The 121,896-nt window shown below is 34.7% G+C and overlaps 5 protein-coding genes across 7 annotated transcripts; 2 read left to right on the top strand and 3 right to left on the bottom strand.

Annotated features, from left to right (window-relative positions):
- Nucleotides 1–12,678: 12,678 nt before the first annotated feature.
- LOC128990073 (facilitated trehalose transporter Tret1-like) lies at nt 12,679–38,492 on the top strand. The gene is made up of 10 exons (XM_054412302.1): nt 12,679–12,813; nt 24,759–24,942; nt 25,533–25,668; nt 25,829–25,998; nt 27,004–27,118; nt 29,696–29,872; nt 33,103–33,314; nt 34,805–34,931; nt 36,410–36,600; nt 37,165–38,492. The coding sequence occupies exons 1-10, from the start codon at nt 12,809–12,811 to the stop codon at nt 37,462–37,464; spliced, it is 1,617 nt and encodes a 538-aa protein (XP_054268277.1). The 5' UTR covers nt 12,679–12,808; the 3' UTR covers nt 37,465–38,492.
- Nucleotides 38,487–44,713, bottom strand: LOC128990074 (uncharacterized). Its single transcript, XM_054412304.1, has 2 exons — nt 44,531–44,713; nt 38,487–39,238 (listed from the first exon to the last, which is right to left on the bottom strand). The coding sequence occupies exons 1-2, from the start codon at nt 44,574–44,576 to the stop codon at nt 38,556–38,558; spliced, it is 729 nt and encodes a 242-aa protein (XP_054268279.1). The 5' UTR covers nt 44,577–44,713; the 3' UTR covers nt 38,487–38,555.
- A 4,601-nt stretch (nt 44,714–49,314) lies between these two features.
- Nucleotides 49,315–85,328, top strand: LOC128991020 (uncharacterized). Of its 3 annotated transcripts, none has more exons than XM_054413728.1 (11): nt 49,315–49,424; nt 54,699–54,900; nt 70,255–70,370; nt 72,190–72,349; nt 74,664–74,812; nt 75,996–76,056; nt 78,010–78,084; nt 78,852–78,953; nt 79,914–79,955; nt 81,629–81,923; nt 84,180–85,328. In XM_054413728.1, the coding sequence occupies exons 1-11, from the start codon at nt 49,321–49,323 to the stop codon at nt 84,884–84,886; spliced, it is 2,013 nt and encodes a 670-aa protein (XP_054269703.1). In that variant the 5' UTR covers nt 49,315–49,320; the 3' UTR covers nt 84,887–85,328. The 3 variants fall into 3 exon arrangements, with proteins under 3 accessions (XP_054269703.1, XP_054269704.1, XP_054269702.1); XM_054413729.1 differs by lacking the exons at nt 49,315–49,424; nt 54,699–54,900 and adding exons at nt 56,688–56,837; nt 61,243–61,456 and having other exon boundaries at nt 84,180–85,327; XM_054413727.1 differs by lacking the exons at nt 49,315–49,424; nt 54,699–54,900 and adding an exon at nt 67,457–68,312 and having other exon boundaries at nt 84,180–85,327.
- An 11,487-nt stretch (nt 85,329–96,815) lies between these two features.
- Nucleotides 96,816–98,975, bottom strand: LOC128988469 (protein charybde-like). Its single transcript, XM_054409776.1, has 3 exons — nt 98,753–98,975; nt 97,614–97,791; nt 96,816–97,155 (listed from the first exon to the last, which is right to left on the bottom strand). The coding sequence occupies exons 1-3, from the start codon at nt 98,973–98,975 to the stop codon at nt 96,891–96,893; spliced, it is 666 nt and encodes a 221-aa protein (XP_054265751.1). The 3' UTR covers nt 96,816–96,890.
- Nucleotides 98,976–111,969: 12,994 nt separating this feature from the next.
- On the bottom strand, nt 111,970–116,143 carry LOC128990173 (protein scylla-like). The gene is made up of 3 exons (XM_054412455.1): nt 115,914–116,143; nt 114,135–114,312; nt 111,970–112,641 (listed from the first exon to the last, which is right to left on the bottom strand). The coding sequence occupies exons 1-3, from the start codon at nt 115,975–115,977 to the stop codon at nt 112,395–112,397; spliced, it is 489 nt and encodes a 162-aa protein (XP_054268430.1). The 5' UTR covers nt 115,978–116,143; the 3' UTR covers nt 111,970–112,394.
- Between the last annotated feature and the right edge of the window lie 5,753 nt (nt 116,144–121,896).

Raw genomic sequence — 121,896 nt, 5'->3', positions numbered from 1 at the left:
GCTGTGAAAGACACAGGAATCAAGCATATTTGTTGTGAAATGCGTATTTGATTTTTTTATTGGACACCTCCTTTATTATTACTGTATTACCATTGACTATATAGACAGAATTGTAAGATTCGCTTAGTCTGCAGGTTTGCTGCGGCGGGGGTATTTTAGCATGTATCACCTAAGTTGTAAGTAGCATTGGTTACTCCTTATTCATAAAATAGCGTACTATTATTCTATCACCCAATTAAATTTACAACTACAGCCAAGAAAACGTGTAAAGAGTCTCATCACTGCGCAGATTGATACATTTAAATGTAACCTTGACCCTCACAGTTCACTAATGCAATGTAATATACCAGTGCAGTGATGACGTCAAATCTACTATTGCGAATGTGACACCATCACACCATCATAGCTGTACAGAGTTGCTTACATGAGGATGAGATCACTGGCGAGACAATCAAGATGGAGTTTGTGATATTCACAACTACAGTTAGGTGAATCTGAGTGAATATTATTTTGAATTGTGATTTGGAATAATAATTTAATTGTATAACAGACTACTTAAAAACGGCATGTGATGTTTGATTTCTTTTAAAATGTAATTAATGAAAATTCAGCAGAGACATACATGGTGCATACGTATTTGTTAGTTTAGTAAACACAAAAATTACCAATATTTCACTGTTATTTGCACATATGACGTAATATTTGTGTGTCATCTTTATTACGAGCCAATCTGTCTTGTAGCTGGATATAAAAAATACCTCAGTAAGAAAATTACATCAAAATGCCTGAATATTTACATCCCAGCATTTTTCAAATTTCCACGAAAGACACCTTTCGTTGTGTATTTAAATGTGTTTCGTTATGCTGATATTAATATAAGTCCTTTACCTTCCCTACCTACGACCGTTTTTTAAAGTAGCCATTTCAGTTCAGTTCTTAGAATTGAAAAGTTTCACTTAACAGCTGTTTACTTTCTTATCAGCATAGTTTCATTTCATATCAGCATAGTTTTTCTCATAACAACACGGGTAACGGACCAATGAGATTCAAGGATTGAGAGAAAAGAAGTACAATTGTAATGCTTCGAACGTCAACTAATAAGCGGATCAGCTGATCAGTTGACAATTTTAATTGTTGATCCGGCTTGTTCCTGTTGATACTCGCGTAATTTTAACCTAAGTTGGTGGTTAAAGGAAGGTAGATTAAACTGATTTAAAAATTTCAGTTTTAGTGAAAGTGAAGTTGACGAGATGGAAATGAGAGCACAAACTGTTTGTGCTAATCTTTTGTCACCAAAACCAAAATAAATGTATGAAATTACTTACCAGCAATTCATTGAATGGACGAAACAAAATAAGGTTAGATTGTTAAATATGAGCTTCTGGTTTACTTTGAAAACCTCTTAACCGTTGTTTCACCCAACTCGTTGTGGACGACATATTCGATGCTGAGATCCAACTGTAAATTAACTGTTTCACCATATTGTTCAGTTGTCCAAATAAATAAAAATAGTAACGTATTATTTAACGAAATTTTACAAACACGTAATTACATGAAATCAGCTGATTATACAATAAGTCGTTGCATCACTTTCAGTGGCAATGACAATCAACGAAAACATAACCTCGCTAAGAAGTTATGAGTAATGATTGTTAGTAATTAAAAACCAGATTGTTAGTACTTAAAAAATGTCGTAGGTAAAGTAGTGTACGCAACTCGCGTTAATAGTCTTTACGAGACTCGTAGAAGTTTTTAAGGTTTTCTACTCGTGTCGTAAAGACGATCTTAACGCAATCGTTGCGTAAACTACTATTACCTTTCAGTTATTAGCCTGCATTTTTAACATCGTTACAATTTTCGTGTACATAGCATCGCAAAACCTCGTGTATTAAGCAACTTCGTTTAATTCATTTTTATTTACGGGTTTTAAATAGGGTTAGTTTAGGCGATTTGATAACATACAAATCTACGTTATTTGTTTGAAAAGTTATCTTGTTTACGATATTTACCTGACTGATGAAATTAATTTACAGTAACTATCTATAGTCGAAATTAATTTGTCACTCTTGAATAATAATTTCAAACTTTTCCTCAAAACACTTTTGTTTGCGTTTTTTAATCTTGTTTAACAAATCAAAGTCAAGTGTTGCACTTAAGTGACATTTTAAAGTTACGACCGCGTGATAATAGTAACGTTTTCTGTAAAATTGAAAACAGCCTTTCATCAATTTGTTTACTTATTATTTATTAGTTATTTGTTTAATTTGTTTACACAAAGTAGTTGCTGTGCTTGAAATTTGCAAGGAGGAAAGGACTCCGAAGGGAATAACATGGTTTATAAATTTACCCTACACACCCAAAATTGAATATAGAAATAAAAGTCAGCTGATCAACTTATTTTTATTAAATTTATTGTCTTTGGTTTATTTCAATTACCTGTGCGGCTAAACTGATAACTTTACCACAAGAAAAGAAACAAATGTGTAAAATGTTTTTGTTAAAAAAGGTTTTTTATTCATAAATTATTTGCTACTTTTAGCGAATTTCCCATATAGGGAATAAGCTATTGCCGTAGTACTCATGGTAAGACCTGGACCCGGTACCGATTTACTTTTTCGTTTTGAGGTCCCTAGAGGCCAAAAACACAATCCGTTCAAATTCATATATATATATGTCCGTTAGCACGATAACTCGAGCAAAAATGATCCGATTTTGATGAAATTTGGTACAAACGAGTAAACCTAAATTTATTCGAACGAGTTCGCGAACCAGCATAACAAGGGACAAGGGAATAAATGTGATAATTTTAAGGAGACATTTGAGTGTAAATCCAATAAGGAAAATGGAAATTCGCTAAATCTGCAGGTTTGCTGCGGTGGGGGTATTTAGTCTTTATTGTGTAAATATGTTAAATATATTTTATATAGCCTGTTATACACGACCAATACCTTTTTCCTCCGTGTACGCTTGGAAATAGGTTGGCAACACTTAACTAAAATATGAACTTTTGATGAATTTGTTTTTTAGATAATACCCGGGTGTCCATAAAGTCCTGACAACATTTTTGTTGTGTAATAAAATGAAAACCGTTAGACATACAAAAGTCAGATTTTATTTTTTTGAAAGAGCATGAAAAAAGTTTTATATACAATTCATATAACATTAGTACACTTCCACATGTGACCCATTTGTGTCCCGTAGAATTCCCAGTCCAAATCTCCTCCCAAGTACTTGCCAACATCTCTCCAGTTGTTAAAATTGCTTCTCTGATCCTTGTCTTCAACACGCCCACTTCTGAGACAGGTGTACCATAAACCTTGTCTTTCACAAAGCCCCAAAAGAAGAAGTCTAAAGGTGTGATGTCTAAGATAGTTGTTATCTACATGAATGAGATGTAAAATTTCATTAGCAAAAGAAGCTCGGTAAGGGTTTCAAAAATTGCACTAGTTGAATCTTGTATGCGCTTAGTTTGAGTTTTATACGCAAAATCATATGGTACGTGGTAAACCAAGTTCCCTGGAAGCTTTGCGAACTAATGTACGTGGACTGCGGGTGAAGCATTGTCTAACGACATCAACGGTTTCTTTTAAATGTTAGGCCTACCCTTTAGTGCCCTTTAGTAGCTTGCCTCCCATAGTGCAATCTGATCTGTCTTTGAAAGTAAAAAGGCGAATTAGACTCGTGAAGTTACAAAAGACATTGAGCTTTTTCTTCCTTAGTAGCCATTTTTACGACAGACACAAGAATTGTAACTTTAGTTTGTTATCACACTCAACAATGAAATTATGGGTTCCCAACATATACAAACAAAACTTGATGAAATCAGCTGTTAAACAACATATATAAAACATATATAATCCCATCAACAACTATTTCAAATGTTGTCAAGACTTTATGGACACCCTATAAATCGCAGAATGACAATGGAGTGAGACTAAAACATCAATACTGTACTTTTTATTTATTAGTTTTATTACTCTTTGTTATGTGGTTTAATACAGACTTGCACTAATCCTTACACGAAGATTCTGTTTTAAAATAAGCCTTACGTAAGTTTCAACAAAATATGGGGGACAACAAAATAAAAGCTATTGCCCCTGCCACTCAATACCCACAGGTTAACCTAAATTCATCAGCCTAAAAAGAACATCAATTCTTCCAATGAAAACTGTAATCTTTGGGCTGTTTTTCACTTCAGACTCAGACTACATTTGGCTGTGTTTTCACAAAATTTATCTCCCATTTCTTTCCTTGACATGTATTCCTTATTTTGATAACTTGTATAAATATTGAACGTCTAATATTAGCGCCACAATGCCAGTGTTTGTTTGAGTTTTTGCCAGTTTTACTTTACTGAGATATCGTTTTGTTTTCGTCTTAAAATTATTTGTGACTTTAATTTTGAGTTGTATGACCACAGAATAAAAACAAATCAAATATATTTAATGAATGAAACATTACATGGACCATGGATTGATTGCATGCAACAAGACACTGAAATAAAAGGTTTAGTCTTTCCGATCTCAACAATCAAACTGTCGTTGAATCTAGGTTTAAAAGCACTTTACATTTTATCCCTTATGTAATTTTGTTTCAATGTTTTTTAATGTTGGACTTGGAAGTTGGAAAAATAGCCGTCTTTTGGAAATTAAGACTATTAAAAAAGGTCAAAACATGTTTATTTATAAACTTATTTTTACAAAGTGCCATTGGATCTAGAATAAAATGTGCTTTAAACTTGATGACGTATGTAATTTTTTTTAATCAAATTTCGTTTTCATGAAATATGACTTTCAATGTTTCAAAAGCCGCAAAATCTATATATATATATATATATATATATATATATATATAAAGTTTGATAAACAATTTTGGAAAATTTTAACAATGAAAGCTTAACGTTTCATAAAAATATCACCAAACGGCTTGAAGTTTTTTGCATTCACTGATTTTGTGTAGTTTTGATTTTTATTATTACAAAAAGGATAACAAGCTAAGCAGAAATTTACAACAAATACCGGACATTTCGTTATATCTTGGTACGTGGGATTTGGTTCTTATCACGGTACACATTTTTGTGACACCTTGTGTGTATAGCATTTGCTTCAGTTATTTTTATCAGAACATAAACATATTCAAAATCGTTAGAAAGTGTCCATGTGTTCGTAAAATTACAACTGTCAAATCAACCCGATTTTATTTGCTGTGTATATTTTAAAATTTAATTGCGACTGGCTAAAGTAAAACGACTTGGACAACAAATATGCTACGAAACCAATTTAATTAATATTTCACAAGTAGAAAAGATTACTGCACACATTCTTTTAGGTCTCAAATATGAGCCAATATGTCAAAATGTTTATTCCTTGCACTATATATTTAGAATGAAACCAGAAATTTCCACAGGGCAGCATCGTAGGTCAACACAAGGGAGGACAAAAAATCTACGTCATAGGTTGGAGCCTAAACACCTTTAGGACAAAGGGATCTTTCCATCCCATAGGCTTTGACCCAGAGCAGCTATAGAACACAGTAGTCGGCAGGAGATCGACTCGCCTGTTACTTATATTTTTTGCTCCTTGTTTATGTTCTTTTTTGACTATAGAGCTTTGACCCTCCGCCTGGAGCTGGTGATCTTCCACTGCGCATCTCGTACAGTCTCTCAAGGTGTTGGTGTTGAATCCCCTCATGCTACTGTGTCCTAATGTTCCAGGGCCAGTCAACGAATTATATACTTCCTTTGAGATACTTGATACTTATTCATATTGTGCATATGGTATCAGAATTGACTTTTGGATATAGGGTGTACGTACCGTCTTATTTGTACAATGTAAAGACAATTTTTCATTCAAATAGAGCACTTTTAATTGTAGGGTACTTTGGAGACAAAAATTGGACGATTGTAAAATAAGGTATGGTTACAGACTTTTTGTTGAGGTTAAACCTGTAGACCTTATTTAATTAATAAAATTTGACTTAACAAACAAACAATACTTAATTTTTATAACTTTAAAATATAACACATAATCAAACTTTATAGCTAAGCACATTTGTTTTGACTCCAACTAGGAAGTTGCTATGCCAACATAACAATAATTAAATTATAAACATGAAACAGTCTTAAGTTAAACGTAGAGTATAAATAATTAAGTTAGGGTCTATTTGGAGACATGATAAACATTATATTTGTATATTGATTGAACACTTTTAATTGGTTTTTGTTGTTTTTCATTACGTGTAACGTGTGACATATATTAATCCGACGTTGTTAAAATATTGTCAATCTCGCGCAGTACATTAAGATTGCAAACGTTGATACTGTAACTCCTAATAACGATGGAAAAGTATTTCAAATGTTCACAAATTAAAGATACGTGATTTGTTTAACAAGGTTTATGTGTACAGAGGAATACTAGTTCATTTACAAATTCTATTTTATGTAAATAAAAAATATTGACATGAACACATTAAACTCAATGTGGGGAATGTTATGGGATGATGGAATAAAGTGAAATAATAAGGAAATTAATGGAAATAAAAGGAATTACTGTACTTCAAGTTTGGTAATAATTACTCAAAAAACATTTATTGGCTGGTTGCCGATAGTGATCCAACATAATTTTTTTCTGAATTTGTCATAAATGTTTCACCAAGATATGTTATCCACGTTTCAATCTATATGTAGTTCACGCTTACCACAGCGGGTGACAAAGAAGTGATGGGAAGTGCGGGAGACGTGGACGGCCCTTATCACTTATCACTACTGAGGGTAGCGTCAAGGTCACTAGCGGGACGTGCAACGCCTCTCTCGTTATTAACTTCATCTTTATGGTGCAATAGTATAATGTAGAATAGGATTTAATTTCCCCGCGGAGCTGTGGGAATAAAATTCTGTAGGCCTACTACTAGAGACTTTGGTAGTTTATTCGGTGTTGTGGAATTTAAAACATGACTCGAGGCTATGGCACTATTTTATTTTGGATCTATAGGATTTTTAAGTCCAACACAGAAAAGTCATTTGGCACTATGGCATTGAAATGTGATACCATGAATGAGAATGATATGTACATTTATATATACAAATTTATTACAAAATAACATGCATGTTGATCAAAATTTTAAATAGAAAATAGCTTCTAGAATCAGTTAGACATTAGAAACATCAATTATATCAAACACGTTATTAATTTCCGTGTGTAAATTGAATAAGTGCGGTTTTGTGACCCACTATATGTGCGGACAAGAAACACTTGAACCGTCACTGTCCCCAGATGCTAACAAACTGAACACATATGCGCATTGTTTGAGTTGTTACTTCACAACAAACAACTGTAACTTAACACCTTCCAATACTCACCTTTGCTGAGAGTGTTATTTGGGAGCTTATTGTTGACAGCACAGTAGATGATACTCGCGTGATTTCAAACTACTGTAGATGAAATAACATATTTGTGTATGATTTACAAAAATTAAGTTAAGTATAATAGAAAGTACAGTTTAAAAAAAAACTTTCTAAAACCTGTTAGTATTTAGGTGCTTTACACATTTTGCGTACGGAGTGGTTAAGAATTAAATAATATTTTTACATAATCCTTGTTCCTTAAAAAAGATTAAATGGCCATCAGAATAATTGATTATATTACTCTCAATAAATACGTAAGTGCGTTTCTAAAACAAATCGTCACTAATTATTTAGATTAATAAAGAATAATACGTAAATAAGCGATTTTAGATAAGTACTTTTATTTTCAGAAGATTAACGTAGGGAACAAAATATTACTATTAGAATTTTAAATATTTAGTTAACCGATGCTTGAGCTGGTTAATAATAATAGTTAAGACTAATAGTAACAATCTTAAATTCTATAAATTGTTTGTCTAAAACTTGATCGAATATTGAAAAACCCCCTTCAATCCGTATATTTGACATGATATGGATTTGTGTTATCATAAAATTCGATCATAAGTAATTAATCAAATAAATGAGGTCGATATAATAAAGAATTGCTACATTAAAAAACCCACAAACAGGTCGGCTCATTTTAATTTACATTTTTGCATTATTCAATGCACAATATTCGTAATTATTTGGAAGTTTTTTATTTTTCGAAAAATCAAAACACACTTTTAGTCTTACACAGATGAAAAACATAAAGAACCATTACTTAACTTCAATCTCCAAATATGTTATATAGACTTGTTCACGATCACCAGGGATATTACCCATCTGACCCTAAATTTGTGTACGCCATTATATCTCTCATTGGCGTTAATTGTACTCGCATTACCATACTTTACCGACACAAAGAAGTTACAGTTGGTACATTCTTTCTTAAATCATCCATTAGTATTAGTAGATAAGAGATAAGGTGTTTCGTGATAAACAGGTTATTTCCGGTTATCTTCGGTGGAGGTAACTTACTGTTTGTTTTGTTTACTATTATAACAGACTCGTCCATAACCAACCATTAGGAGATAAAGAACAAACTGATTCAATATGTATTGACTCATATATGTTCAGCATTATTGTGTACTTATATTGTAAGGGAACAGAAGAACTAAAACTATTCACAAACCTCTAACACGACAAAAATTTAAATTTTACTTTTATCAATCTGTACCAATTTTGAGATTCATATTCCTCATCTTTATAGTCTAATCTTTTAAGACTGTTTTGACTTAGTTAAACACATCAGGAAATGCGTGAAAACTGCAGTTTCTTTTTTAGAGGTAAAGTGTTTTTTTTACATTTTTTTTAGTTGACTATCGACATAAAAAAAATTTTCGCTGTAAACACTGCGTAAGCAAATGTTGTTTAGGCTGTAAAATCAAAATAATCTTGATACGTTAACTTCTGATACGTTGTTAAAATAGTTAAATATTTAAATTCAATTGCTCTGATGAAAATAAATTAAAGCACCGTCATTGTTTCTATAAATAAAAAGTAAAGGGCAACTAAAGGGGAAGAAGTAAGTCTAAATCCGTACTTTGATAAAAGAGCCTATGTAAGTTCGTAAAATGCGGAAAAAATGTTACAAAAAACTATTTCTACATAAAATATGCTCTAAAAGTATTACCATAATACGAATCAGGTTTCGTAAGCCAGATGCTGTCAAATATTGTAATAGAAGTGTTATTGTAATAACTCTCATTATGATTTTTTTCTCATTTGCATGATGAAAGTTCACGAAGGGTTTGCTGGAAATATGATAACGTCCGAGAGATAGCATGCATCATATGATTTATTGACTTAAATAACCTATCTTAAAACTGAAAGCTTAATCGCTACACGGTGTGGCCTACTTAAGTGAACATTCGATTTACATTTGACAATAATTGGTTACAATTTGCAGGTGTCATCAATTCGTGTTAAGTCCAAGTTTGCTCTTGCATGTCTACTCATGTTGGAGCAATTAATGAAGCAGGTCAGTATTTTGAAACTCTCTTCTGCTGTTATTTGATAATTTATACAAATCATTTTCAGTTAAACAGTACTTTTTGTTGTTACCACTCCACATAAGTTTTAATTAAAAGAGTAAAATGTCAGTAGACGCTTATGTATTTTAACGTATTGTATTAATTATTCAGTAACGGCTCTTTCGAATTACCAGACAAATGTAGTCATTAACCTAATGAATTAACTATTGTAGGGATAATCGTGGAAAGAGCTCATACTTACCGAGGCAGTTCCCCTCACCTAAGAAACGTTTTTTAATCGTATAGTAGTTTTATTTGATTGATAAAATACTTACGGCTTGGGCTTGGTTACGGCAATATCACACAGAAAAAGCATACCAGTCAAAAGTCGACCTGCGCTCTAACAACTAAGAGACATCCGCGTCCCATTTTCATAACTTTGAATCTAAATATGTATTGTACATTATGTATAATTGTGGTGTGAGTAGCCTCCGGATTGCCTATAATAACTAATGCAGTGATTTAAATACCTTATTCTGGCAATCCGATTGTTGTATTCCACAACCAGTTTAAACCTGATGATGATGAATCCTACAGGTTGAAACTAGTTGTGGAATACGATTTCCAGAATAAGGTATTTAAATTACTAAATGTATTATTTTATATTTATTTTTTACGCTATTTTTTTTATTTTGCCACTGTCATAATCGATTTCGATGTATTTATTTGTTCAATTCTGCTTACAGTCGTAACCCCAATAAAATAACAATTTTAAACAGTTAAATTTCAACAAGACCATGCACAATCTCTACAAACTGAAACAAACTGAAATGACTCTGAAACAAACTCTACAATGATTGTGTAAGCAGTGACTTAAAATCAATATTGCGTACCAGATTACATCACATAAAAAAACACCAAGCGCTAACATTCATAAATGTAACAATTATTTTACAACTATTAAAAATATAGACAATACAATATTCAAAAATACCCCCGCCACAGCAAACCTGCAGACTAAGCGAATTTCCATTAACCTGATTGGATTTACACTAAAATGCCTCCATAAAAATATCACATTTATTTCCTATTTTAATAGAATTAGTTTAACGAGTACTTAGGTTTGCTGCAACAGGGAGGGTAAAAGTGTTTTTTTATGTTAATAGTTTAGTAAGAAATGAAAGTATTTTCCAAATTCGATCAAAATATGTTCATAAACAAGCAAACTACAACAGTCGACTTATTCTCCATAAAAATAACATGGAATTTTAAATTTACAATATTTTGGAATTTTCTCAGTAACCATTAGGTGCACAACATGTCGCTTCAATATACTAAATGATTTGCTTTTTTAAGCTCTACAAAATGTTCTGTAAAATTTTGGGTTTTTAGGCTCAAAAATGGGAAAAACCTATTTTAACCCCATAAAACCCCATATAAAACCCCGTTCCCATAATCCGATCATGCTGGTTCACGAACTCGTTCGAATAAATTTAGGTTTAAACGTTTATACCAAATTTCATCAAAATCGGATCATTTTTGCTCGAGTTATCGCGCTAACGGCCATTCACACACACACATATAATATGAATTTGAACGGATGGTGTTTTTGGCCTCTAGGGACCTCAAAACGAAAAAGTAAATCGGTCCTTGGTCCAAGTCTTATTATGAGTACTACGGTAATAGCTTATTCCCTATATGGGAAATTCGCTAATACAAAACTTTCAATATTCCCTGTCTTGTGAATTTATTCAATTACAATTTATCTCCCCCGATAAATCTAACAAATATAATTAATTCAGCCTCTGTGTGAATTTACTCGCTAACTGATGTAAAAGTTGAATACAAATAACGATCACTAGATCTATATTGTGCTGAAATGTCGACTGATTATTCATACAGAGGTTATCTTTAAGACTATAGATGAGTCAAAAGATAAAATGAGAAATCTGTGTTTTTTATTCTCAGAGTTATGTTAAGATAACATGTTGTCACTTAAACGAGTCAACTATGATGACTCATTTCACCAATATACCCAGTGCATAACCGATTTCAACATTATGCGGACGCGTACCATTTCATGAGTCTAAATCAAATTTTAGAAATGATATGAAAATAAATCAAAGAGTGAAGAGAATCATTGGTTTTGTTAACTATTGCCTTACTGTTTAAGAACAGTTGAATTGAAGGCTGGTCTCGTGGTTGGGGCGTAGAACTTCTAGCCTGGAGGCCCATGGTTCAAATCTTGCAAATCGCCAATAGCATTTAACCACGTAATAGTGACATACTGGTAGTTCAGGGCATTTAGTTATAGACCCAACTATCTATACAAAATAACAGGTCTCTCAGACAAACCTGTAGCCATGGAAACCTTTGTATTTGGGAAGAGGAGGGTGGAGGTCAAACCAGGGCCCCAAAATGTCACATCGAACATCATATTGTTTTAAATCGCAAAGAAACTCATGATTCATGGGTATTTTACGAATATAATAAAATACATTTTAATTTTTGTTACAAAAGTTTAAAGTGTTAATTTGTTTTTCTTTTATGACCATATTAAAAAAAAAAAACTTGTATAAACAAGTACAGTAAAAAAATCTTTTAAATCTTTTAAAAGTGTAGGGTAAAAACCCTCTGGTAAAACACGTTAAAAATTCTTTTTTTTTAACAATTAATATAATTTTGTTTACTTAATCATATTACCATACTTAAAATGGGGACGTGAATGAGTATTTTATCCCAAATATGAGTGAAGAATGGAGTGTGATGACTGTGCAGCGTTATCACCGACTGAAACCAACTGTTTCATCTTTAGCAAGGACTGTTGATCAAAATCGTAAATATTAAGCTGGGTCCAGTTTCGAACCATCAAAACCACTGTCTTTTTTAGAATCGAACTGGCGACCCTCTAAATCAGACTATCAGTTGAAGTAATATTTTACCCATTTAAAATTTAAGTCAGGAGCCGCTTTTCTCTTTCAACAATGGCGTACGGTGAGATTCTAGACACTTGTTTCAACCCCTCCATCCTTTATGTATAACCTCTACGTAACAACAGCCAAATAAACAAAATCATACTGTCAGAAATCCATTGTATTTCACCCTGCCTAAGATTGTTTTGAAACCAAAAAGTAGTAATTTACCAGAATGCCGGTACAAAGCGGCAGATAGTAAACACAACATTATAGATCGCGCGCTGGGCGCATGCGCGTACCCGCCATATATAACCGAGCCCAGCTGATCGGAGCCAGTTGCGCGCGAACATGCATGTAGTGTGGGGTAGATGTTTCTGGAGGACTTTCTAAGTGCCAGTGTGTCTTTTAATTAATATTTTAACGATTAACAATTTCTTTTTAACTTCCTTACTTCTAGATCTACTTACTTTTACACCATGAGGTGAGTTGTATTGATTTTTCTGACTGTTCCCTTTGTTCTTTGTTTACATTCTTGACCTGACATTTACCGGAATAATCTTGAAAATTTTAGATTTTGTTTGAGTTTGTCAGCACGTTTATTCTCAGGTTTGTTGCTGTGAGTATACAATGGTGTAGAGTAGATATATGTTAAAAATAAAGTGTTTATTTCAGCCTCCTAAGCAATTATTGACTACGATTGTAGCAAAGAACGTTCTAACAAGTAGAAGCAGTGTTCTAGTTCAGTCTTAACTTGTATCATTAATGATAAATATTTTGTGGTTTCTACGATTACCAAGCAAAATTAATTAAAATTGCGTAGCAATTAAATTATTTCAATAAAATAATTAAATGCTATAATTTGCTAAGTAGGCTACCTACATGAAAAAATGTACTGTATTAACTATAAAATAAAGTTTACAAAAATACATTCAATCACACGAAGCCCTTTAGAATAGGGACGATAGTTAATATTAGGTTACATCAAGCCTGAAATAGTAATTGTAAATAGACTTCACTAAACGTATCTACAGTATCATCGAAACTGTCGTGGATACCTGAAAAACACATAAAATAGTGAAATAAGTTAAAAAACTTAATTTACATTAAATTGTTGTGATAGTTTATCAATCCCTGGCTTACGTTTGCGTATGATTTGTCATTACATATTGTTAAATTAAATTATTATAGTTTTTCCCCATAATCACTATAGGAAGTCTTCGGTAGCTTAACACGTGCATTCCAAAGGGGTTAGAGCTCATCAGAAGAGATTATTGCGAAAAATACAGCCGTTGTATCAAAAACATTCACACCACCACATTATTATTTATAAATAATCAACCAAGATAGAAAGATTAAATTTATAAATTGTATAATGGATATACGGTAAATAAATATGCGTATTAAGTAAAATACATACAATAGATAGCGTCTTTAGTCACTTATTAACTCGTGTGTAATAAAATGAATAGAGCACTAAATAATTAATTAATTAATAATGAAACACAATATCTTCTAGAATACTAATTCAACATCTATTTGGCTGTACACCTGGGTAACTTAAACTAAAAATAGTACATTGCAACCATTACTATAAATTACCTATTATAAATAATGCATGTAATCAATGTTAGGCAAAAAACTTATAAACACATTGGTCTATATCGGGATGAAAAATGTCATAACAATTGTGCTGCGAATGTGTTCAAGTTTATGATTACCTTTGCACTGCTTGGCACTGTAATGCGCGGGTTTACTTTGGCACGGTATTTGTCCTTTTGGCATCAAACGTGATCAAACGTTACGATCGTTTTGTTTATAAACCTTAGGCAACCAAAAGTTGGTTTGAATATTTACTTAAACATCTGTCTCACAAAACTGTTTTCCCGAGATGGACAGCTGCTGAAGACTGTAATTTTCAACATTGAACGTATGTCAATTCATGTTTTTTGAACAGAACTTGTTAGTGTAACCATTGACTTGAGTTAGTGCAAGTAGATTTCTCAAATGTTGTAAAATCAGACATGTGTTTTCTGATCAATCAGTGTTATCAGAAGCCTTGATTGAGATTAGATGTTTCTCTTTTGAAAGTAAAATGGTTGCATTGTATAAGAAAATACTATTTTAGAATGAATAGTTTTATTCGGTTAAAATATTTTGTATGTTAATGCAATAAGAAGACATATTTAACATCATGAAACGTTCTCTTCACGTACCAGATCAAGGAAAATCTTAAAATATCCTTCATCCAATCGACGTAGATGACAAAAAGAGATTATACTTGAAATCAATGGTACTGTATGACTCAAGCCATTTAACTGTTGGGCTGACTTTATATCGACTTTTTGTATTACTACATCGCATTGCCAGATTTATTTTGTTACGTTAAATTCTGGTACGGTGTTAAAATTAAATAGGCTATGCCAAATTCCAATAACATTTTTGCTTGTTGAATATTAATATTAGGCATAATACCATAGACTATCACTTGTTTATCTGTCTGACTTGTCTATTTTTTTTATCTATTTATGTTGCCATTTCTCTGTGTGCAAGGAAATCTGGTCCTAATATTTTAAGCTTATAAGGGGCAAAAATGTATCTTCCTAAGGAAATTAGTGACAGGGGCTACTGCATTTATGTATCTGGTTAACTCAAAGTTTTTATATCGGGGTGTGTACCTTATTTAATTAATAGCCACAGTATTTTTACCGTTGGCACTTTAAGACATTAATTTAGCAATTACAGAATTTGTATTGTTCAAACACGAAATGTATTGGAAATCTTTAAACAGTTAGATAATCCAATAAACTGCATAAACAATAGTTAACAAAGAGAGGTGCAGCTAGCAACAATGGACACGTTCGAATCATGCAGCGACTCCGTGTTATACACCTGTTGATAGTGTTATCAGTTGTATCAGCTGACTACATAACCTATCAAAGAACAGCTGGTACAAAGGCGGAACACTTTATTCTGGTTTATAACCTTAAAATACCCTCGCCGCAGCAAATCTGCAGACTAAGCGAATTTCCATTCAATCGGCTAGATTTATACTACAATATTCCCTTAAAATTGTCCGATGTATTTCCCATTTGAAAACATTAATTTTAATGAATACTTAGGTTTTCTGCAACAGAAAAAGTAATGAGGTGTGATTTTTATTGAAACGTTGATAGCTTAGTTGGAAATAAACAAATTTACCGAATTTGATTAAAATATATCCATAAACAACATAACTACAACAGTTGATTTATTCTCCACAAGAATAACATGACAATTCTAAATTTACCCATTTTGGGAGTTATCTCCATAACTGTTAGGCATACAAAAACGCGTCAATATACCTACTAGAATAATTTCAAGGCCTACTAAATAATTTCTTTTTAAGCTCTTCAAAAGAGTTTATAAAGAAATTGCAAAATTCTATGTTTTCAAGATCAAAATAGTAAAATCCGATTATTACCCCATAAAGCCCCCCATAAAGCCCCGATTCCATTGTCCAATCAAGCTGGTTCGCGAACTAGATCGAACAAACATAAGTTTGCACGTTTGTACCAAATTTCATCAAAATCGGATAATATTTGCTCAAGTTATCTTGCTAACACACACAAACACATACATGAATTTGAACGGATGGTGTTTGTGGCCTCTGGGGACCACAAAAACAAAAAATAAATTGGTCCCGGGTCCAGTCTTACCATGAGACCTGTAATAGCTTATTCCCAACAACGCCTACAAAACCTTTGGCGTAAGGGAAATTCGTAAAAACACAAAATGTCACAAATATATTGCCTAGTCGTATAGAAATGGAGGAGTTTCATGTAGGATGGTGGTTAATTTTAAATCAAATCGAAAGTACGATAGGCCTACTGTATACGAATTTGTTAAACATGCTCTCTTACAGAATTGTTTTCCGTAGGGTCAGAGGTTTAGAAATTATATCATAATTAGGTTACGAATTGAATACAGTAACAAATATTAATCACTTATTTTTTTCGATGACGTAGTTTTCAAAACGTATTTTTGAGTCGATATCCCAATACCACTGTCATCCCAAACCTGTGTGTCGGCAATGTAGCGGCTCAGACCAACCTTCATCGAATGCTAATTCAAAGTTCGTCGTATAATTTTATCACGTGAAAACCACGTGGTCCCCATTCTTTCAAATGTCAACATTTTAAAATACAGTTTCACTTCACATATGTGATTTTTTTGTATTTAAATATTTATTTTGTATATAAATAACTCAAGTGTGTTAAATGTTCTTAGTTTTACAGTGACTTAATTTACAACCAGTTTCAGTTATTGTTTCCATCCAAGTTAGACCCATATAAAATCATAAATTAACCACAATTAGAAACTGATGGTTTCTGGATCGATCGTTCTTGGATCGAACTAGCATCCTCCTTTTGAGGTTGAGGTCTTTGGAGAGTAAAAATGCTACTTTAGACTCGCAACGCATGCATTAAAAACGGCCGTGTTTGCTGCAGTACCTATGTCGAAAAAATATTATCAATGACAAGTAATACTGATCACAAAGAAACGATCATAGAACTGTTAATTTATTAACATTTTGTGTGACAAAAGTATTCGATTTCCGAGGCTGTTTATAATTGATTTAGATGCGAACGCTATGCGATTACAGCAGTGCAACTGTCCCCACACTAGACGGGAATAGCAAAGGCCAAGGATTCATCTAGGACAAGGACAGCTGGCAAATTTATTTGAATTCGCGCCAAAAATAAAACTACTAATTTCCGTGTGTCTTCTACCACTTGTATTTGACCTTCAATGGAATGGACGAGGCTGGACTCATATTTTTACTCATACAATTTACGAAGCTAGACTTTTTTGTATTTAGTCTGTCTCACTCTGTCCACGCGGTCCGGAATCAATCTGATCATCGTGGTATGTAATCAGAATCTAGCATTGGTAGGTGTCAAAGGAGCAGGAATGTTTTAAAACCTTCGAATGTTAAGGGGTTTTAAATCTAAAATCCAGAAGTCGAAATCAAGTTGTTCTCTGGAATGATTTGATGACTAGTCAATGGTTTCAGCTTGTTTAGTTGCTTGTTTTTTTGACGATGTTAGGTTTTCAACTGAGAAAAATGTCGCATCAACTATCACTGTCAAAAATGACAAAAATGGAGGCAGTAATATTTTTTTACTCTAGTGAATTATGTGAATGGTTCATTTAATGTTCTTTTTTCATAGACAAATGCCTATTGTTCGTCCATATTGATGGGATGTATACTTCAGTATCCAAAATCCCAATAATTATACTACACAGTAGAAACTATTGTTTTTTTAATTATTTGTTTTGGTATTTGTATAATGGGAGCCTGTTGTAAATAAATAAATCTAGAGTGTTTGTATTTATAATAAAAAAGATCGAAAAAAATAGTTATATTTTTTGTAAACACTATTAAGTGATTGGCAGCATATCCCTATAATTTATTGTAGAACCACGTTTTCAAACAATCAGAAATATCATATCTTGCAACAATTAATAAGTCATCATTTACTCCATTACATAATATATCCTATTACCGAATCATGGTTCATGGATCCTGAATTTGTCATCAAAAGTTGTTACTTGTTAAGCTACAACTTCCAAATACTAAACACAATCTCAATTATTGTTAATAGCAACATCAATTTGCAAATTATACTGCAGGTTCTTAAGTTAGATGTTACTAGTTTGACATTAGTTGCATCATCCTTATCGATTGCTCGTTCAACCAAAACCAACCCTCACTAGGCCACTGCTTATACCCACTATTCAATTAATTTATTCACGCTAATTTCCAGATCGCCAATTTCAATTTTTCGATCTTACTTCATAATTTAAAAAAAATATCCCATGAGTTTTAACTGATAGTGGAATCCTGTTTGTGTATATTTTAATTACAAAAGCAAATTTAATGATTTATCCTATTAAAAGTAGGATTTCAATATAGGCAAATATAAATCAATACATTCTTAGACAAAATGCTTAGTTTGTTAGTTTAAGATGTTTTGTTTATTGATTTTTAATTTATTTCTAGCCCCATAGTGGATTGACTCTGTTGAACGGTTTATGAATGCCAATGAAAAATCAGGGTGTTGTATAGTTAATGTACATCTATAATGATAAAATTGTATGTGTAACATATTTTATTTCATTAAAATAGTTATTACCATATCTTTAATGCTTTATACTTATGAGTCATAGTTGTACATTTTGCTAACTTGTGTGGCATCTTCAGAGGATCTTCCTTAAATAATCACACTAAAAGCAGAATCACTTAAAGCAGAAGAAGAACTTGCGCAGAACCCTGAGGATGCCACACTAGCTGGTAAAATGTACAGTACGTAGGGTAATACAACTATGAGTCTAGAACAGAGGCAACAAGAAATAAGGCAATACAACTTCAATATAATTAACTTCTTGAATTTTGGATGGCTGAAATACCCCTGCCGCAGCAAACCTGCAGACTAAGCGAATTTCAATTTGTCTCATTACAGTTTTACTCAAATATTTCCATAAATAAAGATATTTATTCCCAATTTAAATAACGTTAGAATTAACGAGTGCTTAGGTTTGCTGCTGCGGGGAAGGTAAAAAGTGTTTTTTGACCATACGTCAATACTATAGGATGAAATAGGCCTAAATAAATTTGCCAAATTTTATCAATATATATATATCCATAAACAAGTACCTACAACCTACAACCTACAAGTAACCTACAACAGTTTTAATTTTCTCCATAAGAATAACATGGGAATTTTAAATTACGCTATTTTTGAATTTTCTCCGTGACCGTTATAGGCATACAACAGCGCTTCAATATACTAAATTATTTCTTTTTTAAGCTCTACAAAACGGTTTAAAAATATATTCATATATTTTTTTTGTTTTTAGGGTCAAAAATGGGAAAACCCCACTTTTACCCCATAAAAACTCCCATAAACCCCCGTTCACATGGTCCGATTATGCTGGTTCGCGAACTCGTTCGAATAAACGTAGGTTTACACGTTTGTACCAAATTTCATCAAAATCGGATCATTTATGCTCGAGTTATCGCGCTAACGGATACACATTAATTTGAACGGATGGTGTTTTTGGCCTCTAGGGACCTCAAAACGAAAAATTAAATCGGTCCCAGGTCCAGGTCTTACCATGAGTGCTACGGTAATAGCTTATTCCCTATATGGTAAATTTGCTAAAAAAGTTTAAATCTTGTTAATTTATCCTTGGTGTTTGCGTTGAGTTAATACGCATGACTATTTCCTCATTGGACTCATACTTCTCTGAAAGATCTTTCATTGATATTTTCATTAACTCTAAGCAAAATAAATATAGAACTACAGTATAACTGAATGGCGTACTTGCCATGTTCTCAAGACGCTTGGAAATCTGTTGCCAAGAAGCTATCGACGTAATAGCTAAGCCAAGAATCAAGCGAAGGATTGTTTTGTAAAGCCAGCTCTTGGGTGTTAATTACAATTTGCATCATTCAAACAACAAAACTTTCTAAACGAATGAAAAGACCGCTTATGTTTCTAATGTCAAAGAATAACGCGTCATTGTTGTCGACAGTGTTGCCAGTTTTACGTGATAACAAGTCGGCAACAGTGGTCATGGAAGCGTTTAATGGTTTATATAAAATATACATCCTCTTTACTTTATACTTTTCATTGAAATATATCAATGATCGGTATTATTGGAAATTAGCAATCATGGTATTGTTTTTTTTTAATAACTATCATAAACGAATACTTGAGATGAAACTGCTTTTGCAACACGGGGTTTAGGACAAGTTTGGTTTGGAGGGGGATTCTCAATTTTTATCTTTTAACGAACTTTATCAAAAATACCGTAACCTAGTCAATATTTGACAAACAAGGTTTCAAGTACTGCAGATTGAACATTATTGGTGGTGTAATCGGTAATGTTAAAGCTTAATTAGACAATAGGGCGCCGCTATTCTAGTGTTCAAGAGCAAGGACTTCTGTCCTAAACCTTAGGTCTAGGTCCAAGTCCCTCCAATCACCAATAGATTTTAAGGTTTGTGATAAACAAAGAGTACATGTTTGGAGATTTTAAAATTGTGAATAGACGAAATCATTTCGTTGATGTATTAATAAACAGTTCATTGTTAGTTACTTAATAATCCCATTGGAAACCAGTTGGTTTTGTCCAGTAATAGTTAATAGTTAATGTAATTACACTGTGTAACAGTGACGTAGCCAGGGGGGGGGGTCCTGGGGGTCCGGACCCCCCCCTTCCGGTCTTAAATATAATATTTTTCTGTTAAATTAAATGTAAAACTATACAATCATACTGTATTGACGTTGGGGTTGATTATTTTCAATGCCAAGAGAGCTAAAAAAGGCCGTTTTAGGGCCTATATTTGTCAAATTTTTCCGGGACCCCCATTTTATCCCCGGACCCCCCCCCCCCGGTCGGTCGACCCCCCCTATTTTTAAATCCTGGCTACGTTACTGTGTGTAATACCGTAACAAATTTAAATTTTCATGGCTTTGAAAAGTCTACTCATTGCACCCAAAACTCTGCTATTTTTAGAAATGGCAAGAATTTCCCCAAAGTTATAATTAAAGAGCTTTCTTCTATCTTATCATGTGGCAATTAATACACTCTCACATCTCTTAGATAAGGTCGTGGTTATTGTCTTACTGATTCTAGAACTTCCATGTATGGTACGGTAATGAAGTTCAAATGAAAATAAAACACTCAATTTCCATTGGTTTAACTTTTTAAATTGCACCATCTTATCAACCACTCTATCACGAATGTAATCAAAATATTATAATCATGTTATTGGTTTGATACTGGATGGGAATTGCCCTTGGTTGAGTTACTATTGGTCAGCCGATTTACAAAGTTTTGCCATAACTGTGCAGTTAGATAGTATCAGTATTTGTCTGTTATGTTACGTAACTGTGGGTGTGCTTATATTAGTCGCCAATTAAGTTAATCAGATCAAGAGTAGTAATATTCAAGTTATGATGTCTTATGAACCTCTTTCATTAGTCGATAGTTTGAATCTTTGAAACTTCAATTTTTTAATTACAAAATGTATAAAAGAGAATTTTCATACAAATTAACATGATTCATTTTTTTGGATATTATACTTGATTTGTACCGGCCGCAGCAGTAGGTGGCATGTAGCTCCCCAATTAGAAGCAGGCTTTATTTAACCATTGTCATATACTGATGTGTAATAGGGTACCTATAGGTGAAATTCCCAGGTCTTGAGACTGGAGTGGGTCATGAAGTGAACATAATTGTCCTCTACATACATTACCAGGTGTAGTAGCTTTTGTAGCTTGATTCCACAACTCAGATGAAGCTGTGTTAACTTAGATATCGAGATTTTGTTACAATAAGACCAATGTTTCTGCACATATTTGTTATTTCTTGCATTTTTCCCCTATAGATTTAAAAGAAACTTTGATACACACATGGGCGTCCATCTAGCTACATTCCATCCCCATATTAAAGTTGTAGCAAGGTTTTTAATAAAATTTGTCTTAGTTGATGTCAGCTACCTACAGATTGCGCTGATCTAAATTACTGATTTCTGCCGATTACATGATTGTTTTTACCAAGTCAAACTGATGGAATGACTTATTATGAGCTATAGCAACTGTTGTGACCCAGCAACTATGTCAATAACGAAAAATAAGGTACAAAATAGAGTTTTAGACACTAGCGCAATCTGTGACTGGCTCACACAACTACATTCTTTTTTTAGTAAAAAATTGGCGACAGTTGAGTCTTCTTCTGTATCCAATAGTCAATACTAATACATAAGGTGGGCTGTGGCTGGGGGTATGTACGGAATGACCCCCCCCCCAGACAATTTTTAAAATTTTGGTACAAAATAGTTTAATTTACACATTTTTTTGTACCAATATTTGCTTTGTCAATTTGATGTTTTACTGCAAAATCAAAAAATGTGGTAAATTTAATTCTCATAGGGGGCTTGTGCCCCTAGCCCATTTGGAGAGACGCCCATGATGCACGGGCTGTCTAATAATCCGTTCATTAGAACAAGAAGAATAACCGTTCTTCTACCAGAGCACCTTAAGAGAGAACAACCCAGTCTGTTCAAGAAGCACCAGACAACATGGCTTATGGATCGGCTGTTCTACTCGGAGGATAAATTCCTAAACAATAAGCTACTAAAAAAAAAATGCTGATTGTAATTGCAAATAATAATTATTTGTACCTGACATATGAATGTTCTCTAGGAATATTTCAATAAAAAATGTGTCTAAATTATCTATTTTCTATTGGGTCCCTTTGTCTTTATAAAAAAACATGAAAGTTCTTGAAAAACCTGTACGGAACAGCTTGAGCACTTGACAAAGCAGTAGGCTTACAATGGAAAGTTGGGACCATTTCACCAATCAGCTGCTACCAATCAGACACTGCATTTGTAGTCAACATCAATAGATTATCCATCAATCAAACTCATCTACGCCTTTCAAGTCAATTGGATTGCTTTTGTAGCACAATTAAGTTTCAGCGCTGGTGATTATTTGGAATATTATTTCTTGAATCAAAGATTTATTTGACCTTGTTATGTACAATAACACATACTTGAATATTTTGCACCTTTTTCCCATCAGTTTGGATAGCTCCGTACTGTTTATACTATAAATGTATAAGTTTATTGTAAATTACTGAGGAGTTTCATGAAATGGAAAAGGTCAAAACCATTTTTGATTGGGCTTTAATGAGTTTGTTAATTTAATGGGGAACAACATAATATAACCGTTGTTGCGTACAAATCTGTTAATTAGTATTGAACAAATCTGACTTGTGTTCTTAATTTTTTTTATGTTTGCAAGTAGCCCAGATTCTAGAGAAAAACAACATTTTGTGAGTTTAAATTTTTTTTATTCAGAAAGCTATATTAAGCATAGCAAGAATACTGTAACAATCATTGGAAGAGGTAATTATTGGCAATCACCAAAGGTAAGGGCAACTAAATGACCACAACAGTGGTTAGAAACACACATGTAGCATAGCACTGTTGGCAAGTGTGTGGCCTGTTAAAATGGGAAGTTCAAAAATAACTATCAGCTGGAGTGGTAAGATTCCAGAAGGAGACATATAAATAGGACTAACAAAACTAACTAGATACGGTAATATAAACAAATATAAAATGTTGTCTAAAAAATAAAATAAAATACTCTCATAAAACTTTGATCAAAACCTAAACTTTTTAGGGATGAATTTAAAAAGTATAAGTAATGATACATTTTAAAGCCACTTAGTAAATTCTATCCACACATATAGTCGAATACTGTCAATATTATATATATATATCAGTTAATCGTGTGAAACTAGAAATTCCAAAAACAGTGTGAAACATTATGAAATAAACAGTCGGGCTAACTTCAAAATAAGAAAAATTAGGTAGTTTCAACAGTAGTAAGGAATGAGTTTTATTACCAAACAAAGCAAGCACAAGCTAAATCAAGTGTGCAAGTGTGTTTTTACATAATTTTATCTGGTTGTACTTGAGTGTGTTTACTATTTAGCTAGTAGAAGGACAGCAGCTGCTAGTGATAATACACTCACAGGCTTATCTTGTGTTCCTTTATCTATGCATGGAGGGATACTGATATAACATTGAAAATTGAATTGAAAATGTTCAATGTATTTTTCAGAATATAAAAAGGAAAATAAATAATACTCCCTCTGGTAGCTTTCTCAATATTTTTTATGTTGGGTCTGGTACTTAGTAAACTGGCTGGTTAAATGAGTGGTTTAAGTGCTCGCCTAGCAATCAAAAGGTTTCGGATTGATCCTAAGAAAAGTTAGTAGCTTTTGATGGTTCAAAACTGGATCAAGCTGTCCCTGATCATTGGGCTTAAAATAAATTTAAAATCCTAGCTAAAGGAACAGCTAATCTCAGCCAGTAACGAAGCTACAAAGATCATGTCACTCTATATTTGACACTCATCCTTCACTCATATTTGGGTTAAAATACTCACATAGCTGTGTGTTTATTAATTAATTGATAAAAATAATTTAAAAAAATGTATACGTGTGTCAGCTTACTCCAATGTCTTTTGATTTTGACTCTCTCTTAATAATTTAGAATACAATTTAACCTTATGTATTTTTTGAATAACCATCTCACTTAGTTTTAGTTCCCATGACTCTATTTCATGTAACTATGTTTGCATATTATGAAATAAAGATATTTTGATTGATTGATTGATTGATTGAATGTAAAGAAAAGCCAGACAGAAGACTTTTTGTCTTCAATTACTTCTGTTAGAATTGATGATGGCAAGAGCATATTACATTTTAAAATGGTAGTTTACCTTAAGTTGTTGTTTGTTTTAATCGATGCATCTAAATCAACAACACCCAAAAACTAATGATGAACTCTGTATGTTGCAGTTTGAACAAGGAAACAACAGTAGACATGGATGTGTTGAAGGCGCTGGTAGATGACTCGCCTAACTTGGCTACAGCTGTTGGGGCGACGGTGGAGGAGAGAGTGGGTGGTGAGGCGTGGTATGGCTCCATGGCTGTCATGGCATCGCCAACCACCAAGAAGCGGCGAGGCAGCTCATTGAAACAGGTATAATGTCAAATTTATAAATTTCACCCTGTCTATGTTATGTAGACTCCATAGATAAGTACCGTAAGGCACAGAGAAAACTTGCTTGCAGGACAAACGTGCACTTTCAGCTCTAGTATGATGTGCTGGAGATATTTTGCCATAGACACCAGCAACTAGTGGTAGACACCACTTTAGTGTAACATTGAATGTTTCTATGTTTCGTCTGTACCTTACTTCTCTATGGTAAATAAATAAATTCCCTTTATTTAGCAAGCGTTCCTCTGTACATACTGCTTTACAGGATAACTCTTGTCAATTTACTAATCTATATAAAATCCAATGTATGTTTGCTTGTTTGTCTTTTATGGACTATGAAACCGCTCGACAGATTGTAATGAAACATTCAGGCATTATTAAGCATTATTCAAGGATGGGTTGTGTGAAGTTTGGTGTAGATTCGACAAAAGGGCTAATCAATTGATTGCAAAATTTGAACCGGACAAGAAAGCGAGCTAATAAAAACGTTTTAAAAAGGATCCTTCTGACAAAAAAGTGTTTAAAACCACTGTAAAAACCCCTCCAACTTCTTTAAAAAAGTTTTTTTGCAGGTATTGGCGGCCCTATCTGGAAATCTTGGGACCATTAACACAGGAATGATGTTTGGCTTCTCAGCTGTTACGATTCCTCAGTTGCGTTTACCTGAGAGTTTCATTCAAATCACACAGGAGGAAGCATCTTGGATCGGTAAGTCTTCTCCAAATCACAAATCAGAAGACTTATTTGGATACCATAATTAAAATATTTTTAACAAATGCTATTACAGTTTTGATTATGTGATGGTTTATCCTCTTTGAAATCACCGGTACCTCAAATTTGTGATTAAAGTTGTGTTTATGTTTTGCAGCTAGTTTATCATCAGTATCTACACCTTTTGGCTGCATCTTGAGTGGCTACTTGTTGGATGCTATTGGTCGCAAGCGAACTATCATCCTGACATTGATGCCCATGATAATCGGGTGGTTCCTCATCTACGCAGCTTCTAGTATCTACATGATCTATGTCGGCAGGCTGCTGGTAACAACTGCATTTTCCAATTCGTTTTTAATTCTAACTTAAAAAATATTTGGAACTAAGACCTTAGGGGTTGGTTTTTACAGAGGAGAGTGATTTGGTAGTGGTACCTTGAGAATGATGCAGGTCTTGAGAGGTGATAAGGTCCAATAATTTTGTTCTTTATGGACCTTTATTTGACATCCTTAATCCTAAATATATTTTCAATTCAAAAAACCTTTAAAGCTTAAATTGCTCAATTCTGCCAAATATTTGAACTGTTGATGGCACTTTTTCATGTAAGTATATTGGCATACATCTTTAAAAATTCATATTTTAAAGAAAATCCACTTTATTTTACGGACAATTTGCAGAGTTTAGCTAGTTTACCAGAGACAATACGAGTAGGGGAACTGATTGATTCACAATAAGTCCTGTATTTAAATATGAGTGTTATGTTCTGTTACCTTTTATTGGGTATCTTTTAGCCCCTCCCTGGACTCTAATTTTCCCAGGAAAGCTTGCCAAACTCTATTCCTTTCCAAAAAAGTCCTAAAACACATTGCAGAGGTCTATGTGATTGTCGTTTTAAATGTCTTGTACTAAGTAGCAATATGTTCAATATGTTTACCATGTAAATTTTTGTTCAATCATTCAAGTAATTAATACCCCAAAGTTGTTTCATCAGAGTCATATTGCAAGTAACTCTAGAAATGTCACTACACTCCTGACTGCCTCACAGCACAGAAAACATATTACTATAACCCAGAATGCCAACCGCATGGTAAAAAGCATTAAGAGTTTTGAGAGAGCTTTGCCTGTCAATCGTAGGCAGCGCCACCAGCGTTGCTATGCTGAGTGCATGGCAACGCTGGTGGCGCTGCCTACGATTGACAGGCAAAGCTCTCTCAAAACACTTAATGCTTTTTACCATGCGGTTGGCATTCTGGGTTATAGTAATATGTTTTCTGTGCTCACAGTTCTGTAATATTGAAAATATTCATTTAGTATTTGTTATTTGATTTGTAGGTTGGTCTGGGGGCTGGCATGATGGGGTCTCCAGCCAGGGTCTACACGGGGGAGGTCACTCAGCCCCACCTCAGAGGCATGTTGGCTGCAGTTGCATCTGTCGGAGTATCTTTAGGTAACATTTACTTCCATCATGGTTAATAATCATAGTTACTGTACATTTATTAAGGTTACCCTTGGATGAGATAAGAAAATACATCACCGATTCAACCAATGAATTCTGGATGCTGATGTAGACATCACATTTACATGAACCAGCTGTAGCGAACATGAATAAGCCACTCATCATGAATATCTGCAGGAATTGTTTTCACAGGCTACAATAAAGTATCTTGTTTCTGGGGTTAAAGAATGTGCTCCATCAAAATTGTAAATATAAAACACTTTATAACATTATTTTTTTATGTCTAAAAGCCGGAATCATCTTTAAAAACCTTTCAGTTTTCTGTTCTTCAAAAGGGTAAGAAGTCTTCTCGTACTATTCAAAATCAATTATAATAGACATGCTCTCATAATATTTGTGTCTGAATCAGTACCTAGTAAATTATTATCAAGCACAGCCTGTAAATTTATGGCTAAAACTATAATAATAATTATAAATTATTATTAATAATTATTTTTTAGTTATTAAATTTTATTTTTAAATATTTGTTTGTATTGTTAACCTGTTCATTTCAATACTTTCACCTTTATACATCATGAGCAAATAATGATAAGAGTGAAATCATATATGAGACACATGACTCATTGAGTGGAAATTTATCAAGGCCTAGAAGATAAGATTGCAAAAGATGAACATTTCCTAAAATAAAAGTTTGCAAGTTTAATGTGGTGATATAAAAAGTTTAAAGCCTGTTTCTTAAATCATGTGTTTAGTTTTGTTTGTTAACGTTTTTAAGTGTTTGTAAACAACAACAGTATGGCTGATCTTTATAATGAACTAGCAGAGCTATAATGAACAAGCTTTGCGTTTGCAATGGGGGAGGACATAGTTTGATAAAATCTGTTTCTTTAAATTTACTGTATACTATAATATTACACATCTACCATAGCCATAATGTTCTACCACTTCACCTAAACAATAGAGAAAAATGAATTATTAAAAATTCACAAAATATCACAAATTATTCATGAAATTAAAAACATTAACATAACTACACACAACACAAACACATACATAATCCTACTGTGACAGTTATCATTGCGTATCACAGTTTTTGGTTGTTAGTTCAAATTACCTGTTTTCATAAATGCAAAAAAAATAATAGTGCTGCACCCTGTTGGTAAATCTTCAGTGGCGTCATTTCACCAAATCCTTGGGGGGGGGGGGGGCAAACACCGGGGATCCAGAAAATGGGGCGGGGGGTCCGGGCAGTTGTTAAACAAAAAAAAGAAGGGTCTAAGCTTATTTTAATTGTCAAAAGACTCCATAAAACACAAGAGGAAATTCCCAGATTGAAAGATTTAAAGGAACTATATGGAGAACCATTCTCCTTGCACTGAAAACGCATAACCTGCCAGTTACCTCATGGGAAGATGTGCTGCGCGAGGCATTTAACTCTGTCAGTTTGCTATTGTGTACTGCGACTAATTGTACACCTAATATTATAAATATCATAAATATGAATCAGGGCTAATTTACCGAATAGGCATGGTGGGCACGTGCCTAGGATGCGACACAATTTGTATTTTGGGGGGTGCCAAAAAATTGGAAAAAAAAAAAAATTGTGGTTGTATTTGCATGTAATCATGGTAAACAATTATGATAATCCCTCGCTGTGTAAACATCGCAATCGTCTCCCGTGATCGCGGGAAAATTCTGACTATTTATTTATGTCGTGTAGACATAATAATCGTCATCCATGATCGCAGCAATATATGAACATATTTCCCATGGTAGTGAGGAGATTATCATTGTCTACTGTGAATGAGGCAAAATTCTGATTTTTCCCACGGTCGTGTGGACATTATCGTCTTGCGCGTAGTAAAATTCTGATCATCCCCCGCAGCCGTCAAGAAATCATTATATCATCTCCTGCGGTCGTGTGGATACTGGACATAGTAATCGTCCCCCGCGATTGTGGCAAATTGCCAATCATTTCCCGTACTCGTGTGGAGATCATCATCATCATCCGCGATCGGGGCAAAATTCTGACTGTTTCCCGTGGTCGTGTGGACATTATCATTGTCTTCTGTGATCACGGCAATATTCTGTTCATCTCTCGCGGCTCTGTAGATATCATCATTGTCTTGTGCGATCGCGGCAAAATCATGATCAAATCTTGTGGTTTTGTAGACATTATAATCATCTTATGCAATCGCGGCAAAATCATGATCAAATCCCGTGGTTGTGTAGACATTATAATCGTCTTGGCAAAATTCTGATCATCCCTCGCGGTATTGTGTAGACAATAGACATATTATCGTCTTCGGCGGTCATGCAAACTTCACTGTTGTCATGCGCGATCGTGGTAAATTGAAAATTCCATGTAGAAATACAAAATTCACACGTATTTCCCGGTTCAAAAAAACTCAAACATAATTCCCGGTTTTCTCAGTCGGTGGACACCCTGTTAAATATATTGCAATGAGGTGCTACTATTAGTTGTCCCTAGGGTGCTGACAGGGTCAAGAAAGGACCTGATATGAATATTCAAATTCTGAACTGATTTTAAAGCTGTTGCTTTTGCAGGAGTCACAATTCAGTACATTGTGGGTGCCTTTGTGTCATGGAACAGCCTCGCTCTCTTCAACGGAATCGTTCCTTCGATCGGTCTTATGACGGCGTTCTTTTTGCCAGAGTCACCATCATGGCTCCTCAACCAAGGCAAGACAGAAGCTGCTCGGAATGCCCTTACCAGGCTTAGAGGTTGGTACTGCCAAGTGTTTATTAAAATAAAATATGAGAAAAGTAACGTTAAATATTTTTTCCTTTGTAAAAAGGTCATATATAAAATTTGAATAATATGTGTAATTTATAGCACTTTTCACATTTGCGTATTGGAATCATATTCAACATTTTTGGCACTCTAAACAAATATTTAATCAAATGCAATTTTGAAGAAAATATTTTGAATGCTATTTTTTGTTGTGGTGAAAATAGTGTTTCTAACAACTGTCGGATGGATTATTTTTTTAATGCCAGTGCATTTTGCCACAGTTTACAGTTAATTCAAAAAATGAAATATTATTGATAAGTAACTTTACTATGTTGTATTATCATTTTTTTCTGAAAGAAACAGAATATTTTAATATTATTTGTAAGGCAATAAAACTTTATCACAATTTATGACCTCTTTAATTAAGGTTATACAAAAAAATGTCAAGCTATACAGGGTGATCAACTCAAGGAGGCCACCATTGGCATATCGGAAACGGTAAGAATTAGAGAAAACTTTAAAAGGGGAACATTCCTTTATTTTTTGTGGCATTTAAAAATATGATTTTATTTTTTTGAAATTCAGCCGCCATTTTCCCCCCATTTAAAGTTTTCTCTAATTCTTACCGTTTCCGATATCCCAATGGTGGCCTCCTTGAGCTGGTCACCCTGTATATATTTTTATGGGTCATATAAAAAACACATAAAAAATTATGTTTCTTTATATTGACTATATTTTGTAGGAAATCTAATCTGCTTTTTGGATATCAAACAAGGGTACTTTGGAAATATACGGAGGCTACTTATTTTACAGCCCACTGCAGCGGTTATGTTAGGTTGGATTATCATAAATATGTTTGTAGGACTTTCCTCATTTCGTTAAAAATCAAAAGATACCAGATGAGTCATACTTTCTATTATTGATAAAAAAACGTAACCCAACCGTATAACACCAAAGTACCCAAAAGTACTGTTTGTTACAAACCAAAAATATTAAGGGGTTGTTAGCACAATAGCCAACATCCAGGGGTGCCCAGAGGGGGGGGGGGTACTGTGGCGCGTTTGCGCCACAGGAATTTTTGGGGGGGACTTTTTTGAGGGGATTTTGGGGGGGATGTTTTTTGCTAGCTGTCATAATGAATGAAAAATTTTGTATAAGCAGCCCGAAAAAGTGTTTCTAAGTAGCTCACTATCAACACCAACAACATTTTGCCATTCGTAATTAAGATTTGCTTCTAAGAATGGTAAAAACGCACCTTGTCAGACAATCCTTCATATACCAGTGTCAGTGTCGAATTTTATTTGCTACATATGTTTTGGTGGTTCTTTACCTCCACCACACAAAACACGAATCGATTACAGATAGGCCTATCAATTCACGCGTATATATTGCCGTCGTCAGCACTGGAAGTAAACTGAATCAGGTTCAGGTTATGACGGACAGACGTGGTCTCTGGATTGTCGTCTGCATTGTCACCAGCTGATATAGGACTATTGTAGTGACTGAGAAGAGTGTTAAAAGTATAATGGGATTCATAATTAATTGAGTGTTTTCACTCAAAAATTTTGCGCTGTCCCTAGTTTTATGTATTTATATATTTCAAACTCCTCAAAGTATTTAATAAATTTCCTTTCGTGCAGTACTGTAGAATTTCGAGACCATAATTTATATCCAGCAGATAAATTGGTTATTATTGTCAATAATTTTAAATGGAAAACTCAATTATGAATCCCATTATATTTTCAACACTCTCCTCCGTCACTACAATTAGTCCAATATCAACTTTTGATAACACAGACGACAATACAGAGACCACGTCTTTCCGTCATAACCTGATTCAGTTTACTTCCAGTCCTGCCCGCGGCAATATACTCACGTGAATTGATAGGCCTATCTGTTATCGTTTCGTGTATAAACAGATTGTCTGACAAGATGCGTTTCTACCATTATTAGTCATAAAAGGCAATCCTGGGGCTATCAAAATTAATTATAAGATTACTTCGTCACAAAAACCTTTTGTGGGTATTTTGCCTGGCGATTTTTGTAGAGTAAAATCGAGTTTTTGGAGTGTGTTGTTTGGAGTGGCGGTGTTTGTAGAGCCAGGGAGTGGCGAGCAACAAGTCTGTCTTATTTCGTGACTGCCTATAATTTTGAAAAAAAAAAACTTTTTGCCAAAGTATTATTAATGCATTTTTAAAGCGGTTTGATTTCTTAAAATTCTTCTCTGAGATTCTTTCTCTGTAAAATTTAACGCCACCTAATAATATATTGTACAGTTACAATACTGTGTTGGAGTAGAGTAATTCACCTAGTATATTGTTGTACGTTTTGAAGACGTTGTCTATTGCAATACTGAGCACATGTTAGCTGACAATAGAGATTCTGAAATGTAAATTGAAACACTTCTAATTCGTCCATTAGTTAGATATACCTAATGAAGTATTGTTAAATGTTGTTCGTTTCCTATTAAACATTTAATTTTTTATTATCAGCAAGTTTGTTTTTCTTTACCTCAAGTTTACTAAATACTAAATTGGAATGCTCGTTTTATGAGGTAAAGGGAAAATTGTCAGATAAATTGGTGGGGGGAGGGTAGGTTTAAATAGACGGCAGCATAAATTGGGGGGGGGGAGAACTACTCCTTTGGCTTGGGGGGGGGGGGGGTTGCGCCTCTGGGTTTGGGGGGGATGGGCACCTCTGCCAACATCTTTATCTTTACATCCATGATCATTTAAATTAATCAGTTGATTATATAAGCCTTAATGTAAATTCTGGATCTGATAGCAGTACATCAGAAAAGGACCCGATTGGCCATAAAATGACCGATCAGCTGTTCTAGGGTTGAAGTTGAAAGTGAACAAATTAACTTTATCTCAGCAGTCCTTGTGTCAAACCTGACATAAACTCCCACTGCAGGACGACTAGGCTTAATGTACTTTCCAGTTAAAAACCTACATTGATGCTTTGCAATTCTAACAACAGAGGACAATTAACAGGGTGAATTCCAAACAGTTGACTTCCTTCTGCAGTTTTCTACGTATCCAATGTCCCTAATGTATTAATGTTGTGCGTGTGTTGTGTGTCTAAATGTGTGTGTGTGTTCTATGTATGTTTCAATGTCAATTAAAAACAGAACTTGAGATGGTCTAACACAGTTCATTGTTCTTTTTCAGTTCTAAATATATTTTATACTATTCCTCAAATCAATATGTCTCGACAGGCGACACCTGTGACATTGAAGGGGAACTTCAGGACCTGATTAACTTTGCTAACAAGACCAACTCCAACAAGAAGAGTTCAATGAAAGACACCCTTAGAGCCATTCTTCACCCCTCGGCACTCAAGCCTTTCCTCATCCTCGCCTCGTACTTCCTCATCTACCAGTTCTCCGGAGTGAATCCTGTCACGTTCTATGCCGTTGAAATCATCCAGGTAAGTCAATAGAGATTATTATGTCTAGTTAAAGTGTATTAAGTGTTAGTTGTTTGTAGGACAAAAAAATAGTAAACAAAGTACTCTTAATTATCGGTGACACCCACAGAGCATAGAATAAATATAGAGGCAGCACTTGCCGTCTGGAATGAAGCAGGCTTCTCGTACCAAGATGGCAGCCGGCCCGGTCTGCATTTACATTTAAACCATTATATTGTTACCATGGAAACCACCAATCAATATTTACTTTTAAGACTCTCACCTCAGAACATTGAAAGCCCGCGGGCAGAGTCCTAGGTCAATATCGAAGGGGGGAAGTTCTCTATGTATCCTCGGAGCGGTAGCTTCATCTAATTCATAAAGTAGCATAGAATAACACAGTGGTAATGACGCTGTGTTTTCAAAGTTCCGAGCCCGACTCTCTTACCAAGATGGGGGAAATCGGCTTTACTGCTGGTATAGCTGAGTGGCGACTCTATATTTATTCTATGCTCCGTGGTGACACCTTAAAATGGTCTTCAGCTGATGGTAGGCAAACATATTATCTACTAGCAGAGTACCCGTCCTTCGTACGGGGTTGGAATATAAGTATAAAATGCTTATTGCAGTTGTTATACTCAAGCTTTGCGTTTGCAATAAGGGAGGACACAGTTTGATAAAATTTGCTTTTTTAAATTTACAGTATTCCATAGTATTACACATCTACCATAGCCATTATGTTCTACCACTTCACCTAAACAATAGAGAAAAATAAATGATCAACAATTCGCAAAATATCACAAATTATTCATGAAATGAAAAACATAAACATAACTGTAAACAATCCTACTTTGACAATTTGTCATTGCGAATCACAGTTTTTTTTTCTGCTTAGTTCAAATGAGCTGTTTTCATAAATGCAAAAAAAATATAGTGCTGCACCCTGTTGGTAAATCTTATAACTTTTTAATGCTTTTCCATATCATAGAAACCTTTTTTTTAGAAATGCTTTTTTAGTTGAAACAGCTGACTAAATTCTTTAATTCCCTTTAAATATGAATACTAAGGTTAACATGGGGAATTACAGAGCCACTGGGGCGGAGCCCAAAAGGATTTTTGAGATAAGAATATGCCTATATGTTAATCGGGAATGTAAGCTATCATCATGCCAAATTTCAGCCCAATCCGTCCAGTGGTTTATGCGTGATTGAACTTCAAACACACAAACAAACAAACAAACAAACACACAAACTTTCACATTTATAATATTAGTAAGATCTTTGAATTTGAACGGATGGTGTTTTTGTCCTCTGGGGACCTTAAAACAAAAAAGTAAATCAGTCCCGGGTCCAGGTCTTACCATGAGACCTACGGTAATAGCTTATTCCCTATATGGGAAATTCGCTAAAACAAAATAGTTTTTCAAAAATAATTTCTCTTATTGGTACTAAAACTTTAATTCTGTCATTTATCTCTTTATTTTTTACTATTTCAAATGGGTTGTTTTCTAGGACTCTGGAGCAGATATGAACAAATACATGGCCACCATAGTGTTAGGTCTGGTCAGATTGGGTTTCACTGTCGTCTCTTGCATCATGATGCGACGATGTGGTCGACGGCCGCTCACATTCATCTCTAGTAAGTCTATGTGATATCTTATATGGGTTCTTACTTCATATGCATTTTCCAAAAGTTACATCCATGTGTGATAAAGCATAAGCAATAAATGTAAAATGATTATCCCCATTATTGACTACAGAAAAATCCTTGGTTCTACAGCAATCAACTTAATATTTGACGTTAGGGACCCAGCAAAACATTGAACAAGATTAGGATTCTATTATTTTCCCAAATACATCTAATATATTGATAACTAGCAGAGTAACGTCCATCGTACAGGGTTGGTGTTAAGTATAAAATGCTTATTGAAGATATACTCGTGCTTTGCGTTTACAATGGAAGAGGACACAGTTTAATAAAATTTACGGTATGCTATAGTATAGCACATCTACCATAGTCATAATGTTCTACCACTGCCCCTAAACAATAAAAAAGTGAAATTCTCATTTTTTACAGATTTTTTTGCTAGTTGGTTCAAATTAGTGTTTGTCATAAGTGCAAAAAAATTAATAGTGCTGCACCCTGTTGTTAAACCTTATAACTTGTTTAAATACTATTTAAAATCATAGAACTAACTTGTGTAATTGAAACAGCTTTTATTCCTTTTAAATATGAATACTCATAAGGTTGCGAATCCTTCAATGAAAGTTTTATTAAAGTTTCTTGGATGTAGTCATATTCTTTTAAAATCACTTATCTTTTATGAAGACATATTTTTAATGTCCTTGCCAGTTGCCACACCAGTTCAATTCAGCCTTAGAGGGTTTTCCTTTGCCAATCATCATAAAGTTAAGTCCATGTTTCCTACACAATAGTAGCACTTCAGCTAACATCCTTGTTCATTGTTTGTGGGGATCATCATATTTCAGGTGTTCTTCATTATATAGGTTGATGACGATAGTAAATTTTTTTAAAATTTATTTCTTCTACTTGGTTGCGTTCTATTAGTTTCATATGTTTCCACGGTTAACACCATGGAACATCATTTCTTTCAATGATTGCTCAAGAAATACAGTACTATATCAATTCATTTTTCTTATTTGGTAAAACATCAAATTGTCCAGGCGTTCTCGATTTTTTACATTGTAATATGTACAAACGTAAATTAAAATAGTAAATATTTAATTTCAACAAAATCAGTAAATATATGCAATGTGTTTCATTGAATTGAAAAATAAATAACAGCAATTAAATTAAACGGCTTATCAAAATGTAAACAATTATGTTCTTCATAAGGATAACATGGCAACTTTTAAAGCCAATGGGGCAGAGCCCAAGGGACTTTTTCAAAAATGTAAGGTCACTGGTCAGTTTGCAAATCTATGCAACACGTTCTTTCCAATGTGACGTCAATGGATAAAATTGGTTAAGAAATGGCGGAAGAGTTCAACCGACAAATTTCGTTTTGGCGTATTAATTATATAGATACTGTAAAACTAGGGATAGTGGTCTTACTTACTTGATTGATAAAATCTAATCTATTTATTCCTTGCCAGGTGTGTTCTGTGGCTTGTCAATGTTTGGCCTGGGCTACTACATGTTCCTTGCAGAAGGCTGGAAGGAAGAAGGCGCCACAGCCATCGCCGCATGGTTCCCACTTCTCAACCTGTTCATCTTCATGGCAGCATCAACCATTGGCTACCTGGTAGTTCCGTGGGTTATGATTGGAGAACTCTACCCTTCTAAGGTAACACATGATTATATGACATATACTATTAGTATTAGAATTTTCATTGTTTGTAAGAAATTGTCCTATTAAGCTATTAACTGTATACATGCTCTGCTCCTGGGTGAGGCCGAGAGAATAGTTAAGAGGTTTTACTGTAGAAAACAGTTACACAGCCTCTATTAGATACAGAACTGTAGATTTTGTAACATTATTAAAAACTAAGGATATATCATAGACAAAAATAATTAAATATAGACAGTCAGCTGTGCTGCGGTTGCCATAGGTTCTGGCCCACACCACTGGGAGTGCTATGTAGCTACGGCCCACGCGCTTCGTAACTACACACACGGCGTTCCCAGCGGTGTGCGCCAGAACCTATGGTAACCACTGCATGGCTGACAGTCTATATTTAATTCTTTTTGTCTATGGTTTTAACTTAAACTTATTGTGCCAATCCGCCTTACGACGTAACTACATGGCACTCTTAGCGATGGGTGCCGGAAGCTTCCTTTGACAGTCTATATTTATTCTATTTGTCTATGGTTTTATGTACAGAATATAAGACTTCTCTTTGTGTTGCAGGTACGTGGTATTATGGGAGGCATGACTACATTCGTGGGCCACTTCTGCGTGTTTGTGGTGGTCAAAACTTTCCCGTTCTTCCAGTCGCTGAGCAAGTACGGGACTTTCATGATGTACGGCACAGTTTCTCTCCTCGGCACAATCTACTTCTACCTCTACCTACCAGAAACCAAGGGACGTACGCTGCAAGAGATTGAGGAATACTTCTGTAGCAAGGACAAAGGAATGACTACCAATCCAACTAATAACAACAACAAACCTACGATTGTCAAACCAAAAAAAGACGGATCATTGCCTTAAGTGCAACACATTGTGATATTTTGTATAGTTCTCTGCTTTGCGTCACATTTATGTGAATGGTTTTTAGAGGTTATATCTACCTTAATTGTGAAACATTGTTATCGATGACAGTATCGTAGACTGATGTTTGTTGTTGAGTTTTTACTGGTACGTAAAATATTGTGGCTCGTGGATTCTACTACAATGTAATAAACTGAATGAAATGTAAACATTTTTGTAATATAACTGAATATAAGTTTTTACACAAAAACTAATGTTTTGACAAGATTCAAGTTTTTAAGGTCAAAGTTAAGTGTGGATATTGTTATAGAGATATGCAGTTAAATTGAAAACACTTTGTGAACAATGAACCTCCTCATCTGGTGGCCTCTTCATATAAAATGCTTATTGCCTGTGACATTAATTTTCCAAGTTTTTAACTTTCCAATTTTTTGTCTTATTTTTCATCATCTAAGTACTAACTTAATACACATTTTAACAAATAATAATAAAAAAGAGGTTGTGATTTTAAAATGAAAGCAATATGAAAATGGCATGGATAATAAATTCAAATCACAAATCACCATGTTAAAGTATACATACATACCGATTTTGATTTAAAAAAGCCATTTTATGTTTTGCCTAAGTTAACTACCATGTCAAAGTTAAATTTGGCTAAACAGTATTATGAGTCAATAAGTTAGTTTCATATCTGTAAATATTCTGCTTATATAGTATTAACAAGACTGATGACATATTACGTAGGATAATGAATTGTAAATATATTTATGTGTGATAATAGATAATGTTAGAACATATAATATTTTGTCTTGTAAGCTATTTTTATACTCATTAATGCATGTTTACCAACTTCTTGGATGTTAAATCTATTCGGGCTTTAATATTGTTTTGTAATATCTCGAGAAACATGATGCATACAAATGAAGATTAAAAAAATAACCAAAGCAAGTGACAACCTACTTATACTATCAGTAGGCTTGAGATAGGATGATTATCAATCAAATAAATAAGTTTACACAAGGCAACAACTGTTATACTTTATTTGCAACCCTAGTAAATTCTGACCACACTATAGTTTACACTGTAAAGTATTATGACTTTGGTAAGTTTTTCAAATAATCTTTAACATAAGGACTCATACTTGCTCTTCTTTTCTCGTCTGCCTTGGCTTCTTTTTCCTTTGCTTCTTTCTCTTCAATCAGCTGTTTAATGATGAACTCTGGGTAACGTACTCCATGCCAGTGTTTAGGTAGATCGACTACCTTTGACTTGGCAATTTTGTCAGCTGTATACTTGACTGGATCAAAGGCTTCAGCCAACTTGATTTTTTCGATTAGGCCAGCTTGAAAGAGCTTCTCCTTTCGCATTTCCCTCCTTTGTCTTACTTTAGCCCACTCAAATTTCATCTTTTTTCGAAGCTTTTTCAACTTATGTTTCCTCATTTTTCTCCGTCTTATAACAATTAATCTCGCAGCTTGTTTTTCAAGTACTCCCGGTCTACTAGGATCTTCTACAGTTTTGTTGGGTGTTTGTTCTTCGTAACTTATCCTGTTCTGTATTTGTGGAAGTTGGATGTTCCATGGTACAGACGGTGGTGGGGGAGGTATTCTACTCTTGGCAGGGTCTCCTAGAGGAGGGGTTCTTATAGTGTTGATGTTCAAAGCTGCCAATGAAAGCTCAAGGTCTGATGCCAAAACTGGTAATTTTGCAGCACATTTCACAGATGATTGATTCAACACATGTTTCCCAGAGATCAAATCTTTCAGAATAAAACCTGAAACAAACAAAAGATTTAAGGGCTTGGAATAGTTATTTGTGTAACTAGTGGTGAAAGTGGCACTTTGCTGCACACGAGAGCAATGTTTACGCTCGAGCCGCAGGCGAGTGCGGAATGATCTCGAGTGCAGCAAAGGCCTTTTTCACTCGTGTTACACATTATATTTTTCCTACCGTCACTATAAAGCATATAAATAATTAATCTTTCAAACACTATACAACACGTTTTTAGGTTCAGCTGGCAACACAAATGGTGCCCTAGAGAAAGTAGTACCCCCGGTCCGTATCACTCCGCTATTTTTCCTTGGCAATAAATGTGCTCCACGTTTTGAGAATATAGTTCTGTATGTTTTTGTAATTTTAAGTGGTTTCCGCGCCTAAAAAAAAATGCTTTAAAGGTATTTTCTTGTTTATTAAGATCGTAGGAATGTTTTAAAAACGTTTAAAAGAAAAGTCCAGAAAGTTCAGAAATACCGAAACTATAAACACGAAATGACAGGTTAAATCATAGTTATAATAGTCAATCAGCTGCTCATAGTATTATTATCTTTAAGTGTTGCCAACCTATTTCCAAGCGTACACGGATTACGTGCATAATAGAACCACGCTGTTTTGTGTTGTTTCGTTGGAATCCTGATGTGCGGCAAAGTATAAACCGTACGACAAAGTATAAACCGTACGGCAAAGTATAAATATGCAGCATTTAGCAGCTTTCTGTACTATAAACAGTACAAGGAAGCTAACTTTGTCGGGTGACTGTCGGAAAAATACTTTTATATAATTTTTGGTATCTTGTGGAACTTGTGGAAGTAAGCTAGCAATGATACAGTAATAAACAAATAGTCACTGTAATATTTTTTTCCTTCAATATTTTATGTGTATATTTTCTTGGCAATCCTTATTTTTTAAGGCAGTCATGTTTATTATAATTAATAAATTCTTTTCTCTAGCCTATATGAAATTTTTATCCAAATTCTGACAATCAATTTTGTTATTTTCAAGATTTTTTGGAAATTTTTTGTACTGTAGAGAACAGAAATATTATTGTTTTTGATTTTGTGTCATAGTAATAACAATTTGAAGGCTAATCTTTTGTACTGGATTCATGTTTTATGAATTCAGCCTCAAAATCTCAATCGTATATAGTTTGGTACTTGGTGTAACTACAATAACACATGGTGTTATTAAAAAACACAGTAATGTTGTCTATAAAACCTTACATTATATAAAGTTGTGGAGTTATTCTTAATGTAACTTAATTTTTACATTAAGTGAAGTGAAAAGACACGAAGAACAAGAAACCCACTCAACCTCCCTTCATGCAAAGCACATAGAAATTACATTACATCAACTACTGCAATTTGTTTTTTATGCAATTTTGAGTTATGGAAGGAATAGGGATACTAATTGGTGACACAGAACCTTTACTCTCTATTTCCTAATTGTAATACAACTGCAAACGTTTATGTTACAGGACAACTATTACAGTGAGATAAATTATATTCATATAGGATACGATTTTCTATTTCTATTTGATATTTATGTATAACATGATATGACTGCTTAGAATCACAGTTCATACAACTTGTTTAAGACTTCCTAGAAAGAGTTCACAAATATTTCATTTCCTTTAACATTTCTTAACTTAAGTTAGTTTTATTACAGTAAATACATGCCAATTTCCCAGGTAACATGAAAAACATGACACTGTGTTTGAAAACTATTTTACGGTTCACACCATTTGGAATTACGCGGGTGGTTTTTAAAGTAAGGGCCGTTTTTCAGTATAGCCTAAATCCGTAGTTTGTTTGTACGCATGGCGAGACTCCTCGCCACTTAGTGACATAATTTGTTAACAGAATTACACCATTTGCAGCTCTGTTGTAGCTGACATGTACGATTCACTGTGTGTTTTCAAAATTGGTTAAACTATCGAATCTCCCACCGTCTGTGAGACGAGGTCAGTATGCTTTTTACTACAAGAAACACAGCAATTGATATTTTGAAAACAAAAACATTAAAAAACTACTTGAAGCTGAAATATAGTTGTAAATATAATCATTAAGTACCGGTAGCTATATAAACAGTTAAATATTAACATTGTAAACATCTCATTTTATGTACGTTTTAAGTTTATTTACTTTTTAAATAGTTAAAATTTTGAGTCAGCTGTTTATGTTAAGTTAGTTTTTTTTTTTTTTTTTTAAAGAGGTTGGCGGCCTCTTTTAACCTTGCATTTGCCTGTCCACATAGACTAAGCGCCCGTGCGTGGATAGTTTACAGCAAAGCAAGGAGTGAGCCGGTACAGTACAAAGGTGAACTGTACTGATAAAAATGTTATTGGCAGTGACCAGGATCCGAACCCACGACATCGCTGCCTTGGGCCCGAAGTCCGCGACGCTACCGACTGAGCCACCGACTCACTCTGATAATCACTCCTCTTTCTGATAGTTGATTCTGTTGTAAAAAAAAGTCTCCTCTAATTCAAGAACAGCGAAACAAAAGAGCAATGCTACAGTCTTGGCCTATTGTGACAGCTGTAGAGCTAATTCATATGGAGCGTAGCTACGTAGTGCTAATGTTTGTCTATACACTACTTATCTGTTAAGGCAGTGACACACTATCGTTCTTTTCCCCGAACAAGACCCCGAACCCAGCAGGGAGAAGGGAGGTCGAAGGGAGCATGTTCGATAGTGTGTCAGGGGTCCGTACACCGATCCAGACATCAGGCCGAGCAGGGAGACGAGCGCTCTGGAGGCGGTTTTTTGGCGAAAGATCAAAGAAAAGATTGGTCCGATGTACGGAGTGATGTACAATAGTGTGTCACGGTACATTTTTGCCCCGTACGCCGTCGCGAGTGCGCGCCGAGCGGCCGCCTGTGCTAGCGTTGAGTTATAATTTAATATGGCAATTAGACCCTTTAATCGGTAAAATAAATAAATGTTGGGTAATATGTTGCCGTTATATATTATGATCATTTAAGATGTAATGATGTGGTTTGTTTGGTCAAGGTTTAAAATGTAGAAACCGTTAAATCAATTATATCAATAATTTTAAAGTAAATTAAGTAATTGATGTTGTCTTAAATTCTATCAAAATTAATATAAACATTAATATTATTAAAGGCAATTAAAATCATTCTGTAACGTTATTTCAGTGAATAAAACCAATAAAAATCAATACATATAACTAAGCATCCTTTCTAGAATATTTTATTTTGCGACAAGTTTTCAAAAAGCGACTTTTAACGCGCTCTCACTCGCACACACTCTCCATCTCTCTCTAAACTCCCTTTTGCCGCGCTCGGTAGAATTCGTCTGGTCTTGGTCTTGTTCGGGGAAATGTTCGGAGTGAAATTTTGCTGATATTTATCTCCCATCTCACTGCTCGGTTCGGGGTGTTGATCGGGGAAAAGAACGATAGTGTGTCACCGCCTTTAGATATACTGTTACTACTACATGGCAACAAAAGCAGCATAAGCCGGTTGGGTGCGGGCTTGTATCAGAGGAGGCTATGAATGTTATGGTGGATCCCATTAGCATAATGTCAACAATTTTAATTGTTGTGGACTTGAATTTTTATTTCTTTAGCCTATTCAATCCTTCCCAATGTTTTCAAAATCACCGGCCTTAGTAAGTTTGCCTTGAAATAGACTCAGCTGTTATTATGTTGTGCTGAAACAAAGCAAAGAGCTTCCCTTTCTGCACAATTGTCTTTTTATATTCTCCCCCTATACCATGGTAGGCTAAATGTATTTACTGATATTATATTTAAATTTTACTAGCCGGCCCGAAAGACGTCGTCCTGTTCTAATGTCGTTTCATGTCCAATGCTCGTTCATTTTCAAAATGAGCTCGTTCACATGGCTCAATCACGTCCTGGTTGAAGTTCGTTTGCTACGCTCACTCACCTTTAGGTTGGAGCTTGTTCGCTACGCTAACTCAATGCTATTGAACATCACAGAATCAAATTGTATAGTTAAACCAGCTGTTAAGATTCTTCAATTCCATTTAAATATGAGTACCGTACTCATAAGGTTAACACGGGAAACTCCAGAGCCACTGGGGCGGAGCCCTTTTGACGGATCTGCACCAAACTTCAGACAAACCATCCTCAAATAATACTTAATAATGCCTGAAAGTTTCATTACAATCTGTCAAGCGGTTTCGGAGTCCATAAAGGGCAAACAAACAAACAAACATACATACGTTGGGTTTTATATAGGCCTAGCCTACATAGGATTTGACATATTTTGCAATTTCACACCAACGTTATATAATATGTAATGAGGTTCTTTTTATTTTATGTTAATTTTTAACGTTTTATTTTCAGTTAGGCGTAAAACACCCGTTAGATATCAATGTTAAATAAACCTTATAAGTAAAAACAATAGGCTAAATCATTTTTCTAAATTGTGTTCTTTGTTGTTAGAGTGTTTTTTGCGCAGCTAGCATTTCCCCCCTTCTTTTAAATTATTTTTCTTATCAATGTTAAAACATTGATGTTTGGGACTCGGGATTTTTATGCCATCGATTTCTTTTGATCGATAGGCCTACATCAATGTATCTAAACATCAATGTTTTGAGAAATTTTGCCATCACTAGCTGCTGGTTCGTTTGAATAAATGTAGGTTTACACGCTTAAACCAAATTTCAACAAAATTGGATCAGTTTTGCTCGAGTTATCACGCTTACACAAGACAGACATGTAGAAATAAACGGTACTTCAGTATTAAACGGAGGCCACATTTTGTCAGCGCGCTGCGGCGGTTATGTTAGGTTGGGTTATCGTAAATATTATGTGTGTAGGACTTTCCTCGCTTCGTTATGAATCGAACGATACTTTCTATTATGATAACCCAACCTAACATAACCGCCGCAGCGCGCTGACAAAATGTGGCCTCCGTTTAATACTGAAGTACCAAATAAACATATAGGCCTATATAGCTTATAACTCATAGGGGGCTATGGATTTGTACGAATGGTGTTTTTGGACTCTGGGGGCCTCAGAACGTACCTAAAAGTAAATCGGTCCCAGGTTTAGATCTTACTATGAAACCTGCGGTAATAGCTAATTCCCTGTATGGGAAATTCGCTAAAATGACTCAGTTAAACTAAACCTAACCTTAACCAAACTGCCACTTAAGTGCAGTCATTTCATCATCCATACTGATTTGCTTAAGACATGTGAATAGTTACATTAAAATCAATGTTATTGTCTGTTTATGTATTTATTTGTCTAGAATTTGTAGACAAAAATAAGCATCAGGTTGACTTAGAATTGAGCTAACCTTTTACTTGTGGTCGAAGGAAAAACTGTCGCACTCTCAAGGACATTTTACTCGATCAGATTGAACCAATATTCTTAAAAAAGCATATTTAAGCCACATGAATAACAACTATTTAAATATAAAGACTTAAAACAATTAAATCAGTATGGGTTTCCATTCAACTACTGTACTTCTCAAGTCTCTTCTCTTTTTCTTTTCATTTTCACCGTCGTGAAGAGTAGAAGAGAAGACAGCTAATGAGCTAATGCCAGCTGAGCGAGTGAACAGCTGAGCTATCGGATGCACAATTTGTTTTTCAGGATTAATTTTGCCAACAGTGTCATTTAGAGGCTTCTGATTGACTGTAACGAAGATTTAGTAATTGAAAAATTATTTTTGTTCATAGAATAAAATTATAAATGCCTCAAATTCAATTTTATATTTTTTTATTATGAAACTAGCTGACCCGGCGAACTTCGTATCGCCTAAGTTAAAGGTTTCCCCTAAGACAGACCGATGGAAAGAAAGTACCGTTACGTTTAATTTTCAAGATGATCTCGTTCGCATCGCTCAATCACGTCCTGGTTGAAGTTCGTTCGCTACGCTCACTCACCTTTGGGTTGGAGCTCGTTCGCTACGCTCACTCACCTTTAGGTTGGAGCTCATTCGCTGCGCTCACTTTCCTTCAGGTTAGCTCGTTCGCTACGCTCACTCGCCTCCAGGTTGAAGTTCGTTCGCTACGCTCACTCACCTTTTGGTTGCAAATTAGCTGTTGTCATAAATGTAAAAGACATAATAGTGCTGCACCCTGTTGGTAATCCTTGTAACTTTAATGCTATTGAACATCATAGAACAGAACCAACTTGTTTAATTGAAACAGCTGTTAAGATTCATTAATTCCATTTCTCATAAGGTTAACATGGGAAACTCCAGAGCCACTAGGGCGGAGCCCTTTTAAGAATTTCGAAACGGGAAATAGTTTACGTCCGATTCGCATACCTACAGAATTTACACACCAAATTTCATAACGATCGGTGAAGTCGTTCCGGAGGAGTTTGCAGACAAACACTGTGACACGAGAATTTTATATATTAGATAGATTAAACCGTCTTAACCTAACCAAACCAACCAAACGTGCTGACAATGAAAAAATCTAATGAAGGTTTATTAACCGAAAAAATAGTTTTGTATTTTATAATTTTTTATTATAAAATTAAACTATCATAACCTAACCAAACTAACCAGACTTGCTAATAAGGCCAGGCGCACACAGGCGATTTTGAGTTGCGCAACAGTTGCCCGACTAATCGGGGGACTGTTTCGCAACTCTCTCGGAGACTCTGAAGTCTAGCGACAGTTGAGCTGGAGTGCGCACACAGGCAACTTTTTAGTCGCGGATCTAGTCTTGAGACGTGTTGGAAATACATTCGTTACAGCGTTCCGAATGGATTTCAATGATACAGCCGTAGTATGTGCTTTGTTGCTGAAGTTTCGCGCGCGAAAGAAAAAGAGAAGATACTGGGTTCATCCCATATATATAGTGAGCGACTTGTGAAAGGACAGAGTCAATGACTTTAAATATAGTCGGCCTCTTCTCAACTTCATCAACTAATTGTTCGACATCCTCACCACGCACACTCATACTTGCAATTTTCTAAAATCTTCACACAACAAGAGAGCAAACACTAGTGACAGTTCTGGCCACGAGTAGTTGAATTCCTGGGGTGAGACTGAGCGACACAGCAACTATTTAGTTGCATGTGTGCGCATCTACACTTGTTTCAATGGATACCAAACCTGGAGCGACAGTCCCGCAACAATTCAGTCGCAGAGCAGTCGCTGGCAAATTGGGTCCGGGAACATCGGTTGCAACAGTTGCGCGACTGTCCCCAGACTGTTTCCTTCGTGTGCGCACTCCAATTTAAAACAATGTTGAACATTTTAGTCGGGCAACTGTTGCGCGACTCAAAATCGCCTGTGTGCGCCTGGCCTAATGAAAAATCAAATGAAGGTTTAACCGAAAAAATATTTCTGTTCATAAAATAAAACTATAAATGGGTCAAATTCAATTTCATAATGTTTTAATTATAAAATTAAACCGTCATAACCTAACCAAACCAACCAAACTTGTTGATAATGAAAAAAATCCAATACAAAAAAATAATGTTACGGGTGGGATTCGAACCCGGGTCCTACGGTTCAACACTGTTGAACTCATCAGCCCAGAACTCTATCCACTACACCACCGATGCCGTTAGCGTCAATCGTATCGTCGTGGTAATGATGTTCCCTCAGCCAATCAGAAGCCTCAAATAAATACTGAAGGCAACACTAATCCTGAAATAAAAATTCAGCCTATCGCACCGGTTTTTCGGCTAAGGAGAAATTCGTACCGACAGACCACCACCGCCCACCTCCGCGTCATGCAGAACGCATCATAGAATTGCATAGCCGAACTGTTCGTGGGAAATTGTTATCTATATCACTGTCGCTGTCAAAACGTGTCGTTTGTAGGTTAAATTTAAATTAATTTAACTGTCATAACCTAACCAAACAAACCAAATGTTAGAACTCGTGTGAAATAAAGAACTTTTACAAAATATTATCTAATAAAGAACTGATTTAATTCTGATAAAGAACAAATATTTTATAACACTTATGGAGAATATTGTAAAACTAGCAACAGAGCCCGTTGTGGTTAAATACAACGGTCTCTAGTATGCATTTCTTGAAAATGCTTAATAAAGGCAGCCAAAAGCTGAAACTTGAAAACAGAAACTTGAAAAAGCAGTTTTAATGTATTTTTGTTATTTTTACTTTTTCACAAATACTTAATAAAATCATACTTTCATAATTATTTGCAAATCTACATGAATTAGACTTTCCAATGACCCATTAATATTAACAAAATCGGTCCAGTAGAAGTCTAGATTTAGTCGTACAAAGCAAAAATATCCCTACAGTATTTTCTCATTACTATAAATTCAGAGGTTACTTAGGTTACTGAGGTTAAATGGTGAGGAAATCGACCAAAGTGGAAGGTGATATTCTGAAAGAATATATAATTTCCTACAAATTGGCACCACCACTGCTTGGAAATATTCAAAATAAGAAGCCAAAAGTCGCATCAAAATAAAAAGTGTGAAAAACACCATTTTCAATGTATTTCTTATGGAAAACTTGTTTTTTTAATTTTTTGCCATAAATCATAACAAAACCAAAATGTCATTATTATTTGCAAATCTACACGAATTAAGCTTTCTAACGACCCAATAATTAATAAAATCGGTCCAGTAGAGCTCTAGATTTAGTTGTACAAAGATTTTTAAAACTGATGTTGAAGTTTGCTTGTTTGTGGAAATATTTTGATAAAACTCCCAACTCGGCAAATTTAATCAATTCCGCAAATAGAATTTCGCTTAGTCTGCAGATTTGCTGAGGCGGGGCTATTTTTATAATTTCGCTTGAGAAATTTCTGTTTCTGACTCAAGTTTACAGGTGTTTTAAATACATAACACGCAAAAGAACACTTACAAAAGCTTTATAAATTTATTTGATGATAGCTTTAGGTCACACAAGAGGTTTAAACATTAACTTTGGCTTAGGCTTTTTCCTTTTGTTAAAAACAACAATTTGACTTTGTCTATTACATTTTCTAAAAATGATTTCTGACTCACTTGTCGGTGCTTACAATTAAGATTCAGATTCTTGGGTTAGCCATCAAAATTTTGGAATACCTAATACAGCAACAAACCATTTGTATTAAACATGCATGTACAAGATATACGTCCCGACACAGTTATCCAACCATCGTTTTAAATATGTGTGCTTTACGTGATAAAAACTACATTTTAAACAATACCGGTATGTCAACGAGTGGTCGATTTCTTATGATTTGATAAACCGATCTTAACTAAAACAAAATTAACTATTCATAAACATTACCTACAGAATCAAATTGTTTAGTTGAACCAGCAGCTGTTAAGATTCTTTGATTCCATTTAAATATGAGTACTCATAAGGTTAACATGGGAAACTCCAGAGCCACTGGGGTGGAGCCCTTTTGACGGATCTGCACCAAACTTCACACAAACCATCCTTGAATAATGCTTAATAATGCCTGAAAGTTTCATTACAATCTGTCGAGCGGTTTCGGAGTCCATAAAGGACAAACAAAAAAACATACATACAAATAAACATACACACATTGGATTTTAGACTGATGAAAAAAGGTAATGATTTCAAAATGTGTTCACAAAACAAGTTCGCTAAAGGAAAATTATGACGTACTCAAACTGGAAAATAGATTAATTTTAAAAAGTGTTAGTACATACTCCCAACAATTTCAGTGGGTTATTAAGGTTAGCCGTGATAATATGTCGGTCACACATATTCGAGTCATTTGGTAAAACTAACTATCCTGATGAATGAAAATTATAAAAAACAAATATTAACCAAGCGGAACTTTGTCATACGATAAGGAAATACGATAAGTTATCCAACAACGATATTCAAGAAAAAGGTAAACAGATCGTAACTGTTTCAGGTCAATCACCTTTGTTCGAAGCTCTTGCGAACCTGAGGCTATGAGCCTAAACAAAAGCGTTCAAGGTCCAATTTTTGGACAAAAGACCCTTCGTCCCCTTCTCTAACTCGCTCACCCACTCACCCTGCCTCTCTCTAGCACGTCAATACAAAGGCGAGGGGTGGTTTAGTTCGTCACTCTGCCACTCGGCTGGTAGAAGCGCCACCATCGACCACCCCGTCAGGCGCCTGAGTCGAGTCAATACACAAGCAGACGGTAGCTTGTCATGGTCAAGTACGGAAATAAGTGCGAATATTTCGGCTGCGGTCGCTGGTCTCAGGTCGACAGACATCTATCATTCTTCCGGTTTCCTGCGAAAAGTGAGAAAAGGTAAAATTTAATTCGAGTTGTAGCGGTGGTTGTGAAACACGTGGTTGAGGTTGTTTAGCTTTCATGATAGTTAAACATTAGGATAGCATGTTTTGAATGTCTTAGTGTTGTTTTGTAGCGTATTTATTGGTAGGTAGTTTTGAAATAGGTTTGAATACCATTTTAAATAGCGTTCTTTAAAATCAACGAGTTTAGTTAGGTAGGCCTACTTATACTAAAACAAATTAGTTCTTTATCTTCGTTCAAGATTACGTTAATAAAATGCTAAATTTCAAACTGTACGTTCAGAATCTAAACGACCTATCGTGCACCAGTAAATGACAGCTTCGTATTAAAAATACCCCCACCGCAGCAAACCTGCAGACTAAGCGAATGTCCATTTACCTGATTGAATTTTCAATTATAGGTCTATTTAAATAACATTATTTAGGATTAATAAGTAAAGCTTGGTATTAAAAAAATAGATTTGACAGGTTTGATCAAAATACATCCATAAACAACCAGACTACAACAGTTTAACTTATTCTCTACTACATAATATAAGGAATATCATGGAAATTTTGAATTTAAAACTTGTTGAATATTCTCCTTAACCGAAACCCATAAAAAAACACACTTCATTATACTGAACTATTTGTTTTTAAGCTCTTCAAAATGGTTTAAAGAAAAGTTGGGAAATGTTATGTTTGGGGGTCAAAATGAGAAAACTCAATTTTTACCCCATAAAACCCCCATCTAAACCCCCGTTCCCATAGTCCGATCATGCTGGTCCCTCATTTCCCCATTCCTCTTTATCCCGTCTTACACCTTTAAGCCAAATTTCATCAAAATGTGGAAAAAAATATAAGTTATCGCGTTTACCGACGTATAATATATATATATTTTAACGACTAGTGTTTTTGACCTCTAGAGACATCGAAATGAAAAAGTACATTGGTCCCGAGCCCACGCCTTATCATGCCACCACGGTTATAGCTACTTGCCTCTATGGGAAATTCGCTAAAAACATATTTAACTTTTTGTTTTGTCTAGTCCATCCCAAACGGAAACTGTGTTAAAAACATTCTAAACCATCGTTGACACTATTCCACAAATTGATTGACTCACTAGTTATAAGCATTGACTATACATACAGGGTGTCCATAAAAAACGTCAGGACTTTGGGAAATGAATCCCCATACTAAAAGGAAGAAAACAGTTTATGGGAAGGTATGTCCGAAAATGCATATTTACCCAGATATCCGCCATTTTTTATACAAAAATATTTTTATCTGTGAAGTTTTTTTTCGATGATTATGATATTTGGTAAACATGTTAACATACACAATACCTATAATAGAAAAAATAACAAAGTTGAGCCGATTGTAAATTTCAAAATGTTTTTTTTTGTAAATGCCGTTTTTTTAAACTTAAATACTGTAACTCAAAAACGGCTAGTTCTATAAAAAATGTCTAGAATACTTTTTTTAGCATTTTTAATTTCCTATCAAACAATACCAAGATCAAAAAGATCGGACCAAAGATAACTGAAATATTAAGTTTTTTTTTTTTTAAATAAGGCAAAGTTAGTTGGCCTCGGGGAACCCTTAATTTTTGCCTTATTTTTACACATAAAACGTTATATTTCAGTTATCTTTTGTCCGATCTTTTTTATCTTGGTATTGTTTGATACGAAATTAAAAATGCAAAAAAATGTATTCTTGACATTATTTCATAGAATTAACTGCCATTTTCAACTTTACAATCGGATCAACTTTGTTATTTTTTCTATTATAGGTATTGTGTATGTTAACATGCTTACCAAATTTCATAATCATCGAATAAAAAACTTCACAGATAAAAATATTTTTGTATAAAAAACAAAATGGCGGATATCTGGGTAAATATGCATTTTCGGACATACCTTCCCATAAACGGTTTTATTCCTTTTAGTATGGGGATTCATTTCCCGAAGTCCTGAAACGTTTTTTATGGACACCCTGTATATACCTACAGTACCTACCTGTATGTATATATAGTCAATGGTATAGGCCTATAAGCAAGATTATCTAGGATTTCTAAATAGTTACTGCAGAAGTTTTACCGTTAATTAGGCAGTTTCTGGTTATTTTAGGAACTTCCAGCTCCAAAATTGCTGTATCACGGAGTTTGGCTGATAAATCACGGAATTAAGAAATGGTAGGAATTATATAGAGCATCAGTGTCATTTTCTCGTGCGGTCCTGCCACTGTCAGCGAATTCACGATAGTGCTATGTGTTGCTGACTCAGTAGATGAGGATTTTCTATACTACATCAATAGTGTTGAATGTACTGTGTCAAGAACTCGGCACGTCTGTTATCTCAAAAGTGTGCATCACAAGAGATAGCAATGTCATTTTGGGAATTCGATATTTTCAGACAAAGCACACTTTGTGTTTAAGGCCTGCACTGGAACTGGTTTATTGTTAACTGGTATTGTTCCAATCATTGGTAAAGTCAAAAGATCAATCGTTTACAGTTTTTGTATGTAGGCCTACATCAAATAAATACATTCAAATAAGCCTATAGACAAACATAACCATTAGTTATACAGTTGTTGGGCCAAAAATTATATTGTTGCATGATTGTAATTTCGACAAATATGGGTATATTTGGGTTTCGTGCAAAACACACACAGTTTACTGTATATTATTTTGATTTGATTTAAACAAATCGACATTGGGAATTTAGAGTTTTGCGGAGTTTATAAACGAAAGCATAGAACATCGTGAAAAAATAAATAACTGCATAAAGGATATAAAACATGGAGGCATTTAAATTTGAATCTGGCAACTCTCCTTTGGATTTTTTGCTCATTTTCCATGAAATAAAAACTTGAGTAATAATGCTGATTTAAATATTAATTTCTGTTTTTGTCATTGGTATGATTCATTCTTACTGCAGTAAGCCGTAGGTATAATAAAATTAAGTTGAAATTATGTCTTTTAAAGTGATAAGTTTTTTTAAAGTGATGAAATAGAAATTAACTCATAACTCATAACTCGTTTATTGAACCAAAATAACAAATACAAAATTTGCATTGGTCATGTCAATTATAGAACTAAAATTAAAATAAACAATAGACAATGTTGCTTCAATGAAACAATACCAATTACTTCTTACAAAAAAAAAAATAATAATAATAAATAATAATCTGCCTATGTTTAGTTTGTCTTTTTCATGAGTATACTTTATGTTTATAGGCTTACATAAATGGGAAGACAAATGATGTTCCAGAATATGTTCAAACATTAAAAAGGTTTATTATTTTTCAATATACAGGTTACAAAAAATATATGTAAAAACAAGGTGGTTTGGGTTTACAACTAAAAATATGAAAAAAGTAACTATAATTATTCAAATAGTAAAAACCCCTGCTTAATAGTATATTTCATAACAAGAGTAGAAATCGAGTCATTACTTATTTGAGTATGGTTGAGAATATGTAATGATCCACTTTCAATCGTGTTTTAAACGTTACTTTTCGCTACACTACAAAGACTTATTATTTTCATTATTAAAACAAACGTTAGATATTTCTTTGTCATTACAAAAGTTATAGCATTTTTAGTTCAAGCCTTCAATTTAAATATTTACTTTAGTTGTACGGTTTTTGTTTTTGAAAATTGAAACAGTTGACAAACAAACAAAAAATATCCAAAGTCTGTTTTAATTAAGAACATAATTAGCGTTTGTAGTGTAGCGAAAAGTAATATTAAAAAAAACGAGTGAAAGAGGGTCTATGCATATTCTCACTTCACTATTATTTCAAGTAGAAATTCTTAATATTCTCTCTTGTAATGCATCTTCTAATATAAGTTCATCAGTAGATAATCACAACGAGAGGTAGCTTCTTCAACAGCATAGCATTGTTGTAGCATATTGCTACTGGCCGGTAAATGTACCGTATTTAAGCCACAGAAAACATACTACGGTTACGGTAATAGTAGTACAGTAGTATGTTTTCTGTGCTTAAGCTTAATCAACGGTCCCTGGTCGCTCTATGTAAACAACGATTTTTTGATCCGAAAGAGTACATAAAGAAGTGGTGCTAATTGTATAGTGTGGCAAAAAAGTCATTTTCGGAGTGAGGTTTGTGAGTGTAGATGTTTTAAAGCGCAACAATCGCATAACAGACCTATTCTTCGACTGTGTTTTTTCCATCTAGATCTAATTATTTTCACCTACTTCTATAGTTTTCTTTTTTGAAATTTGTATTCTTTATTTAAATGAGGATTTTCCTATAAAATTATAGTAATTTTTGATCGCCGGAATTGTAAATGAGCAAAACTGGCGTCACTATGACGTAACCTGAGCGTTTTTAAGTTTGTTCTCGGGTGGAATTTTAACCCCCTCTCTCTAGAGTCTAGATATAGAAGTTTAATAAAAATAGACAAATCTTGATTGGCAATAACAATAGATAAGGTTTCAGAAAACTGTAGATGCACAGCCCGTAAAATTAATTTATTCAACTCGTGTTGTGTAACTCAAAAGTTAGTGGGCGTGATTTAAACACCCCTTAGCTGTGACGGCAGTTTTGTTCGGGTCTTAGGAAGTCCTGATATACGATAATGCTATATTTCGAAGTGGTGCTCGGTTGACCTGTCAGCTTTCTGTACCCATTGGCAGGAGGGTCATAGGGCCCCAGCTCTAATGAGGGGTGGATCTGGGGCCCTCTGACTTACAAGTGGTTCTCCCATTGAAATGTAAGGCACTTACACTACATAGGAAAGGACACGGACAGGAAAGATTCTGATGAATGCTTTCTGTTTTCAAATAGAGGCTGCTACACTATACTGTATGTAGACAGAACCCAAAACGACAAAGTACGACACTTGCAGAGTTTGGTGATTCTAATTTAAAGTTCATACAATAAGAAAAATATATCGTCTTGTAATAAAAAGGTCGCCAATTCGATCCAGGGAAAATTAGAGCTTATTGATCGTTTGATACTTGACACTTCTGTTTTGACTACTGTATTGGGCTTTTAATAAAAGAGTTCCGTCTAAGGAGCTAGTCAACCTATTAACAAAGCTACAACCTTATTCATAACACTCAACCTCCACTCGCACCACGTTGAAATACGCAACCTGTTGTATCGGCGCTGTAAGAATAAAATCTAAAAAAAAAACATGAGAAATAAAAACATGCCCAAAATAGTTGAGTTTGTTGTCGGAGGAATCTCCAAGGCTGAAAGTATAGAAATGTCAATCAAAGAATTACTGGCTGGTTTAGTTTGTCTTGTTAATTTCCAGATGTCGAGACTGGGCGCTGCTGATGAACAGGCCAGACCTGCTGAAGTTGCCGGTAGAGAAGCTGCGCACGAGGTATGTTTGCGCTCGTCACTTTCCGCCACACGCCTTCATGAACGATCTGCGCAACCGCAAAACACACGACGCGACGCCGCTACCCTACTGCGCACCTGGCCAACCCACCCTGCCAAGAATCCCTTATGTGGTGAGTACTGTATGTCATTTATATGTAATAACTGCTAATCATTTTGTGCTATGATGGACGCTAATTGTATTTTGAAAATAATAGCCAAAACCTACATTCATGTTCATATTAAATACGGGATGAAGTTAGCGGCTGGCCAAATATCCATTTAATTAATTCATACTATTCATTTTTCAAACAGGTTTTTTATGTTAGTTTAAGGGCGTTATGGTGAAAATCTATATTGTTAATACGCTACATGATACTGTATACTGAAAAAATATATTGACTGCTCGACTAATCGTTTGCTTCGAAAATAGAAAAGCGTTTTCTTTCATCAAATCTGCGAAGTTCCTACTTGAGGATGTCTGACCAAACTTGTTTTTTACAATGGCAGATACCACATAGTCTTCAGATTATGCATGGATTACGCTTGTCATCGAAACGTTTGTTTTGACGGAAAATGTTTTCGCGTCGTACTCGTATATTTCCTCCATCCAACCTTATCCCATTTTTGTTTCGTGTCAAACAGATTTAATCATTTTCGTGTTGCCCTTCGTTACACTTTGGCTGGCAGCAAGCTGTATGGAGTACAGTAAAAGTACTTTACATCTTGGGCTAGCAGCGCCTCTGCATTGCCGCCTTACAAACAGATGCAGCCTCCGCAGCATCGGACGGTTAGTGGGTTGCCTTAGATATATTGTAGGAGTTCATGTTACTGTATTGCTAGGACGATATAGGCTTCACGTATTTATATTTTTGTTGTTTGTGTACGGTTTGGTTGTACATTTTTGGTGTGGCATTGACTTTCAGATACCAAAAAATACATTTTAACACATGGACCAGCTTGTAGCCCATTCTATATTCAAATCGATGGTTCATTGAGTCCTTTTAAAGTGAGCTCCTTTATAAAAAAATATGTTTCATTCCTAGGTTTGAGTGGATTGACATTCCTGATGGTTTTATATCATAGATGCTTTAGTTTTTTAGTATTACACAAAAGTGCTATAGTTGTGACCACTCAGTTAAACTTGGTTTTAAAAGTTAATGGATTAGACATCGGCAGACACTCAATCCAACTACGTTCTTATTCTATCACCAGTACCGGCTACAACGTGAAAATGTCTAACTATATACATAATCAATCAGAGCGACTTGTTCCCAATGGGGTCCTCTGCCACCACTGCAGCACGTGTAGTGTTATTTATAAGTTTTAAAGCTTTCGTTTCGTGTGTTTTTCGTGTTATGTCATGTGTCTGTGTTATTTGGACAGTCCAAAACTTCTGACAAGCTCCTCCGTGACCTGATTATATTGTGTTCCATCATCCCTCCGTCGGCAGCACGAAACAACTGTAGTCGCTGTATCTTTATACAACTAAACGAATAATACAAAACCACGTTCGACTTATTACTTTATTTAAAAAAAATGTTGACTTTAGAACTCTAATACTTTAAGAACTAAAAGTGTTCTAAAATCATATCATGATCTAAAATTCCCAATCCATACAACTTTGTCTGATAACAAAGAGCATCAAGCAAGTGGTGGGGGGAATATCAGAGAACTGCCAAGGTCGTGCGTATTGCCAACGTCACATCTCACACCTACCAGACACCAGCCGTTGTTCAGCTGCGGCAGCGCTATGTGTACGAGAGAGAGGAGTAGAACAAAATCCTCAAACCTTACGGCACTTTGCAGTTGGTATAACTGCTTCAGTGGAATGGAGGGGGGTTTCTACTTACGGTTACGGCATCCGCCTTCCGTAGCGTGGTAGTGGCACCAGCTTGGCACTCCACTCGCCATTGCCAATAAGTGCCAAAGTTTCGATAAATACGAATTCGCACCAGAGCGCGTAAGAAACGTTCACACGGTTTTTAAATTCAGTTGATAAAATGGTTATATCGTGTGTCGCCATCAACTGCACCAACCGACAAACTAAGGATGGCCCGTCGTTTCATGTGTAAGTACTCAATTTTCATTTTTAGTTCTAATTTAGTTTTACAGAGAAGTAAAAAAAAATTGAAAAATGTTAGATGTAATTTCATTTACAAAAGTTTGGCGGATCCAGAAATCTGTGTTTTGCTAGGAGGGCGACGGACAAGACATATTGGTATGGAAGGGGAGTACGGAATGTCCCTTTCACCGAAGAAAATAAGGGTAGGGGGATAAAATTAATGTAGCCACCAACCTCTCAAAATAAAAAAAAAAAAATAATAAGTCTTGCTAAAAACATCACCTATTACAAAGATTTTTCAAGTACTGGTAAAATAATAAATACCCCCGCCGCAGCAAACCTGCAGACTAAGGGAATTTCAACTTGTCTGATTACATTTTTACTGAAATCTTACTAATATTATAAATCTGAAAGTTTGTGAGTGCGTGTGTATGTTTGTGTGTTGCTCAATCACGCATAAACTACTGGACGGATAAGGCTGAAATTTGGCATGATGATAGCTCACATTCCCTATTATAACATTTAGGCATATTCTTATCTTATCTCAAAAATCCTTTCGGGCTCCGCCCCAGTGGGTCTGTAGTTCCCCATGTTAACCTTATGAGTATTCATATTTAAAGGGAATTAAACTATTTAGTCAGCTGTTTCAACTTAACAAGTTGGTTCTATACTATGCAATAGCATTACAAAGTTATAATGTTTCCCAACAGGGTGCAGCACTATTATTATTTTGTTTGTGCATATATGACAACAGCTAATTTAACAAAAAGCTGTGATACACAATGAGAACTGTCAAAGTAGGATTGTTTACAGTTAGGTTTGAGTTTTTAATTTAATGAATAATTTGTGATATTGTGCGAATGTTTGATAGTTTATTTTTTTCTATTGTTTAGGTGCAATGGTAGAACATTATGGCAATGGTAGATGTGTTATACTATATCATACCGTAAATTTATGAACCAAATTTGATCAAACTGTGTCCTTTCCCAATTGCAAACGCAAAGCTTGAGTATAACTGCAATAAGCATTCTATACTTATATGCCAACCCCGTACGAAGGACGGGTGCTCTGCTAGTATTTCCGTGGTTGTCACTGGGAGCGAATGTCACTGGTGGCGATTAACAGGACGCCGGTTAAATAATAATTTTTGCCCTGAGGCCTTTCCCCCGCCCCATTTACATGATGCCATGGGGCCGTAGAGGGTGGTAGGTTAGTTCCGCAGATAATGACCCTAGGGCCATAAATGGGTAGGTTCGTTCCGCATTTGAATCTGGTGGGCCCCTTAAGTAGGTAGGTTAGTTCCGCATTTATATTGACAATGGTGGGTTACACTCCATTAGACAAGGGTAATTAGCCTCACTAAAAGCCGACGTAGAATGAATATTGAACATATTTAAGTTAAATATCCAAAGATTGGATACGCTTGTATCCGATTCGAAATTCGGAATATTAATGATACAAACTCTACATATTTTAGGTTTAGGATGTAAGAAAATCACCTGTTTCATAAATAGTGCAGTAAAAATAAGAGAAAAATTCCATAAACCTAAAAAAAATTAGCACAACCGGGGAATTTGGTACAGATGTTGGGTATACCTTCCTTTTGAACATACTAAAAGTCCCCTAAAATTGAAGCTGTGCTACGGCCGCCATATTGGAAAATGGCGGCATATTTGTGTATTTTTCGCTATAGTGACTTTATTATTGGAGATACAGGAAAAAGCTAAATATACAAAATGTAGTCCATCTAAAAATACACATTTTTTGTATTTATCATCTTTCTCTTAACCCAACGGTTTTTAGATATTTGTGATTAAGTATATTTAGTTTTTTCTATTTATCAGAAATAGGTGAATCACATGGAAATTGACGGCTACTTTCAAGGTTTAGGATAATTCATCTCATTTAATTAAATAGTGTGATACTATAAAATCTAAAAATTTAACTTTATCTTATGAGTAAAACAACTCCGCCACAGCAAACCTGCAGACTCAGAAAATATCCATTTGATTGGATGTTTTATTAAATGTATATAAATAAAATTAGGTATATAAATAAACATGGTCAGCTTCTGAAATATGATACAATATTTACAAGACGTGTTTATTATAACTGTTATTATCCATGCGTATCTATGCGTATCTGTGCGTATCTATGCGATGTATTTCCATTAGTTGCATACGCTTTTAATAGGGTCTTTTAAACTCATAGAAAATTATGACTACTAGTTTTAATATAGCTTCTGTAGTGCCGGTACTAGACAACTGCTCGATTTCGAGCAACAGGTACGCTAGTTTTGTTTTATATTTTTAATTTGTTATAAGATGCTTACAAAGTTTAAAGTTTTTCCTGTGACAGGTTTAGTTTACCAACTGAGTTATTAGCATTTTGTAACATAAGCGTATTTAATTAAGCAGCAGCTGGTGTAATGTATTTTTTTTTTAGTTTTAAGATTGGGGCTTCACATGACAGGTGGCTGGCTATTCATAGTTTAATGGTACATACTGAATTGATAATAATTTGACTGGCTGGGATCGGTGAAAGAAATGTCTGCATCAGCAATGGTAAAAAACTAGAGAAATCGCAACAACTGGAACATGCTACTTCAACTTTAACTCTTTCAGAACTTGCTTATTTTTATGGATTATTTCGGTTGACTGGCATTTTTGTACGCTTCACTGATCTTTACAATTTCAAGAGATCTATTGTTGAAGCCGTCAAATGCGGAACTGACCTACCAGATTATAACCCACCCTACGGTACACGGATTAGTGTAGGTAGCAAATGCGGAACCAACCTACCCCCCCGTAGAGTACCCGTGTTGTTGAGTCGCCCCCTCCAATCAACTGAGAATGTTCCCCACTGACGCCCCTGAAAGATGTTGCAGGGATTAAAAGAGTTAAGTTTTACATACGAATCTGTTTAAAGAGCTTTCTTCTTAAAATTGTCCACTTACATTTTAAATTATTTACCTAGTTTTTCCCTCCACAGTGGGCATTGCACCCCAGTATCCTTCTGGATCCGCCTTTTTTAGTCTTGGTAAGATTCCCGGTTGATTGATTTAGAAATGTTTTCAGCAGTTCTTCTTGGGAAAAAATGAACTAAAGCGCGTTTCTTTATCAGATCAACGATAGAAGTAACTAACAGTTATTTACTACTGAAATACAAGTTCCAGTTTCATATGCTACAATATTTGAGATAGTATGGTGATAAAAACCAACGCTTATGCTTGTCTCAGAACACATTTAATGATATAGTCTGTGATATAGTGGACTCCTATATTACCACTATCAAATTAGTTGTTTACCTTCCCAACACAAATATACCATGGGGAAAGATCAGCTAAAATGTTATTCAAAGATGATCATGTACCTAGGATTACTATGCGCCTATAGATTCCCGTTTCGAAACTGAGTCATACGGCCGTACAGGGTGTCTAATAAGCACGTATATTAGAACCAGAACATAACCAGTATGGATCATAAACGTTTAAACAAATGACGTAAGGAAACATATTGGGCCTAATAATATTAAATGGAACTTCCTAAAACGGTCGAATCATCGTTTTTGTTATTAAATTATATAATGTGACAGTTATTAGTATTATTCGAGCCTGTAACGTCATTTTGTTTATGTTAATGAACCATAGAGTTTCTCTTCTTATATCCGTGCCAAACTTCGGAGACTATTTAAAAAAGGCAAATCCGGGGAATTGTCAATCTAAAGAGAGAATTTATAATGGCATAAAAAATAGTTATGCTTATGCTGTATTTTATAGATATTTCATATTTTTCATATTTTATTTATTACTTGGTACAGCACATATACAATGAATTTACAATACAAAACTGCATAAGCCTTAACTTTTAACTGTACAAAAATACTTTTCCTACTTCTTAAACAGTAACAAATTGGCTTATAACCATTTTACATGATAACAAACAATCTAAATATTGAGAAAGCAAAACAAACCTGTAGAAAAATGAATATATTTGGAATTTTTATCTTGTCTTTAAAAATCAGCACTTAGGTTAAGACTATAAACGAATATCTTTAACAAATTTCAACATGGTCCACTTTGAAATTTCAAAATTTAAGCCTTTTAAAGGTTATGGAAACATTCCACGACACTAGCGACTCATTCAAATGGGAGCACTGATTTCGAGTCCTCTCGCACAATGTCTGACGCGTTCCTGTAATTTAGACCTAATGCATTTTTAAATCCAAATATTTTTGCACTTTGGTTGTAAAAGTCGGTCAATAAACAAACTATAACTCCAGTTATGGCAATGTATTTGTTCAATTCAAAATGACGACTATCTGTTTTTTATGTTTACAATTTTAAGTGATAAAATGATTTGGCATAGATAATTTACTGTTTATAAGTGCCCAATAATAAATTATTTTTCAGTTTCCCTCATCGGAACCCTGAATTGTGTGAGAAGTGGATTGCAGCCCTTAGGCGACAAGACTTCAAACCTATGAGGAACAGTAGAGTATGCAGTGATCATTTCGTGTACAGTGATTTTCAAATACGACCTAACGCGAGTTATCGCTTGCTAAAGGATGACGCAGTGCCGTCCGTGTTCAACTTTAGGAGGAACGGAAGAAGTAGGAAGAAAATGGTGAGTTTTGGCTAGTCATTTTGTAGGAGCAGCTGTATGAGTGAGGAGTATACTGAAAGAAATAATTTATGTTCAATCAAAGAATTTGTCACCGTTTCAGCCATGTTTATGTAAAATAAGCTTTTTGCTCTTATGTAAATGTATTTACTTATGTAAATAAGTAGAGGTTTGATTTTAACCTTGGAAGGTGTTACGATTTTGCCGTGTCCACGGGTGACGAACGCAAATTCACCGTTACTGCAGACTTAAATCCCATGACGAGTTAAAAATTCCCTCATAGTTCCTGATTCAATGAATGTATGCTAACTTCCCAGAATTCTCAGTCTGTATGGTCTGGTCACCCTGGTAGGGTCCCAAAGGGGGTTCTCGAGCCGCGAACTTGCCCCTATGGATGAGAGCCCATGAAAACGTGATAACAAGGACCAATGACTCTTGCAGTCTTGCTAGGTCGAACTACTACTATACTACTACTATTTCCGTGTAGGAGCGGTGGTGGGGGCCCCCTCCTCTTATTGACCAGCATCGGCGGGGAAAACCAGCTTTAGCGACGTTGCCACTGTTGCCAATGTTTTCTGTCTGCGAGTTCACTAGTTCAGTTACAGTTCAGTACCGTACAATATTTTGATTAGCTTCGCCGTTTAAATTTACAAATTGTTGAGCGAGCTGTTTGTGCACCATGGTTAAAAGCTGTTACGTGTTCTGTTGTTTAAACCGCATTAATAAATGTGTGCCTGGTGTGCTTTTTTCATAGGTAATTTAATTTTTTTTAACAATTTGAATAATTTTTTTCATGTTTGTTTCATAGCACTAGGAGGCATAGACAATATTAATAATTATGTCAAAATATTTCACGAACAGGATGATCTCACATTTATGTAGCCCATGTAGCCTACATAGCTTTTCATTAGAATCTCTAGTTTCCAGCTGCTGGTACGAGAAAGTTTGGGGGTTGGCCTTTATGCAACCATATTTTTGTACATGCTCATTTTATTTTAGGGCGAAGTTTATACTGTGTTATGAAAATCTTATATTTCGTCATTGACTAACTTGCATTACTGACATCCCAGTCCTATGGCGGACGTGCACATTTAAAAAAAGTTAGATTCACAGATTAACTCTCTTTAATCTGAGGTAGATTTAATGAACTACATTATTCATTTTCCGTATCCTCGCTCCGTTTCGGAGAATGGATAATACAACTGGGCCTAGTTTGCACCATGAAGCGAATAATGAATACTCCCGTGTACCGGTATGCAACAATGGTTGGCTTGGAAAGAGAGTGAGGAAGAGAGGGTGCGTGTGTGAGAGATAGCCAGCTGCTTTAGTGCGATCAGCTGATTTTCGTATGTGGAGGGGGAATTCCCTGCCTCTCCAACCTTCTAATCATATCACACTGACTTTAGACCACTTAACTTATTAGACTGACTATATAGTGACTATATACATAGTGACACAGTCACAATACCTTGTGCAAAACTACAACTATAAGTGGTTATTATTTTAATTCAAATAAGAATAAAGTAGGTAGTCAGTGCTCCTGAAAATTCTGATATTTCAGAACATTCCTAGATTTAGTGAAATCCACTTTAACACGATTCGAAACATTGTCACCAAATCTTACAAGCCCGGTATTTGAACTTACACCAAATATTTGTGTGTGACTGTGACAATATTCTGGATTCCAATATCCCAATATATTTATCAAACAATCACTATCAATTATGTAAGATGGGGGCGCCAGTATGTGCGTATTTAACCCAAATATGAGTGAAGGATGAGTGGCGCGATCTTCTTGTTATTGCCTTAAGACCGACATGTTCCTTAGACACAGCTGTTAATTAATAGCCCATACAGGCAATGGTAACTAAGAGACCTGCAGTTTATAGTGGAATCCGAACCACTTGCCTTGTAATTAACGAATTGGTCGAATTTTCAGGATACTGCGGGTAGTCGTAGTACATACTCAATAGCGCGGACGTTAATCCACACCAGGGAGTATTTAATAGTTTACCATTCGTTTGTTTATAAAATAGTAGACTATATTTAATTCATACAGTTCTGGGAAATGACTATTGTTTAAAGAGCTTTTTTAGTATATACATGATGATCAACATTGTTCTTCATAACACTAAAATATATTTATGTAGATTGGTTTTCCTATGGATATTCTTGGCTCACGCTTATAGAACATAATTTTGGTACGAAACATAGGGGACATGAAAAGTAGTGATGAAAATAAAAATAACTATGTGGCGTTTGCAGAAGCATCCACAAAATTGAGCTCATCAGGGTTAGTTTCATATTGTTATTGACATTCTCCATCAAGCTTCATCATTATTTTTACCTAAAATTTTTAGTGGACAACATTTGTGTAGAAATATTGGGGTAATTAGATTAGCTACACAGTGTCTCGTAGTGAATGGAATAAACACAGAGATGTCGTTTTAGGCCTTTTCGGAGACTTCCTGGGTTAGCCTTCAACTTTTTCTCAAACAGGGCGGTACAGTTCCAGCTACTGTATACATAAGAGTCGACGAATAAGAGCTTCGCTCGCTCCGCTCAATTAACTGTCCTAGGTGTGTGTTGAAACACAACACAAGCGTTGAAAGTATAACACTTAAGTATAAATAAGTATAATTATTTAATCATCGGCCACACTGCGTTAAATATTTACAGTATGTACTCAGCTCCTTCACAAAACTAACATCTCAAACTGTTAAACGTTCAATTTCAAAATACTGGACTGTTTCATTGTAGAGTATTTGCTGTAACTTGAACTACGATTTGTATATCGAACAATATAAAGTATTGATTTTTCAATTACAAATGACCAGCAATATAGTTGACTTAACAACTCTGCTATGCACATAATTTTCTGTCATGTTGAATTTGTTAATCGTGTTTTTGTGTATCGAGTTTTATAATTAATTATATATATCAAGTATTGTTTGTGTCCACTGTTTGTCAGCAGGGAAATTAATTTTTACTAGGAATATACAAAAAAATCTTATAATCTGTATACTCAAGTTGTATTTCAAAATAATAAACTTTGTATTTAATTTTAATTCCATTTATCAGACAAACATTGTTATGTACTTATTGGTTCATTCAATATTTTAAGTATAATATGACTGATCAGATTACTATAATTATTAACATATTCTATAATGTTCACAAATATTTCACAATAACAAATAAATCTGAAAATGTTATTGTGTTGTTATACTCTCCCCTTACACAATATTTCCCCCGCATGGCCCCCACGAGGGTGGGGCTGGTGTAACTCTGGTCACAGGGCCCGGGCCGTCAGGGGGCCCGGGCCCACCCGTTTTTTTGTTTGTTTTTTCCATCGAATATTACTTTACAGCAGATCATGAATTGAAGATAAAAAATAATATATATATTTTACAAAAAACAAAGTTAAATAATTTAAAATGTATTAATTCTAGATTCTAGGCTAGTTAATATTTAAATACTATAGGTGCGTATGTATGTAATGTACAGCTGAACAGCCAGCTATCTAGGTTTATTTGACACAAACTAAAAATTCTGTACTTTTGGAGTTTAAAAATATGAGATTGTAATAATTTTGACCTAAGTTTTCTTCCCAATTCGCTCGGTATAGTACTGTACTACAGTATGGATTGGATATCATCGGCATCAACAACATAGGTCATTCTCGGCGTTACTCGTGCACATTCGTTTTTCTCAGTGACTAATCGCGCAAGTTCGGCAGCTCAGGCATCCACTCCCATAAAATGTAGTATTGTCAAAATTCTTGATGAAAATTGTCACTGAATAAAATATGATTTCATTGGTGGTTACGAAAGTTTTTTTCCTACTCCATACTACAAAGTACAATTATAACACTTAAGATAGCCAAACTATTTTACAGGGAAATAAAAAAGACAAAATATTAATAGGCATGTAGCTTTTGTGTATTGATATAATAGTTTTAATTGCTGAATTCCTGTAGTTTTAAGTTTTATAAACTCATTGAAGAACTGTTTTTCTTCCTTAAAAAAGACTACAAATGTGCCATTTACCACTCACAAATTTAATACCTAGATTGCCTTAAAAACTCACTAAAATACATGACATTGTCAAAATTTTACTGGGGGAGGACCCAGTAGGGTATTCCATACCCCCCACACCCCCCGGTTGGTAGGGGGGCCCGAGCCAGATCCTGGTAACAGGGCCCACGATTCCCGTAGTACGATATTTGTCGTAGTGAGAAATTCAAATACTATTTATGAAAGTCACATTTAATTCTCGCGAGTAATGTATTTTGTAATTTACATTATGAATAACTGTGCTTTGTCCAAGCCAAAATCTATATAAAACAGTTTCAGTCCTACCAGTCGACGCCACAGCTGAGCTGACTGCAGTGCAGGGGTGGGAGTCGGTTATTTCCGTCTCCACTGCTGACTGTATAGTTTAGTTGCATCGTAGGCAGCGGCGCCGTTTTGAAATGTCTAGAGAGGTGCGAGAGAGAGGACTAGATGCCGGTGACGTGAGAGTGAGGGAGAGAGCATACAACACATGGTGGGGTGGCGGGCATTTCCCCTCCATTTCGTCGCTAGCCGCCATCGAACCGTGTTCCTGCGGGTGACCATTTTATCACCCCCACAGTGTTGACAAAATATCGGTTCAATATCGTTTGTAGTCATATCGACCATCACTTGCTATCGATTATCGATTAAAACACACTAAAAGGACTTGTGAAAATAAACAAAAATTATGAATTATTAATATTTAATTTAATACTAACGCCGGAATGTTAGTCTGCCTTTTATCCCTATTAACTTATTTAACTTAAATAACGCGTCTTGGGTATACCTAACCTTTTAAAATAATGATTTGACAACTAAGAATCTTTTGACCTTAAACACCAAGTAGGAAGCAAAATACGACGGGGTAGTTTGACTCGAAACTCAAGAGAAGGAACTATTTATTGTGTTGTACCAGTCCTCTTTTACACCCTTACCCACAAGCTAGCTAAAATAAAGCAAGTGAAAGTCTGTATCACATTACTAGGCTACTTTTGTCTTTTCGTAGTAGCAGCCTATTATTTTAAAGCATTTTCCAGCCACAAGGGTGATTAATATATTGCATATTTCAATAATTCACACGCTGGCTGGAACGAACCTGATAAAACTGATAATTACCTATCATTATTGTTATATATTAGTTCATAGAAAGTTTTATAGTTAAAACCGTTTACGATAGGCCTATACGTTCTAATGAACCATCTCGGTGTTTATTTAATTAGGCCTAACTTGCTTCAATTATTTATTTGGCCTTTAAGCAATGCAATAGGCTATGTCACTCTCGATACAAAATAAATAATAAATAGTCCATCTTGACTCAAAAATGTGCTAAATAAATATTTCGATACACAACAGTGTCAGATGTAGGACCTCACTAACTGAACAATCCCACCCAACAGCAAAGTGAATATACACACATAACAATTCAGAATCATAAGTCATATATTTTGGATGTGCTAATAATAACTTAGGCTAGCCCAAGAAATATTTTTTATGATAGGTGTGCAATTTAGGAGGCGAGGATTGGCTTTGGCTTTGCTCTTGCTTGGCTTGGCGGGACATCAGCAGAAAACGGTCCCGATGGTTGGTTGTCAACGTTGATCACTGGTTTGGTTATCGAAAACGATCTGTTCGGTCGGTTTACAATCGATTGGTCGATATGGCTACGAAAAAATGTCAACACTGTGTTGGTGATAAAATGGGCACCGTTCCTGCGACGGCGCGAAATGTTACCCTCTCCCTTCTTTGTCCGGGTCTCGACTCTCGAGTCAGAGTCACAATTTTAGTTCGTTAGGAGAATCGAGAGAATTATACTTAGTTTTATCATCGAGTATATTTAGTATTCCAGCGTAGTGTTACTGTTTCGAAAGTGTTATTAGTTATTGTTTGTGTAGTGTGACTGTGACTGTACCCCCTCCATCTTGCTAGTAGTGCGCGCAGTGATCGTTGGTGGCCATGACTGTATGGAAGTAGTCGGTCCTCGCTAGTCGATAAAGTCAACTTAGGCATTGGAAATGGGGACTTCCTTTTCTTAGCTTTCTTGTAGTTTCAAATCAAGTAATTTTCCCCCGAGGAATGTAGCCTAAGAACTGTTATTAATTGACTGCGAATACAATTAGGCCTGATTCTGTTTAATGCACAGTTTACCGGACTAGAGACCGTATCAAAAATACTGTGCTGATTAATTGCAGATAAATCACAAAAATAAAATGCTCTAAAGTTATAGTAGGCCATAGAAAAATAACGTCACATTCATTTTACATGTTTTTATAAGTCTAAAGAGATACATGCTTAGCGACTTGTTTCAATTGTGATAGGCCTACTAAACTCACAACTTCAGTTGTTCAGTGTTATCACACTACGAATAAATATTTTACGGTCTAATACCTTACACAATGCCATACAAGTGCGTCGTCCCCGGTTGCCGTAGCAACTACTACCACGTCAAGGGTACCCAGTCCGTCCCCATGATGCGGTACGCTAGTGACCCGGAGATGGTCCAGGCGTGGAACAAGGCGATATGTCGTCCCGGGTTCGAGCCTTCTCCGTACTCGCACGTATGCATTAAACACTTCCGCGAAGACCAGCTGTGCCGTAAGCCAGAGCCAAAGTATTTAGAGGGTGGTGGAGCCCAGGCGATATTGTGGGGTCGACGGACGACCAAGTTGAAGAGTGGCGCGATACCTTGTATCTTCGAGAAGGACCCCAGCACCCATAAGATGAAGCCTATCTACGAACGGAACCGATCTCACAAAAAACCCGTCCATAAACAACCGAAGGGATCCAAAGTCCCGACGATTATGAAGGTCAGGCATATTCAGTAAAATCTTATTTTTAAAACTATGTAGGATCTTTATGGTGTATTTTAACTATCAAGTATGTACTGTTCTCCAGTCATATATTAAAAGCTGAAATCTGTTACTTTATATTTTGTATATGCTTACGGCTTAGTTTAATCTTTGAAAACGCATCTCTCTTTAGATTTCCCGAAAATGTATGATGTTTATTTTGTTACTGCATATATCGATACACACATTGTAAATAAACAATTATTTTCTTCTTCTTATGTGGTGACTTGGTAATTGTGTGACTTTGTGGAGTGTAGGGGAGGGGTGGGGGTGGCAATGGCAACAATGAGGGACGACTATCTCGTGCAGTGTTGCAGCCACCTGCCGCTTGAGGGATGTGTTGTTGTTGTTGGTATACAAGAATTATTGCTAATTTGAATTGACCAAATATTTCCATACATACAACTTACTAGGCCTAGCGTGTTTTGATAATGTACTAACCAATGCATACTTTTAAAACAAAGGGTGAATTTTTAAAGCAAACTGGAGGGATAAGTCGGAAGTCACGACTAGCGGGATTGTATTGTGTGGAAGTGGTGGTGCTGACGGGTATTTTTTCTTATCTTGTTGTTTCATTCTGTGTAAGAACTATAGTTATTTGTCATTTGTGTAACTAGTGTCAAAGTGACATTTTATTTTTGCTGCACACGAGAGAAATGTTTACCCGCACTCGCCTGCAGCTTGTGCGGAATGAATCTCGAGTGCAGCAAAGGCAATTTGCGCTCGTGTTACGCATTATATTTTTCCTACAGTCACTATAAAGCAGATAAATAATTAGTCTTTGAAACACTATACAACACGTTTTTAGGTTACTGACCAGGTTTATGGGTCATAACGTCATAACAGGTACACTCATCTCATAAGTCATTAACTAAGTTTGACTTTGTTAAAAATATAGTTGTATTGATAGTAGAGGTAATTGTATTCATCAGTGGTGACTGGTGAAAAATAATTATTTTTGGATTTAGGAGGCTATAAACTAAGAGATCAAAATAAATAATTTATTTGGTGGCGCATATTTAAATAAATACCATCAAAAATCGATGTCATATCGTGTGGTATGACAAAATGTAAAACAATACTTGAAAGAATGACATAATTATATTTCTCAATGGCACCTTACTTTATTGTCAATAATAAGGAAATGTAAAATTAGTTGCTAACATTTATGTAAGTTAAATAGATTTTAGCCTAATTAATAAAACTTTACCGATTTTTTATCATTGTTTGACATTATTCATCCTGTGTCTCTTAGTTATTTAGGCCTACCTTTTAGAAAACTAAATGGTAGCGTTAATTCCATTATCAATACTTTGAAGAAGTATAATGTGATGAAAATATTTGTATTGGGCTAGGAATTTTTTTTTAAATAGGCAAGTTATTCTCATTGAAATGGAAATAGTTATTTGTGTAACTAGTGTGTGAAATGGCACTTTGCTGCACGAGGCCTAGTCCACACATGGAGACTGAGTCGGCCGACTGAGCACGGACAGTCGACAGACAGTCAGCCGACAGTTTGTCAACACAGTTTCGGATACAAGTTTCTGATGTGTTTTGCGTCCACATTAGTCAGTCAGTGTTTCTGTGTTTGTTGGTATGGCGATGACTTTTCCGTGACCGCGGGAGATGTTAATGATTTTGCCGCGATCGCGCAAGACGACGAAGACGTTTTCATGACCACGTGAGAGAATGATGATGTCTACACGGCCGCGGGAGATAATCAGAATTTTGCCGCGATCGCGGAAGACCTCCCGTCTAAAGACGCCGGATTATTGGAGTGCCGGAGTGGTGCAGTGCCGGATTAGAGAGGGTCTCCTGTATATTATTTCAACTAGATCTACAATCTGAAAAAATTGATACTTGGAGATAAAAGTATTTTCACTATTAACTTTTCTTTCAGGTGGAGTTTAAGCCGGAAATGTGGGAAGAAGAGGAGAAAAAAACCGATTTGCCAATAAAGAGAGGAAGAGGAAGACCGAGAAAAACACCAAAGCTTGATGGTGCTCTGGATAAAAGGTTTGTTTGCACATATGGTTATAGATTAATTGTGAAAAAAATAACATTTATAAAATTGTGTGCTCCATGGCAGGTTTGTGATAAACCAAACTTTCAAGTATATAATTTTTACTGATATAACATACATTTTAATTATGTGTAGACAATTCAAAAAATCATACAAAGTTGGCTAAACATTTTGCAAGTCTTGAGTTCTTCCTTCTAACATCTACCCACTGTTTTAAGCAATTAGAGTATTTTTTTATATTTTGCAAGTTGCAGTAATATTTGTTGGATTAACTTTGGTTTCTTTGGTATTTTACATCAGTTACAATAGGAAAGACAATAATTTTACAAAACTAGTTAACATTATAATTTAAGTAATTTTTCTTATAATTTATTAACCCTTAGTCTCTGATTTCAAAACACGATCATTGACACACAGAGTTTTTTTCCGGCGTCAAAACAATGATTTTTAAACATATATTTTTACAATAACTTATTTAAAAATTATACATAAAGCAATTAAAACGCTTACTTTACATATTTATAAAATAACATATATCTAGCAAACAAAAACAACACAATCGGTGACACACTGGGTTTTTTTCGGGTTTTGAAACATTAGTGACAAACAATTTTTTTTACCAATATTTATTCAAAAACATGTTAAAAAAATTTTATAATCAATACAATTTTACATGAAATCAACAAAAACTCTTACTTTACCTATTTATAAAAAAATATATGTATAGCAAACAAAACAAAAACAACATCGGTGACTCACGGAGCCGGGCTTTGTTCTACGTGACGCTTCGGGCTTTAACTGATTAAATAGGGGAGGTGTGGGATCAAAAAAATGTTCAGTCGGTTCCTAGAAAGACGCGTGAGGTACTGTTACTCCTAAAGCTGCCAGCTGGCGATGATATCACAAATTTTTCTATAAAAACAAATTAAGCTCTGAGGAAAACTCTGTGGTGTCACTGACGGAGGATTAACTGACAACTGCACACAGCTTAATCTGTGGATCCCACTCTCATAGCTTTGATTATTTCTACTCCGATGCTCATAGCTATAGGCTACTGTAATTCTCTCAGCTACAATTGCCTGAATTTGCAATAGCATAGCTCACAATACCTTTGGACATATTGGACAGTTGTAATTTCTCTCAGAGTTCTGAAACATTTTTAAAGCGTTTTTGAACCTACAGGATTTTAAGTGTTTAAACTCATTTATTCTGATGAGTTTATACTTGTCCTAAGCTCCGATGAATAACAATTTTCATCAATGGCATGAATAAGTAACTTATAGCCTACCCCAATATACCGTGCAGTTTACTTTTAGTAACATTTTATTTTATTGTGTGATATAATATGTTCATTATTTTGATTGAGAAACCATTTACACTATGCTATGCTAATATTACAGAAAACATTACGGTTTTAAGCTTCTGTCATAGTAGAAGTCTGGTGAAAATACCAGTTTTTTTTCTATACTAAATGAATCAAATATAACTAATAACTGAAGAGAAATTAATTTTTGGATGTCAGAGAGTTTTTTTTAACACTTTCCTACCTAAGAAATATTTTGGAATTCCTTTGGAGCTCTGCGATTTGTTTAAAACATCGTCAGATCTCTGCAAGAATGACTCAATCTTCATAACTATGACATTGTTTCAGTAAGACACAAAAAAGACACAGTTTTTCTAGAATGATGTAGGTACAAGAAATGTACCTCGTCAAGAGTAATGACATTCATTCATACAATCTTCTAAGGGTTGAATATTTTGGATTACAATCTAATTGAATTGAAGTGCATAAATTTAAACAATTTGTGTTAGTTTCAGTGAAGTGGTGTCATGCTGTGCTCTTGCCTGTCCCAACACATCAGAGAACCATACCATGATCACCCTGCCGCAGGATGAGTCGTCTCGTAAGCACTGGGTTGATAAGATAGATCGGCTGGACTGGAGTCCTGATGAAGACGCTGCTTTGTGTGAGGTAGCCTATTACTCATTTCTGTTTTAAAATATAGCTTGTTAGGGTATAACCTATTTTTATAATTTCTTTACAATAGTAATATGATAAAAAGATAGGGCATTTGCCAGGAATTATTAAGGAAATTTACAGGTAAGCCTGCCTCCTGAAGTAGAAATTTTTTAGAAGGTTGAAAAAGTGGTCAGTGGCCACGAAAATTTCTACTTCTACTTTGTGATGTTTTATATGTGTCTCTATGGACTTATTTAAAGTTAAACCTGCTTTCCTGTCAATTTCCTTTACGATAGTAATGTTCATTTGGTTACAGTACATGTTGCTTATTAAATCTATGAGTAGTGGTTAAAGCAGTGCTCTCCTTCAAACCTCAAGGTCGCTTTAGATTAAAGCAAGATCATTACTTGGTCCAGATGCCATTTTTCATTGGGTTGTCAAATAATGAACAAAAAGGTAGGTGTTAGATGGTAACAAGACCAGCGATAAGCCCCCCATACACAGTCCGACATGTCCGGTCTGTCAGATCTGTAAGTCTGGCTGTTACCACACATGATTCGACCCGTTTTCTGACGGAGTAATCTTTGTTTAACTTTGGTTTTACTTGGTCAGCATCGGGCCTTCACACTTCAATTTGGACAAAAAGGCTGAAAGAGAGATCACACTTTCATGTGGTTCCTTTGTCTTGAAGATGACAACCCTCCTCACAACCGACGTTCATACACTTCATAACTCACGTTGGTAACAGGACCAAAGGCTAAAAATAATTTTCATAGTAACATCTATTGTAGCTTCCTTTTCAATTTCCAGGAGTTTTTCTAACAAACTACCCAATTTCTCTAGTCTCAAGAGTTTGTTGCTTTACTGTTTACTAGGAGAATGTCTCACAAGCACAGCATACTCCTGTATAATCTATGAACTCCCCCCCAAAACCTTTTGTTATCACCACACATTTTGAAGCGTGTTTAGTGTATGACGTCCACAAAACCACTGCAGTGAATCCTCGACCGACCGCAGACTTGTCTGCGGATCCAGTCTTTTTTTACCCACACACGGTCCGCAATCTGAGTCAGATGAGTCAGCAGACATGTCTGCCTCTGCCAACATGTTGGATGTGTATGGTGGGGGGGGGGGGCAAGGGCGTACCCAGGATCAAAACAAGGGGGGGGGGCAAGAGCGTACTTGAAACAGGGGTCGCTGGGGGTAACCCACCGGGGGGCCAGTTCGGAGGGGGGTCCAGGGGTTCCCTCCCGGGAAAATGTTAAAAAAACAACATGCTGAAATTAGCGTTTTTTACGCTATTTTGAGACATTAATATAATAAACCTAGCTCTATAATCCAGCATTTATAAAGTGGCTTTATGTCCGTCAATGAGGTCAGGTCAGGTTGCTTAGCTTTACAATACACATTTAACTGTACTTTTTGTGTCCATGCCAACTTTTCACATCCATTTATAACACAACACCCGAAATATATGGTAAACTATTTTGAAGAATACCTGATAACTTATGCCTTAAGAGTAATTTTGTTCTTTACATTATTGTTGAAGGCAAATGAAAACAAAATAATGTCATAAAAATAGGTTTATATCATACTACACAAATTTGTTAGTTTATAGATTGCAAGAAATTGGTCTGTTTTATTACTACTGTTGGAATTTTTATTTTATTTAAGATTAACTCAGAAACTAATGAAAAATTGATAACGTGTCAAAAAATTTCATAAAAAATCTATAAACTATCTTACTCATCTTTTCTCATACTAATAACATTTATCATGGATCTCAATTTTTATACCTTATCCTGGCTTCTAGGGGTGGGGGAGGGCAGCGGCTCCCCCCTCTCTGGGTATGCCTATGGGGAGGGGGGGGCTTTAGTATTGTTCCATTTCAAAAAACCTTTAAAAATGCTAATGGTGTAGTTAGATCACATAAATAAAATATATTTCAAAAGCAAAATATGAACCTAGTTCCAACATGCTCCCTTACAGGTTTATTAACAATATGTTACAGCATCTAACAGAGAAGGGTGATCCACTTTGCCTGAAATTTGTTTGAGTTACCTCTTTCAAACATGCCACAAGACTAGAAAATGAAAAAAATGAGGTTCAACTATTTTCCCCAACAAAATCAGGATCTAGAGGCAAATATGCTCAATAAGAGGTCACAAAATGAAACACTGATATTTTGACCATATTGTTCTTCTTCAGGGAAAAAAGTTCTTAAAGTTTTTTGAAAAATTTTTACATTTATTTGGAGAAAATATGATATATTGCTAACAAAATTCAATATTTTCATTGATTTCTCACTTTTTATTTTGAAACCTAGGTTCATTTTGAGGAAGATATGTGGGACAAAGACTCTGAAGCCAAGAAACTCCTCCCAGAAGCGGTTCCTTCCTTGTTCCTGCACGGGGAAGCCATCAAGTCGTGGGTCACATTGGACAACACAGGCAACATTGCGGATATGGTTGTGGAGTAAGTTTATAACAAGTGCACTTAATATGTTACTCGTACATGGTTATTTTTTTTAAGTAAGGGCTGTTTTTGCGAATGAGTCTGTAGTTCACTTGTACGCCGCAACATGGCTTCTCACGACTCACTGGCATAATTGTGACGGAATGAAGCAATTTTCAGCTCTTTGTGTTACATCTATCATGTACGCTTCACTGTGTGTTTACACAAATTTTTTAACTATCGATCGAATCTGCCGCCTTGTGCAAGCTATGGTTTGTGATACACTTTTTGATTACAAAGAAACATATCCGATGCCGAAATTCATCGCCAGATGACTGAAGGCTATGGTCCTAATGCAATGAGTGAGGATAAAGGGCGGAAATCGGTTATGGAGTGTAAACATGGCTGTGAATTCCTTTTACCTTTCTGGCCTTCTGTGAGAAGTCTGGGTAACCCACCAAAAACACGATATCAATTCGGAGTAGGTCTAACGTGCGAGGGGAGTAACGGGACATCCCTGTATGCTGTTTACTCATATTTCCTTTAATTTTCCAAGTTCTGACTGTATCAACTTGAATGTGGTGTTGCTTAGATTAAACAATAAGTCGAATACATTTTACTAGATGCTTACGACTACATTTTACAACATATATTTTGTTCACCTTTCCCAGTAATAGGTTTCATGGTTCTTTATTGAACTAACAATAAGGCATATTGTGTTATTGTTCTAATAAAAACTAGAGAAATTCACCAGTTTTCACTATCGTAATCGGAGGCTATAACATCTACATGAAGTTGAAGCTATTGCTTTGGAAATAGTCAAGTACCTATATTTAGACATAGGTAAAACTACAATATGGGAACTACTCGATCCCACTCGGCTCACAACCCTTGTCCCTAAGTTTCCTTGTCCCCATCTTTCCAGACACCGTAAATCCAATCAGGCAAATGGAAAATCACTTAGTCTGCAGGTTTGCTGCGGCGGGGGTATTTAACTATTTGATCACATATTGAAATAAAGTTGATGAAATTAAAAGTAGTGTATAACATTTATACTAATTATATTACCGCATATAGATAATTCTATGTATTAAGATGAATGTACTAAAAATCCAAAAATTATCTCTATTTTTAGATATGCTTTGGCTAGATTACTTTGTTTTGATGTTATCATTTTATAACAAGTTTCTTTTTCTATGTTTAGGAGACACAGCACCAATGATGAAGACAGCGCCCATGGTGGGAGCAATTATGATAATAATGAGGTAAGCAAAGATTTTCTCCCCAGATTGTATCATAAAAAATTTAGAAGGTAACTTATTCTAACTGTACCTAACTAGAAATTACCCCTATGACTACTAGAAATACTGTATATATGAATTTTAAAGGATGGTTTTTTTTCGGCTTCTGGGGACACCAAAAGGAGGAAGTAAATCAGAACCAGAATCCAGTGGCGGCGATAGCTGGCCCGCAGGGCCCGAGGTGCGGGGGGGCCCGTGAGCCTTGACCAGGATTTTCGGTAAATTTTACCGGGACACGGGCCCGTGATTGTGCGACAGGCTCAGCTACACAGGTCCCCTAGCATAATAATATTTATATGAGAATTACCATTTTTTTATGACGAAAATTTGTTCAACCCAGCAAGCAGAGCACGAGGACAAGTAGTTTAACGTTTACAACAACTGACACTATTACTTGACCGATCGTTTTAAATTCTCTACCAACCTAAAAAGAATTGTCAACAGTCATGCAGGTTGCATCAACTGTCCTCGTGGACTGTGTGAAGGCGCTATAATAAGGCCGTATTTATAACCAATGTGGCATCCAGCCTAGGAGGATAATCTTGTATCGATAATCTTGTGTTGAGAATCTCTATTGTAATAGTATAAATAGCCTTCTTTTTATGGTAAAAAATTGTAGAAATAAGTTAGAAAACAGTTTAAGTTATAATAAAGAATCACTTTTCGACACTGTTCAATGTACTGTAAATATGTACTAAAAGAATAAAGATTGTTTGAAATGAAATGAAATGAAATAAACCATTAAATGAACCATTAAATAAATCCCCCTAGCCCCCGGCAGGTCACACCAGAGAGGGCCCTCTATGCTGATTCAACTAAATGAACTTGAAAATTTTTTACGACCAAATCGGCAAATTAACTTAGGTGGCTAGGGAACTAGCTAATAAATAATTTCGTTCTTTCATTGATGCTAAAGAAGGATTTGTATTTCATTTCTTTTCTTAATACAGTATTAGGAGGCTGTCCTTTATATTTGTTTACTTCAACTCAGGTAAAAAAGTTACTTTCCTACAAGTCTCAGGCCTAATCAGATCGTTTCAAAATCGGTTTGCTTTGAAAACGGGTTGATTTTTATAATATTAAACGGTATAATGTCACTTTTCAGCCGATCAGAGCCCTGGCCTACAAGCTTGAGAGATCAAGCACAAAGTCAGAAAATCAAGCTCGAGCCGATTTTTTCAGTACTAAATACAATAATGCCCAATTAAAATTAAAAGGTTTTATGTCCGCGAGGATCACGCTCACGAAATTGAAATGTCAGGCCTACGATTTTGCCGCGATCGCAGATATCGACGAGAACATTCCCCCGCGGGTAACAATGACGATGTCTCCTAGGCCGCAGGTGATGTTCAATATTTTGCCGTAATTGCGGGATACGATAATGACGTTTCTTTTTCATAGAGAGATATATATCTAGGATTTTGCCGCGATTGCGGAAAAACTGATTTCCCTGTCATCACCGACGGGTCACGGGAGGTAGGCCCTACTGGGCCGTGAACGCAAATTTTTTTTTAGCTCTGACTAATTTTGCCCTATATTTAAGTTTGTTTTGTTTCAACTCGTATTTCAAGGCAGGATTTTTGTTCCTACGAAGTTTTAAGTCCAATCGTAGTAGTTCTTTTTTTCATTTTTCAGGTCTTCTGAGATCCAATTTTGTTTGCGTTTCTTTTCAGTTACAGTAATTTTGGGAAACGAAATGTAAAAAAAATGCTTAAATGTACAATAAAATTCATCATATTTTCTTTCAACAGCAGCCATGTAAACACTCTCCCGAATCTCAGTTTCAAGAGGTTTTTAAATAAATTCAAATTTTGAATATTGAAATATATTTATATAGTTGGTCCTATGTTAAAAATAGGTTGGTTGGCCAACCGTAAGTGGTTGGCGAGGCAACACTAATGGTGTGTGGTTTTACAGGAGTCTATGGATTGTTCAGAACCAGATGAGAGTGCATCGATATTTGTTAAACGTGAAGCTTTAGAGCCAGAAATTGTAAGTTTCAAATAAATATTTGAATGTTGGTACTTAGGTTTGCATGCTATCAAAACTAATCTATGATCTATTAAGACTCGTATATCTGGTAAATTTTTTAATATAAAGAACAACGGGCTTAGGTTTTTAATGATTTTTGTTTTAATATAAAGTTTACCAAATGAGGAAAGAGTCCATCATGGAATTGGAAAAACAACAATTTTACACTTTAAAGAGGAAACCTGAAAATTAATTATTGGCACTGCTACAGTGGTTGCCACCCTGAGGGAATTTTAAGTTTTATAAGATTTAAGTTGGCCAAACTGCTTCCTCTGCCAATTTGCCATGGTGTAGGTAGAGTTTCCACATGATTTGAGTAGGTGGAATCCGAACCACATTCTTGCCTTGGTATTAACAAATTGGTCTAATTATCAGGATAGTACTGTGGATAGTCGTAGTGCCCACTAGTGTGGACGTTAATCCACACCAGGGAGTATCGCATCCACAGTGCATCTCTATAAATATCCACAATTTGTGACCTCCTAGTAGCTGGATTACAGGACGACTCCACCGTCCCAGTCACATCCATAATCATAATCAGAACAGCTATTTCAGTACTTTGGTTGTTGGATAAAAATATTAACCTGCACACACATGGTTATTTGGTACTCTCATTTTATATGCATCATGCTGTTACCAAACCGCAGAAAATGAGCTAAAAAATAATTAATAAACTATGCAATAACAATACAGTTTTTGATTATTGTAACTGAATATTGAATTTGTAGGACATGGTTGAAGGATGTGAAGAGGACATGGTACCAAGAGATACTTCAAACGGAGAGCAGTTTGAAACCATCTACTGTGATTCTACATTCAATGATAATGAGGTTCGTTTGATTGGCTTTCTTTACTTACTGAACATATACTTTACTTAGCCATTAATATATCTGTCTCCAGTTTGAAACCATCTACTGTGATTCTACATTCAATGATAATGAGGTTCGTTTGATTGGCTTTCTTTACTTACTGAACATATACTTTACTTAGCCATTAATATATCTGTCTCCAGTTTGAAACCATCTACTGTGATTCTACATTCAATGATAATGAGGTTCGTTTGATTGGCTTTCTTTACTTACTGAACATATACTTTACTTAGCCATTAATATATCTGTCTCCAGTTTGAAACCATCTACTGTGATTCTACATTCAATGATAATGAGGTTCGTTTGATTGGCTTTCTTTACTTAGCCATTAATATATCTGTCTCCAGTTTTAATAGATATACAGTGAAACCACACACACTCCACAATTTGTGGACCCAGAGATTGTTCAAAGCTGACATGTTTCGTTGCAAATGCATCATTGTCGGAGCTTTACGTCAAAAACATTAAAATAATTTACACATACAGTATATACACACGACACGGGACTAGGCCTACTGACCGAGGTAAGCCTAAAAAGGGTTTTAATAAATGAATAAATACAGACTAATTTTTACATATAAATTTAACACCCACATGAGCATTTTTACAAATTAAGTATACAACCTTCAACAAAATTTTGAATATTCAACAATTAAAACTAATGATGTTCTGAAAAGAAAATGCTTTGTTTTGCATGCACCCTGTCAGCTGTTGACTGTCAAGTTACCGGGTTTTGAAAGTATTTGATTTTTGAAACACTGTGACGAGCATTGCCACTAATTCATTAAAACTATATTGCTGGGACTATTAAACACATAGCCATTTTTATACTACAATGCAAGTCATTTGTTAAAAACCCAAGTTAAAATAACTAGCCTATAAATAAATTTATTTAAGACTCATAGTGTAAATTGTTTTCAGGATTCCAATAACGTAATCTATGAAGATATTGAAGAAGATGATGTAAGTATTAATATCTAAATGTAATTACCAAACACAGAGTTTTTAACAGTTGTATGTAGGCTGTCCATAAATTAAGGTTGGACAAGCAAGCTCAAATCTGAGATCAACACTGTGCTATAGAGTTCATCCACTACTATTCTAGCTGGTTCCCTCCATGTGTGCGAAAGCGAATTGTCCAGGGGAAATCAACACTTTTGCTACTTATCAACCTTTTTTGAAACCTGTTGCAGTGGCGTACTGTCATAGTTGGGGCCCTGGGGCGGTCTAGATGAGGGGTCCCTCTTTACATATATAGGCTATTTATATGTATACAGTATATAAATATATATGTGAATTTAATAAATACCAAAGCACCCTGTTTAAAATCATCAGGGTACTATCGTACTTATTATTTCACGTATTTATTAAAAGATGTATTTTGTATGACTGAATAAATGAGCTTATACAGGTTCATGTAGGCTACTTCAACTATTTTGTATGTCATTTTTTTTATTTAAGAAAAATTTAAGGCTGCTAAATTAAATTTTCCTTTAAGCTTTTAACAGTTAATGTTTTTATGATTCGGAAATTCATAATGAGCACGAGCACTGGAGCACTCCAAGAAGTAACACAAATAAGGTTTTTTACTGTCACTCCTTTTAATATTTTTTAAATTTAGGAGATAATAAATTTGTATAAAAGACAGTATTATTATATTATCTTTCTATTATATATTATGCTTAGTACTATAAATGGTTCAAACGATTTCTGCAATAGCGACAAAAATGACTGATATTGTGCTCAAAACTACGAAATCGTGAGCGTCATCTGTGATTCCAGGGCCATCATCTTCGTCTCCCGCGGTCGCAAAGAAATAGTGGTTATCTTCCTAGATACACGTTGGAATAGCAAAACCTTTCGCAGTTGCGGGGATGTATTCTACGTCTCCTGCCTTTAAGACGAAATCGTTAACATCTCCCATGAACCCGGGGACCACATTATCGTCCCCCGTGATTGGGGCGATATCGTCAACACGAAACTGAATAGAAAATTAACGAAGTCGTCCTTTGGTCACAACAAATTCATAGTTGGGTGGTGTTGGTAAAGGTAAAATCGTGGGAGTCTTACGAAAAATAAAATTAATTAAGATAAATAAAATTGTGGGAGATCTTCTGTGAACGTATTATATGACTACGGTGAGATGAACATCTTGCCCCATCGCAAGGACATTACTGTCTATTACACTTGTGGCAAAATTCTGAACAACTTCCACTTTTGAAAGGACATTATCTTCGTCTTCCAATACCGCAGCGAAATCATGAATGTCTAGGAGTAGCACTTGAAAAGTACACATTAATTTATGGACAGCTCTCGTATGTGTAGTATCAACACATTATTGACAATTAAGATGAACTATGCATATTTTAGCTCAAGTATAAATTAAATATATATTTTTGACTGGAGTTAGATACCTTGTGTAGCTTTGTTACTACTGTGTAAGACCAACCTCTATAACAAGTATCCCTTAACTGCTAGATCATATTGATTAAATCCCATTTATATTTTTCCTGGGCAAAAGGCTTGATATTTGCCTTTATCTTCTAGATTAATTATTTTACAAACTCAATTTTAACCTACGGTACTCATTTTAACTGCGCTCTAAGCTGGATTCTACAACAAAACAATGTTTTTAGATTTCCACGGCTCCAAATTCATCAGTGGTGGATATGAATCCTCTAGCAGATGAAAGATGCTCCAGTCCCATCCAGGATGGTGAAGTATCCTGCCTGGAAGACTCTACCAAAAAAAATGCTGATAGCAAGTATTTGGTCATCTCAAAATCATTCCAAAAATTAATGAACAGCAAAGTTATAAGAAGGAGAACCGGCAATGAACTGACAACAAAGTACCAGTGCCCAATCTGTGATAGAAGACTCAGCCGTAAAAAGAATTTGGAGATTCATATCCAGAAACTGCACCCGTTTGGAGGTTAGTGTAAAACATATATAAATGGTAAAAAAACAGATGTTTTAAAATAAAGCGTTACTCATTATTGTTTGTTGTCAATAATAACTTTTATTACATAAACATGTTCGTAAACTCTTGCTATTTAAGAAATACACTACAGTAGAACCCCTGATATCCAGCCTTGGTTTTACCAGCCCTCTGTTTATCCGGCCCCTTTCAGGAAGCCAATATCAAAATGTTTTTCTCACAGCTGAGCTTACATACGTTTAGATGTAAGCCTTTGTGACTTGAGCGTTCTCATTATTTATCTGTTTGTTTATACATTTTACTGTTTTGCGATAATCAGTTGAGCTTGTAAGTCTAACCTCTGAACAGCTGGTTGATTATTTCCAAAGCGAGGTTAGTCCAATATATTAATTGTTGTTGTTGATAACCCTACTTATATAAAGTAACACAAATTTTATATCAAACTAATTTAATATTGTAATATCATAAAACTATCTTCATCTCAAGACAAACTGAATCAAAGCATAAATAAACAACAATAACAATAAAAAATAATTAATGAACATTTTATGTTAATTAATATATGAACATTACCAACATCTTCCTTTTTCCATAATGTTTGTAAGTTCTTAAAAAGTGTCTATTTCTAACGTAATCTTTTCCTTCCACGCGCACAATGTCCTTCCTCCTCCCTTCCTTTAGAACAACTTTACACTCAAGTTTGATATACTTGATCTGGTATAATCTTTCCTCTTGTCACATTTAAGTACATTCTTGAACTGGAGTTTCCAAACACTTTAGACTGACTGTTGAAAAGATTTGAATACTTTTATCTTCATGCGATTTATCCCCTGTAATGGGTGTTTGAGACAAAAAGTCTGTAATGAATATTGTTCTTCCTGGTATATATATTGTATTGAAATTAAAGTTCCACACAAGACAATTCTAATACCAGTAATACCTTACCTAAAAGTTCATTAGTAAAGGAAGGGATAACATTTGCTCAAACTACGCGGAATGGTAGTGAAGTTGGCCACTATAATCATCGTCATTTTAGTGATCGGAAGAGCAAGATGTCCTTGTCATTTTCAAGCTCTTCAATTTTTGCCTCAGCAAGGTTCACCTCAGCAAAGTTATCGTCTCTGAAGTCTTGGCATTTTAAGGAAGAGAATTTGTGCTTCATATCATGTAGTTCTTGCTTTAATTTATTATTTTCTAACTTTAAAACATGTCCAGCTTCCGCAGCAAGTGTAAGCGATGTCTAAAGATCATCAGGATTTTGTTCTCTTTTTTGTAAATCTTGTACTTTATTTAGGACACCTCTGAGCTGCTGATTTTCTAGTGGAAGGACTTAACTGTCTACTGTTGTGTTTCTGTCAGGGTTCAAGCATTTCGTGTTTGGGAAGGCATTTTCTGCTTCCTTTAAGGCTTTGTTGAACACTTTATTTTTAAAATTGTCTATTTTTGGTTTCCGATAGAGATCTTTACTTTGTTCATAACAATACATATCAGTTTCTCGAACGACAGCAGTGTTCTTGTCACAAAAAAAATTACCTTTTATTTTGAGATGCAATTTTTGTCATTTGTACAAATTTCAGTAATTTTAGCTGGCCAGTGTGGGTACCCTTTTAATTTTACAAACACAATTTGTCCGGTGATAAGGCTAGTTTTGTTGCTTATTTCCATAATTACTGATTCAGTTTTGAAAAGTTTGGCTGGTTCTTTATGTCAGTGATCTTGAAGTTTAGTGTAAAATTATATCAGTTTTTAAAAGTTTGGCTGGTTCTTTATGTTAGGGATCTTGAAGTTCAGGTGTAAAATTGTATCAGTTTTGAAAAGTTTGGCTGGTTCTTTATGTCAGGAATCTTGAGGTTCATGTGTAAAATTATATCAGTTTTGAAAAGTTTGGCTGGTTCTTTATGTCAGTGATCTTGAAGTTTAGTGTAAAATTATATCAGTTTTTAAAAGTTTGGCTGGTTCTTTATATCAGGGGTCTTGAAGTTCAAGTGTAAAAATGTTATTTGATTGATAGTTGGAAATGATCATGGTTTCGCTGTCACAGCAAGATATGGGAACAAATATTACGGTGATCTCAGGAACGGTCACGGTATCGCCAAAACCACCAGATATAACTTGAATCATCTCTATTGCCTTTAAGAATCTGTAAATAGTATGAATACGATTTGTATCAAACCATAATACAACATGATGTTGATTTGTTAAACTTATACGGTTATGTATAGCAATTAAATATAGCTATTTCTTTTTCAGAAATGTCAGAATACCAGAAGAAAAAGAAGGAAGGCATTTTGACAAAATCAAAAGAATCACCCATCAATGGGTTCAAAAAGCCACCACCACCTCTAAGGCCCATAGTACCTCAATGTTTGATCAGCCCTTCATTTCCTGTCATTCCCTTGAAAACTCAAAACTCACCAGCAACAACCTCAGCACCTGAGGGAGTTCTTACAGCTTCCATTCCCATCCTCTCATTTGCTTCGCAGAGTCCTCTTGTGTCATCATCGGTGGCAACGACCCCATCGACTATTGTTGCCCCGTTGGTCACGTCCCATTCTCTAGTCACCCCCTCGGCTCTTCTAACATCACCCAACCTCACATCGTCCTCCGCAGGGACTACTTTGATGACAACGACGTCTGTAGTCACTACTCCTTGCCCTCTCGACCCAAGTCCTGCCGGAGGCGAAATGAGGAAGCAACAATTTTTACTCCTTCTCCCAAAACCGGCAGTGATACCTTCTCCACCGCCCTTGAATAAGGCAGAACCACCCAAATCTTCTAAGCCTGCCAGCCCTACAAAACTATCGATACCTAGTGACAACATGTACTCCGTCAACCTTGGCGAACTGTCGTTGGAGAGAAGGATCAAGTTGAAGGAGAAACTGCGGGAGCTGGTCAACGCTGTTGTGAAGAAAAACTTGAACCCGGAAAGAATAATAATCGCATATGATAGAACGTAAAGTGTTCAAGTAAATATTACTAGTTAAAACAAATTTATGATCTCTGTTAATAGTCTAGGGTTTATCTCTGCCAAATACAGTAGTTAAAATTCTTTTCATAACTTTATGGATCTATTTTAATTTCAAATCTAATTTTGTTATGTTCTAGTTCCTTTCATAAAAGATATACTAAACTATATGAAATAACACCAGATTAACAAATTAAAATGGTTTTTAAAATTGTAGAATATTAGTTTTTATTTGCTGTTAGTGTTACCAATACTTTTTTGGTTTTTAAAATTGGTTTTCATACAATTTTAATGATTTTTAATCGTTTATTTTTATTTAAATGACTGGTTATGAATAAGAATATTTTTGTATGTTAATGCTAGTTAAATATACAAGTACCTGTTTGCGATAATTGAACTACACTTTAATCTGATAGTAATTTAATTATGTAATACACACATGTAACAAACATGTAAACATGTAAATAAAATTATTACATTTTGGAAATAGTTGGTTTTTTCCTTATACTGTAATCTCTGTGAGTAATTTCTGTGTATCTAATTAGGGATTAATATTATTATTTCTTTAGCTCTATAGCCCTATAGGACCATTTATTAAAAGACCAATAATAACTAAATTTCACTTCAAACGATTAAAAGCTACTGATCGACTTGTCTCAGAATTGCAGCAACCTTTTTACTGTCAAGCAACCACAATAACAAAAAACATAATGACAAAAATACTTCATATACAGTAGAACCTTGATAAGAAGACCCTCGATAACAAGTCAGCCTTGATAACAAGGGTAATTTTCAAATCCCCTTGATTTTATTTTACCCCTTATCATATGTTATGAAAAACCTCAATAAGAAGTCAACCTTGGTTACAAGTCTGATTTAATAATCCCCATGAGAGTCTTGTTATCAAGGTTCTACTGTATAATAGTGATAGGAAACATCCACAATACTTCAAGCACAATTTTAATATATTTTTTTTAATTTAGAAACATTTTTGACAAATACTATTCTTATTCTTAAACAGTCTTATAACTTGATTGAAAGGGTAGGTGAGTAAAAAAGCTCCATATGACTAACCACCACTTTCCAAGTTCCTGCTAGACAAATCAATTAAATAGTCAATGCAATTATGTAACAGTGATAAGATAAGATCCTCTCTGTTATTTGTCAGTCAGGTCAAAGGTCGCTTTTGGCAGACAGTGACCTGATGGTAGTACTTTTTTAGTAGTCAATGTTTTTTCAACTTGAGTAGCCTACCTTATCTAAAGTCAAGTGATCAATAAAATTGTTTTGCAATATCTATTTATTATGATGAATAAAGGACAGTATAAACCCTATGAGCTGTAATGGGTTCAGAGAGGTTTGGCAACATATGACAGCAGTTTGCGGCTCTTTTAGTGTATCACTTTAATTTGTTCTTTTACCGTCAATTACTTCAAGGCAAACTTGCATTTTTATCCAACCTTCAACCTTTGGGTTCCATGAGCAACCTCTTATATGAATTCAAGGGATAGCCACATTTGCAACCCCAACACTCTTTTGTTACAAACCTCCTTTAGCTACCGGTACCCTCTAAATTTACCAATGATTATGAGCAGGTCTGGATTGGTTATGTCCTCGAGCGAATACCACCATATAGGGAATATTAGCGAATTTCCCATATAGGGAATAAGCTATTATCGTAGGTTTCATGATAAGACCTAGACCCAAAACTGATTTAATTTTTCGTTTTGAGGTTCCCAGAGGCCAAAAACACCCTCCGTTCAAATTCACATATGTATATATATGTTCTTATATATATATATATATATGATTTTTCAGTGTGGCAGATTGCAACTAAATGTAACATTGACATTGGATACTTTAAGTAGGCATTTAATATATGAGAATCAGATGAAACATAGACTTTGGTTCCTCCAAGTAGACAATTCACTTACGTGAACCAGACTTATAATTGATTTTGAATACTGCAAATAGACATTCCATTTATGTGAACCAAATATACCATTGACATTGGATACTGCAAGTATTTAATCTCATTTACTAGGAACATATGTAGCATTGACTTTAGAAAAGTACGGCATTGGACTAATATGCTAGCTCCGCTCAATATTGCAAGCAGACAACTGCATTGTACTCCTAGTATATATATATGCTTATGTCCGTTAGTGCGATAACTCAAGTTTAAAAATCATAATGTTTGTATTAACACCTAACTGAATTTGTTCTTCTTTATAAAAAGCCCAAATATTTCAAAAACTCGTTTTTAGCACCCAATCAGCTACAAAAAAAAAAAAAATAATAATAATAATAAAACACTCTCCCTTTACTGGATTTAGCTGAGGGCCTCGAATGGTCCCATGTCAGGGCCTGATTATAAGGAAAAAGGAGTAGAACATTTTGTTGGTAAATTTTGATGGAAACACCTATCAAATCTTGCATTGGCACTAAAGTCATGAAAAAGAATCATTTATCACACTTTATTGCAAGGTAGAAACCATTATACGCACTGATAGTTTTTCAATTTCAGTGTCACTTTATAATTAAAAAGCTTAATTGAGAAGATAAATTTTTTTGAGAAATAACTGTCCAAGCGCCTTTAAATTATAATACATCTGCCAGGAATAAAATCCGTCCCTTCACACCAAAGTCAGATTCGCTAATATTCTTACTGTTTAAAACATTTAAAGGTATTGCAGAATCAGACTGTTCCCACAGCCTCGTTATGATATCTTAACTTACATATGTTAGCAAACATTGTTTATCAATTTGAGATTTCTAGCCTCATTGTTTCGCTGGAGATCGGAGATGTCTAAATCTGAAACTAAATAAATATTTATTTAATCCCTCACGTTTCACTGCATATGCTTGTGCAAAAGATAAAGGTTGTGTCCTGATTTAACATTGTTGACAAAACCATTGTTGTTTTTGTGATAGTTGAAAATAGTTATTTCTTTTGAAAGAAACTGACTTGCTCACTATCTGTTTACAATCACATGGTTTATAATTAATTAAATCATGATGTGTATGTTTGTTTTATCTTGAAAAATTGAAAGCTTAAAATCAATTAATCTATTATATTTTCTTTCCTAATACGAAAGGTCATGGTGCCCAGGTACGTTTAATTTTGTGTAAACTCTGAAAATTAATCTAAAATGGATGTAAAAGTACAAATATCAAAGCTTGATGGGTCTCAGTCCTGGCGTAGGTGAAAGAGGCAAATGGAATTGATGTTGAAGCCTCATCCCTCATGGGGTCCTAGACATTGCAAAGGGCTAAAGAACTTTGCCTAGAATCACTGTGAACAATGCGACTGGTCCCTGATGAAAAATTAAAAAAAGAACAGGCACACAATGAGGCAGTAAAGAGCGTATGAGAAAGACAAACCAACAATTTTTATTGATAATTCCCTAATACAAATCAATTAATATTGGTAAGACAAATTATATGTATAAAATAATAAAATGAAGGCTCTATAGAGCAATGGGGGAATTGCGGCACCATCTTTAAACTGCTGAATGCTTAGAATTTTATGTCTTATTCCTCGAAGCCTAAGCGAAACTGCTCGGATGATGGAAAGCTGGCTTTGGACCCTTAACCATTGAATCATTTGGGAGTATGGTTTTCTCCATTTTACAGCAAGGGCCTCGCTTGTTCTCCTCTGAAATGCTTTCATATTCTTTGTGGGGGACTCCCTCCGTGGAACATATTAATGGTTTGAAGCTTCCTCTGATGTCTTCGGCTGCTTTGTCATATTTATTGTGTTTCTGGAACGGCATGGTTTCAAGATATTGTTCCCCATTCGTAAGAAGGAGCGTCAGCATTAACAATGCGATTATCGAAAAACGCTTCTATCAGCCTCCCAAATACCATTAACTTTAAAGTCAGCTTTTAAAGCAGGCACATTGTTTGCGGGATCAGCTTCTCTCATAATAGGCTCGACTTCAACCCTTTCCAGGCCATATTTGCTATCGCAGCACAGTGGTCTCGATGTTGATCATGCCCATGTTTGATCAATCCTCCTTTTTTTAAATTTAAAGCATGGGTAAGATTCATAGGTAGATCACAGCCATCACATAGTACTAATAAATTTCTTAGTGAGCGGCCATAGCGAATTGACAAAGCATCTCTGAATTGATCCGGGGACAAATCTGTATCATCAGATGCACATGGTGTCACAGTTAACCATTGGCTAGTATTCCCTGCTACAATTCTAATTATTGTCTTCTTTTGAGTTTCAGGAAGTAGTTGCATAATTTGTTCATTATTTGCTTTAGCCAAAGTGTCTTTCTCTAGTTTTCTCCTTTTTTTTACAGCTTGTAGAGTTGATACATGATCATTAATCTTTAATGGTTCTCATTTTCAATGGCTAATATTAATTATTCTGTACATTGTTTTGAAGTTTCAAAAGAAATACCATCAATCTTGGTCGGGTCCTGAATATTTAAGCCTCCAAGACGAATAGGGAGAGAGAACAAGTCATGTTCAAGTTCAGAAATCTCTTGTTCGAAAACATTGGGAGTGAAATGGCGATGTACCGTATGACAGTTAGTTCTTAAATCTTCGTATTCTTCACTAAATCCCTCTGTTACTCTTTGGAGAAATGCCCATTCATTTTGTAATGACTTTGTAAAGGCAGTATACACTGCTTGAGGACTGTTATGTGATTGATCTTTGGTTGCTTTGTTACTGTTAATGCATGCACAACAATTTAATTTCACTGTATTGGTTAGAATGAATGAATGAATAAATAAATAAAGAAATTCATTTGAAAATGTCAACTCCTTTTATGCCATCCAAAACTAGTTGCCATTACAGCAACCAAATGATTACTTTGTGAGGCTATTTCAACCATTCAAGTATAAAACAAAAGGTTGTTCGGCTCTTTTGAAATTAATTATTGTAGTGTGTTTAGTATTTTGTAATTTCTAGAAACTAAACAAAACTAACAAAGTTATTTCAAACTATTGCTTTTTCTCTCTTATACAAATCAAAGTGTAAAGTGCCACTGTAAAGGTTAAACATAAAGATTCCCAGAAGTCTACTTGCAGTATCCAGAGTCAATGATCATATACATTATTGATTGGACAAGCTGATTTTATCATTTCAGTTCAGCATTGGAGTAAGCTAAAGCTATGCAAAAGATATTGTTTTGTCAAATAAGTTAAGAATATTTAGTGGTCTGTCCTTTCCAAACAATTTATTCTTCCTTCCAAATATGTTTATGTTTGTGCTTTCAGCTTTGTTTTACTTAGATGTACCCTGACTCATTTCCAAAGAATTGGATTATGGAATTTTCCTCTTAGGTTAAGTTACTTGAAACATCCTGGTATTAAACCCTTGACTTATACTTCAAAGTACATATCATAATATGTGTATGGACCAGCTGCTTGTTACTGGAAGATTAAATTATTTAATAAGACTATCACTTGCTGAACTATACATCTATCTTTTTTTATTTTTGTTTTTTTTCATATTCTGACAAAAACAAAAGCAAAAGAAATTGAAGTTTGTCTTTCATTTGTTCTTTTTAAATTAAATCAAAATTTTAATTAGATGAATCAAGTGTTCTTTTAGCGAATTTCCCATATAGGGAATGAATAAGCTATTACCGTAGTACTCATGGTAAGACCTGGACCCGGGACCGATTTACTTTTTCGTTTTGAGGTCCCTAGAGACCAAAAACACCATCCGTTTAAATTCATATAAATATATATTTATATATATGTGTGTGTCCGTTAGCGCGATAACTCGAGCAAAAATCATCCGATTTTGATTAAATTTGGTACAAACGTGTAAACCTACATTTATTAACGAGTTTGCGAACCAGCATGATCTGACTATGGGAACAGGGGTTTTATGGGGCAAAAATTGGTTTTTCCCATTTTTGACCCTAAAAACTTAAAATTTAGCATTTTCTTTCCAAACCATTTTGTAGAGCTTAAAAAACAAATAATTTAGTTACTATGCGCCTAATGGTTACGGAGAAAATTCCAAAAAAACTGTAAATTTAAAATTTCCATGTTATTCTTATGGAGAATAAGTAAACTGTTGTAGTTTGCTTGTTTATGATCATTTTTATTTGATCAAATTTGGAAAATGTATTCATTTCATACTAAACTACTAACATTTTACAAAAAAAAAAACCAACTTTTTACCCTCCCTGTTGTAGCAAACCTAAGTACTTGTTAAACTATAATATTTAAATAGGGAATAAAAGTGATATTTTAAAGGAGACATTTTAGTGTAAATCCAATCAGGCAAATGGAAATTGGCTTAGTCTGCAGGTTTGCTGCAGCGGGGGTATTTTATTATAAACTCTCTCAGATTAGGTGTTTTTTTAAACTTTGCAATCATTAATGTATTTTATTTTAGAGTAGATATTTTTTAGCTCTATCAGTGGTTATACTTTTGGGTTTTAATAAGTAAAACAATATAGCTTATAAATAGATCATATTATTTGGGTAAATTGATCAAATAACATTATCCTAGGTAAACCATAATATTTAATCCATGGTAAAACAAACTATGTGATAGGTTTATTACTACTAATTTTCTATAACAGTCATTGGCAATTCTAGTTGTTTCTTTAATTTGAAGCTTATTTCAGTTTACAATTTTCTATAACGTAAAAAAATAATATAATCCATTAGTCAAGCTAAGAACAAGAACAATAAAAAGTTTTCATGAGTACAGTCACACTGGATTGGTTTGACAATGAAAATGTGTGTCATCAAGTTTCAAGTCAAGGTTAGCTCAGTTGACTCATTCAAGGTTGATATCTGTTCTGACTCAATAACAGTTTATATAGAATTTCTCAAATGAGGAAAACTACTAGAATCTTTTTGTTACTTATAATGTTAAGCAGAATGCTGAATGGAAACAATTTCAATTGCGTAAAAACTAATACTGTAATTTTCTAAAAAAACTTTGTTAAACACTTATAAGAAAAGCTCTTTGTAACTATAATTTTCCAGAATAGTATTTTGTGGAATATATTTCATTTTAAGAAATGTGTATAAAATACTTTGAAGATTGAGAATTTTCTTAGAATGGGTTGAATGGAAAGATGTCTTTAAAAAAGTACTGATACATAGATACTATAATACATTATAGTTTGTAGGCTACCATACTCAACTGGGTACTTTTGGACCTACTATACTTGCAAGAAACAGGAAAATATTCAACTCAGACATTCAGAACAAATTTGTATACCTATGCTACTACTTACTTGTTAGAGATAATAGAAAAAAATATCAGCAGAGAGTGATGATGTCTTCCCTAAGTAGACTTCACAAGTATTTTCTCTCTTTCATTCAAACCTGTGTTTTTCAATCAGGACTGAGAAACAAAAAGTTGTATTCATCAATGTCTTTTAAGGAAAACTATTGGATTGCCCTTATATAAAAACACCAGGGTCTTTCTATTTTTCTTTCCTATTTCATAATTTTTCTTTGCAGTATTTAAAATAGAATATGTAAACTTGATTTATCTTTTAAGCATTGCCACAACTGAGATATTTTCTAACATAGATTCTATTAATACATTTCTGGGTGTTCGGTAAAGAAAGCATTTTATTCTATCCAGTGGTTTAACTTTTTTGCCTCAAAAAACTTTTTTCCTAGTAAACCTCTGTAGTAGGTAGCCTAAATGCTACTGTGTCAAGTTCTACTCAATTTTACCCATCCATGTAGCTCAGTTTAAATAACCAACTCTAAAATTAGCTACTTATTTGTAATTCTACTTTCCTAGATTAAATACACCCTCTTTAATATCTATGATCCTTGAGTATAATTAGAAGCAAAATAATTACCTAAAATAACTCACGTAATTAAAGGACATATTAATTTTCAAATTTTAAACTGTTGTGTCTTTGCCCCTATTATGGTAGTCAAAATGAATATACTCTAGTGTTACCAAATTAAATTATCACAACAAAACAAGTTTTAAAACCTACTACAGTATGAAAACCATACGTGTAGAATCCAAGTCAATGGAGAATTTTAAAATATTCTGATCACAACAATTATTATAAAAGCTAAACTAAAAATAATGCAAGGAGTAAGAGGAAATGAAGACTTAACAGGCCCACCAGTGATATAACCGGAAATATTGTTATCACAGTTTCAGAAGGTTAACTAGTTGGTTGAGGTTTTGGAGGTCACCACTCACCAGTCACTACGAGACAAGATGGTGGCACACGAGCTTTGTTGGTGACTAACTGATAAAAGTGGTGATAAATTGATAACAAGTATCACTTAGACACACTATTCTTGATTCTATTCTCAGGACTGGGTGACTGGGAAAAAGTGGTGGGCACACTTCAAGTATAGACAGTATTCAAGAATGTATTTTGGCTTTTAGAGACCTTAAAAACCAAAAAATTAAAGTTGGTTGGTAGCCTATACCTAAACTAAGTTTTGCCACGAAGAATATACCTTATTGAACAACTACTTCCCTATGGGGAAATTCACCACTAAGAACATTGGACAGTACAGTAATTAAATTTTATCTCAAGCCATGAATAGTAACAAGAATTTTGCCAAAAAGGAGGTTTTCTATATAGTACAGTAGAATCTGTTTTTGAGAAACAACATAAGTAGAAATAGAAATTTCAAAAAAGGCGAAAAGGGCAAAAAAGCACTAGTCATTGACTTGTGAGGTTTCCCCAAAGAATCCAAGTTCAATGCAAGATTTAATATTGCTGGTTCTGTGCTATGATGCATTCACATGGAAACCTCCTAGAAACACTGTTACTCAATTTACCAAAAATAAATTAATGCAGCAAATACAGCAACATTATTATGGTTAGATTTATTATTGGATATGAACACTTGTTTGTCAGATACTAAACTGAATTGACAGTATGAGTGTGACTGAACCACTATACAGAGTTGCATCATCATCTGCTTGTAGTCTAGGCCTACTGATAACCTGATAACACACTGATAATACATAATATACTCAGCAGCTGACTGGCTGACATCCATCTGCAAATAGACTCATGCCATGTCTTTTGACCAAATCTGATAGTCTAATAATAGATGTTGTTGCAGCTTGTATAATTGGTCATATAAAGAACGGATATCATACACTATATATATTGTCTGTTTTTAATGTTTATTTTGTGCTATTATTTTACTCAAATGCATTTTATTTAATTCAAGAGTGATATTTTTTGAACACGTTATCATAGTCAAAATAGCTAATTTCTTATGTTGCGTAGGCTATTTATAAAATTAGAGGATGCATAACAACTAAAAAGGCCAAAATGTCTAATGTATGTATTTTAAAGAAATATTGCCATCTTATCTCACTCTATTCAAACAGCATAAAATCATGCAGAATGTGTGAACGAAACAACATTTCTTTGTAGGTCAGTATACCTTCTAAAATTAATACGTTGTATTTTCATCAAGGTTTTGCAGAGTACTGAAATAACTTGGAACAGGAACACCATTAGGCGTTGCATTAGTTCTGGCATTGCATTGACTATATCTTTGCAGTCAGGCCAAAAGGGGTTAAGTCATTTTTTTGACATTTCAAGGTTTTTATCTCTTCTGTATCAAAAAAATGCGCCCTTTTCAATGGTACCAACGGTTTAAGTCAGAAAAATTTGCTTTTAGAGATATTCCACTAGATATTAAGGAGCTAAGTACGAGTGTCATGATAAAAAAGGAATAAGTCAGCTTAACCCCTATTTACCAAACAGTAATTGTGATCCAAAAGTGTTAAGATGACATAGCTCTTTAGAGTCAAACAAAAATAAGGTACCTACAACAGATTTAAGTCTGACTTAAATCCTTTTGATCAAACTAAACAACATAAGGTCTGGATAAGTCAGACTTTGAAGTAGTTAAATAACAAAGGTATTGGGTTAAGTCTGGTTGAATTCCTTTTGAGGATTATCTTAATCAACATGATGGTACATAGTGATTACTAAGATTAAACATACAATTTCAATACCGGAACCAGGTTAGCTAGGCTTCTTCATTTTTACTCCTTGTAAAGTAACAGCTGGTAAATTAAAAAAACAGAAACAATAATATCCCACCCACATGACTGGGCAACATTAATAAGGTGCACAAATAAGAAGTTCAAAGTAGTTGAAATGGATCAAGAAAATTTTTTGGACTTTTCTGGACTTCTCAGTAAAACCGGACCACTAGTTCTGAAAAAGATTGACGCATCTGGTAACAGGTTCTACTGGAGACCATGCTGTTGGTTCAAATATTCAAGCTCTTTTGGAGAAGTACTGTTCAAAACATCATTGGATGAAAATGAAGTATTCCAAACTTTTTCTATAAAGCGGCGAACCAGACGAGACACAGCCTCGTTTTCTTTGCCAGAACTGAAGAAGTCATATGCTGGCCCTCTTCCTATAGCACCAGCAAAGAAGAGAGATCTGATATCGTTATTGAATGTGGTTCCAACAGTGTTCCATGAATTTTACAAAACCTGAAGACATCAAGCATTCCGGATGAAGATCCTGACCTAAGAGAAATCGACCCAGATGAGGACTAGAAGCTGGACTAGAAAATGATGTATTTCAAGTTTTGTTAATTTTTATCTCAATGGCTAATTAATAAATATTTAGTTTAACAAATAAGGCCAACTTAATTTAAAATTTGATTTTTTATCAATCACTGAATTTAAATAGGCCTAAATGCAATTTTACTTCATAATGTATGATGTAGTTTCCATTAAATAAAGTTTTAAAATTATCAATTGAAATTTTTTTTATATCCAACATAAAAAACGAACTTGTAACAAAAGTTCTTTACATTTTTTTTAAATAGCGTTAAACAGATGGTATGAATTGTAAAAATGTACTTACTCTAAAATAAGAGTTAAGTCATCTAGAATTAGATCAAAAAGACTTATGTCATGATACAAAAGAGTTAAGTCAAAGATCAAAAGGGGATAACTACAATTAATTATTATAAAAACCAAAAATGTGAAACGACAAGTTTAGAAGAATATTTTTCAGATGAATATTGACATAATATAAGTTTATGATTACATTCATATTTTAATAATTAATTATAATAACGCTTTGAAAGTGCGTTATTTTTTCTAGGCCTAACCCTGAAAACTAGCCACCATCTGACTTACTCCCGTTTGGCCTAACTGCAAAGATATATACTTACAGGTGTATATAGTCAATGGTTCTGGGCAATGTTCCAGCATTGTATGGTGGCCTATGTTTGGCAAATGTTGATTTACTTACACGTGTTTAACATGCAACACAGCTGCTGCATGAGGCCAACACGTGTGCACACCAAAACACACACACTCACCCACGTCATTGGCAACAACTTAGACATCTCATTGGCTTTATAGACAATGTTGATTGACAGATTTATGTTTTTTAACCAAGTTTATAACTTTGTTATCCGTTGGATTACAATTTGTAAATTGTAACTGGTGTCATTATAGTTAAAATTTGTTTTTGCATATCAGGAATTACAAGCTTATTTTAGGTTAGGTTAGGTTAGATATCGGTACAAAAAAAATTAATTATTGTGTCTTGGCAGTCGATGGCAGAGTTTTGGAAGACTGCAGTCACTGACAGGGCACAGGGACAAATATAATTCCCTTTTCCCCAGTCCCGTAGCGACTACAATTGTACCTGGCTGGGCGCACGGGGCAATTTCAGCATTTCTAATCTTGCAAGGCGAGCCTTCCTAATCCTCTTTAATAAGCGTGGCAGTTTCATGTTTCAAAAGCACCCAAAATGACGGGGCAGTTTCATGCCCATAATTTAATTTGACATCCTACATAAATGAGTGCATTGATCAAATGTTACGTATCTACAGTTTTTTAAGTACTTGTGTTAAACAAGGGAATTGAGTGAAATAAACACACATTTTATACAAAAATAATAATTGTTTTATAAATTTTGAATGTATGTTTGTTAAGTGTAACTTGGAAAAGGTTAACCTTCAGACTTGTGTTTGAGTCCAGTAGTCTATGTTGTCGTTGAGAGGTTCTCGATATCACCTTGTTTTGTCAAGGGATCGGTAAAGTATTGTCTTCTGTAGAAGAAAGTCTTTGCTGAGAATGCAGCGTTGATTGTGATTATGAGTTCGTTTCTTGGTCAAAACCTTCAGCAGCTGTGACAGCCGCCCTTTGCGTTTCTTGTCTTGTCTCAGCGTTAGACTCAGCAGGAAGGTGGAGCTCATCTGAGGGTCCCACTTGATGCTGCTGATCTTCACCTGACTGCCTTCCTCAGTCTCTAGCTGGATGTCCAGGGTGCAGCCCCTAGAAATTAGATAATATGCGGTACAATTACAAAGATTCTCAATAAAGTTATAGGTGAACAGAAGTTTAGCTGATTGAAATTTCTGATGGCATTGTTTCTATCATATACTTCACCATTGTGAGTTTGCGAAAAGGAGGACCATTTGCACTGAGTAGCAACATTGGTCTGGTAAGTAGTATGAACCCTTTGTGTGTTTGTAAAGATCGTGGCAATCAATGCAATGTTCCGCTCAAATAAGAAAATTAATTTTACAAAGGTAAGATTTAAAAAAACTAAATTAAAATTATTTAAATTAAAAGGAAAAGAACAACGGAGTATGCTACCAAGACACATGACTTTTTATTATTTTTTTTAAAATTAGTTCTGTGATAGCTTTATAAAGATAACCTTCGATTACCACTTTAAATTTTCCTTTGGACATGTTTAGTCCTCATTTCAGGATTAAAAAAAAAATTACCTAAGACCACAGGGCTCGCAGACGGACTGGGCCAGTATCTGGCTGGCGACTGTAGGCAGCAACTCTCGTGGCAGCAACACTTCACCACAGGATAACTGTGCAGACTTGGCAGCCCTCAACTCCTCACCTAGCCTCTGGGCCAGAGCTGAACATGCTACTTCCCACTCTGTCCCCTCTCCTGTACAAACACACCAGGAACCTACAGTGGCATTCATGGAAGATCAACGAACTTGTAGACAATGGTCGTATTCATATTTTAGCTCATGCTCAAGTCTTACGGGAAACTAGGTCGAGTAAGTATTGATTTGATATTGAACAACAAATCCATTAAAAGGTATTTGAGAGAATGAATGGTGATTTGTCTTGGACTAAAATCAGCTGATTCTTGAGCTCTCCAACCACTCAACTATTCAGCATGATGAGTCACCTTTCCATTGTTAACTTAGCTGATAAAATATGACGAAATAATGTTATGACAGTGGTTTTACGGCACACCCCAGATGAATCAACGAATCGCCATGATCCAGCTTTAATGTGCAGATGTAATGTAAAAGTGAGGACATTTCGTTGAAAAGCTAAAGAACTTCACCAATTTTCTGAAAAGCTTCTAAATTGAACTTGAATTATCTATAATTTTTTTTTACTGTAAAAACTATGGGGACATCACTAGTTGCTGGTTGGTCGTTCCCTTTGGCAACATAAAAAGCCAACTACCTATAGAAATTTCAAAAATTGTTAACAGTGGCGAAAGTTAAGTGAACAATTTACTGTACTGTCTTTTATCTATATAAAAGGCAAAGCCCTCACTGACTGACTGACTCACTCACTCACTCATCACTAATTCTCCCACTTCCCATTTACCTAGGAGGCTGAAATTCGGTACACCGATTCTTTGGGCATTAAATAGGACAACTAAACTTAAGTAGTTTTTATTCTGATCGGGCTTTCGGGCTCCGCCCCAGTGGCTCTGGAGTTTTCCATTTAACATTATGATTTTTCATATTTAAAAGGAATTAATGAATCTGAACAGCTGTTTCAATTAAACAAGTTGGTTAAATTTGAGTAGGCATACGTTTACCGAATTAACTTAAGGCATGTTGAACAGTCTTAATAAGTTTTACATGTCAAATCAATCTTACCACTCGTAATAGTCCGTTGTAAATCCCTGTTCATATGCAGAGGTAATTCTTTCACAGCAATCATAATCACAAAACACCTTCGACACATTTTAGAGACTTTAAACGAAGTGAGCGATGTAAAGTCGTCCATTTTATCAGTGACACAACAGTTTTCGTGTTCGGCCACACACTGACTTTGATCACAAATCAACCGATTTCCTCTGTTTTCACACTGATGACTCATGTTGACAAAAGTAATGTTTACTGACTAAGATACAGAATTAAGGAAATGATCAAAGTAATGCCAACATTTTATAAGCCTGTTTTGGTGATACTGCCATATCACCAAATAACAAACTAAAATAATTTCATTTTGATATAAACTTTTTTTATATGATTCCCACCAACTATCATAGTATGTAAAACTAAAAGAGAAAATAAATAGTATTTCAGTCTTCATCAGTAGTAGCTTATTCAATGAGAGGTCAATTCAACTAATTTTCTTAGAGTAAAAATACTGGATAACAGCGTGCCCTATCACTGAACACTGACTGATCACGTAGACGATTAACCAAATACACTTTTTAAACAACTTCTTAATCAGCATTGTACGTGTTATTAAATTTACGGAAAGTAAATACAAGATACGCCTACCTAAAAGATATAAATGATACCGGGTCTGATGATGATTGGAGTGTCCAATCGAAATCGATCACCACTTACCATCTTTTATGTATGTTTACCGTCTTGTGAGTAACAGTATAAGCGTAAATATGTGTTTTTGTTATTAGTGTTATTAGTAGGCGTATCTTTTATTTACTTCCCGTACTTTCTTAAAGTAATAATTTAAACACAGACTCAGTACAAAAGTCAAAAGTTGTTTCCTAAGAAATGTGTTTCTATTAACCGATGGCTGTAGTAGTACTAGAGGCTGAAACACATTAAAACCTTAGTATACGTGTAAAAAGATTACATGTTATTTTTACCAGCGCACAAAAACTGTTTAAGCTAAACAGTTTTAAAAACCATCTCCAACATGAAACATGTCACATGTATGATCATAGTCTTATACCTGGTTGTAAAGATTGTATGAGTTTTATATCGTGAAAAAGTACAACTTTGAGAATCAAATATGTTTAGTGCTGGTTTATAGTATTATTTGAAGTAACCCACGTCAACATAATCTTATGACTATTCGAATATGTTTGACTCACTATTGTTCTTCAACAATTAATTAATTATTTGAAAGTTTCATTTTGCGTTTTAATTAACCTAGTACTACGGCGCAACAAATAACAGGTATAAACAATTTGAATCGCACGATAGTCTGCGTCACAGCGACAACAAGCTGTTTACTTGGCCTACATGTAAACATCACGCCATCATGACAAAGGTGTCTCACTCGCACTGAGTGGGAGTGAGACTGGCGGGATTCCATCCCAGACACGGGATATTTCGGCTACCAGGGGGTTTGGGTCTTAAGAACGAAGCATTAGTACGTAGTAGTTATTAATGTTATCCCGGATACAGCTCACAGAGGGATAAATTAAGGTGTAGTTAGTTGAATATTATAAAATGAAGGGTTATTACAATTAAACCAATAAGTGAACTCATCGTTGATTGATGAGATCAGATTTAACCATAGCTTTAATTTAGATATATTTCCGTGAACTAGTCATCTTACTAATATTATAAATGTGAAAGTTTGTGTGTTTGTTTGTTTGTTTGTGTGTTTGAAGTTCAATCACGCATAAACCACTGGACGGATTGGGCTGAAATTTGGCATGATGATAGATTACATTCCCGATTAACATATAGGCATATTCTTATCTCAAAAATCCTTTCGGGCTCCGCCCCAGTGGCTCTGTAATTCCCCATGTTAACCTTATGAGTATTCATATTTGAAGGGAATTAAAGAATTTAGTCAGCTGTTCCAATGATATGGAAAAGCATTAAAAAGTTATAAGATTTACCAATATTTTTTTTGCATTTATGAAAACAGCTTATTTGAACTAAGCAGCAACAAAAGAACTGTGATACGCAATGAGAACTGACAAAGTAGAATTGTTTTATGTTTATGTTTTTAATTTCATGAATAATTTGTGTTATTTTGCGAATTTTTAATAATCTATCTTTCTCTATTGTGTGGGTAAAGCGGTAGAACATTATGGCTATGGTAGATGTGTAATACTATAGCATACTGTAAATTTGAGGAAGCAAATTTTCTCAAACCGTGTCTTCTCACATTGCAAACGCAAAGATCGAGTATAACTGCAATAAGCATTTTATACTTAGTTGCCAACCCCGTACGAAGGACGGGTACTCTGCTAGTTATACATAAGGTAATGTAAAGTTGTCGCTAATAAACATAGAACCTACTTCAGCACTTTTATAACCAGCCAAAAGGGGGTTTTCAATATTAAGGGATATTGGGGATTTCACAATGGGATACAAAGGGAAATATGTGACGGTATGTGGGATATTTTGACCTGTGAGTATTATTGCTGGTAAGACAAATGCAAACAAAACCGTAACTCGGTAACAATGCAAGGTCGACTTATGCCGATATAAGATAACCTACCATACGTTGAGATTTCAATTTTTCTCTTGGATTCTTTAAATATCATGCAATGATTGATAAAAGCAACCATATATAGCTCACGTAATACTGTATAGTGTAAAGTCAATGAAAAATGTGACTCGCATTATCTAATAAAAAAAGGCTTATTGGAGAATTTTGAAGTTTTTTGGCTGTGAAAAACTTTATTGGGCTGTAATTGATTATTGGGCGGAATAAAGGAACGGCTAATTAAAATTAGTAGTATAAGTACAAAGCTACACAAATTCTCCACTCTATTGGACACTTAACTTGCATTCATATCCAACTCTACATAGTACAGTAACGTCGCTATCTTGTTCAAGTGTGATCTACTACATTACATTTTCTATTCCTAAAATGAGCATGTAGACTCTACGGGCAGACGGTTGATCATACCAGTCAGTCTTGGTTAACATTCAAAGGGATTGTGTGATACAACATGTACGTAAGTTATATTTTATTTTGTACTCTTAATTTAATTTTTAAATTAAAATTAATTTGATGCCAAGACTTTGCTGATGCGAACACGATTGTTAATCTGGCTCAATTGACTTTGACTGCAAAACCTTGAAGTGCGATTGTATACGGCTGGAAATGAATATATTACATGAGTTGAAAATTGAGGAAGACAGTTTCATATTGTAAATGGTAAGGACTGCAAAGATTGTACGTAACACATAAGTAAACTGTTCAGTATTAGATTAGGCAACTGAGAAATGCTGTTATAAGTAAAGTGTTTGCGGACAATAAATAAAAAAATGAAATAAAAAAACTCTAAGAAACGGCTCCAACGATTTCTTTTGAGCCCTTGATATAATTTTATTCTATAGTTTTAATCCAATAGTCGAATAGTCAATGGTTTTATTCTAAAAATAATATTTACAATGATCTATTTGCAGGGAAAAATCTTTTTTAGTTAATGAAATTGTAATATTTTTAACATTAGCCTTATGAGCTACCATGTTTGTTACGCGTATACAAAAACATTTTAAACAAAGAATCATAACATAGTGCGAGCTACCAATATTATTCTATTAGTCTATAGTATTTGGCAGCTATACACATCAAGATTCTACCCAAAGCAAAGTTCACCCTCCATGTTTACTATAAAAGATAACCTGAGAATTATTATAACCTATTAGTTATACAGGGTGGTACAAAAACACGGACACATTTTAACATACATTTTTATTTTCAAAATTGTAACTACATGGTAACCTTTACATATATACAGATAGAAAAACTCAAAAAGTATTTGGTGATATTCAATAAATCTCAATATAGCCACAGTTTAAGGCTCTGCTGGCGTCAAATCGAAATTCAACCTCCCTCCAAAGATAAACAAAGGTGTGTGATGTGCAAATTAATCGGTGGCCATATTGAGATTTATTGAATATCATCAAAGTTTTTCAGTTTTTCTATCCGTACATATGTAAACGTTACAATTTAGTTAAAATTTTGAAGATAAAAATTTATGTTAAAATGTGTCAGTTATTTATGGACCACCTTGTATTAGTTAGCATATTATACAGTATAACCCATTAGTTTTTAATCTTAAAGCTATTTTAAGCTTACCATTGAAAATCTTAGCAGAACACATTTATCCTACTTAACATTTTTGAGGAACAATACGATTTGTAAACTGCGCAGTTTGTAGACTACAGGCGCAGCTCAGCCTCAACCTAGTTAGGGCGATCCCTGAATTCTGAGAATGACATGCGCAGCTATTAATAAACATCACCAATATATAACATACAGTATGTAATAATTCAACTATGACATGTCTGACCAGAAATGACTTTTTTGTCCCGTCTTGATCACCCCTTTGCGAGAGAGGTTCACCATCTTCCCCTCCCGACGCTGCACGTACTGCATGGAAAAATACCAACTCTGGTAAAGGCACAAAAAATATTAGAGCGACCTTGCTTGCATGGGGTGGAGACCTGTCAACACTCGTCTGATTTCTTTGTTTGTCGCAGACAAAAGCCACACTGCCTCAATAATAATTTGAAACACAGAACCGGTTGTTAATAATGTAAACTGAGTTTGGAAGTGCGGCTATTGCCTATTGCGGAAAACAAAGATTTTCACATTTGTTTGAAATTGTCCTATAGCTCAGAGACTTGTATGTGTATGTTCAACGACTTGTAATGTACAAAGTTCCTTTGGTGAACTGTATTTAACAAATTTTAGCTTCCTGCTCATTGACAAATAACAATATTCAGTAATGCGTTGTGCGACTAAGTGACGTGATACAGTACTGGTAGACTACAACGGTAAAGTTCAGTTTTTTTTGTTTTGGCGATGGAAGAATACTTGGAGAATGAGCAAGCAATGTACACATTTTATCTTTGACTTTTTAAAGAGTGTTTGGTAAATCTTTCATTAAATATTACATGTTTCAATGGAAAACCCATGGCGAAATTAAAGAAAGAGTCATTTATGGAAACATTTAAACACTATTCTACCAACAAAGATAGCGAATGAATTCACATAAACTCAACTGTGACACGTATAATATTGTTGGCCAACGATGACTCGGTTATTTAGCCCAGGCACTATTCTTGTGAATTTAAAACTTGTTTTGATAATGACGATTTCAAGAACACAACGCCCATTTTCCGGTGAAATCAAAATTTATTATAATAACACGAATGTTAGGAACGCAGACTTTGAATAGAGCTTGAATATTATCGGTCAATGAATCCACTCTTTGGGCTGTACCGAAACTGCCACGACGTTTTATGATCATAATCCATACCGAAACTGCCACGCCAATTAGTGAGGATTATAAGGGTGTTTTTGAGAGTGCTAGAAACACTGAAACTGCCATGGCGGATTCCTCAGGTAGGGGAGGTTGGTTTGGCAACGTGCAGGGAGAAACGGGAATGAGAATATCCCTCACTCATCACAGTGACGATTTTGAAACACAACACTTTACTTAGCTCATAACTTAGTTAAATGCTTTTCATGCCACTACTTAAAAGAGGCCATACTAACTTTGCAGTTATTTAAATCAAGTATCAATAGAAAAAGTCATTTAACTACCGATAAAGTCAGAAATAATTAAATAATATGTTCTAATGGATTAAGATTGCAATGGAATGTAAAGTGTTTCTTACTAAATGTATTATATGAATGCTCTTAACCCGTTATAGTGAATTGCTGGTATTAAAGAACTCAATAAACACATATTTTATCATTAGATTTGAAGTTTTCAGTTTATAAATATACCAAGGTATAGGTAGGCATCGTCAAAATTGCACAAGAAGAAACATAATCTAATGCAAATAATAGCACAACAGGATACGTGTCCTGAAGTATAAATAAAACACAATTGTGTATATATTGATCATATTTGGCGATTTTATTGATTTCATCCTATACTATTAATATTTTGATTTTTTGGGCTGCTGTGGAGGTAATGTATTTAGAAATGAGCTGGGAATACTATGAAAACATGCTTTTCAGCAATGAGTTGGAAATACTGCGCGCACTGCGTTTCAATTGTCTTAGGAATTGGCGTCGAAGTATAAGATCCTTTGTGATGACTAGAATACACAGAATTAAGTTCGAGTCTTTCCAGTTTATTAAGTTTATACTGTACCAACCTCCATGGCCTGCAGAGGGGCGTTCTCGTGGAATCTCAGTGGAATGCCCTCCTATTAGCTTGATGTAATATTTTTCAAATTCGGTATTTCTCAACAGTTTTGTGCCATCCTTCAGAGAGTTAGTAGTAAGGTATGGTCTAGTCAATTAAGTTCGAATAATGTGCAGGTTTACATTAATAATACCAGATAAAAACTTCATAATTGATAAGTATACATTTTAGATACGGTTGGTAAAAAATAAATCTTAATTAGCCTAGGCTACTTGTAGTGATAATTCAGGGTCACTTAATTCTGCCAACCTAGAAACCGGGAATAGCGCGTGAATTTTAACTATCAGGAAAAAGTCCCCGATGTTTTCTCTAGCAAACCCACTTACTAACACCACACTTTGTATAACAAAACTGTGGCCGTCTACTAACAACGCCGCACCCTTTCTCTTCGTTTCAAATATCTTATCCTCCATCGAAAGACTATCAACTAAGTATAACTAACACACCAACACCCTTACTACTAACTCTCTGAAGGATGGCACAAAACTGTTGAGAAATACCGAATTTGAAAAATATTACATGAGTCAAGCTAATAGGAGGGCATTCCACTGAGATTCCACGAGAACGCCCCTCTGCAGACCATGGAGGTTGGTACAGTATTTGTAGTTCTGCAACCTAGCGTCTTGGGCGAATAAAACTATTTTTGAATATTACAGTTTTACAGTATTATATTAGTATTTGATCACCTCTAGTGTAATTAAAAGCGTCGAACAGATCATATAAAATGCAGTGTTATATAAGTGGTAAATGAACATAAAACTTGTTTCTTAGTGGTAAATAATTATTCAGAATAATTATATTTCAGAATAATTATAAAGTAAATATATATTCAAGAGACGGAATAAATACTTATAAAGTAAATACTCTAACAGTCGCAACACTAAAAACTTATATTACATAAAAATAAATCCTAAAATATAAATACGAAAGGGCAAATCAATCACTTATTTTTCCAATCAACGTATTATTGTGAAAGAAATTAAAAGGTTAAGACAGAAATGGGAATTTTAAGTCTCCCGTTTCTCCCCGTCTACCTGAGGAATCCGCCGTGGCAGTTTCAGTGTTTCTAGCCTTCTCAAAAACACCCTTATAATCCTCACTAATTGCCGTGGCAGTTTCAGTATGGAGCATGGTCGTAAAACGTCGTGGCAGTTTCGGTGTCCCCACTCTTTGTACATTAAATAAATTACGTATTTGATGATTATGCACCCAAGACAATAGGACAATACTCTTTTGTTGAATTAAACAATTTAAAATTATTTTATGTGCCAACTACTTTTAAAATTAGTATTTATTAAAAGTAGGCATACAATTAATACTCGACTTCAATAAACCGTAGCCAACATAAACGCGCACATATAATATTGGATAGAGTATGAGGAAACAACAGACAAATAAATATACCCTAAAACATGTACTGAAGATCAGGCTAAGTCTAAATCGTCAAAACTGTTGTCACAAGAAATTAGGAAAATAACACCACATTAACAAAACATTCTACCATGACGTTGGTTTTAGTGACGTCACGATTTTATCAGTAAAACAGCTTGTCTCTGCAAAATAGTTTGTTATCGAATCTTTCAACTTGCGAATCAATTTGCGCAGAGTGACGAACTTGCTGATATAAATAAGTTAGAGAAAAACATTCGCGTTATGATTAGTTTCTTTCCTGCATCTTGTTAGTAACTTGGAGAGTTACAAGAGTATAATATCTTGTTGATATAAGGAATACAGTCATACAGGTAAAAATCACTATTGAACATAAATACGAAACCCGGAAAACAGTCAGTCAAGCGAACGGAAATTAACCTACACCCTATTGGTTTTGAACTAAATTTGCAAACGCAATTTTTTTCTTTCAAACTCCTTAAGTTTTGAGACCCCTAATTGCAAAATTGTATTTACGCCACATTACATTATTTTGACGAACTTTCCACGCAAGGATTTAGTCCAGAAAACAGCTGTTTGCCGCCAGCTTATTCAAATGGGGTTTCATTGCGTACTACTGTACTGAAATGAGTTTTACCGGACACCAATCAGCTGATTATACTGTATTTAGGTGGCAATGAGTGGTTATAAACAAAAACATATTATGACTAGTGATTTGTAGCCCTTTAGTTGGTGGAAATATATAAGGATTTGTACGGATTTAGTAGTATGGCGTAAACTATCGTACCGGTACGTAACTCGTCCAAAATATGTTTACCGGACCGTATGGTAATCCCGTACTCGACTTCGTCTCGCACGAGAACGATCACGCTCGTCCGGTAAACACGACTTATTTTCAGGACTAGTAACGTAATATACTTTTTTTTGCTTGTTTAGCATTAACACATACCAAAAGTTAATAAAAACGTCCCCCCCCAAAGTCTGCCTAGTAAATAACAAAGATCTACACTATATTTACTACGATTAGTCTGCCGATAAATATTGCGGAGATAAATATCTAAAATACGGCAAAAGTAATATTGTTGTATATAAATTTAGGGTTTCCAAAATAGATGACTAGCAATTAATACTTCTCGTAATACTACAGCAAAAACAACCGTTACACATACATACTGTAGGCCTACATGCGAACACATTTATAATACTACACATAACACACAACACACATAACACATAACACATGTGAAGTTATACATGCGTTTAGGGTCTAAAGTAGCTCTTTTAATCCCTAGAGAGAAAGCCTTTTTAGTCCCTAGGGAGTAAAAAGCTGTTGCAAACAGTTGCAAACTTCGATTGTATGCAATCGAATGTATCGCAATTATTTATCCATTGATCGGTTGTAGCTTGCTTGTCGTTGGATTGTTGTCAGCATAGCTCGACATATCGATAGTATAAGCTGCTTATTAGCAAAATTGAAAACAAGCTGGAAGTGGTTTTGAGAGGTTATCTTTACGTTAAAAATATTTTCGTTTTATAACTTTTAGTTTGTTAAATAATGTTGCAATATGACGAAAAATATAGTCCATCACACGGGCAAAAAGTGTCTTTTCAACCCTCGCTCATTTTCGGTCGTGAAACTTGTGCTTGGGCAAAAAAGAGTCACTTAACGCCCTAGATATGAAATATCCTATTACTAAATTGTTCCAACACAAAAAAGTCTCTAATAAATTTTGAACTTTTCAAAATCATGTTATGCAAATACACACTAAATGTTAAAACGATTTAAACTGTAATCATAAGTTTTGTTGGGTAAGATGGGTGTGTCTGGGTTATTTTCCCAAGTCTTATCTTGTATCTGACTTTAATTATTTAAGGAGACTACCAGAACAAACAACAGTGATGACTTCGCCCTCGTCGCAACGGTGAACAACAAGACAACAATCATCAATCGGTAATAAACACTCACGTTAACAGTCACGTCACAATTGTTTGTTGAAAACAAAGCGTTGGAAGTTTTTAACTGATGTCGAGGAGTGAGACTACAAAAGTGAATCGCAAACACAGTTCAAAGACAAAGAATTATCTCACATTTAAAATTATTTCTGTACTGTAATAGGGGGAATATTCTTCGGTGATCAAGATATTTTAAGAAATACTACAAAGCATTCGTTTCAAACCCTTCTCAAGTATTGTTACTTGGGTGTTATGGGATTTAAAATTGTATTTACTTCACAGATATGCCACTAGTGATTTGAGATTGGATTCGCTGCTATTGTATCTCCAAAATAGAGAAGATTTTCAAAATAGCCAAATATTCCAAAGCCAAATATAGCCATTGATTTTCAAATTCAGCAAGTAGCCTGGGAAAGTAGTAACATTTTAACATTGCAAATTCGTTTGCACCATGGATATTTTCATTTGGTGTAGCATAGAAATTATATTATTCTGTAAATAACAATTAGTACGCTAAAGGTTGTAAAATAAATAAAATAGGAAAATGCGACAAATAGTTCCTCATAGACTAACCAACACAAGTAGACTACTCATCCCATTGTAAATTTTTAAGATTTTTTCGTGTCTAGTTCATGTTAATAACACTAGGCGCTAGTGTCGAAGACATTTTGTTTCTATTATTTTAGGGTTAATTTAATAATTTATCATGCTTTACTGGTTATAGAACTAGGGGTCCCATGCCTAGTAACCTAGTAGGGCACAAGTTATTGTTTATGATTACTGTAGATCGTTTTATTAGTTTAACGGGGTTTTAAATAGCTGAAATAACAAGAAACTAATTTGTAACATAAACACGATCCTAGGGGCACCGGACGGAAATAAGGATAAAATTGTCTTCAGCTGATTCATAAGGATGGCAAATCTACTAGAGAGTATGTTTATAGCATAGGGAGTATTATAAAGGAGTATCATAAAGGGAGTATGTTACTGGTCGACGTACTTTGCCTTTTTTTATGTAAAAGGAACCTACAAGATGCATAAGAAATTATTAGAAAGTGGACTTCATTGGAAATTAGCAACTTTTCAGATCCCTCTATTTTATAGGGAGAACAGATGAAGTTATGCTAAATTGAACACGAAATGTTTACATGACTATGACTACATTGGCTTTTTCCTAAATTGATAAACATAAACCCTATGCTTATCTCTCGCGTGCCCCCTCAGTTTATCGTGATAATTCAACTGTCTGATAGGATGTTTTATGGAATTGTGTGAGTATAAATCACCAAGAGGATAATTTGTTTTTCAAGATATTATCAAATGCGCCATCATGCAAAACTTTGGTGGACATTTCGACTGATAACAAGTTACTAAGCATATTATTTATGCCGTAATACAAAATCCTACCAAATAAATAATTACATTTTTGGGAGGTTATAATACCACATGCACTTCCAGATTTAAATGTATTGCAGCTGTGTAGCTGAATTGTGGATGCATTGTATTCTGTGATGTGGCTGTATAGTAGAATTATTGCAACTGTGTTGTATCTTTATTGTAGTTGTAAGTTTAGCTGCATTTTAATTGTGTGACAACTGTGATGTAGTTGGATTTAAGCTGTATGGTGGCTGTAATTGGATTATACTGCAGTAGAAGTATTGTAGTTGTATTGAATTGTAATTGTATTTTGGTATTATATCTACGATGAAGGTTAACTCTCAAACTTAAATTTAGCAATTGTATGTAATCGGTGCTGGAGCCAGGTCTTACCATGAGACCTACGGCAATAGCTTATTCCCTATGGGAGATTTGCTTAAATATGAAAAAATTCAAAATGTTTCATACAAAATAATTACTGTAGTCTCTTAGCCCCTTTATATTACAAAGTTTATACTTTACTTAATTGCCTTCAAATAGAAATATTATGTATATATTGTCTAAGTATATACTTATCTTACCTGACCAACTCCCAAATAAAATCAAGTTGTCAAAATGGAAAATTCTCTGATTTCCGATACATAAAGAGCAGAAGACTCATACGAATAAATATTTCTACTTTTTATGCAGGGAATTGGATTTGAAAAACATGTATATAATGGTTTTTGCATACAAAGTTGTATTTAGTAAGGCCAAAACTTGAATTTGAAATTTCATCCGGGGTATTCCTTTTATTTTTAGTTTCTAGGATATTTTAAAAAACTTAATGGGTCAAATTAATTTTTTTTACTCATTCATTTCCCTTGATCTTCTAAACAAAATTAGTTTTTTTATATGGATGGATCCATATAAGAGAAAATGTCTGGAAAAATAGTAATTAGGCATGGCCGCTACCAAAACTACTTATGGCCAGTCGGAGGGTTAACAAAATACAGGATCATTATAGATCATCAACAATTACAGTAAAGAACCACTACACAACTGAATGAAATACACATTTTGAAACTTAGAAATAATCGGTGAAATGGAAACTGTATTGAACATATAATGGCACATTTAAGTGTTCATAATAACGTCTTCAAATATTATAAAATTATCTTGGAACTTCAGTTTAAAACATAAGGTCTTTAAGAAATGTAAGGCTTTTGATTTTTACAATAGTTACTGCCTGCCTCCTTGTTTCTGAAAGTCTACATAAGTTACATTAAATTTGTTAATCTTGTTACCATTTTGTTTTGTATTTTTCCCCCTTTTGATTTACTATGCATGGCACTTGTGAATCACCAAAATATGTTATTTGTCAAAATTAGATGACCGCTTTCTACCAGATATGACCTTGCTTCGAGATTTGATGGTGCAAATTTCACTTCATAAATATTAAAATATGGTAAATGAGATGGTTATTTTTTTTAACTGTCAATTTTTGGTGTGTCATGAAGTGTCCTTACTGATACTTTAACAATTTTGTACTTCTTATCAATTACTAGATGCATAACTTATTTTGGATCTCCTCTCATTCTTTTACAACGCAAATAATGTTGCCTTGTTTTTATTTTTTTTTAAGTAATGAAATGCTTAAATCTTTTGAGTTTTAAGATTTAAAAAAAATTGTTGCGTTAAAGTTAAAGTCAATTAGGTAGGCCTACATCAATTTACTTGGAGTTTTTAAAAATTATGGTCACCTTAACCAGGCTTATAATTTCACTTATTTTAAGATGGAATTTTGGATTTATTTCCATAATGTTAAAACTGCAATCCAAATTATCCACTGGTAAAAATTGTAATCAATGATGAACAATAGCGACTTAAAGGTTCTTCTAAATATATGTAATGCAACATATTTGCAATCTATCGATTTGATGACCATAACATTTAATATTTCTTTAGCCAATATTATATTTAGTATTTATGTTTTCAAGAGTACATGACAAAAAATTTGCACACTATGAAGAAATATTAACAAATAGGCCTAGACAAGTAAAATCACACAAGAATTCCACTTTCCTACTAATTATTATTGTTATGCCTAATAGTAATAACAAATCGAGTATAGAATGTAAGTTAAATACCCAGAGAAAATACACTCAGAGAAAATAATAGGTTGAGAGAGACAAAACTTTTATTTTGAAATGGTTTATTATTTCACTAAACCAAAATATAAAATTATCAAAGAAATACAAAATAATAATTATTATTGCTATAGCTCTTGCTGTTGGTGTATTACATTTTTAGAAAGGTTTATTGAAACTAAAAATTTAAATATACATTAAACAAAGCCAATTTTTGTAAAAATATTCATAAAATATAAATTTTAAATCAAATATATGGGGTGCATTGCTAAAAAAAGTTGAAACTAATTTAACTGTTAAACAATGTTCAAAATTATTTCAAAAATAAATAATTACATATAAAAACTAACAAGTGCTTTAATATGAAATTCAATACTTGTTTGAGAGTCGAAACATCACAAAAAATCACAATTGATCATGCTACATCGTATCACAGAATATAACATAACTCCTTAAAAATCACAAGGCTGAAAGCCAATAAATTATTGCTATAATACGTTTAATACAGCCAATAGTCGGAAGCAGTCTTGACTCTCAGTGGGATGTATCACGCTATTACCGGGCTGGAGCTCGTGGACGGTAGAGCCTTGTCTTGTGTAGGAGGAAGTTGTTGCTGATGACCAGAGTGCGACCCTTGGTCAAAGTCTTCAGCAGCTGGGAAAGTCGCCACTTGTGTGTTGTGTCTTGCCTCAGCGTTAGACTCAGCAGGAAGGTGGAGCTCATCTGAGGGTCCCACTTGATGCTGCTGATCTTCACCTGACTGCCTTCCTCAGTCTCTAGCTGGATGTCCAGGGTACAGCCCCTGTAAACAAGGGAAATTTTAAGTAAAAAAGTAGTTTTCAAATAACTATTTACTGTAAGAATTTGATGGTCCTTTACAATGTGAGTCGCCAGAAAACAAATCAGTAACTGTTATGGTTATTTTTTTGTGGTTAAATTATGGATTTGAAATGTTATGAGCTATTTGGAATATTTCAATGGAAGAAATTGTACAGGGATTGGGACAGTCACATTCATAGCATCTCATAAAAGACTGCAAATGCATATTATTAATGAATATTTTTACTGATTAGAAAGGTTGATCATATTTTACGAAGGAAGTATTTAAACAAACAATAATATAGACTTGATCAATCAAAGAGTTTCAAAACGTTTTTGGAGGTCTCCCTCTTTTCCCTCACTGCTCTCTCACAGGAGTCGCTATGTGCTCAATGGTGCCTTGGAAATTTGTAGGTAGTGGAGGAAATTGAGGGAGCCCTTTCTCCCATATTTGAATGACGTCACCTCATAAGCTCAAGTGTGCCCCGTCGCGTCGTCTACCGGCTTTGGGCTTAATCTGCCTGCCGGTCTTCGGTACTACTTGTAGCCTAACTTATTGAATGCTGTCCGAGTTAACAACAGTATTACTGTATTTATTTTGTTCTATCAATCGTGTTTATATATTTCTTCTGTAAATATATGTAACTAATTGATCTAATGATGTCAAATTGTAGGAGAGAAATCTTAATCATTTTAAACCTTTTTTTGTTAATTCCTGTTTGAATCCTTATTTTAACTTTCAAACTATTGTTAATCACTTTTCTCATCAGACGCCCATAAACATTAAAATTGGACTATTAAATAACTAGCTACCTATAAGTCCTTTGATCTTCCCTCTCGTGTTTAAAGAGAACAATTAAATTCCTTACTCATTTTGCAATCTTAACACAGGCCTACCTGTAGTTATTCTGGGTTGAGAAATTAAAAATGAGTTAATCCCCTGTTTTATCTTACCGAAGAAAAACATATTTATAGCCTCACGAAAAAATAAATTTTTTTAAAATAAATATTACACATTATTCAACATTTCATTAATGGGGAAATCATCATTCAATACAGTATAGGCCTAGTTTACTTATTTAACATTTTTAGTAAAAAAAAGTGATATACTCCTAAGTTGAATTTACTGTGTTATGATCTTCAACTTTAATATCGGTGACGTTGATGTCATAGCACTGAAAACTATGGGTCATGGGCGGAATGATAGACCAACCCCCTACCACTGTCAAATTTCTGAGGCACCGTTGAGCGCATAGCGACTCCTCTCTCACACTACGATGCCTTCACACCTGTAGACTTATTGGGGCCGATCACTTCCACGTTCCACAGCCATTTAATAACATTTACTTGACTACAAATCCAAATTTAAACTACAAAACCACATCAAACTTTGACAGATTAAATCGGTACTAAAAAGCATAATTAGGTAGAATTGAGCTATAACTGATGATTGGGCGGTTTGGAGTTGATATTTACCTAAGACCACAGGGCTCGCAGACGGACTGGGCCAGTATCTGGCTGGCGACTGTAGGCAGCAACTCTCGTGGCAGCAACACCTCACCACAGGATAACTGTGCAGACTTGGCAGCCCTCAACTCCTCACCTAGCCTCTGGGCCAGAGCTGAACATGCTACTTCCCACTCCGTCTCCTCTCCTGGACAAACAAAACAATAAAACATTAGCGTAGGAAACAAATACTTCAAAAAACAACAATCAATGACAGCGGAGGCAATTTGGGTCATTTAAAAGCTTCAGACTTTTATCCAATCCCAAACCAGCAGTGATCTTCAGGGTAGAGTAACAAATAAATGTGCAAATCACTTGGAAATTGAATGAAACTACTAAATAGCTCCCTAGTGTCTGGGATTCAAATATTTCCTTTGGTTGGCTTTCTCACTAGAGAGGTCTTCCTTGGAAGAAGAATTTAGTGTGGAGGGGTAGATTTTTAAAGTATATTTAATTGAGAATTCATATTCCAATAGAAGAAAAAACTGTTTTACTTATTGAATTAATGAACACTTGGACCACAGAAAACGTACTACTATAACCCAGAATGCCAACCACATGGTAAAAAGCATTAAGCGGTTTGAGAGAGCTTTGCCTGTCAATCCGTAGGCAGCGCCACCCAGCGCCACCAGCGTTGCTATACGGATTGATAGGCAAAGCTCTCTCAAACCGCTTAATGCTTTTTACCATGCGGTTGGCATTCTGGGTTATAGTAGTACGTTTTCTGTGCTTGGACCTACAGCTTAACGGGAACTATGAACTCCACTAAATAAAGTCACTAGTTTTGGTGGGATTTGATCTTGCACCTCTAATAAATACAGAACTCTATAGCTTCTAACTCTTACAGATTCAATACATTTTGAAGAGTAAAAGGGGTTTCAACATGACCATGCAACCACAATGCAAATGGGTCTGATGCAAATTGGCACAAATTGGCAAATTGGTATGCATTTGATACTGAATGGAATTATAAGTTGTAATTTCGTACAATTAAACTGTTAAAACCAAAACTAAACAATATTTCATGATCAAGACAGACCCTATACAATATCTGGAAGTCATTAATATATTCTTTAAGAAACACCTACAATATAAGCCTGTACATAATTAATTGAATTAATAATTTTCCGACTTTTCAGAACAGGTAGCTATGTACGGTACTTTATTTAAGTATAAACCTGGGTTTTAATACTGTATCAAAGTCATCCCTGGCTTTGAAGTGAAAGTAAGTTACTGTAGGAGGTGAAATCATCTAGGTATTCTAGATTTTTCTGTCAATACAACAGAAAAGGTAACAGCACAGACAATGGAATAAACCATTAAAGTATTATATTGTCAGTGGTTACAGTTATTGCTACTGTATCTGATCTATTTGATAATATCTAGGCCAGGTTGTTGATACTTAACAAAATGCTTTGGTTTTTGGTTACAGGTAAAACTTAGTAAAATTTAAAATAGATTAAGGCATAAATAATAAGAAAATTACAGTAGTTACAACTTAGCATTTTTAGCCTCAACTAATGTGTTGAAAAGGAGAAGAGTCTGCGATCTGTACAATAATGAGAAATAGTAGTAAGAAACTGTATAGTATAAACTTTAAAACAGAAATTGTACATATCTAAAATAATGTGAAAAATCTCAAAAAAGGTAAACATGGCTTATTAATAATTGACAGTTTTCAGAAATAATTAAAGGTACTGCAACTTTACTTTATTTGTTATTTAAATGACAACTTTTACGAATTCCTACCTTCCATCATAGACTGATGTAAATCCACAGAGTGTTGATGAGATAATTTCTCCACAGCAATCATTGTCACAGCACTTAAAACAATTGAAAATAACTTAGCTAGGAGCACTAAAATACTGAACTTCGTACTATCCTGTCAAAGTCACAGAAGAAACTGTACTGACTGAAAATACGACTTCCGTATTTAACGATCGGCGCCGGCTGTCCAAACTGAACTGAGCTGATGAAATTCACACATCTGTTTAACAAAGAAACTCGCTTCCCCCCTCCAACACACGTGGTGGGGGCGGCTTTACCCCTCCCCTGATATTAGAGGTTTACAACAATACATTTATTGATCGACACGCTGTACAACAATGGAAAATTGTGATTATCCAACAATACTGATCACGCTTTTGAGCTCGTGTATTTGGCTCATTCAAATTTATGATATTTAACTAGAAAACTGGGTTTTACTAAAGTTTTTGTATTCACTGTAATCACTGACTTACATCATCTTACATTGGCTACTTAAAATATGTTATAAAACATCCATTTACTAATTATGTACACTTATCACTTATCTTTATACTGTAGCTACTGATGTACCATAGGCTATTAAAAACGCATATTTCTAAATTCTACCAGTTTAGGCTACAATGTTTATATTGCACAAAAGGTATTGAAAGGTAAATAAATGTAAAATACTCATCGATTACATTATTGACTTTAACAAAATGTATTGAAGTTTACACACTTACACATCTGTATTTGTATATACAAGACGGTTAAATTCCACTACCGTACTCTTCATTATGCGTGAATAGTATTCATTGTTAGAAAGCAACAGTAGACTTTACAAGTAAATAGGTATATTTTTGAAAACTGTGAGCATTGTTTTTATACAGCTTTGGGAAAACTTTGATAATTAATTTTAAATTGACTGAGATTGCCTTCACAAACAAAAACAAAATTTAGCCTCTTTGGTTATCAGAGGGTTTTAAGTAAGTTGTTTGAATAAATTAGTAAACAACTACACACAGTTTGTAATTAAATTCCATAGGCCTATAGGCTTAGGAAAAAACAATTATGTATGTTACTTAAAATGTACTTGGTTTTAAATAATATATTTCCCATTTATTTTTTCACAACAACATTATTAAAATCCCTGACAATGCAGGAAATGTAATTTAAAGTATTAGGACTACTGCTGAAATCTCTAGATCCAGATCGATTATCTAATAGTACAATGAAACAATAACTAACAGGGGATATAACAAAAGGCATGTAAATTTTGAGAAATTGTTTGTATTTCCCAGAAGATAAGATCGTCTACATCGAGTAACCATTGGGCAAACCGTATGTTTGATTGACCAAAACCATCATCAAGATTATTCTGTGGTTTGACCATTGACTATATAGGATTAGATTGAAAAGTCAATTTAACTTTCTTGAGATTTCTAGTCTGAAAGAAATGTGTCCTTAAAATAGAAGTGTACAAAATCGTAACACACTTCCAGGGGCTTACAGTAGGGTTTAGGTTTACAATCGAGTAAGCCTACAGTACTTTTCTCTGTAGTTGTAATAAAAGAGCACCCAGCAGTTTCCAAATATGTCGTTAAATGAGGTAAAAATAATTAAAATTTAGTCCCAATTAATGAAGGAATGGCATCAGTTCTGAACATACTGACCATAATTATAATACAGTAAAGGCTACCGTTGATTCATATGGCAAAACAGTAAACTTACTGTATGTTGAATCTGTGCACTAATTCATCATCATTTACAAAGAAATTCAAACAATAAGGAAATAATTGCTTGCAATATTAAAACATTCTATATTATTTGTGTAACTGGTGGGCAATGGCAGTTTGCACTCGTGGTACACATTATTTTCCTACAGTTACTATAAATCATATAAATAATTAGTCTTTGTACAACCATTGTACAACACGTTTTTAGGTTAGGCTAAATCATTGACTATTGGATACAGAAGGTTAAATCCAAACATTGAACGAAATGGGAAACGCTGCACCAGCTGATCTTAGTCGTAATATCTTTACGTGTTGCCAACTTATGTTCAAGCGTAAACGGGTTACGTGCATAATAAAAGCACGCTGTTTTGTGTTGTTTGGTTGGAATACTGGTGTGCGCCAAAGTAAAAACTGTGCGTCAAAGTAAGGCTTTCTGTACTATAATCTGTGCAAGGAAGCCCACTTTTTTCGAGTAACTGTAGGAAAAAACATTTTAAAATAGTTTGACACAGACTTATAAGCAGTTATTGAGATTGGCACTTAGGTTCATTTCTGGCGCATTTCCATACTCATTCATGCCCAAAGGCACGTAGGGGTACGGTTTTTCTTATCGTCACCATACTTCATATCAATGAATTAAAATCTCGTAACAAGCCAAATCTTCCACTATGGCTATGCGTCAGTTGTTTTATGACGGCTATTACACTGTTTACATTTAATACTACATTTCATCAGCCAGTGTTATCGTAATTGATAAGAATGTTAGTCTACAATCGGCAAGTTACTGGGCTTTCCTTTCAAGTTTCCTCGACCTCGACAAGACACAATTATTATTCCTTCGTTTAGTTTACTGATTCCATACTGATAACCATTGACAAAATACATAGCTAAACGTAAATTGGGTAGACTAGAATTAAAGACCGTAAATTATAGGTCTTACTTTCCACATGAGTCACTGAACTTGCTTGTCTTTTCCAGGAGTATTTCGGCGCAACTCATTCAAAAAATCATCTTTTATCAATGGGTAGCATGTGGCATTACAAGCTACTATTTATTTTTTTTGCTGGGTTGCACCCGGCACGTAATCGTTCTGCATCCGTGGACAAGAGAGTATGGACAGGATATTATAGTTGTGGACAGGGTAACTCCGGACCAGGAAAAGGAGACCTACCTGCCTCGGCTATTGTAGAGTCGCCCGACCAACCGACCCTAATTAATGTCGCTTGGCTGCGCTCAACGAAAACAACAACTAGATACCCAATACCATAAACTTAAGTTAATTTATTTACAAAAATTATTATTAATATTGATTATCATATAATGTTTTTTTTTTAAATGTCGATCATTTTGAAACTAAATTTTATGTAAATCGGCCAATTTTGACCATTTGTGCCGCCAAACTAGTTTTTCTTTTAAAAACTAATTTTTAACAAACAATGAAAATTGAATATAATTTACATCAAAGCGTGAGCAAATGGAGGAATAACAAAATGCGTATGTATGAATGTATTAACATTTTATTATATCATAACCAAAATAAATAGATCGTTTGAATACAAATCTGAAAACATAATTTTAATCAGTAACTTAATTAACTGTACAATATTTCTACTGGTTCTAAATTTAAAAAAATGCAAAGGCACAAAGTACGAAAAAAACAACACGACATTAATTAAAACATAGAACACAGTGTGAAAGTTGTAGCTAAAATTTAACTAATACTAAGTAGGCAACAAAATTCGTTACTCATCCCAAGTCCAAATACTGTCTAAGTCGTTAATAGATTACGATACGTTAATCCGGAAATGAGCGAGAGCAACATAGTGGATACAGTTTGAGTTTTAATTTTAACTGGTGCGAGCAAATGGAAAGTATACGAGCTTTATTTTAACAACAAAACCGCAATTTTAGATTCTTTTGTAAATATAGTACAGTAAAAAAAGTTACATAGTATACTAAAAAGTTACATAGTATAAAAGAAAAACTAGTTTGGTGGCACAAATGGTCAAAATTGGCCGATTTACATCAAATTTAGTATCAAAAAGATCGACATTTTAAACCAAAACATTATATGATAATCAATATTAATAATTTTTGTAAATAAATTAACTTAAGTTTATGGTATTGGGTATCTAGTTGTTGTTTTCGTTGAGCGCAGCCAAGCGACATTAATTAGGGTCGGTCGGTCGGGCAACTCCACAATAGCCGAGGCAGGTAGGTCTCCTTTTCCTGGTCCGGAGTTACCCTGTCCACAACTATAACTGTACCACGACTTGTTTAGCGGTATCCACGTAGACACAAGCTGTGTACCTATATTCTTGGAATTGAGGTTCCTAGAAAGACGTCGCCGTCCCAGACAAGTCTAGACCTGTGACAAGAGAGAGCCCCTTTTGTCGCCTCCTTACCTTTTTCGATCCTTTGTTCATTGTTTCCACTCGAAACCAAAGAATATTTTAACACATTGGGAAATTCCAGAATCCAGAATATTCCGCACCGACGTAAAAAGTAGCTCCTCAGTTCCTGCTTAGGCACCTACTTACCTGCTTAGTTCCTACTAAGGCGAACTAGACCTTATTAGAGGGGAACAATCAGTGGCGTCATTTCACCAAATCCTTGGGGGGGGGGGGGGTACGGATTACCCCTCCCCCGTTTAAACCCCCGGAAACTTTTGCAGTTTTAAAACAAAAAAGAGGGGCTTAAGCTTATTTTAATTGTCAAAAGCACTTTGAATGAAAACAAAATTGTGGGTAAAATTTATTTAAATTTAGGCATAAAATTGATGAAACTAACAATTATTGACAACAGACAGAAACATAATAATATGTTGGTAAGTTAGTCATCTAAGAAACGTGATCAATAGTTTCATGGTGTGTTAATATTATTTTTGTTATTAGATTTATGACCAAATTCTCTTGTACAACATTTAGACCTATAGCAATGAATACGATTTTATTCGTAGCGTATAGTTTATAACAGTTTGATTTGATTTTAGCGAATTTACCTATAGGGAAGTAGTTACCAAATACAAAAATAACCAAACACACCACAATCCGACGCAATGTGCAAACAAAATACAATTTATGTCATGAAGTTTATCGTAGGTCTACACAATCAGAAATATGTTCGAATTTTAAACTTGTAACGCTTAATTAAGTCATCATATCTTAACAAAGTGATATTACATTATATTCAGTAATATTATCGCATAGAATACTTTTATATTTTTTGTAATATATATTTAACCACAGACAAGGGAAACAAAGTCTTTTATTTCCTTAGTCAATGATTTAACTTATCCAAAATGGGTAAAAAAGAAGCTAGCAAACCTAGGTGATCAGGCCTGAATCAATCAGTACTTGACTGACTTAAAATTTTTAGCTTTACTGGTTTACTGTTGGGAATTATTCAAATTAAGATTTTGAAGTCATAAATCGCTTTATTGTATCTCTTTGTGTACTGAAAAAAGGATACCGATTCGTTTTAAGCCTAGTTCAGCTTATCTCTCCCTTCCCCCCGTTAACACCCCTATTTGTCCCCAACTTTCCTTGTCCCCATCTTTCCTAGACTCGCCAGTAGCCCACACGTGTAAACGTAGAAGGCACAGATTGTAATCAGTGGTTCGCAGAGTTTATATCCATTGATTGCCAAATAAAACGAAATTTAAATATACTTGACGATAAGGAAATTTGAAGCTGGTTTAATGAGTTTCGTGGCACCGTAGTGTTTAAAAACGTCATTCTCCTGGCCGGCTAAAAACAACCGATGACATACTCGAAGAAATCCGACAGTTCTGCATCACAAGTCTGAAATAATCGATTGTCCAACGAAGTCTTCAGTTGAACAAACCTAAATTGGTCACTTTAAGATGTTATCTGTAAAAGATTGAGTCTTTGTGCCTAAAAAGATTCAGTTAAGAGATCAGATAAACCCGCCGATCGCCGTAAGCGTAAAGACTTTGCTGGTTTTACGCTCATATCAGATTGATGAAAATCTGAATTTTATTAAATCATTCCGAATTGTATCAAAGAATGAGAAAAAAGCTGTGTACTTTTCACTCCGATTTTACGTTTACAGATACACAAAGTAATTTACTTAAAAAAATGCTAAAACATACACTTCCATTTTGTGTTTACATACAGTAATGTTGTAAGTAGATTAATATATCCTGTAGTTTTGAACAGGTCGCGTGAATCACCGTCTGACCCAAACGTCCTGATACTAACGGAATCTAAAGCATTTTTTGTATGACC

This window comes from Macrosteles quadrilineatus, unplaced genomic scaffold (genome assembly GCF_028750875.1).
Source record: "Macrosteles quadrilineatus isolate MER2022 unplaced genomic scaffold, UCM_ALF_1.0 Scaffold_3__2_contigs__length_128488019, whole genome shotgun sequence".
In the NCBI taxonomy this organism is placed as follows: domain Eukaryota; kingdom Metazoa; phylum Arthropoda; class Insecta; order Hemiptera; family Cicadellidae; genus Macrosteles; species Macrosteles quadrilineatus.
This window is presented reverse-complemented; position numbering and strand designations above follow the sequence as displayed.

Excerpts from the sequence above, each read along its gene's own strand:
- LOC128990073 (XM_054412302.1), top strand. Across the intron at positions 29,873-33,102 it reads TGCCCTTACCAGGCTTAGAG|GCGACACCTGTGACATTGAA; the intron begins GTTGGTACTGCC and ends ATGTCTCGACAG. Across the intron at positions 34,932-36,409 it reads GCCGCTCACATTCATCTCTA|GTGTGTTCTGTGGCTTGTCA; the intron begins GTAAGTCTATGT and ends ATTCCTTGCCAG.
- LOC128990074 (XM_054412304.1), bottom strand. The coding sequence starts at position 44,576 with ATGTCCTTGAGAGTGCGACAGTTTTTCCTTCGACCACAAGTAAAAG. Across the intron at positions 39,239-44,530 it reads CCTTCGACCACAAGTAAAAG|GTTTTATTCTGAAAGATTTG; the intron begins GTTAGCTCAATT and ends TGTTTGTTTCAG.
- LOC128991020 (XM_054413727.1), top strand. The coding sequence starts at position 67,902 with ATGCCATACAAGTGCGTCGTCCCCGGTTGCCGTAGCAACTACTACCAC. Across the intron at positions 68,313-70,254 it reads AAGTCCCGACGATTATGAAG|GTGGAGTTTAAGCCGGAAAT; the intron begins GTCAGGCATATT and ends CTTTTCTTTCAG. Across the intron at positions 78,954-79,913 it reads CTACATTCAATGATAATGAG|GATTCCAATAACGTAATCTA; the intron begins GTTCGTTTGATT and ends AATTGTTTTCAG.
- LOC128988469 (XM_054409776.1), bottom strand. The coding sequence starts at position 98,975 with ATGAGTCATCAGTGTGAAAACAGAGGAAATCGGTTGATTTGTGATCAA. Across the intron at positions 97,792-98,752 it reads ACAACGGACTATTACGAGTG|GAGAGGGGACAGAGTGGGAA; the intron begins GTAAGATTGATT and ends GTGTTTGTACAG. Across the intron at positions 97,156-97,613 it reads TGCGAGCCCTGTGGTCTTAG|GGGCTGCACCCTGGACATCC; the intron begins GTAATTTTTTTT and ends TCTAATTTCTAG.
- LOC128990173 (XM_054412455.1), bottom strand. The coding sequence starts at position 115,977 with ATGATTGCTGTGGAGAAATTATCTCATCAACACTCTGTGGATTTACAT. Across the intron at positions 114,313-115,913 it reads ACATCAGTCTATGATGGAAG|GAGAGGAGACGGAGTGGGAA; the intron begins GTAGGAATTCGT and ends TTGTTTGTCCAG. Across the intron at positions 112,642-114,134 it reads TGCGAGCCCTGTGGTCTTAG|GGGCTGTACCCTGGACATCC; the intron begins GTAAATATCAAC and ends CCTTGTTTACAG.